The sequence below is a fragment of the Sphaeramia orbicularis genome, chromosome 17 (genome assembly GCF_902148855.1).
Source record: "Sphaeramia orbicularis chromosome 17, fSphaOr1.1, whole genome shotgun sequence".
Taxonomy (NCBI): Eukaryota; Metazoa; Chordata; class Actinopteri; order Kurtiformes; family Apogonidae; genus Sphaeramia; species Sphaeramia orbicularis.
This window is the reverse complement of record NC_043973.1, coordinates 35,614,566-35,753,844: the sequence shown is the minus strand read 5'-3', so window position 1 is coordinate 35,753,844 and position 139,279 is coordinate 35,614,566. Positions and strand designations below refer to the sequence as shown.

Below are 139,279 nucleotides of genomic sequence, written 5' to 3'. Positions count from 1 at the left end.
AAGATCCTGGACTGCATACTGCACTGGAATGGAATTGATGAAGAAAAAGTCAAATCAAAGAGTCCAAATCTGAAATAATAGACAGACTCATAGTGTTTAACTGGTCCACTACCTGTATTTTTATTTTTTTTTTATTTATAAACTTTAACATGGTATGCAATATACAAGCACAAATCACACATGATTTATACATTATCTGCCTGTCTCTCTCTAATATACTTAAAAAATGTAAAACTAAATCCAACCACAGGGAAAAAAATCTGAAAATCCTCCCATCACTGCTCAGAGATTAGGAGTTGAGTTTATAATACATGAGAACAAAGAAGAATAAATGTAATGAATTAAACCCAATAATAAACGTCTGTACCTGATGAGACATTCACTGCTGTTGTCTTTGTGTTTAGGTTGTGCTCTTGGGATCGTTACTGGGTAAGTGGTTTTACTGGATAATCAAACAAAAAATACAATCAGTTAACATTTGTGTGCATTTTATGTTTAATGTATATTAAAGGTTGATGATGGATTGTATTTTCAATGTTTTTTATCATAATGTGATTTTGACAGTTTCTTTTATATATTGGACAGAATATACAACAACGTATGGATTATGACATCTTTATTTTGTTTACATTCATCATATACAGGGTGGGGAAGCAACATTTACAATATTTTGAGGCAGGGATTGAAAGACAGTGTATGACCAATTAGTTTATTGAAAGTCATGAGAATTTATTACCACAAGAAATTTACATCATAGAAAATGTTTTATTCTATGTGTCCTCCTTTTCTCAATAACTGCCTTCACACGCTTCCTGAAACTTGCGCAAGTGTTCCTCAAATATTCGGGTGACAACTTCTCCCATTCTTCTTTAATAGTATCTTCCAGACTTTCTCGTAATAGTTTTGCTCATAGTCATTCTCTTCTTTCCATTCTAAACAGTCTTTATGGACACTCCAACTATTTTTGAAATCTCCTTTGGTGTGACGAGTGCATTCAGCAAATCCACACTCTTTGACGTTTGCTTTCCTGATTACTCATATGGGCAAAGTTTCTGAAAAGGTATGGATAATAGTGTTAGGTATGATTATGACATCAATATATGTTTGGTTTCAAAACAATAGACGTAATGCCTGCTGAGAAAAGCAACTACATGTTCATTGTAAATTTTGCTTCCCCACCCTGTATTATATATATATATATAATATATATATATATAGATTATATATATATATATATGTATATAGATATATATATATATATATATAGATATATATATATATATATATATATATATATATATGTGTGTGTGTGTGTGTGTGTATATATGTATATATAATACACACACACAATACACCACACACACACCACATATATATATATATATATTATATATATAATATATATATATATATATATATATATATATATATATATATAAACTGATCAATACTTTGGAATATATAGATTATTTTTGGTGTTATCATTATTGTCATTATTATGATGATTTATTATTATTGTTGTTGCTGTTTTTTACCATTAACTGTCTGTGTTGTGAACAGGGACATTGTCGATAAAGTTCAGAGAAGAAACCACCGCTGCCTTCTACTTCACTCATCATCAACAGAAAAACCAAGAAATCTCGTCATTTTAATAAACTAAATGTTAAATTTTTGATTTTATTTTGTTCATTAATCTATAACTGTACTCAATGATGGAGCTGATTGTTTTTTCTGTATTTTTCTGTTTATGTATTTTGTACAAATAAGGAGAGCAGCCTGAATAAACTGACAACAAATTGAAACAGATGTTTCCTGTCATTTTGACATTTTTTAGATAAATATAGTAGGTATATTAACCCTTTCATGCATGAATTATGAGAGCCTTAATGAAGATTTTTTTTTTTCCTAAGTGTTTTTATTCCTCTAGGCATTAAAAAAACAATGCGATTGACATTTTTTTTAGCCTATTTTTCATGGAGATGCAAAAATGTCCCTTCAGCTGGACACCATGTGTTTAATTTTTGAAGAGAAGAAACGTCTTTACTGATATACTGTGTGAAAACTATGAAATAAAAACATTTTTAATGCAGCTAATCTGATGTTTTCTCACATTTTAATATACTCTAATACTGGTCATTACTCACTCCATGGAGATAATGTGCAAAAAAAGAAAGCTTTTTCTTTAAGCCATAAAAACCCAGTGCTACTTTTGTCATCATTTTGTTTAAAAAAATAATTAATTACAGTCTAATAACAACAACAAGCAACAGATTTACACTCAAACATGTTAGTGCAGATCAAGTTTATGAAGTTACAGTAATTATATAAACTGCAACGTATGGGATGATGCATGAGTGTCCACTGTGTTGGCAGATACGGAATCAAAATAACAAAATCCATGAATAGAACAGCTGTAAAATAGCTGTCCACTGTAGTGACACTGTGCATGAAAGGGTTAAAGGTTTCATGTGTCACTGTCTTATGAACAGATAGTTTGTGGAAAGAATTTTTTTCTTAGCTGCATTATATTATGCATTTTCATTAATATTCTTGAACTAAACTGAAGTATATTCAAGGTTTAATCCTACAGACCTGAAAAGCCGCTGGTGACCAAAATCATCTACTGATGTAAAATGTTTTATAACTTTTCAACCTCTAATCCTGTCAATATGTTATAAGTCTGACAATATCTTTAATGATATCAGATTTTTCCCATGGACATTTTGCACTAATAAAAACAAATTTACCGAGTGAGGACTGATCGCTCACTGAATTTTATTTTCTATGGATTTATGTATAACTAGAAAAGCACTAGGAGAGCGCAGACCTCCACCACGGCAAATCTTTGCCCCACCCCACCCCCATCACCGCCAAAATTGTATCATTTCTTCCTTGTGCCAGTATCAACATTTCCTGAAATTTTCATCCAAATCCATTCAGGTTATCTTGCACACAGACAGACAGACAGACAGACAGACAGACACAGACAGACACAGACAGACAAACCAACGCCGGGAAAAACATAACCTCCTTGGCGGAGGTAAAGATAGATTAGTTCAGGACAAAGTGTGTGTGGCTTTGAGAGATGAATGAATGAATGAATGAATGAGAACCGTATGGGACCAGAGCCAGTGAACTGGTGACAACACACCAGCAGGTGTGTGTGCCTGTGCGTGTGCATAATGAGATATGAGCGCGTGGATGAGAGGAACGGAACAGAGTTCCGTTTTTCTGTACAATCTGTTTGTCCTGTTTTGCCGTGGTTACGGCCAACAGTGACCATTTACAGTTCTGTTCATAAAGTCACCAGTGCAGAAGAACTGGGCTCATCCTTAGACGTCCAGCCGGACACACCATATATATGTGTAAATAATTCAGTTCAGTTCAGAGTGTGTGTGTGTGTGTTGGGGGGGGGGGGTGCAGACAGCTGAGGGGGTCCATCTATATTCAGATGAGGGTGAGGAGGTCCATCCAGACAGGTGAGGGTAAGGGAGGAGCTCACAGATCTGGGCTCACAGATATCCCATAATACTTCTTCATTCTACCCATAGTTCTGTCAGATCAGATGACTGAAACAGCAGGAGCAGAGACGTTCATTCTGGGTTCAATAGTGAACGCACCTGTTTAGCTCACCCTTCAACGCAAATAGTGAGTGAACGATGGCTTAGTGAATGAAACGAGCACAGAAACGGATTTTGGGTTCGTTAAGCCTCTGCGTTCGCTGACCCATCGTTCACTCTCTATTTGCGCTGAAGGGCGCACAAACAGCTGCGTTCACTATTGAACCCAGAAACGTACCCCGGCCCACAACATGTGTAAATCAGAGCACTGCACGTAAATGGTGTAATGTGTGTGTGTTTGATGTTTCCATCTTTGTTTTGGCTCCTGAGCAACAGAATCAGGTCTTAATGTTTACTCTGGAACTGTAATATACAAAGTCCTTGCACAATTATTAACTGGTCCAGCTCTGAACCAGTATTTAACCTCTTCAGCTTTGAAATCAAACAACAAATCCAAGAGACTTTTCTGTACGAGGACAAAATGTTGGTAACATGTGTTGGAATTGCTCTTTTCATGTGGTTTCCTGGAGCTTTGAATGGTAAGAACATGCAACACTTCCACTTTCAACAGTTATCATGACTCTAATAAATTAAATTAATAGGTTTCTTATTGTCTTTATTTCAGCACCAAGAAATGAACAGTCTTGTTTACATCCAGACTGAATGATGGTTTCGTTGTCCCAAAGAGGAAGACTTATCCCAGTGGTTCACACCTGACATACACATGTCATGAGGCCTTAAACCGGCTGTGAAGGGTTGGGCAACAAGTCACATGTCAGGATGGCAGATGGTCTCATGAACCACAGTGTATACGTAAGTGTTTTATAATATCTGTGTTGGTTTCATTTGTGTTTCTGCTCTTCTGAATGCACTCAAAGTGCACTCTGTCCACAGTGTGTTTTTACTGACTTTTATTTAACCCTTAGATGAACGAGTGTCTGGACCCTACACTCTTCTATAAGTGACTCATGTTAAAGTCAGTGTGTTTTAATTCAACCTTTGTCATTTTGTCATGTTAAAAATAATCATTTGTACAATATTTTGGTCCACAATAGAATGATTTCATATATATATATATGTTTTCTTGTTACTTGGTACAATAAGGTCACTGAGCATTTTCTTAAAAGGAACAGAGGACGAATTTATGTTTAAATAACTTGACATTTTTTTAATGTAAGCTGACAATGAGCTTCCCCTGTCTGGAAGACCACTAGCTGATATATATATATATATATATATATAATCCCTCATACAATACTTGACTTGCCTGTTACTCCAATGTAGTTATCAATCGTCCCAATACTATTTATTTATTTATACAAACGTCTGTCTTTTTTTAGGTCCACTCAACTTTGGAATGAATTGCCTAAAAAGCTGAAGGACTTATCAATTTTATGTACATTTAAAAAAGCTATGAAATCCTGTTTTAACTTAACTTAATGTTTTGTAGGTGTATGGTTCCTCGTGTAAAGTTTCTGTATGAAATTCAAACTGTAATTGTATGTTTTTGCGTAGTAGTATATGTAGTGTATTTGAATTTTAGTCTTTTCATTGTGGACCCCAGGAAACCTTGGACCACCACACTGGGAGCTAATGGAGATCCTATCAAACAAATAAACATATAAACAAAAAAACAAACCAAAACTACAATTTCATAAAATGTATAAAAGGTAAGTCAAAAATGTAAGCAGCATGATGTCAATGACATGTTTTGAGGAATACTGGGAAGATGAGATAATAACAACTTTCATTGCAAAGATATTGCAAGACAACAACCTCACTGGGTCATTTTTGACCCATTCTGCATCTGAAGGTTAAAAAAACAACACAGCCTGGTATATTCCTTTATAAATCATACAGTTTGGAGTGTCTTCCTTTTCAGATGAGACCGCCTGCCTTCCCCTTCATATCCCCAATGGACGATATTCAGTAAACTCACAGGGTTGGTATAATGGAGGAGACACAATCAGTGTAACATGTGATGAAGGATATGAACCCAAAGACCTGATCACAGACGCTTCCTGCAGCGAGGGACAATGGACAGCTGTACCGGTGCGTCAGAGTACGTCCGTCTGTATTTATTCCATTTATACTTTCATGTCTGTTTTAAGACTCTTTTTCCTGCTGTTACTGATGTGTTTCTACTTCCAGAGCCCATCCTAAAATGTACCGAGCCTCCTAAAATCCCACATGCAGTCATTACAGATCTAGGATACCAGGATGAGTTTCCTCCAAATGCAACCGTACACTATAAATGTGAACATGGATTCAGTTTAGAGGGAGGAGAGGCCACAAAAACTGCACACTGCAGTTATGGACGATGGTCTGATACTCCAAACTGCAGTAAGTCCGACTCATCTGTTTGAGTGGGTTCACATTAGTTCTGAACAAAAACAGCCACAATGATCAATTTAATGCCTTGTCCACATGTTAACCACTTTTTACACTGTAATAAATTTCCTGTAGAATTTACAGTAAATACCAGACAAAAAAGTTGCCTATAAAGTCCTGTATAATGTTTGCTAATTAGCCTACTGTAAAAAATAATTACAGTATATACTGGATACTTTTTACAGGTTTCGGTGCATAGAAATTACAGCAATGTATTGTTGTTTATATTAGAAACAACCATTAATTGTTCGTTTTGACTGCTCAGTTTTACTGTAGCCACGCTAACAGCGCTAACGTAGCCTGGAGGTTTCTGAATGGGGCTAATGCATGCAGCTAGCGTTAGCTTAACTCAGTGGTTCTCAGTCTTTTCTGTCGGGCCCCCCTTTGGAGGACACAAAATCTCTAGGCCCCCCTCAACCCCAACAACATTGGAACAGTGGTGCAATCATAACTTTTATTGAAGGAGACATCAATATCATAACAATACTTTTAGTTTTCCTTGAATAATTTGTTGTGCAAAATTAAAAATAACTTAGATTTTTGCTTGAACAACACAAATAAAATCCACCAGACTGCTCCCTGAGACAAGGTTTTTCCAAATAAAAATAGGAAATGAGCAATTATCTTACAACTATGACAATCAAGTTACCTTTTAGAACAAACTCATTTTGGTAATAATAATGAACATTGAACAATATCAACAGCTGCAATGAGCCCGTTTCCATTGCACATTTCAGAACATTAACCCTTTCATGCACAAATTATGAGAACCTTAGTCAATATTTTTTCTTGAGTGTTTTGTTCCTCTTTAGGCATGCAAAAAACAATGCAATTGATTTTTTTTTTTTTTTAATGAACGTATCTTTCATGGAGTTACAAATATGTCCACTCAGCTGGACACCATGCATTTAAGTTTTGAAGCAAAGAAACATTTATTTAAAAATCATCATCAGAAAGTGATATGCTGTGTAAAAACAATGAAATAAAAGCATTTTTAATGCCGCTAATTGCTAAATTGCTACTGTTTTCTCACATTTTATCATACTCTAATATTAGTTATTACTCATTTCATGGAGATATTATCCTCCTGAGACCCAGGAAATGGACAGTTTTAGCTTTTTTACATTAAAAAATTGTCTTGATTGGAAAGTGCATCATGCAACAGTTTTTTCAGATACATTTTCAAACTATTTTTATTTATTGAGTGATTTTTTTTTTAATGGAATGTCCTTTGTAATGCACAGCAATTTTTTTTTATAGTAAAACTGTCAAACTTTTGTCCCCTACAGAGGACAAAATGCATTGCTGGGTCTCAGGAGGATATGCAAAAAAAAAAATTTGTTTGTAAATTATAGTCTAATAAGAATTAGCAATTTATTTACGCTAAAACATGTTACTGCAGATCAGGTTTATGAAGAACAGCAAAGTTACAGTAATTGTATGAATTGCAGTGTTTTGGATGATGCATAAGAGTCCTGATATGGAACTAAAACAACAAAACCCATGAACAAACAATAGAAGAGCCATAGAATAGCTGTCCACTGTAGTGACCAGTATGCATGAAAGGGTTAAAGTCCAAACTGCAAAAAAGAGACAATGCACATTTTTGTTTTCCAGTCCAGTCCTTGTCCATTCTCCAAACCTAAACTCTTTGTCTGGTCTATTGACAGATCACCATGGCAGTAGATTTGTTTGTTGTACGTCCCTAAAATGAGTCCAGGGTGCTCCAACGCTAAAACATTAGTTCCACCTGCTACATGTTCTAACCTGAAGAAAGAAAAAAAAAAAAACACCCAGGGGAGATCCCATGTCCCCCCTGGCAAAGGAAACACTGGCTTAACTTAACCAGTTTTTTGCTTACTAACATTTGCAAAAACGGTGCATTCTGAGTCCCAGACCCTGAATATTCTGTAGAACACGACTAAGATAAATAAAATCATGTGAAATGCAGTCACACAAATGAAGAAACATTATTCTTATTAAAATGCTGGTTTTGAAACGTCTACATCACACACTAAGTTAAAATAGACGTGTACACTGTTACTACTTGAATCCCATTGTAATTTTGTGGGCTAATAATGTCTTCTTAACACTTTATTGAGTGGATGGATGTGGGGTTCACTCCCCTTTGTCCACCTTTATGTCCTCTTTGGCGCCTTCTAATACTAAGAGTGTGTAATTGTAATTTATAGGCTATTATTTACAGTCAGGCCCAAGTAAAAACACAACCATCCTGTAATTTTACAATGTGATACTGTGAACAAATGCTTGAAGTTACCTTGAGTTACCCATAATGCATTGCAATATACAAGAAGCTACAGTAAGTTTTTTTTTTTACAGTAGAAATTACAGAAATTTATCAGTGTAAGATGCAAAAACAGATATTTTTTAATGAATCCATTTATTATTGTTTTGTTTAATGAAGCTGCACCTGAAACATCAAATCCACGTGTATGAATCAGTGTATGATCTGCAGTAGATGGAGGTCAGCACCAATACCTAAGGGAGACGCACCAGTCGTAGGTACTGATGAAGAAATCCTTGTAATATAGAATACCCTTGGACAGCTCCAACCATGTTTACAGCTGAACTTGTTGTTGCTGCTTCACCTTCATGTCAGATTAAAGCCTCTGTATCTGCTTCGACTAGTATTATTTGAAGTCCAAATGAAACAATGGCTTGTCTGCATGGCTATTATTTATGTTATCATGTCAACGTTATTTTTTGTAAAATAATGGTCACGTGGACTGAATTTTATTCTCTCTCTAACCCTTCATTCCTATTTATGTGTTTTATAGTTGTCATTATTTGTTCTGATTTTTCATCAGGATCTTCTTCAGCTGGAGGCGTTGGGCGGGAGACACTGGACAATATCAAGTACATATTCAGAATATATCACCTTGAAACTGAATCCGTGTTATGCAGCTACTAAACCTTTATTTTATTTCAGTTGACAAATGTGGAACCCACCAAGAATAGATAATGGAGACTTTGTGGAAAAGACCCTCAAATATCTGAAATACCAGTGCAGCGCTTTTTACACACTGGAAGGTTCAGACACAGTGGTGTGTAACAGTGATGGCTCTTGGTCCACCCCTCCCACTTGTTTAGGTATGTGTGTACAAATTAGGGCTGAACGATATGGACTAAATTTCATATCTCCATATTCATGCCAGATATCTCGATATCGATACGATACGATATGACTACGGGTTCGGTGAAAACCAAGCATTTTTCAGAAAAATACAAACATCATAAACAAAAGAATGTGGAAAGTGCAGTTTTATTTGTAAGAACTCACTGCCAGTCGGCAACATTAACATAAAGTACGAATAAATAAATTACAAATCAGATATTTTACTGCAGCTCTGCTTTACCAATAAATAACAAATCTATGCAGCAGCTGGTGGAAGGGGAAACAGTGAAAGTGCATTGATGTGCAACATGTTCTATTCTTCTAAAGACAACAGAAGTGTTGCAGAAAATGCATTTGCCACTCACAGAACAGAGGCAGTTACAGCACAGCTTCTACAGATTCTTTGTCAGGAACACTGGCTTGTTAACCGTGTCTGCCTTCAGACAGGACCTGTCACAGCTCACACTGTGTCCTGATGCACTACAGATTCTCTCTGAGGCAGAGCCGCTGGTCTGCATGCACAAGGAGTTTCTTGCCATGTTGCTAAACCAGGGAAAGTTGACTTTGTGAGTTCTCCACCACAGAAGGGAGTCCTGTTCGCTGTCAGTTGTGGAGGACTGCATGTAGGCGCTCAGCTCAGCTTCTACAGCAGCAGTGGGATCCACATATCGATATATCGTTGCTTTTTCGATATTAATATCTTGAATGTTCATATCTAGACATAGATTGGATAACGATATATCTTTCAGCCCTAGTACAAATCAGTACATTTGTTTATTACAGATGTTATATTAACCATTTCTATGTTTCTGTTTTTTGTGCAGATAATTTCTGTATTGTGGATACTTCTAGATACAGGAATCTGGAGAATATTGGGATTCAATATGTAAAGTCAGGAGATCACCAGGAGTTTCAGTGTGCTAGTTCATCTAAAACCAGCTATGGTCACTGCAAGGACGGACAGATGACATTCGGCAGATGTAAGTATAGACATAAGCTCTTTGTAATTTGTACCTCAAAGTATTTAATGTTACAGCTCATTTCTTCAGGTCAGACTGACTAAAAATGAAAAGATCCTGGACTGCATACTGCACTGGAATGGAATTGATGAAGAAAAAGTCAAATCAAAGAGTCCAAATCTGAAATAATAGACAGACTCATAGTGTTTTAACTGGTCCACTACCTGTATTTTTTTTTTTTTTAATTTTATTAAACTTTAACATGGTATGCAATATACAAGCACAAATCACACATGATTTATACATTATCTGCCTGTCTCTCTCTAATATACTTAAAAAATGTAAAACTAAATCCAACCACAGCGGAAAAAAATCTGAAAAATCCTCCCATCACTGCTCAGAGATTAGGAGTTGAGTTTATAATACATGAGAACAAAGAAGAATAAATGTAATGAATTAAACCCAATAATAAACATTTGTACCTGATGAGACATTCACTGCTGTTGTTTCTTTGTGTTTAGGTTGTGGCTCTTGGAATCGTTACTGGGTAAGTGGTTTTACTGGATAATCAAACAAAAAATACAATCAGTTGACATTTGTGTGCATTTTATGTTTAATGTATATTTAAAGATTAATGATGGATTGTATTTTCAATGTTTTTTATTCATATTAAATGTGATTTTGACAGTTTCTTTTATATATTGGACAGAATATACAACAACGTATGGATTATGACATCTTTATTTTGTTTACATTCACCATATATATATATATATGTGTGTGTGTGTGTGTGTGTATATATATATTTATTTATTTATTTATTTATATAAACTGATCAATACTGTGGCATAGATAGATAGATAGATAGATAGATAGATAGATAGATAGATAGATAGATAGATAGATAGATAGATAGATAGATAGATAGATAGATAGATAGATAGATAGATATTATTTTTGGGTATTATTATTATTATTATTATTATTATTATTATTAACTGTCTGTGTTGTGAACAGGGATTTTGTCGATAAAGTTCAGAGAAGAAACCACCGCTGCCTTCTACTTCACTCATCATCAACAGAAAAACCAAGAAGTCTTGTCATTTTAATAAACTAAATGTTACATTTTATTTGTATTTTTTATTTTGTTCATTAATCTATAACTGTACTCAGTGTTGTGAGCTGACTGGGTTTGTTTTTTTTCTCTTTATGCATTTTGTAAAAATAAGGAGAGCAGCCTGAATAAACTGACAACAAATTGAAACACGTTTCCTGTCATTTGGATATTTTTTAGATAAATATAGTAGGTATATTAAAAGGTTTCATGTGTCACTGTCTTATGGACAGATAGTTTGTGGAAAGAACTTTTTTTTCTTTAGTGCATTAATGTCATATATTTTCATTAATATTCTTGAACTAAACCGAAGTATATTCAAGGTTTAATCCTACAGACCTGAACAGCTACTGATAAAACAGCTGAATTAAATTCCAGTGAAAATGTTGATATGCCTTGGATTTGCTCTTTTATATAAACACATTTAACCCATAAAGACCCAAACATCGAACACAAACCAAAAGCATCTACTGATCTAAACTGTTTAATACTTGTTAAACCAAACCCGATCCAGACTAAAGCAAGAACAAATAAAATAAGTAGATGTATTTCTGTTAGAGGGGTTAATCTGTGGAATGACCTGGAAGATCGATTCCAACTGTCTAAAACAATTAAAACTTTTAAAAAAATGTATAAATTAACTATTATTCAAATATATGGAGCTCAGGACTGACAAAAGAAAAGACTTGTTTAAAAGACTAGGATCAATATTAGTAGTTGAGATAAGGACATGATTTACCTGAATTAAATTAAATATGTATATTATTCTGTTGTACGTTTAACAATGATTACAAGGACATTTTTGTTTGTTTTCTTGTGGTAACATTGTGTTAATTGTAAATACGGTTATGCAAAATAAGTCTGAACTTCAGCCTAAACCTTTTCAGTCACATTATATAGAACAATGGATATGTTGTTTTTGTTTGTTATCTAAAGTAATTAATGACCAAATAAACTACTACTACTACTAGACTTGGGCTCACAGGCTGAAGAAAAATGTGAAATACAAAAATATTAAATTGTATCCAGTATATTATTTTGCAGTGTTTAGTAATCTACAGGGTGTCCCATAAGTCTTCATACATAGGAAAAATAAAGTTTCTGACCTAAACCCATTTTTATTTATATAATATGCTCTATATGACTGCCATTTTGTCGGGAACACTTTTCAATGCGTGTCCTCCACTGCTGAAGAACTATAAAGAAGAAATATAAAGAAATACATGTTAGAACCATATATGTATGGAATGTATTATGTCTCCTATGTATGGAGACTTATAGGACACCCTGTATATTCATGCCATATATTTGGAGGCGATAGACTAAATTTCATTTACTTGCACTCTTTTGAAAGGTTTATGTTACATTATTAGTCATCTTAAGTTTGAATACGTTTCCAAAAAATGTGTAAAAACAAAACACGTCAAAACAGCATAACAGTATTTTACGTAATTGGTCAAGTTATTACAATAATGAGCTCTGAGTTTCAGTGTCTTATTTTTCAGGACGGTAGAAAGATGACACCAAAGACAGGGTGTATCAAAAACAACTATACATTTTGAAAAAGTACCCCCAGCTCCACATTTGATAATTTTTGGAATTTTCTTTTGTGGACGTCAGTAGGTCGGGGATTGGTGGATATTTGTCCAAATTTACAGACCCAGGTTTTCATGCATGAGTGAGCAGGGGCAAACTGTGCAATCCAAGTTAAAACTGGTTTGAGTGAAGTAGCAGTGGGATTTAAATCCAATCAAAGGTCATGGGCGGGGCCAATGGGCAGGATTCCAAGACACAAAACAGCATTTGCAAATTCAGCATTCTCATGTGTGGCCATGTGACAGTGGAACACATTATCAACAGAACTATGAACAATTACAAACTATCACACGTTCTCCTCCATGGGGATAAAACATCTACTGTCAAACCAAACCTGTAGATCTAATGGAATGTGATGTAAACATGTTTAGAGTGTGTGAGACAGACTGCAGAGGGACAGAAGAGGGAATGGTTGGATGGGAATGAATATTTTACATAGATGGAGTTAGAAATATGCATTTTTTACAGTTCTTTAATGTTTTAGTTTTTATTAATGTCTGTTTTTTTAATGATATACAGATGGAGTTATAAATAGGCTTTTTTTTTTTTTTTACTGTTTTTTACCATTTTAGTTTCAATTAATGTCTGTTTTGTTTTTTGTAATGATAACATCAGCCTGCCCAGAGACTACAGGTGGAAACAAGAAAAGCACTCGGAGAGCGCAGACCTCCGCCAAGGCCGATCAGTGGGGCCCCCCCACCCCTGATCACCACCAAAATTCAATCAGTTCTTCCTTGTGCCAGTATCAACATTTCCTGAAAATTTCGTGAAAATCCGTTGATAACTTTTTGAGTTATCTTGCTAACAAACAAACAAACAAACACACACACACACACACACACAAAGCAAAGCGATAACAATAGCTCCTGGTGGAGGTAATTAGCACTAGTGCTACAACCTGGCACACTACATCTCTCCTTTTTAAGGTTAATGTATATTGTGCATTGTCCCTGTCTAAATGAATAAATAAAATAAAATCCATCTTGTTTTCCACAAAATTGCTAGGCATTAACACTTTGGACACCATGTCAGTTTCATTCTGTACCCATGGCAGCTGTTCCTGCCTTTCAAAGTTAATTCAACTTGTTTAGGCCTGAAAGTGTCACTGAGGACAGGACAAGTTAGGGTTAGGGCAGTGTTTTCCAACTTTGGGGTCGGGACCCAACGTGGGGTCGCCTGGAATTCAAATGGGGTCACCTGAAATTTCTAGTAATTGATAAAAAAAAAAAAGTACTAATAAAAATATATGGTGAGTTGACAGAGACAATCCCAATCCATAACAGACATGACAAACTGTGAGTGTGAAACTGCAGCACTGTGGTTCTGTTTCTGTGTCAAATGTTCATTGTGGTCAGTTTCAGATGCTGCAGCTCTTTCATAATTCATAGTTTCAGTTCTTGTTTGTTCAGTATTAATTGTCCTCCTTGTAAATCACAGCTGGACTGACTGTACATATCCTGACCAAGGAAAATCAAATTCTCCTTTTGTGCAGTAATCTACACCTGGATTTACTGCCTCTGTCCATAATAATGTAAATTATATAGACTCAATGTTGGCTAAAATTAACATTTATTTGTAACATAGTATAGTAAACTATTATATGATCAAAAACAAATTTATTTTAGCAAAAATGTCTCTGTTTTGAATGTCTGGGGTCATGGGCCAAAAAAGACTGGAAACCACTGGGTTAGGGTTAACTAATGTCACTGAGGACAGGCCAAGTTAGGGTTAACCCTAAGTGTCTGTAAAGTGTCTGTAAATTTATACAAATATCCACCAATCCCCTACCTACCGACGTCCATAAAAGAAAATTCCAAAAATTATCAAATGCAGAACTGGGGGTAATTTTTCAAAATGTATAGTTTTTTTTTTTTGATACACACTGTAGAAATAGAAATGACATATATTGAAGAAGAAGAGGGTGAATCTGGAAGGTTCCAGTTCAGTGTTGGTGCCTTTGATACCAAACCACATCCATTTTATTATCAGTTAACTTTTGTAATATTATTATTCTTTCAGTTCAGTCACATGAATTCACTGTTTGAAATGGAATGATAGCTATATTTAATTTGTAAGTAATAAGTAATTATCCTTTTCATTTTGCAAAAAGTGGTGGCTGAGATTATCTAATTCTTTCACTTAAATTAAAAACAAAAACAATAAAAATGGTAAAAAAAACATTGAAACAAGTCAAAAAACAAACAAACTCCAAAATGCTAAAATTCATGTTAACGTCAAAACTCTGCATTAAAAATGCACAAGTTAATGCACTGTTGAATACAAGAAAACCAATAAGTTCTACATAAAAATAATCCAACACACAGCAAAGTTAAATTAAAAAAAAAAAAAACATACACTGAAAAGTAGAAGTGCATTACTTTCACAAAAGAATATTTAATTATGAGAAATGTTGAAAAAAGTTAACAGTCATCATTATGTAACATGAAAGAAATGCAGATTTTCCATTAAAATATCAACATGAAATTGAAGAAACACTAAAATCCACAATTAATGTAATTTGTAAATAATATCTGGCTTTTTATTCTTTTGAGTATGTAAATATTTCAGTGTCACTGAGTTACAGTCCTGTTCTCGATTAATAGTCGCAGAAAAAATTATTATTCCATCAAAAGTCGTCAAAAACAGTGGTTTTGCAATCCAGTCCTAACTCCTGTGTGTGTCATGTGACTAAAACAGACAGAATAGAAAACATGGAATGAATAAAAACACTGTTTTTGTCATAACAATGACACAGATACTGATGGAAGAACTGAAGGGATTTTGGTTTTTATCAAGAAAACATGTTAAATGGATAGATATCAGCTCTGAAATTAAACTACTATGAACTCTTTCTGTTATCATTATATTTGTTCAAACAAATGGACCTTTAGTTGGACCAGGAATTAAAATGAACAAGAAACTGAAGAAAACAGCGGTCTAACAAGTTTTTCCATGACTGTATTTGTGGAAAAATTTCTTTTTCATAGTTTTTGTGTAAAAGTCAGCCTTTTCTTTTCAAATCTATGACACATGATGATGATAACTAAGTGGAACTTTTCTAATACTTTTGATCAAAATAACATTAGATAACACACTACCATAGTCATCAGATAGAGTTTTGTCTTTGTTGAATCCAACGCACTTCCATAGAAACACTGACAGCTTTATTCCTTTTTTTAAAATCACCATAGATTTATGTTTTCAGATAATTAGTGCAGATTTAGCCGAGTACTTTGAGTTACATTATTCGTGTTCTTTTCTTTAAATAAAACATTACGTTACTGTATATTTAAGTGAAAACAAATTTCTTCTTGAACATTTGACCAGGTTTTATACATCCATACATCTCCATTATGTTTAAAGGGGTTATATGTACTATTTTTATAAGTCTTCATGAAGTGAATTTGTTCACATCGATGGTCCAGGGGGGTCCAGTCCTGGTCCTGCAGAGCCACTATCCTGCATGTTTCAGATGTTTCCCTCTTCCTTCACACCTGATGGTCGTTATCAGCTTCTGCAGAACTTGATCATTTGAATCAGGTGTGTTGGAAGAGGGAGACAAACTTTTCTGTGTGTTTTAGAGTGAATGAAGTGAAATTACATGATGAAAATGTTTACATCTAGAAAGCATCCTTTAAAAATGTGAATAACATGAACAAACTGAAATTTCTTAAGAAAATTAAGTGCAATTTTAACAATATCATGCCTCGCACATGTAACTATAGATCACAGTGGATCTATTAATACACAAAAATACACAAAACATTTAATAACAGGCAGAATATTGGTTAAACTATACTTATTTTTCTTTTGTTCCCTTTTGTTTGTAGACGTAAACATTTTACTGGTGTGGCCCATGAACTAAAATGAGTCTGACACCCATACTCTAGTGCAGGGGTGTCCAGTCCTGGTCCTGCAGAGCCACTGTCCTGCATGTTTTAGATGTTTCCCTCTTCCTTCACACCTGGTGGTCGTTATCAGCTTCTGCAGAACTTAATCATTTGAATCAGGTGTGTTGGAAGAGGGATACAAACTTTTCTGTGTTTTAGAGTAAAAAAAGTAAAATTGCATGATAAAAATGTTTACATCTAGAAAGCATTCTTTAAAAATGTGAATAACACGAACAAACTGAAATTTCTTAAGAAAAATAAGTGCAATTTTAAAAACATCATACCTCACATGTGTAACTATAGATCACAGTGGTGTGCAAAAATATTACAACACTTGTCAAATCTTCAGAAACTGGTGGTTTATTTTGTTTCCAGAGCCTGAATTTCACTTTTTTGCCATTGCAAAAGGTAAAGGCAAAGGTACTGAGAATATTTCACCTACAAATTTATCAGTCCAGTCCTTTTTTTTTTTTACATTTTACTCTGATATTTAGTGTGCCCCCCCTTGGCAACAATCTAAGGAAACTCTGTGGAATGAGCTTCTGAGAGCATGGAATGACACTGGGGTTGAAACTCTCAGAAAATACATCGACACAATGAAAGAAAGATGTGCTGCTGTGATTGTTGCCAAGGAGGGCCACACTGAATATTACAGCAAAATGTAAAAAAAAAAAAAAAAAAAAAAAAAAAAAAAGGACTGGACTGATAAATTTGTAGGTGAAATATTCTCAGCACCTTTACCTTTTGCAGTGACAAAAAAGCAAAACTCAGGCTCTGGGAAAAAAATAAACCACCAGTTTCTTATGATTTGACAAGCGTTCTAATATTTTTGCACAGTACTGTATTAATGCAAAAAAATACACAAAACATTTAATAACAGGCAGAATACTGGTTAAACTATACTTATTTTTCTTTTTTCCCCTTTTGTTTGTAGACGTAAACATTTTACTGGTGTGGCCCATGAACTAAAATGAGTCTGACACCCATACTCTAGTGCAGGGGTGTCCAGTCCTGGTCCTGCAGAGCCACTGTCCTGCATGTTTTAGATGTTTCCCTCTTCCTTCACACCTGATGGTCGTTATCAGCTTCTGCAGAACTTAATGATAGGCTTAGCATTTGAATCAGGTGTGTTGGAAGAGGGATACAAACGTTTCTTTGTGTTTTAGAGTGAAAAAAGGAAAATTACAGGATGAAAATGTTTACATCTAGAAAGCATCCCTTAAAAGTGTGAATAACATGAAAAATAAATAAAGCTTTACTTAATAACATGAACAAACTGAAATTTCTTCAGAAAAATAAGTGCAATTTTAACAATATCATGCCTCAGTTTATCATTTACAAATCATTTAACTATAGATCAGAGTGCATCTATTAATACACAAAAATACACAAAACATTTAATAACAGGCAGAATACTGGTAAAATTATACTTATTTTTCTTTTGTTCCCTTTTGTTTGTAGACGTAAACATTTTACTGGTCTGGCCCATGAACTAAAATGAGTCTGACACCCCTGCTCCAGGGCAGGGGTGTCAGACTCATTTTAGTTCAGTTCCACATTCAGCCTAATATGACCTCAAATGGCCTGTACCAGTAAAATAATATAAATAATAGGATAAGAACTTCTAAATAATGTCGACTCCAAAGTTTTTTTCTGTGTTTTTGAGTGAAAAAAGTCAAATTCCATATTGAAAATGTTTACATCTACGAACCGTACTTGAACACAACATGAAAAAATATGAACAACCTGAAAATTCTTAAGAAAAATCAGTGCAATTTTAACAATATTACAGTTCAGTTTATCATTTATACATATGCATCACAACTTACAGATCACAGTTGATCTACAAATGCACAAAACATTTAGTAACAGGCAGAATATTGTTAAAATTCCACATACTTCTCTTAAGACATTTCAGGTTATTCACATTTTTTTGCAAAAGACTAGTCTGTAAATGTAAACATTTTTGTGTAATTTTACTTTTTTTTAACACTACAACAGAGGGAAAAATTAGTAGTTTCATTACTTATAGGTTATTATGATAGTATTTTACTGGTTCTGACCCACTTTAGATTGAATTGACCTAAAATGATTCTAACATCCTTGATTGTTCATATCGTCAGTGTAATTTCTGCATTTCACTAATTCATCCTATGGGCCGGATTGGACCCTTTGGTGGGCTGGTTTTGGCCCCCGGGCTGCATGTTTGACACCTGTGCCCTAGGGGATTTCTGTGACCACTAGAGGGAGTAGTGAGCCACTCTCTCTGTCTCCTATGTTGAGGAACCAGAGCTTGACCAAAGCCACAGAAAGAGACCAGATGTAATGAAAACCACAAAGAAACAACATTTAGAGTCAAAGACAGTGACAGAAAAATGATAAAAATTAGAAGCACTGTTGTTGTTTTCACCACTGGACACAGATAAAAATGAAAAGAAAGGAGTTTGATGCTGAAATGTCAGTGTTTTTTTCTACACAGTTGAGTTTGATTATAAAGCTTGTGAAAGTATAAACTTTTTGTGTGATGTTATCATCTTCGCTAAGTTGCTGTTTGTTGATCCACGGTTCAGACTAAACTGTGACAGTTCTGACCTTGTTTAGACGATTCCAAACAGATCTTTAGTTCAGGTATTGACAACACAAACTGTACAGAAAATGAAGGTGATTTGTGGTTTTTACTGTGGCTAAGCTAACTGAGCTACAATGTAAACTATCAGCTGATGCAGCACGTGAAAATTAAAAGACATTATTTTGACTGAGTGTTAAAATAAGCAGATATGGGGTTTAAGGCAGCCATACACTGTGCGATTATTTCAATCGTTGCACGCAGCTCCATCTCAAACTGTGCGAATCAATGGTAAAGTCAGGCTCACGATTCCTGTTCTCACACTGTACGGACTGATGCTGGTATGAGACCTGACTGCTCATACTGTAGGACCATACACCAGAGGACGCACCACACTGTAGGACCATACACCAGAGGACGCACCACACTGTAAGACCATACACCAGAGGACGCACCACACTGTAGGACCATACACCAGAGGATGCACCACACTGTAGGACCATACACCAGAGGGCGCACCACACGTTCCAGTGTTGGATCCGGAAATACGTTAAAATACCAAGGAATCCGCAAGTGCATAGATGATTGTGTATTGGCGTGAGTCATGAAATGGTAGTGCTAAACAAAAACCAAAGAGCTGCTTTGGCAATATGTGCCATTATCTGTGAGGAATCAAAAAAGAAGAAAAGACGACCACGTGTTTGGTGCAGGAATTGTTTGTCCAGACGTGGACAGTATGGGCTGTCAGTCCTACAGCAAAGGGAACTAGAGGGAAGCTGCAACAGATAAACTGCTCTAGGACAATATCCAGCTACTGTTAGCTTAGAATTAGCTTACAGTAGCTGGCTGTTATTGTATTGGCGCATGCACAGTGTGAGAATTTGAGGCCCATGGGCTCATGGCACTGCTTTGACAGTGCGATACCCTCACGAGGAGCGAGCAGGATTTCAAACAGCTCCGTTTTCCTAGCGAATACACGATTGCTGGTGGTGAGGTGTTCATGTCTTCTCCTTAGCCCATGTCCACTGCACCAAGCACCACACACCATTAGAGGCACATCTGGACCCATCCCACCAGTGACAAATCGTCTCTAAAATCGCACAGTATATGGACGCCTTTAGTCTGAAGAAGAAAACTTGGTGATACCATAATACAGATGTGTGTAAACAATGAGCTTTGTGCTTTATTCAGTGAGTGGTACAGTCCATGGTGGTTTTAGTCCTAAGTGTGTTCTAGTATGAGATTTTTGCCTGTTGATAAGAGTTTGGAATATCCATACTACATACAACCCCTTTAAAGTCAGTACACTCAGCTATTTCATTTGTATTTTATAAATCTGGTAGGTAGGCCTGCGCGATTAATCGATTTTAAATCAAAACCAGATTTTTTTAATTAAGACGATTTTTAAAAAAACAAAAATCGTCAAATCTATTTAATTTCTCTTGTGCCTCTGAGCCATGCACCTCCGGGCTGCGCACCTGTGGGCTACCGTAGGCTCCTCCTTCTATCTGTGAGAGCGGTCCTTCACAGAAGTCCGTGTAGGGACTCCGGAACTTAAATCAGTGATGTGCCCGCAGTAGTGATACCTATGTAAGCCGTGGTTTCATGCACGGATCCCCCAATTCAAATATAACCACATGGGGGTCACTTATATTACGTGGTCCACGCACACACGCATGATTGATGCCTGTCACTAGTCGTTTTTCCATTGACCCTCAAATTGAATGAATATAACTTGCGCATAAAAATTTACCTAATGGAAAAACGTCAATTTCGTCAAAACTGTCATTTTTCAATTAAAAGTTTATGCGCTGGCAAGAGGTGATTTTTCAGGCGTAGCGCAAATGGTATATCACACAAAACTGCAATGGAAAGACCTTTTTCTGCAACTACAGTCAAGAGAATAAAAAAATGGATGTTGACAAAAACAAGAGAAGAAGAGTTTTAAAAGAAACATGACGCAATGTGTGTGGACACTAGGGATGTAATGATTACTGGTATAACGATAAACCACGGTAAAATTCCAGATGGTTAGTATTAGCATTTCAATTCTAATTATCATGATAACTGTGTTTGAGTTCCGCACTTTGAAAACTAACGGTACTGCTCATTTCCTGGAGAAGCAGCAGCCTTCCAAGCACATATGCCAGTTTCCAATGTCTATCTATCTATGAATAAGAAACTACAACAACCGGAAAATGGTCAAACAATGACCATAAGGTGCCATCTTTCATGCACATTTGTATGTTTGATGTTTACATGTTAATATTTGAATGTTTCTGCAAACAGAAAGTACATTGTGCCTATTATTTTGTTTTTTTGTTGTTTTTTTCAAAATACAACTTGGTTAAATTATTTCAGTGTGTGTATCAGTCCTTTTTGTACATTTTGAGCAGAATTTTAACAATACTGCGATAATAATGCTAACTGTGATAATTTTGCTCATAATAACTGTGATATGAAATTTTCATACTGTTACATCCCTAGTGGACACACCAGGAAACCAAATCATTTTTTAAATTTAGTACGGAATAGAGAGGTAATATATAATAATAATGAATATATCTGTAAATCAATGTGATATTTACGTTTGTCGTCATGTTTATGGAATTACTTATGGTGTCATCTTGCGATAATAAATAAACAAATCATCGCATCGTGATTTAATGGAAAAACTGACATTACGCACCTCTATTTTTTCGACATTTAGAAAATATCGGTAAAGCTTTGCACATATGTCCAACGGAAAAGTGACTACTGACTTACATTGGTTTAACTTCTGATACCATCACAGATTTGAGGTAGGGAGCAGTGCCTTGCATTGCGTGGCTGCTCACGAAAACGACATGCTGACTTCTGTTGTCTTTTGTAGTTTTACCCAAAAATCGAAAATCAAATTTTTAGAGGAAAAAAATCTAGATTTTATTTTTGGCCAAAATCGTGCAGCCCCACTGGAAGGTTAGTGGTTATATGTGAGGATAGTGAACACACGACTGAAATAAGAATTCTTATTTAAAAGTAAGAGTTTCCAGAGTGGTTTTTTTGTCCTGTATCATGCACAGAAGAACTAAATCGGGTGCAGGGCTGTAATTTTTCTTCTCGTTTGTAATGTGAGTCAATCATGATTCTTCCTCATGTGCAGCTCATGTTCCTCTTGTTATTAAAGTCTCCGTTTTTGGTTGAAGAGAATCAGTGTGTGTGATCGGAGTTCGACATGTTCTGCACAGACGAAGGGGCCTCCAGCCCCAGTAGCGTACCCAGGTAGGACTGGTCCCGGGGGTCCATCATCTGGTCTGACCTCACCGGGTGGACGATGTTGGTGGGCTGAGGGGTGAGGGTGTACTTCTCTAAGAAAGCCAGCTCGGTGGCGGCCTGGTAACTGGAGTTCTGTTGTCCTTGCGGCTGCATGCTCACAACGCTGTGGGACTGTGAGGAGTGGGTGTTCATGTCCCCCTGCGCTCCACCTGACAGCTGGACCGGAACTAAAGTGACGGGTACGCAAACGTTCATAGGAGGCGGCGGGCTCTGGAGGGCTGACTTTGCTTCAGCTCGGTACACCTTAGAGCTTTCGTCAAAAGGGATGGAGACCATTTTGTCCTCGCTGAGCGTCGCGAGGGGCTGCTCGGTGAAGCGGCTGCTGTGGACGTGGTCGACGTGGTACTTCAGTTTGTCTTTCCTCTTAAAGGTGGCGCTGCAGTGCGGACAGTTAAAGGGACGAGCGTCCGAGTGAATCACCATGTGCTTCGTCAAGGTTTTCTTGATTCGGAACGTCTGATGGCATTCAGGACATCGGTGGGGTTTCTCACCTTCAACAAAAACAGAAGAGAAGATGAGCATGAAAATATATTATTATTATTATTATTATTATAACCATTTAAAAAGGAAAAAAGCTCATTGAGATTACATCCACACTAAAAATATACCTAAAACACAATACAATATCTTTATATTCATTCAAAATCAAGTGGATTTCTACAACCTGTTTTAATTCCTGCTTAATTTGTTACATTTCACAGCTAGTTACATAACGACATTTGCACATATAAGGTCAAGACTTCTGACAAACATCTCTCCGAGTACGACATAATTGTTTACCAGCAGCAGCGGTTGTAGTAAAAACTGAAAATATGTTCAAACTTCAAGCCGATTACCTAAAATGTTCAGTTGTTGGTTGTATTAACGAACACAAGTGGCTGGGCTCAATTGCATTTAAAGGGCCAGCGCTCAAAACCACCTTTCTGGTGTCATTACTCAGAAATAGGGTTAAAGATGGACCTGTGGAGTTGAATTAATGAAGAATTCAGACCCAAGCAGAGCATTTACAGTTTATGGAGACCACAAGGAAATGTTTTAAAATGCATAATTCTATTTTAAAAAAGCAAAACATCACTCCTTTAAATGTATCTCAAAGCAGAACCCGATTTCATCAATTAGAAAAACGTCTACAGCCAGATTTATCCTTTTCCCATTACTTTAAAATGACTTTGAATGTATAAAGAGACCAGTTCCTTCAGTTTGAGCTTCTCCTGTAAATTGTTCCAGGCCGTGGGAGCAGATAATTTACATGCTTTCATTTCCAGTTCTGTTCTGACTTTTGGAACTGATAGTGAAAACAGATCGTGTGGGAATGACCCTTAAGTCATTCCAACAGATGTAGACCAGCAAATGTGATGGAAGCAGACCTAAAATACATTTATAGAGAATGACTGTAACATAATAAGAGCTCTGTACACATTATATAGAGCATAGAGTGACATTTATAGTGCCTAGGTGTGAAAAAACAGACATTTAACTGATATTTAATTGTAAGTCTAGAGAACTTACTAAATATATTCAAATTCTCTGTATATTAAGTTTTCACATTATCATAACCCTGGTATTTTGGTGGATAATGTCTCCCCTCTGGTTTTGTAGCTGTTCCAGTTTAACACCAGTAGATGGCAGCACCTGCTTGTTCCTCTTCTGAATATTGACTTTTATATGACAGTATGTTATCGTAGAAAATTTTCACTTGAAAGGCTGATAAAAACTAAATTAAAACTAAACATTATGACAAAATACAACTAAACTACTGTTTTTCATCAAACTGTAGTCTGAGCCTTTATGTAACAGACCTTTATTTGCAACAGGATTGGATTAGATAGTCCTTCATTAATAAGCAGTCATATTTAAATATGAAATGTAATTTTTTAAATATATATTACTCCTTCTGCTGATAAATGTACTGAATTACAAATAATACAGACTTCAACACTTTCATAACTGTTTCCAAATACATCAGCTGTTGCAAACCATCCATGATTTAACAGGGATTTTATTATAAAAGCATTTCCATCTTGTAGAGGTGCAGTTTAGCCACGATATTTACACAACTGATCTCTCACAGTGTTGAAAAGAGTCTGATTATATATTTTTTTAAATAAAAGAAAGTAGCAGAGTACATAGCAGTATTTTTGGTCTTTATTTGCTTGTGTACACTACATCCCTTGCCATTATTAGAGACAAAGATTGTGATAAATTGATGTTTTTTAGCTGAAGAAATACTAGTAAATGTACTTTTAAAAAAAATTAAAGCTAAACTAAAATTCAAATTGAAATAAAACATAATGAAAATGATAAAATAAGATTAAATGCTAAAAAAGTAAAGATTGTTCAAACAGTTATAATCTTATTTCTAATGTGTTGTTGCCTCTAAACTCTTCTGCTTCACACTATTCTGTTCTCATGACATGAATCCACTGACGTCTTTGTTTTCTTACCTGAGTGGGTTCGAAAGTGCATTTCTAGACTGGACTTTCCTTTAAATTCCTTCTTGCAAACCTCACACTGATGCACAGCAGTTTTATACCTACGGGGAAAAACAATTTACACTCAATTACAGAAAACTGGATGGTTGAAACTGAAAAGGAAATATAACAGAACATACTTCTGCCAAACTTTCTCTCCTAAATGAACACTTTTATAGTGGACGGTCAGATGGTCGTGACGCCTGAAGCACTTCCCACACTCTTCACACTGGTGTGCTTTCTCACCTGTAAGCAGTGACAAATAATATTGTAAATGTAGTTCTAAGGCATCAGTGCAGTAATACTGACACACACTGTGTATTCTGTACTGTACCAGAGTGTATTTTCTGATGTTTGGTCAGGTGATCGTGGCGTATGAAGGTTTTCCCACATTCATCACATTCATAGCGTTTGTCGTCATGGTGAACTCGGAGGTGGAGCCTGTACAAAGAGCACATTTCTTATTAAAAATAAACTATAAAATGACATTTTATGGGTGACAATTGGTTGACACACCTCCTGATCCCTCCTACTTTAAAGGAGTGATATTTTGCTTTTTTTTTTTTTTTTTAAATGGAATTATGTATTTTAAAACATTTCCCTATGGTTTACATAAACTGTCAATGCTCTGCTTGGGTCTGAATTCATTAATTCAACTCCACAGGTCCATCTTCAACCCTATTTCTGAGTAATGATACCATAAAGGTTGTTTTGAGTGCTGGCCCTTTAAATGCAAATGAGCCACTTCTGTCCCGTTCAGCCACTTGTGTTCGTTAGCACAACCGACAACTGAACATTTTAGGTAATTGGCTTGAAGTTTGGACATATGCTGATAAACAATTATGGCGTATTTGGAGAAATGTTTATCGGAAGTCTTGACTTTATATGTGCAAATGTTGTGACGTAACTAGTTACAGACACAACAAATTAAGAAGGAATTTAAAAAAAAAAAAAAAAAAAAAAGAAGGAACTAAAACAGGTTGTTGAAATCCACTAGATTTTTGCCAAAATGAATATAAAGATAGTTCTGCAGCACCTGGAAGATTCAAATTCAAACTTTTTGAACTATTAGGGTCCTCAAATACACAAATAAATGAACCAAAGACTAATAAAAGCTGGTTTAGCAAAATATGACCCCTTTAATACTAACATAGAGCCAACTGATTACTCAGCATTGTTATCATTCTGTAACATCCTGGCTTTGGCAGATGTGCAGTGCAGCCCAACAAACTCTGGAAAATGTGTCTTTTTCAACAAGTCAGACTAAAGTTGAGGTCATTTGTTTGTCAATTTGAATCAGAAATAACTTAAAATAACCCAAGAATAGGGCACTTTCACAGGCACTTCAGGAAAATATTCAGGAGCAAATGTTCTAAATATGTTACATAAACTACAGGTGTCAAACATACGACCTGCGGGCCAAAGGGTTCAGTCCAGCCCATGGGATGAATATGTGAAATGCAAAAATGATACTGATAATAACAACAGTCAAGGGTGTCAAAATCATTTAGTTCAGGGGTCAAATACAGACCAGTATGACCTAAAGTGGGTCAGACCAGTAAATTAATAACATAATTATCTATAAATAATGACAACTCCAAATGTTTCTCTTTGTTTTAGTGCTAAAAAGTAAAATTCACATGAAAATGTTTATATTTACAAACAATCCTTGAACAAAAAAATGTGAATAACCTGAAATATCTTAAGTAAATGCAATTCTAACAATATTCTGCCTTTTACTAAATGTTTTGTGCCCTTGTAGAACCACTGTGATCTATAAGTTGTAATACACGAGTAATGACAAACTGAGGTTAAAATTGCACTTATTTTCCTTAAGACATTTTACATTGTTAATGTTATTCACAATTTTAAAGAAACTTTGTAGATGTAAACATTTTCTTTGCATAATTTAAACTTTCTCACTGTTTCTTACTGGTCCAACCCACTTCAGATCACACTGGGCTGAATGTGACCCCTGAACTAAAAAGAATTTGACACCCCTGTCTTAAATTATTTCATGTAGTTAATCAGTACAAAATGACCCTTTCAGACCTTTGTATGTCAAACTGAAACGATTCACCAATAACTTGTCAACTACTGAATAAATCAAGAATTATTCTGATAATCGTTTTGAGTATTTTTTGAAGAAAAAAGGTCAAAATTCTCAGATTTTAGTGTCATTGATGTGATTATCTTCTGGTTTCTTCCTTCTTTTTTGACATTAAACTGAATATGAGTGTGTTTTGATCAAATAAGACACCTGAAAACATCATGTTGGGCTTAGGGGTACACCATTTCACCATTTTCTGGCATTTTACAAACCAAACAATTACTGATTAATTGAAAATATAATGAGCAGATTAACTGACAGTGTAAATAATCGCTAGTTGCAGCCCTACTCATGTGGTTCTGCAGATGTGCCTCACATCCTCATCTCTTCTGGGCAACATCAAGCATTGGGCAGAGTTAGACTCAGAAGGAGGGTAAATGTTACTGTACAACAAAATATTCTGCAGCAGGAGGACGTGAACATCAAACCTCACTGGACCGACCTGTAGGAGCTGCCGTGACGGAAACTCTGACCACAGATGCTACAGAGGTGAGGCTTCTCCCCACTGTGGATCCGCATGTGCTCCCTCAAGGTTGTCCTATTGGGAAAAAAAAAACATCCTATTAAACACAAACACAAAAAAAGCAGCATATGCCAGAGTAAAGGTATGTTCTTATCCATTAGTAAAATGTGTGCAAAGTGCAGAAGGACCTACCTTTCCCTCACTGATTTCCCACAGACAAAGCAGGTCCATTTCCTTTTGCCTCCATGTGTACATTCAATGTGCCTTTTTCTGTTTCCTGTATCATTAAACTGGCGGCCACAGATGTCACAGGGGAAAGGACCTGGAAATGAGATCGGAAACTTGTAATGTTACAGTAAAACCAGCAAGAAATATTGAAATTTAAGAATTAACCCATAAAGACCCAGTGCTACGTTTATGGCCGTCCAAAATATTTTTTTCTCTATATTTAACTTTTCTTAAGTGATTTATCACCATCTATTATGTATTTTGTATTTATTGGGTATTTTATGTTGTATTTTGTGTTTTTTCAGTGAACATCAGGTGTTTTCCTATATTTAATTCACCGATCATGTGGATGTTCATAAAAGCCCAGATTAAGTTGATGGTTATTACATCAAAAGCAGAGAAAACTGAAGAAAAGTGACTTTTTCAGCAAAATATATCATTAATTGAACATTAACCCAGTGTGTCCATCCACTGTCACTGATCCAACTCCATGGGTTTTACTGGTGAATCAATGTTGTAGAAAATGACGGTGTTTCTACGTTCACTACGGAGCTTCTGAACGTCCAAATGGGTCATATCTGATGACCATGAAATATGACAAACGGCATTTTACACCAATTATTTACATGTATTGATAGGCTAAGTGGATCAACAGGTATTAAACAATTTACATTAGTGGATGATTTTGGTCTGTTTGGGTCTTTATGGGTTAAATGACAAGTTTAATCTATATCATTAAGGGGAAGTGGACGTTTGGTGGAAGTTTGTGTGTCTCGGGCATCACACAAAATCTGGAAAGAGCTGACTACTGCAGTTTGGCATACTTATGTATTTTTGGTCAAGGAAGAGACTAGCGAAAACAGCAAGTTGATAGGACCAATATTTTGGGAGATATTAGTAATTTTGGAATACAATAGCCTTACAATCACGTTGCCATGCCCAGAATCATAGAATCATCATTGAAGTAGGTTACCTGGTAACAAATAAACAATAGGGCCACGTTTCCATGGTGTCAAATTTCCTGTGCAGAAACAGACACGCCAGCTGAGAGGTTATTTAACTGAAAATGCCAGTTGAATTTACCAAAAAAATAAAGGAGTGAACTGTATCAGAAGATCTAAAACCGGTGTTTCTCCACGGGTCAAATTTAAATGAGGTTTCTCTATTGCAGTATTTATTTGTATTTAAACGTTCTTTTCTGTTAAAAAAAAAAAAGAAAAGAACTGTTGTTAACCTCAAGAAGCTGCTAAAATTACTGTTGGTGTCTGAAGTGGAGGCTTTGAAGAGACAGACCATAGATGCATATTGGAAACTATATTTAGAATGTTTTCCCCGCCTTGGTGTCAGACATTTATTTCAGATGGTGAACTGATACTGTTATATCACTTTCTATAAAACCTCAAGAGTACGGTAACAGGAAAACAGTCCTTTTGCAGAGCGATGCATCTCCAGTTTCAGCTTCTGTTCGCCATCAGAAAGGGCTGTGTGGTGTTTCAGTGAAGTGGAAAAAAAATCTGCTTATCAAGGGGTCATGTTGAAGGACTTTTATACTGAATTTCTACTGAAATAACTGGTCTAATAATTAGTGCCTCCCTCCAGAGCAGCACATATTCAGTTTCTGTGTCTATACTCCTGTCTGCTTTGTATCTATCGTCTACTGGAGGTCAAACAGACAAGGATATGAATATAACCATAGTGAAAATAAGTTAAACCTGTTCAACCTTTGGCCATTTGTTTCCAGTGGGAATCATTTCAATGTAATACAGAACAATGGGTTAGCTGATAGCAGAAGCTTCACTCATAGTTATCATCAGAAAACAGCAAAGGTAAAACAAAATATACTGTCATCGCTTCATAATGTGACCTCTATTTTTGCACATCTTTGTCTCATTCAGTGAGTTTTAGCGGTAGAGAAATAATACTTGTACTGCTGGATCTGTTCAGTGTTAGCTTAGCGCTGCAGAGTTAGTCACATTGGTCTGTTGTTTTATGAAATTATGCGTGATATATACGCTGGTCTCAGACTGTTAGCTTGGTTTAGATATTTTTCCATTTAAATTCTTGTTTGGCGTATTACTGTGGTAATAGATTGCACTGTGTCTGCCTACATTATTCCTTTAAAGGAGTATTTCTCCACTCGTTCCTCACCTAAATGGAACTTTTCCTGGTGCTTCAGTCTGGCAAACCTGGACTTAAAGTACTCATCACAGAAGGTGCATTTGAAGGGTCGTTCTTGAGTGTGGAGGATCATGTGCTCCTGGAGATGAGGCCTTCGGGTGAAGGTCTTCAGACAAATCTGCATCAGAAAGTTACAGGAAATCTGAGTAAATTATCTTTACATGTAATTAAGAAAATCTCTAAGTATTGAGATCACGATACTAAATAAATACTTTTACAACCATTTATTGATCAAACTGCTCATGAATAACCTAAGAATTATACACAACATCACCTTATTATTATATGTGATAAATTTAATGAATTAATAATATAAAATGAAAGTAATGCAATTTAATGTCCTTGGTCTTCTACATTTTTCTCATAAGCTAACAAAAACATCTCTCAAAATGAAAATTGAATAATTAAGTGCTTTATTTCTCTGAGAAGTTTTGATGTTTTGTCAAGAGTCTCAAACATAAAACTGAAAAATTGATAATAATAATGGATTGGATTTATATAGTGCTTTTCTAGACACCCAAAGCGCTTTACATTATTGACCCATTATTCATTCGCTCTCACATTCACACTCTGGTGGTGGTAAACTACATTTGTAGCCATAGTTGTCCTGGGACAGACTGACAGAAGCATGGCTGCCAATTTGCGCAATGCCATCGGCCCCTCCAACCACCACCAAACATTCATACACCAGTGTGAGTGGCACTGGAGGCAGGGAGGGTGAAGTGTCTTGCCCAAGGACACAACAGACTGACTAGGACAGAGCGGGATTCGAACCGCCAACCCTTCGGTTATTGGACGACCCACTCTACCACCACAAATAGTGCGTGTAAATCCTTTTTCTAATTTATAGCTCTTATTATTTCAGATACTCATTTGCTATGTTTGTACAACAATGACAATGAAAATGAGACTAAAATTAACTTTCAACAGACAAAATTAAACCAGCTCTTACTGCACATTTCCAGCCTTCACTCTTCCTTTTCCTCTTGGCGAGAAACTCCTGGATGTGGTCTGGATGAAACCTGGCAGGACAGAGTGAACACATGAACATCTAGTTCAGCTACCGTCATCATGGACATCTGATGAAGAATGTAGTCTGAATGAAAAATATGGACTTCAAGTAACAAAGGTTTCAAGTGTCCTCACCTCCTGACGTGCTTGGCCAGAGTTTTCTTGCTGGCGTGGAGTTTGTTACAGAACGGACACTTGTGCTCCTTCTTCTGGAAGGGAGCGTCGGAGGCGTGTTTCTTCTGGTGGACGGTCAGATTGGACTTGGTGGAGTAGCGCTGAAGACAGATCTCACACTGGAATGGCTTCTCTCCTGTGTGCACTCTGGTATGACTTTCATATTTTCCTAAACAAAAACCAAAAAAAAAAACATTTCATCTCTGCTTTGATACATTTTTGTGACATTGGTATTTTCTCTCAATGAACAGATTTATATAAGCACTGATTCAGTGCTTATATATTTTTACTAGAGGTGTGTATTGGCAAGAATCTGGCGATACAATACAAATCACAATACTAGAATCACAACACGATATATCACGATATATCATGATACTGTTAAACCTGTTAAAAAGGCAATTTTTTTATTGGTTTTGTTTCTTTTTAAAAGATTATTTCCTGGAAGAACTGAATTACACCAGAAATTTGCACAAATACTAAACACATTTTTGTTTGATCCCAACAGGATCTAATGTTATATCACAAAATGTTCCTGTGTTCAAACTGAAATTCTGTTTTACAGACATTACAGTTTCAGATCCTGTTCAAATGTTCATATTCTATTAGTTCAGAACTAACATCAGAACAGTATTTGAGTTCAATCCCAACAAAGGAACTACCATCTGCCTCTCAGACAGTAAAAAGTGCTTTTAGGATGATTGAAATAACCATTATTTAATAATTAGGGCTGTGTATTGCCAAGAATGTGCCGATACGATACAAATCCCAATACTAGGATCAAGATACGATATATCACGATATATCATGATACTGTTAAAAAGGCTTTTTTTTTTTTTAATGATTATTTCCTTGAAGAATTGAATTACAGCAGAAATCTGCACAAATACTAAACACATTTTTATTTGATCACAACAGTATCTAATGTTTTATCACAAAATGTTCCTGTGTTCAAACTGAAATTCTGTTTTACAGATATTACAGTTTCAGATCCTGTTGAAATGTTCATATTCTATTGGTTCAGAGCTAACATCAGAACAGTATTTTAGTTCAATCCCAACAAAGGAGCTAACATTATTTAATAAAAGAGTGATAAATAAGAATAAATAAAATATAAACAAAAAAGAAAAACTAAAAAACTAAAATGAACCTCCACCATATCTGCATTTGAATAAATACCTAAAAATATCGATACAGTACTTTTTAATATCAATACAGTATCGTGAGATAAAATATCACGATATATTGCAGAACTGATATTTTCTTACAGCTCTATTTATTACACTCAAATAGGTCACAGTACTCCAGTTTGCTTTCACTCATTTTAATAACTGTAAAAATAAGTGTATGTACAGTACTAAATGTGTACTAAAGTCTTTAGCCAACATTAGATTTTTTGATCTAGTCAGGTTATGCCTTTCTCAGTTTTTGTATTAAGATACAATCAGGATATATGGGAAGTATGTACAGCAATGAAAACAAACAAGAGCTAAAAAACAGATCATTTCCCTTTTAAAACCAGAAAATGTCAGTGCACAGTGGGTTTACTAGTGGTGAACATTCTATCAGAAATCTAATCAGAACAAGAACAGGGTAACTAGTCAACCGTAACATCTTACAACTCCAAACTAACCTTTGTAACAGAGCATGACTTCACCACACTAGACCTTGTTGCACGTTTCCTACCTGCTCGGTCAAAGGTCTTTTCACACTTTGGACACTTCAGGGTCTTTTTGCTGGCAGTCTGGATGATGACTGGAGCCAGACCCTCAGGATACACCGGACTCTGGGTAGAACTTCCAGCCTCCCCGTCTCCCACAGCCTGAGGCCCAGTCCTTCCTGACCGTCGCCGAGTTGGAACATCCAGTGCTCCCCAAACATCTACAATTTTTATCCGGAAAGCTTCACCCTCAGTCATTTCCCCTTCCTCATCCTGCTCCTCCTCATCTGCGGGATCTTCAATCTGAGTAGAATCTGACGTGTCGTTGACTTGAGGTTTGGATGTTTGATTTTCAGCAACATCTTTGCCTGCTTCTTTTACTCTTTCTTCTCCCAGCTCCTTTGGTGATACAGTTTTTTGTTCTTCATTCGGCATCTTGACAGTACCCTCCACATCATTTCTTTTACTCAGTGATGTCCTCTTTCGTGCTGATCTCCGCATATTAACCGCCCTCGGACCTGATGTCTTTTCTTTCTCAGTTGTAATTTCCTGCTGTGTATCACTATGGTTTTCAACAACATGGTTCGGCAGTATGTTCTCTGAACTAATCTGTCGACCACTGAGGTTACACTGAATATCTGATGAGCTCCGGATGTCTGTATTACTTGGTGGTGAGTCGCTGGGGGTCAGGTCCACTGCAGGAGACCCTCTAGTCTCAGCCTGGCCTTGTGTTGCACTAACAGGGTGAACGCTGCCCTCTTCACTCAGCAGCTTCAGTATATCCATCATGTCCAAGAATCGAGCTGCTTCCATTAGAGCTGGCAGGTCAGCCTCTGTAATAATGCATTCAGATGTGTACAAAAATCCAAGCAGATGCTGGAAAACAGAGTCCTCCACATGGTCCAGAGTCACAAGTGTTGTAGCTGGGTTCTTGGACAGCTCAGCGTGGAAGTAGCTGCTCCCATGGGCCAACACCACCTTATGAGCATAATAGAGCTTCCCACCCACAGACACTGAAACATCACAGAACCTCTGCCGGGTCCGGTCTTCATTCAAGAACTTGAGGAGGTTATGACTGTGATGTGACATAGTCAGGTGTCTGCTTTGTGAAGCTGATTCTACGACACTCGCCAACTTTGGTAGGGCATCAGAGCTCGACATAGTGGCATTTTCTGTGACAAATTCATTACCGGTCCTCACCGGCCGGCTGCGTTTGGGACGCAGAGGAGTAGCAGGTTTTCTCTTCATTGTTGTATTTGACTGGCTACCAATTATTACAACTGAAAAGGAAAAGAAATGGTCATTAAAATTAGAGCCATGAATGTTATTATGACAGAAATGTTCATATCGGTCAATATCAATAACTATCACAATAAATGTCAAATCATTATTTCCTCCAAGGCTGATTTGAGTCCTGAGTAAAAGGTCACGAAACTACAACGTCAACTGTGGATTTTCAGTTATTATTAATGGAAAAAAATTACTTGTCAAGAGAACACAGAGAACATTCAAAATAATAATATCACACTATAGTTGTTTTTCAGTGTCAAAATATACCTGTGTATGTATTTTTTTTCCTGTGTTAATTCCATAAATCCAACCATATGTATTTATTAGCATGGGAGTTAAAATAAGTTGCACTGAAATAAAATCTAAATTAAGTCTTTCATAAGCTGAAAACCTTTATTTTTCATTACTAACATGTCCCACATAAATACATTCCTTTACTCCACTTTTGTTTTATTCTAATTTGGTCACTATAATCACAGCTATAGTAAAATCAGATAAACCCCTGCACATGTGCTTATATGCTGTCGAGTTTGTGGAATTTATTTTTTTTTTTTTATACTTTATTTAGAACAGCAGAGTTTACATTACAAATAAAGATTTTTTCATATCAAACATACAAAAAAAAAAAAATCAGTCACAATAGAAGACATTATGTAAGTGCTTAATTATAATCATGCATAGAAAGAAAGGAGAGAAGAAAAAGTGGATAGGAAAGACAGGAAAAAGAGAAAAAAGTATGCCAACTTATACTAGGGGTGCCAAAGTTCAGATGAATATATTAAGGGAAGTACAGATTTCAACAATTTTGATTGCCTTTCGCTTTTCAGAGTACTTAATTGAGAGAATGTATTGTTTGAAATTATTATAGAATGCAGTAAAGCATGGCTTTTTTGCTGAGTATTTACAACAGTGAATGTGAAATTTCGACATTAAAACATTAATCCTCCGGTATCCGGGTGCGCCTTTTAGGCACACTTTGCATTTCGGGTTATAAAACTTTTCACAATTTAAATAAGGTTAGAATTCAAAAGGTGTTCATTTTTGCATGATCTTTAAAATTCTGTCCACCAACTAAAATGTGCACATTGTAAAACAAAAGAAAATTACAAGACTAGCATCTGTCTGCCAAGTGTGCCTAAAATGCACTATTTCTTCCATTTGATCTGTATGATTAGGGCTGACCTTGATTTACAAAAATAAAATCAAATTAGAACAAAAAAATAAATCAATATATAATATTTAATAGCTTAATTTATAGGTGTGCCTTTTTGGCACACTTGGTGACAGATGCTAGTATTTTTGAACATTTGACCTAGCCCTAAAAATAATAATGCAAATTAGCCAATGTTGCTGTTAATCATTGACATATACCAGGATGAAAAAATAAAATATGTGATCCATTTTATGTAGTATATTGGAAAAAAAAAAATTTTGTGTGTTTTTTGCATCCAAAAAAATTATTTGTTTACAATACAAACACAGCATTTAAAGAGTTTAAAAATGTGACAATTATTGAGTATTTGATATTTTTATTTATGGCTCAAGTTGATGAAATAGAAAAAAAGTGTAAAAGAATTAAAAACAAATTGTATGATTTTTTTTTTTTTCCCACATTATTCCACAAGTGTGCCAAAAAGGCACACTTGATGCTCAGTAAGGGCCTTGGTGGACGAGATACAAGAGGGTTAAAATTAAAAGATTTATCAGGTATAGTGATTCACTTCTGAGCAAGCTACTTTCAAAAAGGCCAAACAAAACATTCCTCCAAAACAACATAAAATGTGTTTCAATGTTATTAGTGGAATAGTTTTGACAGTTTCCTCTGTGTTATCTCAGAGATGAAAGACCGCGATACAACAGAATACACATGAGACTTTCGGTCATATACGTGCTACAGCTATGGTATTATTAGCTTGACACTGTAATAAAATGGAAACTATTTCTGATAGCACATTCTAACTGTGCCCTCACAGATACACAATAATGAACATATCTTTGGTGTTTGGGCCATTTTAAGCAGAGCACACACAAAACAATGGCAGCTATCGTCAACGTTGCACTCAGTAGACAATGGAGGCATGAGGAAACAAAGCCAGAATCCAGTTTAGTGCCCGAAAAGCTGAAGGCAGTGGTTTTCTCAGATTCAGTCTCCACCTCAAGGACCCCTAACGGTTTGTTGTGAGCTGCAGGGTGGGCCCCCTCCGAGGAGAGTGTTGACAAACGACCCTCACTGCTACCTCCAAAACTTACAAATATGTCGGTATGTTTTCATAATTTCTTACCTTTCATATATGTGCTGCATTTCAAAAGTAACGTATACTCCGGCTGACATTGGTAATGAGCGAAATAAAGTAGAAAATACTAATTTTCTGAATATATGTACCGCCCCATCTTCCCATCGTACCAGAAATGTCGGACATCGTAACAAGCTGCTTTCCTATTGGTTGGTTCAGCTTTTGTCCGTTAAAGAGTCTATTTTAGGATTTAAGTAACTGGAATAACCACAAAACGTGTCGTAGAAAATATATATCATCTTTTTTTTTGCAATTTATTTCAAAATAAAAAAGTAAAAAGTGTAATAAACGGAGAGGAATGTTGACGAGCAGTAAGTTGGGGGTCATTACAGAGTTCATGGAAGCGAGGCATTGTGGGTAATGTAGTCGAAACGCTATTAGCTTACTTACCAGTGGTGGAAAAATGTTTCTAGCCACCCCATGCATTTGTGATACATTGCATAAAGAATCCCTCTCACGTCAATGAACTCTGCAAAATATTGTGCCATTCTCCAAACCCACATGTTTCCTTTTGCATGTGCTCTGTTCCATCGACGACAAAACTGGATGTTTCAGCAAGATAATGAAACACATCCACTGAAAAATGTATCATTTTGTTATTTCAGATGAACCAAAAAAACCCAAAACAAAACAAAAAAACACAACCTTTTTATTATAATTAATTTATTTCTCTTACTTGCTAAATTTTGTATTCACAAATGTAAGTTCTGTAACTCAAAACCAAATATTATGTATTTTTTGAAAGATGTTGAACTTTATTTAAAGCTGTTTGATAAATCTGGAAACAAAAAGGCTATTAAAAAAAGTCATCAGTATTTGCTCTGATTTGGACATTGTATTGTAGTATATCCCCCCTGGCAAACTTTTTATGTTATTTTCTTGTTGTATACAACGTCTGTATACTCTACCTCATTCAACAGAGAAAAGAAAAAAAAGAAACACATCCATTATTTTCTCCTGTTAACAATGAAAAAATAAATAAATAAATAGCATTTTTTGTGTGTGTCTGTCTGATGCAGCCACAGCTTTTGAAGTACACAAAAATATTTTTCTGCAAATATGAGATTGAGATTGTGTAAAATTGATTTTTATACATTTATTTGACTCAAATACGTCACAGTACTCCAGTTTAAATTCTATTGATATGTTTTCCTGCAACAACTTATGGTAATTAATTTTGCTGTCACTCATTTTAATCATTATAAAAAGTATACGTATAGTTGTAAGTGTACAGAATTAGGTCAATATTAGATTTGTAGGTTCAGTAAAGTTATAATGGCCTCACATATGCATTTCTCAGTCTTTGTATTAAGAGACGATCTGCATATATGGGAAATACGTGCAGCAGTAAATATATTATGTAATATGATGCGTCGGTGCGGGTTATACTTCGCAACTGCTTATAAAGTAGTTGAAGTGAGCCCAGTTTTAATGTTGTACAGCAGTAATTTGAAACATACATAATAAAAATGTATCCGAATTCATCACATATAATTATAAAACACTGACAAGAACCAATTTTCTGCACAATATGCACATATATTGGCCTTATCGACTAGCATCATATATGGACATACAAGTATTAAATATAGTGTGATGAAGGCCTTAAAGACAAAAAATAAAAAAATAAAAAAGGTGAATTACTTTTCATGATGAAGATTTCTTTGTTTCCATGGCACCAACAGGGAATAAATAACTACAAAAATAACCAATCGCATCTTCTTCCAACGCTGAAAACAACATTGTCCTCAACTGTACAAATTTTAAAATAGTACGACTAAAAACAGCAGTTAAACCATTAGTAAGCCTATAACTGAATAATTGAAGGACACCCCATGACAAGACAAACTACCGTATTCGTCAAGATGCCAGAGGACTTTCATGACAAAGAGACTTCCCATTATAGACGCAATGACCTCAAAAACTAGGCTTTTGTCCAACCACCTGCTGGGGCCAAAAGTCTTCCACTGAAACACACGCTAGTACATGTGGGAATGCACACGTGTATCTGTTTATGTAAAGAGTACCCCAAGATGATCAGAAAAATAAGTCAAATAAAACTACATTTTTTAGGAGGTGTGTGCTTCATTGATTTTTTTTTTTTTTTGTTCAAAGTGTTTTTTATTACATATCAAGTCACAGAAAAGTATAATACAGTCATTGTTCTTTTTTGTTTTTAAACCCAAACCCATGAACATTCCCACCCTGTTGCACAAAAAAAGGATTATTGACTATAAGAATAATAAATAAATAAGGAATACGGATATTAGTCACAGACTTAATAAGACTATTGTGGAATAAGTGAGGGCTCTACCTTTTTATGTGATTCAGAACAGGTTGCCAGGTTCTGAAAAACTTATTGGCACATCCTCTTATAGAATATCTGATTTTTTTCCAATGTTAAATGATGTAAAAGATCTAGAAACAAAGATTTAAATGTTGGAGGTTGTTTATCTTTCCATTTTAGTAGTATTAGTCTACGAGCTAGAAGAGTGGTGAAGGCAATTAGATTTTTGGTTCAAATGAAAAGAATGTGATGTAATGCCAAATATTGCAATTGTTACCTCAGGTTCAATATGAGACCCTGTTACATCAGAAAGAAATTTAAATATAGACTGACAAAAGTTTTTCAGTTTTGAACAAAACCAGAACATTTGAGACAGTGTGGCCGGTTCAGCTTCACAACGATCTCAAGTAGGATTCAAGTCCGATTTAATTTTTGTCAACTTCACATTCGACCAATGCAGTCTGTGAACCACTGTGAACTGAATTACTCTGTGTCTTAAACAGATTGAGGATGAGTGAATGTTGTGAAGTATAGATTGCCATACATCTTCAGATTTTTGATGTAATATTCTGTAACATAGGACTAGAGTTGTACAAAAAACATAGAAACTAATCTGCATTTTGTGCTTATGCTAATGGACCGTTTGTGGAAAAACTTATTAACCGTCACCTCAGTTGTCACTTCAGCGTATTTTACCGTTCACACCAGGAAAGATGTGTGCAGTTGCTCAAATTAGCCTCCAGAACCCCTCCCTTTGCCAGCACATTTAATGTGTAAGTCAGCGTAAGTGCATTAGCTTAATCCCTCCTATCTGGCTTGCAGCGCTCCCAAGCATTTCACTGAACACACACATGTACTGAGGAGTAGGATGAAGATGGAGCTGCACACAAGTATTCACCGCCTGTAGTTGATATAACATGAAGATTTTACCAAATATCTTCCAGTTTTGAGGATTTGGAAAGGACAATGTTGACATTCACTGTGCACGTTTGGATATTATGGTTGCTTTATGCAGGTAATCTTTGGATCTTTAATATTAGTAAATGTGTAGGTGTTGTTTCAGTAGAGTCTTATCTGATTTTTTTTTTTTTACATTTACAAATATTCTTTTAGCTCTGATGCTCAAAAATTGTGGAGTAAAATACACAACAGCACTGTTCATGTGCTGTAAATTTCCGTTTCATGCCATATTTACAGTTTGGAAGCTTTATAAAGAAATTATAACTGTTATCCCTAACAGTTACTGCTAAAAATAATATAATTAAATGAGTAATCAAAATGTTTATGATTACAAAGAGAATAGTTAAATTTGTTTTTGTGGTTTTGCTTTAAAATCACTATGTTCTAGTGTTAATTCAGGTTAGACTGTAGATCTCGAAATCAAATGAATGAAAACAGTTCCATTTCTTATTGCATTTTCAACTAGTATTTTGTAATGTATATATTTTTATTATGCTTCAGTGCTGTGTAGGCATTACACATTCAGACATTATAACTGCTACTGCAAAAAAAAGGAATTTAAACAAAGTATTTAAAAAAAAAAAAGCAGAGTTTTTAGCACATGAGATTTAATCCTTTTGATGAAGTTCTTCAATCAGAAAAATAACAAATATACACATATGCAACTTTGTCTCAGTAAGATGTTCTAGGTAGTAACCAACACACCTTTTTAGAAAAAAAATTATTTTAACCCATAAAGATCAATTTCTACTTTTGTGTCAGTTCTCAAGTGAATTTTTCTCTCTCTTTAACCTTTCTTAAGCAATTTATCACCATCTATTATAATATTGTCTTCTATATTTTGCATTTTTCACTGTAAATCATGTATTTTCCAATATTTAATTCCCCATATTTAATTGAGATGTTCATGAAAACCCAAAGTAGATTCAAAAGTTATTACATCAAAACAGAGAAAACTGAAGAAAAAGTGAATTTTTCAGCAAATATATTATTAATTGAACATAAACCAAGTGTCTCCATCCACTGTCATTGATCCAACTCCATGGGTTTTACTGGTGAATCAATGTTGTAGAAGATGACAGTGTTTCCATGGTAACTACGGAGCCATTGAACATCCAAATGGGTCATATCTGATGACCATCAAAAGATGATAAACTGCATTTTACACCAATTATTTACATGTATTGATAGTGGATCAACAGGTAGATCATCAGTAGATGGTTTTGGGTGCCAATGGTGTTTTGTGTCTTTATGGGTTAAAGTATAAATTTCTAAAATTCAGAATTCTTAAATTTGGGCAAGTTTTTTTGTTACTGTTTTTTTATGTTATTAAATGGTTAAAACAGTGTTTTTCAACTGTGGGGTCAGGACCCTATGTGGGGTCACCTGTAACTCAAATGGGGCCGCCTGAAATTTCTACTAATTGATTTAAATAACAATAAAAAGTTACTAATAAAAAATATATGGTGAGTTGACAGAGACAATCCCAATCCATAAAAGACATGACAAACTGAAGCTGAAACTGCAGCACTGTGGTTCTGTTTATCTGTCAAATGTTCATTGTGGTCAGTTTCAGATGTTGCAGCTCTTTCATAATTCATAGTTTCAGTTCTTGTTTGTTCAGTATTAATTGTCAGCCTTGTAAATCACAGCTGGACTGACTGTACATATCCTGACCAAGGAAAATCAAATTCTCCCTTTGTGCAGTAATCTACACCTGGATTTACTGCCTCCGTCCATAATAATATACATTATATAGACTAAATGTCATCTAAAATTAATGTTTATTTGGAACATAGTATAACAAACTATTACATGATCACAAACAAATTAATTTTAGCAAAAAAATGTCTGTGTTTTGAAATATCTGGGGTTGCCAGTTAAAATGGGGTCACAAGCCAAAAAAGGTTGGGAACCACAGGATTAAACCTTTATTCTAGTTTTCAGAAATCTAGTCAAGCAAAATCCTTCATAGTTTTTTTGAAGTTCAACCAGACAGTTTTTTTTTTTTTTTTTCATCCAAGAGACTTCATATTCATATTTATTCATTTTCATATTCATCATCAGAAACATTTTCAAGAACAAAACTGAAAAACTATTAAGGATAAACAGTGACCGGGGCAAATGACAACTTACACAAACATTTCACTAAGCAAAACTTGACTATCATAATGTCAGTGTCGCGGCTGTTTGTCATCAAATTTAAATCAACTTAAAAGTGACTGAACTTAGGACTTTAACATAATTCAAATAACCACTGGATGCACCATGGGTTTGTGGTTTACGCAGTCAAAAACAAAATATCCATACCATACATGTATTTCAAAAGGTTTATTTTCAGGATTCATGCAGGTAAACAACAACCAAGGCCTTTTGTGCTGTCTGTCCTGCTCATCCTGTCTGTCTGTCTGTCTGTCTGTCTAGTAAAAAAAAAACATAGGCCCACCCAGGTGCCCATGGTCTAAACCAATAAGAAAACACAAAACCAAAAGGTGCCACATACTAAAGAATGAAAGTAATAACCATGAAAATCAAAAAAAAAATATTCTAAATATTAAACAAACAAAAAACAAACAAAAAATTAACAATTAGCAAAAAAAACTAAATTAGTAAGCAAAAAAATATATTAACTTTGAACAAAAAACTAAATAGACAAACAGCTCCTACAGTCAGATTTCTTTTTCTGTAATATCCTAAAATACAGTTCGTTATCTTTAGTCATATTTAGCTGTTTCTAATCGGACTGTTTTGTTTTTTTTTTGTTTTGTTTTTTTTTGGGTTTTTTTTGACAAATGTCATAATGGGTTGGATTTGTCTTTTTAGGGACTCTCTCAGACAAGAACATAACTGGCTGTGAAGAGCGGCCGTGCCAAAACGGTGGCGTATGTGAGAGCCACAGTGGAGGTTCCAGATGCCTTTGCTCCCGGCAGAGCCAAAACGGGCGTCTGTACGGGGGCGACACCTGCACCGTCGCACTTTCCGGCTGCGACGCCAACCAGTGTGTGAACGGAGGAATATGCTCCCCTCTGCTTGTCGACGGTGAACACACTTACACATGCCTCTGCCTTGCTGGATTCACAGGCCCGACATGCCAGACACCCACTGTGTTTTCATTCGAGTCCCGGGGTTATATGTACATAGACACCCACTTTCTGGATCCACAAGCCCCTGTTAATGTTACATTCAGCTTCAGGACAGCTAGGCTGGTGGGCACCCTCTTACAGCACAGAACAGGTGACCTTCTCCTTAGTGTCGAGCTCAGAGATGGGTATCTGTGCCTCCAGAGTCGCAGAGGTCAAGGATCCAGAACCCTGGTCCAGGAGCCGCTTCCACAGAACCTGTCCAACAGCATGTGGCACACAGTGGAAGCATCTCTCAGTGGTTCCATCAGTCTAATCCGCCTCATTTGCACTGAAGGAAACTGCACAAGAAACACAGGCACTGAGGTCCAGCTGGTTGAACAAGCCCCCGCCCTCCCCAAACCGGGAACAGTGCAGCAAAGCCTGTTCTTCGGGGCAGTGGAGGGGGGCTGGGACCCAGAGGATGTGGCAGACCACCCACCTGGTTTCCTGGGCTGCTTCAGAGACGTGTTTGTGGGTTCTCGTCTGGTGGTGCCTGTCAGGAGCCAGGCCGATTTCCAGGCAAATGTGACGTTGGGATGCAGCGACAGAGACAAGTGCATGGAGAGTCCGTGTCAAAACCGAGGCCGCTGCGTCAGCCTCGGGTGGAGGAGCTACAGCTGTGAATGTCACAGACCGTATGAAGGCACCGACTGCACAGAGGGTACGAAAAACACACTGCGACACACTACAACACACTGTGACACACTTCAACACACTGCGACACACCGCACACACTGTGACACACTGTGACACACTGCAACACACTGCAACACACTATGACACACTACGACACACTGCAACACACTGCACACACTGCAACACACTGTGACACACTGCAACACACTGCAACACACTACGAAACACTGCGACACACTGACACACTGCAACATACTGCAACACACTATGACACACTACGACACACTGCAACACACTGCACACACCGCAACACACTGCACACACTGCAACACACTGTGACACACTGCAACACACTGCAACACACTACAACACACTGCAACACACTACGAAACACTGCGACACACTGACACACTGCAACATACTGCAACACACTGCAACACACTATGACACACTACGACACACTGCAACACACTGCAGCACACTGCAACACACTACGACACACTACGACACACTGCGACACACTACGATGCACTGCAACACACTGCAATACACTACGACACACTGCAACACACTGCAACACACTACAACACACTGCGACACACTGCAACACACTGCAACACACTACAACACACTGCGACACACTGCAACACACTACGACACACCGCGACACACTACAACACACTGCAACACACTGCAATGCATCGCAACATACTGCAACACACTGTGACACACTGCAACACACTACAACACACTACAACATACTGCCACACACTGTGACACACTACGACACACTGCAACACACTGCAACACACCACAACACACCGCAACACACTACAACACACCGCAACACACTACAACACACTGCAACACACTACAACACACTACGACACACTGCAACACACTGCAACACACTACAACACACTGCAACACACCGCAACACACTGCAACACACTATGACACACCACGACACACTACAACACACTGCAATGCATCGCAACATACTGCAACACACTACAACACACCGCCACACACTACAACACATCGCAACACACTGCAACACAAACCCTGGTTTTACAGACAAATCCCGCTACGCATTTGTGGATCTCTCACGGCAGAAGTGTAGCAAAATTCACGTGTGTAAAGAGAGCCAATCGAGAAGCCGCTTGACTTGTAACCAATGATTTGTCTGTATTTCTGGGTCTTGTAGTGAAAATACTTTGACTTTTCAAATCTGATTACACACACACAAGTTGTTTTACACATTTGCAGATTGTTGTACAGACACACAAATCTCATCACGCATTTACAGATTCATTTACACATTTGCAAATCCGACTGCGCACAGACAGATTGAAATACAGACACTCAACTCTCCACACGCATTTGGAAATAATATTGCTACAATAATGGCCCCATAAATTTTGTCGTACTCAGAGAAATGTTTGTCGGAAGTTTTGACCTTATATGTGCAAATGTCGTAACATAACTAGTTATAGATGTAACAAATTAAGAAAGAATTCAAACAGGTTGTAAAAATCCACTTGTGTTTTTTTCCAAAATGAATATAAAATAACTTTGCAGCACCTGGAGGGTTCAAATTCACACTTTATGAACTATTAGGGTCCAAAAACATAAATAAATGAACCACAGACTAATAAAAGTGGGTTTAGCAAAATATGAGCCCTTTAAAAATGTGATGTTTTATTTCTGTCACAACTTCCAATTGATTTTTTTTCTTCCCCAAGTCATTCATCACCATTTCTTATATCTTCCTCTCCATTTTGCATTTTTTAAAAATGTAAATCAGGTATTTTCCGAAATTTTATTCACTGATCATGTAGATGTTCATTAAAGCTCAGAGTAAGTTCAAAGGTTATTTTATCAAAACAGAGAAAACTGAAGAAAAAATGAGTTTTTCAGCAAATATATCATTAACTTCTGACTCTGTTGGATTTCTGTAAACTGACTTCAGAATCTGGCTTTGACCAGCTCTATATGTAAAGTGTCATGAGATAACTGTTGTTAAGATTTGGCACTATATAATGTTTTTTTTCATTCATTCATTAATTTATTTGTTTCGAGCAGAAGAAAAAACTAAATATTTTATGTGTACAAGGAACTAATAGCAGAGAAAATACATTAATAAATAAAGGTGATCAAGACAATATAGCAATTGCCAAGTACACTAGTAATAACAAAATAAATTCAATATGTATCGCTTGGAAAGGAGAGAAGAAAATGTATTAATTATAAATAAAATTTTATTGATTGATTAACTGAACATAAAAGCAAGTATCACTAATTACTGTCATTGGTCAAACTCCATGGGTTTTACCAGTGAATTGATGTTGCAGAGGATGACTGTTTTCATGTTCACTACGGAGCCTCTGTGCATCCAAATGGGTCAAATATGATGACCACGAAAAGCTGAGAAACTGCATTTTACCTGAATTATATACATGTATTCATAGCATTAATGGATCAGAGGATATGAAACATTTCAGATCAGTAGATGATTTTGGACACCAGTGGGTGTTTAGGTCTTCATGGGTTAATTCACCTAATTTTACTTGTGCATATTTTAACGCAGGAAAAATATCATGATTGTTTTGAATGCTTTACAGCTGGGTTGTCAAATATACAGCCTTCATGCCAAAACCGGCGCACTAAAGGGTCTAATCTGACCCCTGGGATGAATTTGCAAAAATATTAAATACACTGGGTTACAAAAAAATGTTTTTTGCAAGTTGTCCAGGTTTTTTCAACTGAATTAGGACCATTTTGTACCGCTAAATCCAAAAATGACATCTGTTTTTCTCAATCAGGTCAGTTTTTTTTTGCTAATTTGATTTGGAAAAATTTGATCTTCTCACAAAATTGATTACATTTTTGTGACTTTATCAGTTGATTTTCTATATAGTTCTCACCCAAAATAGGTTTTAAAAGAAAAAAAATCATTTTCTAACAGGGTTCCTGTTAGGTACAATGGTGTATTCAGAATACGTCAGGCTTATTTTTGCAAGATCTTCTAGTCAAAGCCATTTCATTCACCTGTAATATTAAAAAAAAAACATTAATCATAAATTGGCAAAAGTAAAATCTTCAGAACTCGTTTATTGCAAAAAATATGAAAGAATTTTGTATCATATGATGTGAAAATGTCCATAAATGTAAGCAAAAATGTTAAAAAGCCAATATGTAGCATAGTTCAGAAAGTTGACCTGATTGAGCAAAATTAATGTGATTTTTGGATTCAGCACACCAAAATTATCCTAAATCAGCTCAGAAAACTTAAACAATAAATTTGTTGTTGACCAGTGTAATATCTTTGGTGTCAAACTCGTTTTAGTTCAGGGGTCACATACAGACCACATGTGATCTCAAGTAAAATAAAAGCACAACAACCCTAGAAATAATGACAAGTCCACATTTTTCTCTTGGTTTAATGTGATAGAAGTAAAAATACATTATGAAAATATTTACATTTACAAACTATCCTTTCACAATAGAATGTGAATAACTTGAACAAATATAAACAACCTGAAATTTAGAAAATTAAGTGCAGTTTTAACAATATAATGCCTGTTACTAAGTGTTTTGTGCATTTGTAGACCCACTGTGATCTGGAAGGTGTGTTAATAATAAGTTGGGACATAATATTGTTGAAATTGCATGTATTTTTATTATGAAATTTCAGGTTGTACATGGTTGTTCAGGTTATTCACATTTTCAGAAGTTTTACTAAATAAAAACCAGCCTATAAACTTTACAGAAATGATGATTTGGCATTGATTGTGATAATTCCAAATGTGTGAAATTCTTCTCATAATATTTTTAGCCGTATCATCAAACCATACAATATGTGGATGACATGATGAGTCATTGTTATTTTTATTTTGCAAAGAATTACACTTCTGCACAGAAAATTGCAGACTAAATGTGAAGTTAAATCTATGATATTAACAGTACAAAAGTCAAAGCCATGTGCATTCTTCTCTTTCCTTAACAACAAACAAGTATTTGCACAATCCTGTTCAATCTTCTTATTTACACCCACTTAATAAGCAATAATCTTATTAAATGCACTCTGTTTCAAGGTAATTCTGAAGAGGGAGGAGCTGCAGGCTCCGGAATGTTTTCCCTGAATGTTTTATTTTTAACAACCATAATATTACTGAACACAGAATTTCCTGAATGAATACCTTTCTCAATATATTACATCTTCTAAACTACGTCAGCAGAGGAGGATCCGCACAAATGTCAACCAAAGTAAATAATTTAACTACTTTAATTTGTATTTTCAGTATAAGACACTCAGTCCATATCAAAAAGATGTAGTGTGTAATTGTTGCTGTAAAACCATATTTAGAAAAATAAAGATCCCACTCAAAGTAGGTAATAAGGAAATATAAAAAATATGTAGGTTTTAAGGAATTTGCTCATTTTTGCAAAAAACTTTTTTTTTTTTACAGGCAAAAAATAGACTATTTTCTTGATTTAGAGTGATCCAATGCAATTTTTATTTATTTATTTATTTATTTATTTATTTTTAACACAGATCCGTGACACTATATTCTGATTAACCCTTTCATGCATAGTGGTCACTACAGTGGACAGTTCTTCTCCAGCTGTTCTCTTGTATGAGTTTTGTTTTAGTTCCATATCAGCCAACACAGTGGACGCTCTTGCATCATCCCATACACCGCAATTCATACCATTACTGTAACTTTGGTGTTCTTGATAGACCTGATCTGCATTAACATGTTTGATTGGAAATCAAATGCTTGTTATTAGGCTGTAATTAATGCATTTTTTTTTTTTTTTTTTTTTAACAAAACTCATTTTATGTTATCTTCATGAAGTGAGTAATGACTAGTATTGGAGTATGATAAAATGTGAGAAAACATCAGATTAGCAGCATTAAAAATGTTTTTATTTCACACAGTACATCAGCAAATACATCTTTCTTTGCTTGAAATATTAAACGCATGGTGTCCAACTGAAACTCCATGAAAAACAGGTTCATATATATTTTTTTGGTGAACGCACTGTTTTTTCTTTTAATGCTCAAGAGAAATAAAAACACTCAGAAAAAAAATCTCATAATTCATGCATGAAAGGGTTGATAAAAGATAAGATCTGCCTCTATTAGTTAATTAATTCCAAGTTTACAACAGCAAAGTACAAAAACACAAGAGCAAAAGAAGTGCAAAATCAAACTAAAGACAACTCAAAAAAGCTGAACACAATTACAGCTGTGCATATGCTGATCATGCCACAGGTTGGATAGGGATACAGGTTGTTGCACGTTAATGCAAAGTGATTATGTATTGGGTCAAGTCGAGTTCAGCCTCAGTCTCGTCTCTGCAGAAATGTCTCAGTATCTATAAAGAGAGACAGGCTTCAGGACGGTAAAGTTAGCCAGTAGACTGCAAAGGAGATTACACAGACAGTAGAAATAGAACAATGTTCAGTCATGCAATTAGAAGGCATCCAGCCACAGCTGAAGGAGGGATTAAAAAAACGTGGGTTCATTAGCTGATCTGCCGTGACTTTGACGAGTTAGAGATTCCCCTTGACTCGCATTTATTTACTACTTTCACTGAAGTACTTGTACATTATTAGAGTATTTCCATTTTATACAGCTTTATACTTTTACTACTCCAAAACATCTCAGAGGCAAATATTGCATTTTTTTTGTTATGAATACACAAAGCTTGAACCCAAATGCACGAGCAGAGACAAAACAAGCTTAGTTTGAGTATTTATTCACTAAAATATAAAAGCAACAAAAATATCTTCACAACCGTGGAATCAAAAAATTAACACAAAAATCTTCTCAAACAAGGTATCAAAACATGAACAAAAAGATCTTCTCAGACGAGGTATCACAAAAAAATTTAACTTAAAGGTCTTCACAAACATGGTATCAAAAATTAACACAAAAATCTTCTCAGTTGAGGTATCAAAAAATTTAACAGAAAGATCTTCACAAATGTGGAATCAATAGACTCACAAAGCAGCACAGAGGAACCGGAAAAGATCAAGGGAGAGCTTGACTTAGCTTGGCATGAAAGACGCACTGACAGCAGACACAAGGAGAGGAGGGAATATAAAAGTAAAGAGGTGATGAGCCCCAGGTGAAGACGATCAAGGGAATCAGGGAGGACACAGACAAGACAGACACAGTGCACACAGACGAACAAAGCCCCGCACTGAAATAAAACAGGAAATGAACCAAACCAACTAACAGAAACTGTTAACACCACTGAGGGCGGTGCATCACACTTTTTACTCCTCTACATTTTTTTTTTTAGATTAGATTAGATTAGATTCCTTTATAAAATAAATACATAAATAAATACAATGACATTTTAAAGCACAAGGTAAAAACGGGACCCATAAAAAGTATAAGAACAATAAATACTAAAGAATAAATTATAATTCCATTCATACTCCACACCCACACTACACAGGTAGTGCCTGAAAATGATATGCAATGATCATAAAATAAACCATTCTTGCAAAAAAAAAATAGTCCCAGATTTTTGCACAGGCCTTATGTGTCCATGTCCATGTTTATTTCTCTAACTGCTGGAGTTTCATTTCAGATTTTATGTTAAATTGAAGGATAAAATGTTTATTTATGGGCTGATTGTAAAATTCTCCTCATTCTTAAGTTACATAAGCTAAAAACAGTTTATGTTTTTATGTATGAAAGTTTATGTCTGGAACTATTTAATGTACTGCTGCCTATTTTAGCCAGGACACTCATGGAAAAAATATTTTTAATCTCAATAAGGTTTTCCTGCTTAAATAAATAAATATACAGGGTGGGGAAGCAAAATTTACAATATTTTGAGGCAGGGATTGAAAGACAGTGTATGACCAGTTAGTTTATTGAAAGTCATGAGAGTTTATTTGCCACAAGAAAATTGACATAATAGAAAATGTTTTTATTCTATGTGTCCTCCTTCTTTCTCAATAAATGCCTTCACACGCTTCCTGAAACTTGCGCAAGTGTTCCTCAAATATTTGGGTGACAACTTCTCCCATTTTTCTTTAATAGTATCTTCCAGACTTTCTGGTAATAGTTTTGCTCATAGTCATTCTCTTCTTTCCATTATAAACAATCTTTATGGACACTCCAACTATTTTTGAAATCTCCTTTGGTGTGACGAGTGCATTCAGCAAATCACACACTCTTTGACGTTTGCTTTCCTGATTACTCATATGGGCAAAAGTTTCTGAAAAGGTATGGATAATAGTGTTAGGTATGATTATGACATCAATATATGTTTGGTTTCAAAACAATTGACGTAGTGCCTGCTGAGAAAAAACAACTAAATGTTCATTGTAAATTTTGCTTCCCCACCCTGTAGATATAAATATAAATGTAAATAAAATAATAATAAAATAAAACAGTATAGGATCTGCTGGAAATGCAGTCAGAAAGCAGTTTTTACTCATCTCATGAAAAGTTGACTTTTTAAATATACCTGGACAGTAACATTACACATATACAGTGTGATTTATTACTGTAGATCTAATTTCCCAAGAGTACATAAAGCAGGCCAACCTTAACCCATAAAGACCCAAACATCCACCGGCAACTAAAACTATCTACTGATCTAAAATGTTTAATAACTTCTGATCCATTAATCCTATCAATACATGTAAATAATTGGTGTAAAATGCATTTTGTCATCTTTTCATGGTCATCAGATATGACCCATTTGGACGTTCAGAGGCTTCGTAGTTGCCGTGGAAACACTGTCATCTTCTACAACAGTGATTCACTAGTAAAACCTATGGAATCGGATCAATGACAGTGAATGGACACACTTATTTTTATGTTCAGTTATTGATATCTCAGCTGAAAAATTCACTTTTTCTTCAGTTTTTTCTGTTTTCAATATAATAACCCTCAACTTTACTCCGATCTTTAATGAACATCTGCATGATCAGTAAATTAAATGTAGAAAAATACATGATTTACACTGAAAAAAAAAGCAAAACAAGGAAGATAATATTACAATAAATGGTAATAAATCACTTAAGAAATGTTAAATATAGAGAAAGATTCATTTGGGAACTGCCTCAAAAGTATCACTGGGTCTTTGTGGGTTAAATAGCAGTAAAATTAAATATACACATAAAGCAGCAGTTCAGTGTATCATAATACATCACATAGTTAAAAAAAAAAAAACCACTATAATGCACAATAACTCCTTTCACTTTTCTTATTTTCTCTATTTTTTGCAAATAATATTAATAGAGTAAGGTTTTGAATGCAGAACATTTATTCTTTTGGAATATTTATGTGTTAATGATCTGAATCCCACCAAACAACAGCAGCTTGAGATTTTGTAAACAACACTGAAGACACTGAACAAAATGAAGATGTTTATATGATGTGGTGGGTTGGAACCAAAAGCCCATCATTGATTCCAGTTTGACCGTCACCAGATGGAAACAGCAGAATATCACAGAACATCGCAGAATAGCCTTAGTGTTATTTTCATGCAAACATAGTCAGTATTGACTGACTTTTCAGCTTTAAAAACATTTGTTAAAAAGCTATTAAAAAGTAGTCAGAAGTAATATGTTACACTACTTTGAAGAACGAATTAGGAATCTGTAGGTTATTACATTTCAATAGTAAGGAGTAAAAGAAGTAGAAGAGGTTTAAAAAAAAAAAGGGACAGTGAAATGTAAGAATAATGGGTGAAGTAAAAATGAAAATAGAAACTTAAATGCAACATCAGTAAAAGTACAGAAAATTAATTCAGGACTTAATAATAAAAAAGAAAAGATACTTTGCCAAAGGCATTTAAAAGACAATAAATACTGATGTGAAATTGTTTATTATGGATTTTTGAAAATACATTTTTAAAATATGTTTTATATTCATATATTATTTATTGTGGATTTTTTTTTTATATATATATATTATTTATTACAGATTTTTATAAGTTTTTATACTATTTTATTCTGTCTACAAGTGTTTTATCTGTGTGTTGTTGTTTTTTTTTTTTGTCATTTTATCATTCCCATCATTTAAATGACCCATAAAGAATCCTAATCTGAATCTGAATCTGACATTTCTCATGCAGGTTATATATATATATATATTTTTATTAAATAGTTCTCTGACTTCTTCCACTCTCTTTTCTTTGCCCATGTAGAGTATGTCACTGCCAGGTTTGGAAACAAAGACCTGCAGAGTTACGCCGTCTTCTCATTGGACGGTTCCCCAGGCGATGCCGTGACCGTGTCCATGTTCATCCGGACCCGTCAGCCCAGAGGCCTGCTCCTCGTCCTGGCCAACAGCACCAGCCAGTACCTCCGCCTGTGGATGGAGGACGGCAGGGTCAAAGTCCAGGTCCACAACTTTGAAACCCTGGTCGGCCGGACCGTGGTCAACGACGGCCACTTCCACCTGGTGACTGTCAAACTGGACGCATCGATGGCCTTTTTGTTCCAGTCCACCCAGATCCAGGCCACGATGCACGTGAGGAACATTCAAGCCCACCAGGGGGATCAGGTGTTCGTCGGGGGTCTCCCAGATCCAAGGGCCTCTGCGTCGTTTGGGGGCTACTTTAAGGGATGTGTCCAGGATCTGAGGGTCAACACCAGACGGCTTCAGTTCTATCCCATAACTACTTCAGTGGAGTCGAACCAGCTGAGGGAACTGGTTCATGTGGAACGAGGATGCAGCAGCGATAACGCCTGTGCTGTGAGTGGTTTACAGAGCAGACCATAAGAACTGAAAACTCATATGACAATGATCATGTGGCGAGGGAAACAGCTGATTCAGTCATATGAAGTCAAAATCTTTCACTTTATTTATTTATGTATTTTAATAACAAAATTGCTTCACAAGTAACCATGCTAATCTACTCTATATCACTCTCACTCAGGTACATGTGTTATTGTCCCAACACAATCTTTCACTTTATTACAGGGTGGGGAAGCAAAATTTACAATATTTTGAGGCAGGGATTGAAAGACAGTGTATGACCAATTAGTTTATTGAAAGTCATGAGAATTTATTTGCCACAAGAAAATTTACATCATAGAAAATGTTTTTATTCTATGTGTCCTCCTTCTTTCTCAATAACTGCCTTCACACGCTTCCTGAAACTTGCGCAAGTGTTCCTCAAATATTCGGGTGACAACTTCTCCCATTCTTCTTTAATAGTATCTTCCAGACTTTCTCGTGATAGTTTTGCTCATAGTCATTCTCTTCTTTCCATTATAAACAGTCTTTATGGACACTCCAACTATTTTTGAAATCTCCTTTGGTGTGACGAGTGCATTCAGCAAATCACACACTCTTTAACATTTGCTTTCCTGATTACTCATATGGGCAAAAGTTTCTGAAAAGGTATGGATAATAGTGTTAGGTATGATTATGACATCAATATATGTTTGGTTTCAAAACAATTGACGTAGTGCCTGCTGAGAAAAAACAACTAAATGTTCATTGTAAATTTTGCTTCCCCACCCTGTAGAAAATGAACTGAACTACTAAGTCAAAATAGCAAAAGAAAGAAAAAGGAAAAACCTGGATCACTGAACATCAACATAACTAAACTAATAAAAATGTAGTTTGAACTGATTTCATTTTATTTTTTCAACTTATTAATACTCACCTCATTATTTCTAATCACACTATTCATTGATTTATTGATTGTTGGAGTGATTGATTGATTCTTTCATTCTTTTATTCATTTGGTTTTTTTTTTAATTTAACCCTTTCATGCATGAATTATGAGAACCTTAATGGGTCAAAGCACAGTAATGTCTCATCAGAGAGCGAACTTTAATTGATTGGCATGCCAACATTTATTTCATCATAAAGTAGCTCCTTGTTTTGGATAATCCCTTATGGTCCAACTAAAGCAAAGATGAATTTAAAAGTAAAAATGTGGGTCAAATTGCCTCTAAAATGTCTCGTCAGAGAGATTTTGAATACCGAATTTTGACCCTAATCAAGTTATTTTTCCTGAGTGTTTTTATTCCTCTTTAGGCCTGAAAAAAACAATGCAATTAAAAAATTTTGTATTAAACTTTTTTCATGGAGTTGCAAAAATAGTCACTCAGCTGGACATCATGCATTTAATTTTTGAAGCAAAGAAACATGTATTTACTGATACACTGTGTGAAAAGTATGAAATACATTTTTTAATGCTGCTAATCTGATATTTGTCACATTTTAACATGCTCTAATATTAGTTATTACTCACTTTATGGAGATAATATGCAAAAAAAAATTGTTTAAGAAAAATGGTTAATTACAGTCTATTAACAAAAACAAGCAATTGATTTACACTCAAACCTGTTAGTGCAGATCAGGTTTATCAAAAACAGCAAAGTTACAGTAATGGTATGAATGTCAGTGTATGGGATGATGTATAGGTGTCCACTGTGTTGGCTGATATGGAACTAAAACAATAAAATCCATGAATATACAAGAGAACAGCTGGAGAAGAACTGTCCACTGGAGTGACCACTATGCATGAAAGGGTTAAACCATTGGAGAACATATTCATGGAAAACCTTATGTTTCATGGTGCCAAGATACATAATGAAATGAACATGAAGCATAAAGGAGTACAACATGATCACAGTTATAAAGTGGTAAAATAAGGTAAAAAAAAAAAAAAAAAAAAAGTAGTTCCAGGCACAGTAAACCCCGCCCCTCGCATGTATTGCATCTTATCTTGGCATGGATCCGGCTGATGTCGTCATGTTTATGCGTGTGCTGATGTCAGCATATCAATTGCCTCTATATACGTACCAAGTTTGAAGTAAATTGAAACAAAATTGATGTTTTAATAGAAGTGAAATCTCGCCCATTGTAAGTAAATGGGAGAAAAAAGAAAGATGTAAAAAATTCATTAAAAAATTTGAACTTTGACTTACTTTTCTCAAAATTTAATGACATCTATTCTGGATCACTGGCAATCTATAAACCCAATTTGGTATGAATTCAACCACTAGTTTTGCTGCTAGAGAGTTAGTAAACAAACCAAACCAAAAACAATACCCCTTGCCTGCCCTTCAGGGGGTGGAGTAAAATCAACTTTTAAGACATGTTCAGAATTGTAAACATTAAAAGTAAAACCAGTTACAAACAAGAGCAGCTAAACTCGATAAAATTACCAATTGAAGCCTGTAAATGTCTGGATTTAAGATTTTGTTTAAAGTAGGAAATAAAGTTCTTTCTTTTAAGCTTGAGACTAAACAAATGTATGGTGTAACAGTAACTGAACAAATTTGTAGTGAATCAGTGCTAACAGTTATATGTAAAATGACAGAAATGCAGCAGGATCACACACATTTGTGTTTTTTTTATTGCTCTTTTTTCACATAAAGACAATAAATCCACTTAATAAGCCATGAACTGCTATCAGCCAGTACAGATAGTTTGTAAAAGGTTGATGTAATCCAGCCAAGAACAGTCCTAGTCCTACTAACTCATCTGAATTCCGGTTATACACCGTTAATACCTGGTGGGTCTTCCTCCATAGGTGAACCCCTGTCTCAATGACGGTGTGTGTTACTCCATGTGGGACGACTTCATCTGTAACTGCCCCCCCAACACTGCAGGACAGCGCTGTGAGGAGGTGAAATGGTGCGCGTTGTCGCCCTGTCCCACGTCGGCCGTTTGCCAGCCTCGCTCTCAGGGCTTCGAATGTGAGTCTGCTGACATATTCATCACACTTTTTAATAATAAGTGGTTCCAGGCACAACAAACCCCGCCCCTCGCATGTATTGGGGTGGCCATGGCTCAGATGGTAGAGCGGGTCAGCCAATAACTGAAGGGTTGGCGGCTCGAATCTCGCTCTCTCCTAGTCAGTCTGTTGTGTCCTTGGGCAAGACACTTCACCCTCCTTCCCTCCAGTGCCACTCATACTGGTGTATGAATGTTTGGTGGTGGTGGTGGGAGGGGCCGTAGGCACTGATTGGCAGCCACACTTCTGTCAGTCTGCCCCAGGACAACTGTGGATACAGATGTAGTTTACCACCACCAGAGGGAGAATGTGAGAACGAATGGAAAATGGGTCAATAATGTAAAGCGCTTTGAGTGACCAAAAAAGCGCTATAGAAATCTAATCCATTATTATTATGTATCTTATTTTGGCATTGATCCAGCTGATGTCATCATGTCTGTGCGTGTGGTGATACCAGCATATCAACTGCTTCTATAAACATGCCAAGTCTGAACTAAATTTAAACCAAATTTATGTTTTCATAGACATTTGAAATTTCACCCCATTATAAGTAAATGGGAAGAAAAAAAAAAATAAAATTCTTACAAAATTTGAACTTTGACCTACTCTTGCCAAAATGTTACCACATCTATTCTGGGTCACTGGTGAGCTATAAACAAAATTTGGTATGAATTCAACCAATAGTTTTGCTGCTACAGACATGTGAACTTTCGCCCAATGTAGTCATTTGCCCGATAAAGGGTTAATACTGAAAATAAACCTGATAAACCAGCTAGAAGCACTCGGAGAGCGCAGACCTCTGCCAAGGCAGATCAGTGCCCCAGATTTGGATGAAAATTTCAGGAAATGTTGATACTGGCACAAGGAACAAATGATTAAATTTCGGTGGTGATCAGGGGTGGGGTGGGGGGGTCACGGGGGCCCACTGATGGGCCTTGGCAGAGGTCTGTGCTCTCCGAGTGCTTTTCTAGAAAAGACAGCGCAGACTTCCGCCAAGGCCCATCAGTGGGCCCCCGTGCCCCCCACCCCACCCCTGATCACCACCAAAATTTAATCATTTGTTCCTTGTGCCAGTATCAACATTTCCTGAAATTTTCATCCAAATCCGTCCATAACTTTTGAGTTATCTTGCACAAAAACAGACAGACAGACAAACAAACAAACAAACCAACGCCAACAAAAACATAACCTCCTTGGCAGAGGTAAAAATAGTTTTCCACAGGTATTTAAAAGTTGGTAAATACTGATGCAGAGTTTCTCAGGCAGGTCATTTTCCAGCCACAGAGCTGGAATAGTAATAGCTCCTTTTTATTTTTAGTGTGAGCAGGAAAAAAGTCTAATAGTAGAATATGATCTGTGTTATAAATAGTAGATTGTGAACATGCAGTGTTGTTGCCCGCCCCCTGTGCATGCTGTGGGATCCCTGATAGAAGTCTAAGCCTATTATGCTGGGCCGTTTTGGGGCTTGGTGTGGATCCGCTGCAGGGACCTGAGTCCAGATTGCCTTCCCTTCAGGACATTCACCTATGCAGGCGCTGATTAATTACAGAGTGGCTGATTACAGCAGGGAACAGAGGTGAGGCATGGATCCTACATGGGACTCCTCTAAGACGTCGTAATCCCTCGTCAGATTAAGTCTGTCGCCACATGCCTGTGGAAGTTAATGATGACATGGCTTCCTGGACAGGTCACATGTTTACAGCAGATCACACTGTATTTGTTTTGTACTCAGTCTGTTTAGGGTGTGAACACGAACACGGATTTTCAGGGAGGTTGTCCTTTGCCACACTTTTCCAAACAACATTTATTAAACACTTAATTTAGCTTTTACCCTGCCCTTTGAAGGGGAGGCAAGGGGTTATTGTTTTTGGTTTGGTTTGTTTGTTTTTTGTTTGTTGACACTCTAAGAGCAAAACTATTGGTTGAATTCATACTAAATTTGGTTTATAGATTGACAATGACCCGGAGACCCTAGATCTGATTACATTTGGGGAAAAGTGGGTCGAAGTTCCAAATTTTATGAATTTTTTCAGTCTTTTTATTCTCAAAACATTGCTATCCTATATTAAAGTTTTGTGCAAGTTGAATGGACAGTGTGCGGGATGCCTTTTTTCTTCTTCACTCGTATCTCATGCTCCTACGCACCTGTCCCCTGAAGGCTTTTTAGGTGTGCACCAGCCTCCATACCTTAGAATAATGTTCTATAAAATGACATAGCTGTCCTCATCTACGGTGCATTATGTAATCAAAAGATTCAGACAATCTAAAGAAATCTCTGTTTACAAGGAATAAAGATTAAAATCAATAATAGATGCCCTTCAGGTCCTCAGGCAGCACTGCATTAAAATTAGACATGATTCTATAATGGAAACCACAGCATATGATCAGAAAAACTTCTATAAATCATTGTCTTTGAATACATTTCACCATCCACAAACGCAGGTTAGAGCTCTATCTATGTTCTAATGTGAAAAGAACATAGTTTCAAGAGATTTCAAATCACTGTGTACTCTGTGTATTTTCTGGTTTCCATAGGCTCAAAGAATACACAAAAATATTTTTATTGATGTTGAAAAATTTAAAGGTGGGGCAGGAGATCTTAGAAAAACGGTTTGAGCAGCTACATTTTGAAAATACTCACTGCAAAAGTCCAAACCCCTTTCTTCAGACGTCCCCCGCAGCCACGCCTCCAGAGTACTGGCATGCGTAATGCTTGTTTCCGAGGGTTCATGAGCGCTGCACAGAAACAATTTGCCCGGCCCCGGGTCCAGCTCCAGCTCGGGCTCCGACCCCAGCCATGGGCCCCGGCCTCGGCTATGGCTCTGACCCCGGCTATGGCTCTGACCCCGGCTCTGGCTCCAGCCCCGATCCATGCATATCTCATTCAGTCTCCTCCAACCCCCCTGCTCTTCCAGAACAGCCCCAGTTCCGACCTGGTTCATCATATCTGGCTAACGCTACATTTCCTGCTGATTCATGTTTGTGACTCAACAGTTTTCCGATGAACTTTCCGTCCTAATATAACTAATATAGCCAAGCTCTGGCTTCGGCTTCGTTTCCTGTACAAGTGCTCCAAACCTCTGAGAACGCACGATTTATGCACGAAGAGGGGTACACACAGAGGGGGAGGGACAAATGGCAGTTGAGTTTGATAGATATATCATCGTTCAATCATTTCGAGTGGGCGCTTAAAATGATTGGATGGTGTTTTTCAGTCCTGTCTGTTCCACAGGTGACTAAATTTTTTTGTTTTTGTGCTAGAGCATTTAATTAATTGGTTCTAATCATGGTGTGAAGGGGATTTTAAGCAATATAGTAGAAAATGCTCCAGGAAAACATCTCCTACCCCACTTTTAAGAAAGGTTAAACAGAGACACTAAAGTAGCACTGGGTCTTTATGGGTTAAAAATTGTTGCTTTATACTGTTTTCAATCAAGACAGTTATTTATTGTAAGAAAACCAAATGTTTTACTTTCTTTGGTCTCAGGAGGATATGGTACATTCATAAAACAAAGTGATGGATCACTTTCATGCATGAATTATACATCAGTAATAGGCTAAATTTATACATGATCCATTATGATGAAGACACAGCAGTGGTTTAGATATAGAACTGCCTGGCAAAAGTGTACACCCCTTAGCAAATGTTCTTATTTTATGCTATTTTTCTTTTTTTTCTGTATAAATCTTTTTGAAAAATAAAATTATAAATAAATAAATAAATAAATGTAAAATACATGATTTCATTGAAAAATGCAAAATGCAGAGGATACAATAATAAATGGTGAAAATCATGAACAAACAAAAAAAAAGAACTGCCCGGTAAAAATAGTATATTGTTAATATTTTACAGACCCTCCTAACTTCACAGTCCTGTTTTCAATCATTATCTGTCTTCCAGGTTTGTCTAATGTGACGTTTCGGGCTGAAAGTCGTCCTTTGCATTATCGCAGTAACGGGAAAATAAAACGCAGCCTGGACAGCGTCTCCCTCAGCTTCAGAAGTAGACAGTCGTCTGCCACTTTACTGCATGCACAGAAGGACTCCCACTTCCTCACTGTGTCTGTCCAGGACTCAAACCTGGTCCTAGACCTGCAGGTAGGGGTCTACAGATCGGCCCCCCATGTGACAAGTCTGGGTCCGGTCAGTGATGGAGAGTGGCACACAGTGGAACTCAACATGGAGAACCACACATCTCCAAACTCCCCATGGATCTTAAACCTGGATGGAGGTAGAAAGGAGGAGCTACTAGTGACCCCAATAAGAGCTGGGGGTCTGGACTTTCTCAGAGACTCTGCAGACGTCTTCCTGGGGGGGATGAACCTGGACTCTGGAGCCGGTCTGTCTGGATGTCTGGGTCCTGTTAACATGGGAGGCATTCTCCTTCCTTTTCACCTGGACTCTGAGCTGAACCTCCCCAGACCCCAGGAGGAGCAGTTTGTGAGGGTCAACGTGGACGCAGCCCCTCGGTACGGCTGCTGGGGGTCTAGCGTTTGTGCACCCAATCCTTGTCAGAACCAGGGCGTATGTGAAGACCTGTTTGACCTCCATCACTGCACGTGTCCTCCAGAGTGGACTGGGACGCTGTGCCGGGACCCCACGGACAGCTGCGTCTCCAGCCCATGTATCCACGGTAACTGCATCAACCTGTCAGGACGATACAAGTGTGCGTGTGAGCCAGGGTTCAGCGGTGAGCGGTGCGAGGCGGAGGTGGACATGTGTGAAAACAGCAACTGTAGCAGCGGCGCCACATGTCTCAAAGGCTTCCAGAGCTATTCCTGCCTCTGTCCTCACAATCTAACAGGTCCACTCTGCAGGTGAGTTCATCCACCGTTTATTCAGAATATCAAACTGGTGTCAGATAGAAAAGGGACCCCCATGGAAAAATGACCCCCCTTATGGAAAAGTTACCCACCTCCAATAAATCACCAAATTTGTAAAAGAAAAAAAAAAAAAGTGTATTTAAGGTATATATAAGAAAATATCAGTTCTGCAATATATCACGATATTTCATTTCAGAATACTGTATCAATATTAAAAAGTACTGTATCGATATTTTTAGGTATTTATTCAAATGCAGATATGGTGGAGGTTCATTTTTGTTTTTTGTTTTTCTTTTTTGTTTATATTTTATTTATTATTATTTAACACTGTTTTATTAACCCTCCAGTATCCCATCCAGCTAGGCCCTTACTAAGCACCAAGTGTGCCTTTTTGGCACACTTGTGGAATAATGTCAAAAAAATTTTCATTCAGTTTGTTTTTAATTCTTTTACACTTTTTTTCTATTTCATCAACTTGAGCCGCGAATAAAAATACCAAATACTCAATAATTGTCACATTTTTTAACCCTTTAAATGTCGTGTTTGTAATGTAAACAAACCATTTTTTTGGATGCAAAAAACTCAAAAAATTATTATTTTTTCAATATACTACATAAAAAGTGGATCACATATTATTTGATTTTTTCATCCTGGCATATGTCAATGATTAACTCCAACATTGGTTAATTTGCATTATTATTTTTGGCGCTAGATCAAATGTTCAAAAATACTAGCATCTGTCACCAAGTGTACGTAAAAGGCACACCTATAAATCAAACTATTAAATATTATATATTGATTTATTTTTCTGCTCTAATTTGATTTTATTTTTGTAAATCCAGCTCAGCCCTAATCATACAGATCAAATGGAAGAAATAGTGCGTTTTAGGCACACTTGTCAGACAGATGCTAGTCTGGTCATTTTCTTTTGTTTACAATGTGCACATTTGAGTTGGTGGACAGAATTTTAAAGATCATGCAAAAATGAACAACTTTTGAATTCTAACCTTATTTAAATTGTGAAAAATAATATGAAGTTTTTTAACACAAAGTGCAAAGTGTGCATAAAAGGCGCACCTGGATACCAGAGGGTTAAATAATGTTAGTTCCTTTGTTGGGACTGAACTAGAATAATGTTATGATCTTTTGGAATATGAACATTTGAACAGGATCTTAAACTGTAATGTCTGTAAAACTAAATTATTTTTTATAAATTATAATAAATTGAATAAAAGTATTATCCAATTTCAGTTTGAATACAGGACCATTTTGTGATATAACATTAGATCCTGTTGTGATCAAATAAAAATGTGTTTAGTATTTGTGCAGATTTCTGCTGTAATTAAGTTTTCCAAGGAAATAATCATTTTTAAAAATGAAACAAAATTTTTTTTTGCCTTTTTAACAGTATCATGATATATCGTGATATATCGTATTGTGATCCTAGTATTGTGATTTGTATCGTATCGCCAGATTCTTGCCGATACACAGCCCTATATATGAACACAAAACATGTTATAAAAAGCACAAACATTTATTAACAATCATGCATTGCACAAATGTACAAGCATATGATATTACAAATATACAGTTGTGGAAAAAATTATTAGACCATTAAAAGTCATCAAAAACAATGGTTCTGCAATCCAGTCCTAACTCCTGTGTGTGTCGTGTGACTAAAACAGACAGAAAAGAAAACATGGAATGTTTAAAAGCACTGGTTTTGTCAGTACAATGCCACAGATATTGATGGAAGAACTGAAGTGATTTTGGTTTTTATCAAGAAAACATGTTAAATGGATAGATATCAGCTGTTAAATTAAACTACTATGAGCTATTTTTGTTTTTATCATTATATTTGTCCAAACAAATGTACCTTTAGTTGGACCAGGAATTAAAATGAACAATAAATTGAAGAAAACAAGTGAAGTCTAATAATTTTTTCCATAATTGTATCTGTGAATCTGTGATGAACACCTGTTATTTACTCAAAAAAAAACTGTTATTGATTTAAATCCCATAACCTTTACTGGAATCTGTTTTCACCTATTCGGTATTACATAGTTTCTGTTAAAAAATATTACTAAATTTATATATGGTATATATTAGAAAATAAATGCATAAAACCTATTTTTTTCCACAATTTGTTCTTAATTTAGGGTAGATTTCATGTCTATGATGTCCAGCAACTCTAAAGTGAACACAGATTATTCACTTCAATGGCTATATGGATGAATTAATTTAGTAGTTTCTGGTGAAAATTTCAAATTATACACATATATTTAAGCTTAATACGATATACAAATGTATTAGAACATTTTTATTAACATACAGTACAAATGCATATAAGGGGTCAAAACTCTATGGGGTGGGCCAGTTTTTCATGCTAGAAAATTGACCCGCGGGTCACAATTCTACATAGAAAAGTGAGCCGGGGGTCAGAGTTTCATGGCGTCAGAATTCTATATGACACCGGCAGCAGCCCTGACCCTTAGTATGAATCTAACAGAGTATGTTTACAACTGATTTACAGACCCTTAACGGGAAGTTTCAGTCAAAAGGGGTGTTTTGTCACAATATGAACACAACATTCTATTAATGAGTGTAAAAGAAACAACAATCTAGTGTGAGATGTACATATATAGTCCTTAGTTCATCAATTTTTATTAATTTAGCTAAATAGTAGGTCTAATAAAAACTGCTCCACTATCTGAATTATTCTAATTACATTACAGATGTCTTTGTGGCAATGATTATGATTAAACCTTAAAGACCTAGAACTAGTTTAGTGGCAGCTCCCAGATGAATTTTTCCTCTACATTTAATGTTTCCTAAGTGATTAATCATTGTTTATTTTAATATCTATCAGTGAAAATGACATAATTTCCTATATTTAAACACTGTCTGTATACTAGAATACATTCACTTTTCACGATCATTCTGGTGTAAAAATCTATGGTCTAAATGTACAAAAACCTATCTATATAATAACACTTTATCACATGTCATCATAACGTTAGAACTTTTGCTATTTATTTTCCAATTTATGTTATTAAAGGATGTAAGATTTGGCACATTTGAATCTGTAATATGGATAATTTCCAAAGAATTGTAGTGTAGAGTTCTTAATAAGTATGACTGCTTGTGATATTTTTGCACTAAGTGGTTGAATATGTTCAGTCTTAAGTCTCTTGGTAACAGATTAATAACTCATTCATGTCACTTTGGAGTAGAATGAGTTCATCATTTCCATTTCACCGAAAATGTCACGTATACTCATCTGGTTCTGTTCAAATGAAGAACTCAACCTTTAAGATTTACAGCATTAAAATGCAACATATACATTAATGCAGCAGTAATATGACCCTGTAAACATCATATACAATAATAAAACACTGATATGTCACTATCCTGGTACTGCTGTTAGTATTTTTACTCAAATAAAGCATCTGAATGACTTACACTGACAAACCAACTTTCCTCTTACAGTGAGAAACTTCCAGAAATCCCATGGTACATTGAGATAAACCCGTAAGTACCACCACACAAATCAGCAACATATTATTTTTCTGCATTAATTCTTATACAGTGGTACCTTTCTCTCCTCTGTCCAGACTTCCTCAGTTGCCTGTATCCACATGTATGGGTAGAAGATGGAACTACAGCTGCTTTAACGGAGGAAACTGCTCCAGAGAAGACCACACCTGTTCCTGTCTGCCTGGTTTCACCGGAGAATGGTAGGACAGCAGAGTCACAATACTTTATTAACCCCAGGGGGAAATTATTGGGTGCTACATTTGCTCCATTCAAGTATAATAAAGAAAAAAGCCGGAAAGAATTATCAATACAACAGAAAAAGAAAAATGTATAAATATATATAAAGCTCTAAATATATATATATATATATATATATATACACACACACACACACACACACACACACACACACACACACACACATATATATATATATATATATGTACATACACAGGCTTTCTGCAGGTATTAGCAAATCTAATTTAATGCTTTTTAATGCTGTTTTTAATGCCACTTTAAGCAACTTTAATGGCCATGTCCAACTGCAGATACAGTTTTATATATAGTTTTATGTTTTGACAGGCTTTAACCAGGTTCTGAATGGTTCTTCCTCCAGTCACTTCTGCCGAAACTTGAATTTTACTATTTTTCCAACAATTACTAATATTCTCTCCGCTCTTTCACCACAGCATGACCACACTCACAGCACGTTACATTCCAAGCATCCAGTGTTGTAACTTTGTGTATCAGCCATAAACAATAGTCAATTAAAGTCAATCATCACACTATACTTCCAATCAAAATTATTAAATGTCTATATAATCAAAATTAATTGTGAATAATAATGCTTTTTTCCATCAAGTGTATTTAATTTTTTTAATGCCTCTGGACACTGAATTTAATGCTTTTTAATGACATTTAAGGCCTTAATTTTCACAAAATCTATTGAATGACTTTTAATGCTTTTTAATGATCTGCAGAAACCCTGATATAGCTCTGAATATATACATACATATATATATATATATATATATATATATATATATATATATATATGTATATGTATATATATATATATATGTGTGTGTGTGTGTGTGTGTGTGTGTGTATTAAAACATTCTATTAAGACACAAAATTAGAACAGCATTTTGTGCAACATGTATGTTTTTACAATATTATCAATATGATAATTAAGAATTTTTTTTAAAATTTCATTGTACCTGTACAATGACAATAAAGACATTCAATTCAAATATACATAGTAAGTGTGCAAAAATATACTTGTGTGTACTAGGGATGTAATGATTACCGGTATAACGATAAACGGCGGTAAAATTGCAGATGGTTAGTATTACCGTTTAAATTCTAATTATCATGATAACCACGTTTGATTACCACACTTTTAGGGGAAAAAACCCTATGGAAAGATCTGATTTTATGTCAAATATTTGAGTATAATTTTAATTTAATTACAATTTTAATTTTCTATACCTAATATTTGGAACCAATATTCACTTTTAAAGTCTTTGAAAAGGTTCGTTAAGCATCTGTGTGTTATTTATGCAATAAATTATATACGTTTTTCAAATTGGATTTTGTATTTTCTTGTGTGTTTTCTGTCCTTTTGTATTTATATAGTAGGTTAAAGTGAAGAAAATAATAGGCAGATGATTTAGATGAAGTTGTGCTGAAAAAACAGATCCCAAACATGGGTATAGTAAACATTTGTTTATATAGTATATAAAGGCAAAATCAAAAGGACTGAAAAATGGACAAAATAGGCTTAGACCACTAAGGGTTAATATTTGAATGTTTCTGCAACAGAAGGGACATTGTGAAAATTATTATTTTTTATTTATTTTTAAATACAACTTAGTTAAATTATTTCAGTGTGTATTAGTACTTTTTGAACATTTTGAGCACAGTTTCAATAATACCACGATAATAATGATAACCGTGATAGTTTTGGTCACAATAACTGTGATGTGAAATTTACCTATTGTTACATCCCTAGTGTGTACGGGTAATTCTAATTCTGCGGTTATGAGGTGGAGTTGAACAGTCTGATGGTCACATGTCATTCAGTGATGCATTTGTTTTGCATCTCACTGAACATGCTCCTGTGACTGACCAGTACATCACAGAGTGGGTGTGTGGAGTTGTCCAGTATTGTCTTGGTTATGGACAACATCCACCTCTCCGACACCGCCGTCACAGACTCAGACTCCATCCCCACAACATTACTGGTCTTGCAGATCAGCCTCTTGAGTCTGTTGGCATCTGCAGCCCTCAGCCTGCAATAGCACAGAGAATGGCACTGGTCACAACAGACTGGTAGAAGATCCTGACCAGCGTCCAGCAGATGTGGAATGACCTCAGCTGCCTCAGGAAGTACTGACGGCTTTGGCCCTTCATGTAGATGCACATATTTAGCTCCTGGTCACATGCAAATGAAGCTTAGTGGTGCTTCCTAAGTCCCACGCACATTTTCCTCCTATCTCTAAGCTCAATCAGCTGATTTCCATCTTCATCCAATCACAACCCGACATGCTTCCTGTTAGCCAGTCACACGTGAGCTGCCATACTTCCAAGTGTTCCCTCCACACTGTTATCTGTGTTTCATGGCTGTTTTACAGACCTCCTCCACTCCTCCTAAGCCTAGTTTAACTCTGAAAGGCAGCACCCCTCAGCTTCATCATCCTCATCATCAGGCTCTAGGCTCCTTCTTTAATCTACAGACTCACTAGTACTTCACCTAGTCATTTTCCTGTCAGGGTGTGAGCACCAAATTTTAACAGACATAGGATGAAATGTTTGTAATTTTGTTGTCATTGTACTTTATATTTTCTGAATGAAATTCACTATATGGACAAAAATAATGGGACACACTTATAGTGTGTTCAACTTGTCAGTTGTCTTTAATTATCACAGTAAAGGTTATATATCTATATATCTATATATATCTATATCTACACCTATCTATATATATATCTATATATCTATATCTATATCTATATATCTACAGGGTGGGGAAGCAAAATTTACAATGAACATTTAGTTGTTTTTTTCTCAGCAGGCACTACTTCAATTGTTTTGAAACCAAACATATATTGATGTCATAATCATACCTAACACTATTATCCATACCTTTTCAGAAACTTTTGCCCATATGAGTAATCAGGAAAGCAAACGTCAAAGAGTGTGTGATTTGCTGAATGCACTCGTCACACCAAAGGAGATTTCAAAAATAGTCGGAGTGTCCATAAAGACTGTTTATAATGGAAAGAAGAGAATGACTATGAGCAAAACTATTACGAGAAAGTCTGGAAGATACTATTAAAGAAGAATGGGAGAAGTTGTCACCCGAATATTTGAGGAACACTTGCACAAGTTTCAGGAAGCGTGTGAAGGCAGTTATTGAGAAAGAAGGAGGACACATTGAATAAAAACATTTTCTATTATATAAATTTTCTTGTGGCAAATAAATTCTCATGACTTTCAATAAACTAATTGGTCATACACTGTCTTTCAATCCCTGCCTCAAAATATTGTAAATTTTGCTTCCCCACCCTGTATATCTATCTATCTATCTATCTATCTATCTATCTATCTATCTATCTATCTATCTATCTATCTATCTATCTATCTATCTATCTATCTATCTATATACACACACACACACATGTATATATATATATATATATATATATATATATATATATATATATATATATATATATATATATATATATATATATATACATATATATATATATATATATAAACATTCCCAATTAGTTTGAAGACGAAAGAAAAAGTGTGGAGCTGGGGAAAATGGCATTAAATCTGTAATTTGACATTTCCTACGGGAAAAGAAGGGCAAAAATTAGCTATATTAGTATGAGTTAATGCATGTTTTCCCCTTTCAGATTTTAAATTTTTATCTTGAAACTGTAACATAACCAATGGAACAAATCACCGATCACAAAACAAGGATTTAGAGGGCAGCGTCTCTGTGGACGGGATTTAAGTACGATACAGGTTACGCTCAAAGTATGTCATGGTTTGAACCGAACGACAGACAAGTGATCTGAGGCTGGAGTGACCTTGGGTGAAACTGAGTGTGGAATTCTGATAAGGCCACATTTGTACTCCCACTGGCCTTCAGACTTCTGTGAAACTACATCCACAATCACTAAGGATATAAACGTGAAACACTGTACTTTTCCATCAGTGACACTGTGTCAAATAGAGGATCATGGAGGACTTCACACTACTTTTCTTTTTTTTTTTTTTTTTTACATAGTTTTTAGTAGATTTTCTCTTTTTTCAGTACAATACAATGTATACATTCAAGTATAGTTCAGTTAGTTTCTTTTCCCCCTACAAAGCTGCAAATGTATTCTCACAAACCTCTACAAGCAACACAGGATGAAAATGAGAGAAAACAATAACAATTATAGCAAACAATGTTCACTTCCAAAAAAAAAAAAAAAAAAAGGAAAAAAAAAAGGCTGTAGATATAAATCTTCATCAGAGGCAGAATGACAATACCTTGATAAACAACATGGAGTATTGCATCACCAATAAATATTATTGCAGCAACAAAGGTAACATAGGTTCCCATCTTTTAGTAAATATGGTTTTATGTGATCTGTTCCATCTGGTAAATATCCCAAACTTTTTGAATCCATGTATTATATGAGGGAGGTTCTGCTTTTATCCAACTGATGGTTGTAGACTTTAAGGCAGCGGTGAATCATACACTATATTGCCAAAAGTATTGGCTCACCCATCCAAATAATCAGAATCAGGTGTTCCAATCACTTCCATGGCCACAGGTGTATAAAATCCAGCACCTAGGCATGCAGACTGCTTTTACAAACATTTGTGACAGAATGGGTCGCTCTCAGGAGCTCAGTGAATTCCAGCGTGGAACTGTGATAGGATGCCACCTGTGCAACAAATCCAGTCGTGAAATTTCCTGGCTCCCAAATATTCCACAGTCAACTGTCAGCTGTATTATAAGAAAGTGGAAGTGTTTGGGAACAACAGCAACTCAGCCATGAAGTGGTAGGCCACGTAAACTGACGGAGCGGGGTCAGTGGATGCTGAGGCGCATAGTGCGAAGAGGTCACCAACTTTCTGCAGAGTCAATGGCTACAGACCTCCAAACTTCATGTGGCCTTCAGATTAGCTCCAGAACAGTGCGCAGAGAGCTTCATGGAATGGGTTTCCGTGGCCGAGCAGCTGCATCCAAGCCACACATCACCAAGTGCAATGCAAAGCGCCGGATGCAGTGGTGTAAAGCACGCCGCCACTGGACTGTAGAGCAGTGGAGGCACCTTCTCTGGAGTGACCAATCACGCTTCTCCATCTGGCAATCTGATGGACAGGTCTGGGTTTGGTGGTCACCAGGAGAACAATACTTGTGGGCCCGCATTGTGCCAAGTGTAAAGTTTGGTGGAGGGGGGATTATGGTGTGGGGTTGTTTTTCAGGAGCTGGGCTTGGCCCCTTAGTTCCAGTGAAAGGAACTGTGAATGCTTCAGCATACCAAGACATTTTGGACAATTCCATGCTCCCAACTTTGTGGCAACAGTTTGGAGCTGGCCCCTTCCTCTTCCAACATGACTGTGCACCAGTGCACAAAGCAAGGTCCATAAAGACATGGATGACAGAGTCTGGTGTGGATGAACTGGACTGGCCTGCACAGAGTCCTGACCTCAACCCCACAGAACACCTTTGGGATGAATTAGAGCGGAGACTGAGAGCCAGGCCTTCTGTCCAACATCAGTGTGTGACCTCACAAATGCGCTTCTGGAAGAATGGTCCAAAATTCCCATGAACACACTCCTAAACCTTGTGGACAGCCTTCCCAGAAGAGTTGAAGCTGTTATAGCTGCAAAGGGTGGACCCACGTCAGATTGAACCCCATAGACTAGGAATGGGATGGCACTGAAATTCATATGTGAGTTAAGGCAGGTGAGCAAATACTTTTGGCAATATAGTGTATATCCTACAGGTATTTATCTGCTTTTCTATCCAGACCTTCAGGTATTACTCCCAGAACTGCCTCTGTGAAGTTTTGTGGGATGTTCATTTGAAAAACCTCCCTCCAAAACACACTAAACTGAGGACAAAGCCAAAATATGTGGGTGCGATCGGCTCTATGGGCTCCACAGTTCCTCCAGCATCAACTGGGATGTTGGGAGCCCATCTGAGACGCTATTTCTGTTGTTTTGAAATATCTAGTGATTATTTTCCATTTGAATTCCCTCCATGAATTAGAATTTGTAACCAGATGTGCCTCCGTATATACATCACGCCAATCACTTCTTTTCTTTTAATATCTGAATTTGTTTTTTTCCAGGTGTGAAAAGGACGTGGATGAATGTGCCTCGGAACCCTGCATGAACGGAGGCTTCTGTCTGAACTACATCAACAGTTTTGAGTGTGTGTGTGACATGAACTACTCAGGGATCCACTGCCAAATGGACGTCAGCGACTTCTACCTGTACTTGTTCTTGGGCCTGTGGCAGAACCTCTTCCAGCTGGTGTCCTACCTGGTCATGCGCCTCGACGACGAGCCAGAAATCGAGTGGGGGTTCAATTTTAATGATTAGAACCCTTCACTTCGTACCCGTCAACAGACTCCACTTCATCAAATCAGAACAAATAGACACATAATTCCCCCCAAATTGTCACATATCACTCATTCATTGAATACAGCTGGTCTGTAATAAGTTACTGAAATCTGTTAGTGAATACAGCAGATGGGTATTTATTGTTTAACACGTTTTCTGATTTATAAGTTATTTATTTAGAGAAATTCACTCAGGGTTTCTGCAGGTCATTAAAAAGCATTAAATAGATTTTGTAAAAATTAAGGCCTTAAATTATGGAGGACTGAACCTGCCATATTGAAAAATATAAACAGAATATAAAAATGGCTTGATAAATTAATTTCTGTACCATTTATTTATCTATCTATTTTGTCCTTATTTATATTTTTCCTTATTTAATTTTTATTTAAATTTTTTTAAATGGCATTAAAAAGGATTAAATTCAATGTCCAGAGGAATTAAAAAATTAAATACACTTGATGGAAAAAGAGCATTGTTATTCACGATTTATTTTGATTATGTAAACATGTAATAATTTTGATAGGAAATATAGTGTGATTGACAGGCTGAACCCTTTAATTTGCTATTGTTTATAGCCGATACGCGATGTCCCAACACCGGATGCTTGGAACGTAACGTGCTGTGAGTGTGCTCATGCCGTGGCGAAAAAGCAGATGGAATATTAGCAAATGTCGGAAAAATGGGAAAATGGAAGTTTCAGAAGTGATTGGAGGAGGAACTATTCAGAACCTGGTTAAAGCCTGTCGAAACATAAAACTGTGTGAAACTGTATCTGCAGCTGGACATGGGCATTACATTTGTTTAAAGTGGCATTGAAAAGCATTAAATTGGATTTGCTGATACCTGCAGAAACCCTGTAACTACTTTTGACCCATTTTGCTAATTTCTTTTTAATTCCAGGGAGCAAGAACCAGAGTAGATGCACTAATGTGATTATTTTATCTAGTACACCAAGAGACTTACCTTCATTCTACTGTTACGTATACCACATACACTGTTTATTTCAGTATATACCAGATTCATTACTGAAAACCAAATAGTTATTTTTGTGCCTTAAAAACCTCCATATTGGATGTGGAGCACTGTTTTCTGATAAGTGCATGTTTTGATTGTTCAACAGCATTCATGTACGTTATAATCTGCTAGAGCAGGGGTGTCAAACTCATTTTAGTTCAGTTCCACATACAGCCTAATATGATCTAAAGTGGGCCAGACCAGTAAAATAATATAAATAACAGGCTAAGAACTTGTAAATAATGTCAACTCCAAAGTTTTTTTCTGTTTTTGAGTCAAATTCCGTAATGAAAATGTTTACATCTACGAACCGTACTTGAACATAACATGAACAAATACGAACCTGAAAATTCTTAAGAAAAATCAGTGCAATTTTAACAATATTAAGCTTAGTGTATCATTTATACATGAGCATCACAACTTACAGATCACAGTGGATCTACAAATACACAAAACATTTAGTAAGAGGCAGAATATTGTTAAAATTCCACATACTTCTCTCAAGAAATTTCATGATATTCACATTTTTTGAAAAAGGCTAGTTTGTAAATGTAAACATTTTTGTGTAATTTTACTTTTTTTTTTACAACAAAGAGAAAAAATCTGTAGTTTTCATTATTTATAGGTTATTATGATAGTATTTTACTGGTCTGACCCACTAGAGATTGAATTGACCTTAAATGATTCTAACAACCTTGATTGTTAATATCTTCAGTGTAATTTTTGCATTTCACAAATTCATCCCAGGGGCCAAACTGGACCCTTTGGTGGGACGGTTTAGGCCCCCGGGCCGCATGTTTGACACCTGTGTGCTAGAGATTGAAAAATACTTGTCTGTATCTAGAAAATTGATTTATCAATATTTACGTAGCCTAAAATAAAGAGGTAATTCTGCATGCAGTGCATACGGTACCTCTTATGTAATGTGAAAATAAAATAAATTAAATACAATGTTTGCAAACTGAATTATTTTATTTAAAACATTTCTTCTCTGACGCAGTAAATAATTTGCACACCGATTCCAGTTTAACTTGGAACACAAACAAAAAAAACCACTTCTTGTCATCCACCTGCAGCTCACAGGTGAAAGAAAAAATAAATTGTCCAAATATTTTACAACGTAACCACAGAAACAGACTGTCAAAGGTTCATCCATTTGGATAACGGATCTGCCAGCTTCATAAGGCTTTGTTGGTGTGCTTTTGCCTTCAGTAGAACTCGAGTCAACACGTTCACTCTTAAATAAGAAGTTTGGTTAAATATAGAAAATATAAATAGAGTATTTGTGTGAGACGTTGGACTTTTATGAACAGCACACTTGAAACATTTCTCCTCTAAGGCTCAGCTCAGTTATACGCACTGCAAAAATCTAAATCTTACCAAATGTATTTTTCCTCATTTCTAGTCAAAATGTCTCATCACACTTAAAGTAAGATATAATCACCTAAAGAGTAACTTTTCAGTGAGATATAAGAACTTATTTTTAGGCAGTAGATCTTGAACATCTTATTTCAAGGAATCGTACCAACATAATTTTCACTTGTTCCACTGGCAGATTTTTTTTGCTCGTTTCAAGATAAAAAAAAATAAAAATCTGCCAATAGAACAAGTGAAAATGATCTCGGTAAGATTTCTTGAAATAAGATTTTCAAGATCTAAGGTCTAAAAATAAGTTCTTATATCTCATTGAAAAGTTACTCTTTAGGTGATTATGTCTTATTTTAAGTGTGATGAGATATTTGGACTAGAAATGAGGAGAAATACACTTGGTAAGGTTTGGACTTTTGCAGTGCAGTGCTGTAGAGCTGTGACAAATCAGTACTGATGCACTAAAAAGTAAACTGCACACTGAGGGCTTGACCCCGACGTGGTCGATATATGTTACTGTGCGATTCCCATCAGTCCTGTTCGTGTAGTTTACAGTCACACAGTTCCTTGTAGATCCTCTTCCGGATATTTGGTATGTCCTTCTGAGAAAACTGCAGAGGTTTTGTCAGGGCAAGGCACCTGGAATACTGAAGGAAGAGAAAAAAAAAAAAAAAAAACAAGGGTGAGGATGTAAGAGGGTCATTCCATATAATTTCATCCAGTGGTCCCCACCTGACCCTCTCAGATTTTTCGAAATTTTTACATACTTCTAGTACCTTACATATGATGGGAAAATCCAAAATTTCAAGGCTTAATTGTAAATAGTTCCAAAGTTACGACCATTTGAAGTAGGTAGGGGCTACCCTAAAATTGCGACCAAAATTAAGACTTGAAATTTTCGTCTATTTTCAGCTTCTATAACCTCTGAACAACAAGAGCTAGAGGTCTGAAATTTTCCGAATCATTTCACAGGAATCTATAGTCTGAAGAAATGTGAAAATATGTACTTCAAATGTATAATTGCATGTTACAGAGAATGACAAAGTTGAGATTTTATCCATCGCAAACTTCTAAAATGCTACTTTTGGCCACTCGTTACACAAAAACTAATCATCATATTCATTAGAAATTTTAAGTGCTATATCTTGGCTACTTAGGGAATGGATCTGTGTAAAATGAAGGTCCTATGTTCTGTTATGTATGATATATGAACAGCTGAAAATCAAAAATATCTGTTCGACCTTCGGATTCAAAGGTCAATATCAGCATGTGGGATAGGTAGGATCGCAAAATAAAAGACACCTTGTGAAAGGACAGGAAGTGACCCAAATTTTGACACCAAGCACAACTTGCTTCTATAAATCCCATATTTTAGCCATAAATGGCTAAAATATGGGAATCATTTCACAGCCATATATGGCTAAAATATGGGGGTGAAAACATCCATATTTAATTTGAACATTTAACATAGAAGGATTTATAGAAGCAAGTTGTGCTTGGTGTCAAAATTTAGGGCACGTCCTGTCCTTTCACATGGTGTCTTTTATTTTGTGATCTTACCTCTCCCACATGCTGATATTGACCTTTGAATCCGAAGGTCGGACAGATATTTTTGATTTTCAGCTGTTCATATATCGTACATAACAGAACACAGGACCTTCATTTTACACAGATCCATTCCCAGACCCCCTACCTACTTCAAATGGTCATAACTTTGGAACCATTTACAATTAAGCCTTGAAATTTTCGATTTCAAGAGTTCAAGAGTTTTTTATAGTCATATGCACAGCAAAAACAGGTAGTTATACTATGCAATGAAATTCTTATTCTGTTCATCTCCCTAAAAACACAACACATTAAAAATAAATAAGAATAGGGGAAACAATACTAATAATAAAATCAACTATAAAAAATTAAAACAGTTAAAACCAGCAGTAAAGTGTTCAGTGCTATCAGTATGTGCTTGTGTTGCATGCGGCATGTGTAAGTGATTCATTGAGAAGCCTAATGGCCTGTGGGTAAAAGCTGTTTGCCAGCCTTGTGGTCCTAGACTTCAAACTCCTGCGACGTCTGCCAGATGGTAAGAGTGTGAAGAGCGAGTGTTGTGGATGTGTGCTGTCTCTGATCAGGCTGTGTGTTCTTCGTAAGACGCTGGTTTTGTAAATGTCCTGCAATGAGGGGAAGGCTGCCCCAGCAATGTGCTGTGAAGTCTTGATCACCCACTGGAGTGCCTTCCTGTTTTGTGCTGTGCAGTTTCTGTACCAGACTGTGATAGAGGCGGTGAGGACACTCTCAATAGTGCATCTGTAGAAGCAGCTGAGGATTTTGGTTGACATGCCAAATTTCCTCAGTCTTCTCAGGAAGTACAATCTCTGTTGGGACTTCCTGATAATTTGTTGGGTGTTGTGAGACCAGGTGAGGTCCTCGCTGATGTAGGTGCCAAGAAACTTGAAGGTTTTCACCCTCTCCACCTCAGTCTCATCAATATACAGGGGTTTGTGTGGCTCCTTGATGGATTTTTCCATCATATATAATGTTCTATAAGTATGTAAAAATGTAGAAAAATCTGACAGGGTCAGGTGGGAAATTTTCTTAAAATCTGTTGATTTCATATGGAATGACCCAAGAAAGAGTCAAATCAGATCTCATGTTTACAGGCGTCACAAGAGAGACGACAGTACCTCCAAGACGAAGACGCCGCAGTCATTTTCATTGGTCTGTTGTGGGATTTTCTGTGATGAATGACATGAGGAGACACAGCATCATGTTAGTAAGAGGAAAAACTCCAGCAGGTGACACTATAGGCTAATTTTTGGCCCAGTTATTAAAAATGTTTCACTCTAATAACAATGATCTGGATAACCCATGTTTTGTAATTCAGACTCAGTTACTCATTTTACTTACACAGTCATGGGAAAAAAATTATTAAACCATCAAAAGTCATCAAAAACAATGGTTCTGCAATCCAGTCCTAACTCCCGTGTGTATCATGTGACTAAAACAGACAGAAAAGAAAACATGGAATGTCTAAAAGCACTGTTTTTGTCAGTGCAATGCCATAGATACTGATGTAAGAACTGAAGTGATTTTGGTTTTTAATCAAGAAAACATGTTAAATGGATAGATATCAGCTCTGAAATTAAACTACTATGAGCTATTTTCGTTATCATTATATTTGTCCAAACAAATGGACCTTTAGTTGGACCAGGCATTAAAATGAACAAGAAATTGAAGAAAACAAGGGTGGTCTAATAATTTTTTCTGCGACTGTAAGTCACATAATCAGAACTACACTGGACTGAGTCACGCAGATTCAGATAATAAAACTATCCAAATACAACAGGTTACACTTCAGGGAATGGACCATGCATTTACACAAAAACAGACATGTTCTGCAGGACAGAAAGTAGATTCTGAACAATCTTAAGAGACAAACTGTGAATACGACACAAAAAACAACACATTGAAATTCAAGCCTTTATTTCATGGGGGCCTGTAGATTCATTCATAGGGGCTGGAGCTAAATACGCGTGTTGGTATGTTTTTAACTCCAGCCCCTATGAATTAATCTACATGCTCTCATGAAATCAAGGCGTTTTATAATTTCTAAAATTTCTAACCAAATGAGTGCCTTCTAGGGATGGAACCATATGACAATTTCATATCACGGTTATTGCGACCAAAATTATCACGGTTATCATTATGATCGCAGTATTGTTGAAATTGTGCTCAAAATGTTCAAAAAGTACTAATACACACACTGAAATAATTTAACCAAGTTCTATTTTGAAAAAAAACAAACAACAAAAACAACAAATAAAATAACTAGTACAATGTCCCTTCTGTTGCAGAAACATTTAAATATTAATCCTTAGTGGTCTGAGCCTATTTTGTCTGTTTTTGAGCACTTTTGATTTTGCCTTTATATACTACATAAACAAATGTTTACTATACCTGTGTTTGAGATCTGTTTTTTCAGCACAACTTCATCTATCTGATCTGCCTATTATTTTTTTTCCACTTTAACCTACTATAAAAACACAAAAGGACAGAAAACACAAAAAAATTATAAAATCTGATTTAAAAAATGTAAATAATTTATTGCATAAATAACACAAAGATGCTTAACGAACCTTTTCAAAGACTTTAAAAGTGAATATTGGTTCCAAATATTAGGTATAGAAAATTAAAATTGCAATAAATTAAAACTATACTCAAATATTTGACATAAAAGCAGATCTTTACACAGGTGTTTTCTCTGGAAAGGTGCGGTAATCAAACACAGTTATCATGATAATTAGAATTTAAACGGTAATACTAACCGTCTACAATTTTACCGCAGTTTATCGTTATATCCCTAGTGCCTTCATTTTTGTCTTTTTCCAACTGTTCATGCCCTCACCATGAGCACCTTTGGTTTGCTGAATCCCAGTAGCTCCTTGTGAAATAGCTTTTTTTGTCTTATTGAAATTCAAGCATTTTCAAGGATTTCAAGCACCTGCATGAACCCTGTAAATTAATATACAGACATGAGGGGAAAAAAAAAGATAAATATTTGCCACCGCCCTCACGACTCAATTCCAATAGTGACTCATATCAGCAAATATCAGCCGATACCAATGAGCAGCCCATGTATTGTTGAGTCCATTGTCAGGATGTGACCGATCAGAGAGCAGAAATCCACCCCAGCTACTTACGAACCATAACTGGACCTAGCTCTGTCCACCTCAGGACAACATACCTCATCGAATGACACCGTCCAATCATTTTCAAACGCTGATCGTCTCTTTTCTTTCGCTTCAGTGATCAAGTATCTCAGGATGTTCTATTAAAATCAAAGCGAGAAAAAAAAAAAAAATTCTTGAGGATATGGTTTTATGATGACTTCCAGAAAAGAACATAAACTTCGATTATTATGTCACCACACTGATATAAGGCGTTATTACCCTTGCCACCTTCTGGAGGGCGTTTCCCTGGGAGTCGTACAGGCAGATCTTCTTCTGGGGAATGTCAGCGGTCACCAGACACCAGTGAACCTCCAGATGGACGGGCACCAAAAGCAAAGTCTTGGAAAATAAATCCACCTGAAGATGAGGAGACGCGAATGGTAAAAATCTAATGAATGCATCTAAATCTCAAAACGGACATATTAGGATGCTTCTATGAACCTGGTCCTAAAAACAGGACATGGGGCTAAAAATTCAAACCAGATGTAAACTAATGTTAGGAAGCAAGTTTGGAAGCACTTTGGGTCTATTTAAAAAAAAATACTTACTGAGATAAAACTATTATTCAGATAAAACACATTTTTATATTATTTTACATTATATTTAATACAAAAATCTGCATGTAACATGGTAAAAAGGACATGAAAATTACATGCTACAATTTTTTTTTTATATCTCTTTTTTTTTTTTCTCACGGCTACATTTTGGGAATTGAACTAATTATGCACGGTAGAGTGTTTCATAAAAACGGCCGCTATTGCAAAATCACTTACAATTTATTTGTGTTTAAATGGGTCGGTTCTGTACGTAACGCAAGTGGACACGATGGGTTACACACAAAACCTGGAATGAGCCTGAGATTCATGAAAAACCTGCATGTCTGGATTAGAAAAACCACTAGGATCATTAAATTTAACACAGTGTCTTTATTTATAGCAGTATACGAGACCATTTCAAGCGATGTTTTCCAAATCTAATCCACTGACACCTGGGTAGCTTCCTATTTTTGGCCCTAATATTTGATTAAAAATTAATTTATTTTGGGATGGCTCAGAGCAAGAGTGTGACTGCGGCGTATAACCCATTAGCTGTGAACCTTGGAGTTCTTCTGTACGCGACACGTATCAGTAAGCAAAGGGTCTGAAATCCAACTTTTCTGTTTGTGTGGTCTTTACTTAAAACTTAAATTGATACAAACAAAAGATGAATTTCTAAATTAAATTACATGATGGTCAAAAGACTGTGATGCTCCAGGCTTCAGGCTTCTGGTTCCAGTTTTCTTTCTTTACGTTTTATAATCTTAGCAACCAATAGGACTGCATCACACAATGATGTCAAGACTTATGCTATTACTACTTGATTTTCATATAATATACATAAATTATTAATAAGAAATCAAATATAAATAGAAATATGAATTTTTAAGTGAAGCACAAAAAATGGCTCTGACAAAGAGTATAATTTATTTGCATGTATCTGAGGTCATCATTAGGTACATCCTGGGGGAAATATGTCTAAATTTCTCTGTTATTATTGCATCTAAAAAGCTCCCAGTTACCAAAATGAACCCAGTTTCGTAAAAGCACTCATTACAAACCACTCGTCGTTGAACCTAACCTGCTTCGTCCATCTTTTTACTCCGTCGTATCCTTTGGTCATGAGCTGGCGGTGGAAGAAGCTGTTGAGAAAATGGACCTAGGAGTGAAAACAAACAGATTAAATAACAAACGACAGCGCAGCAGAAAAAAAACAAGAACCACTCAGGAAAAGACGCTGTGTTATAGTCACCTTATGATGAGCAGATTCCATTATTAACTCTCCATACATGTTCATGACCTTATGGGAAAAAAAAAAAAAGATTCAGATCAAACAGAGGATGTAACAAATTAATCTATCCTCTGTAAAATATCTGATCTGCGTTCAAGACATTAAGAGATGTGAACCTGGTCGTTGAGCCAGTTCTGATTTGCCAGTGTCGATAAGTCGTCCAGTGTTAGCGTGTGCTTCTTGTAGACCACCCGAAAGGACGGGATGGGCTTGTTTACCATCGAGATTCGGTATTTGGTGACCTCCGAGAAGATAAAATTGGTCCTGTACAGATGGGAAGACTGGTTATAGATACAACAGGGTTTCAACAGGTTACATTTCAGACTTTTTCAAATGTAATTTAGACCTGCTTCATGACAAAAAAGTACAACTGGGCCTTATGGTTTCCAATGCGAGCTCCTATTTTGAGAAAAAGGCTTCAACCAAGAACTGTATGAACTGATCCTGGATCAGATCTCGTATATATCTGTAGCTCCTGTTATTAGATTGACTAGTTCAGGGCTGTCAAACTCATTTCAGTTCAGTTCCACATTCAGCCGAAGTTGATCTCCAGCGGGCCAGACCAGTAAAATAATAACAGTGAAAAAAGTAAAATTATATTCTGATTAGGTTTACATCTACCAAGTTTCCTTAAAAATCTGAATAACATGAACAACTTGAATTGTCTTAAGAAAAACAAGTGCAATTTTAAGAATATTCTGCCTCGGTTTATCAGTTTATCATTTACACATGTGCGTTACAATCACACAAAACATTTAGTGACAGGCAGAATATTGATAAAACTGCATTTACTTTTCTAAAGACATTTCCATGTGTTCATATTTGTTCAGGTTATTCACATTTTTTGTAAAAGTATAGTTTGGTAATGTAAACATTTTCATGTAATTTTACTTTTTTTTACATCAAAAAAACAAAGGGAAAATGTGGGGTTGTCATTATTTATAGGTTATTCTGATCATCTTTTACTGGTTCTGACCCACTTTAAATCTAATTGGACTGTATGTGTCTGTATGTGGAACCTGAATTAAAATGATTTTGACACCATTGATTGTTAATATCTTCAGTGTAATTTTTTGCTTTTCACAAATTCATCCCGCAGGCCAGATTGGACCCTTTGGCGGGGCCAGATTTGGGCCCCGGGCCGCATGTTTGACACCTGTGGACTAGTTGATATGTGTTGTCAATTACCTTCTGGTATTGTTCTTACCATTGCGTATGTGCTGCCCTTTACCATTTGTGGTATTGTAGTTTTTTCTTGTCATTGTTAGTAAGAAAATGAGGGAAGGAAGTACCCCAGGCCACTAGTCACTCATGTCCCTCACACTCTTACAGACGTTTAACTTAACTAATACCATGCTTTTAATTGAATGTGCAATAACCTGTTCTACCTCTTGGTACTTTTAGTTTTTTTTTTTTTCTGATACAGTACTCTGTTTTTACAAGCATGTATTTGTGTTTGTCTGTGCAACAACTGTGTTTATATGTTTTAGCTGTGTTTATGTTTTGTTTCTGTTTTTGTTCATTTCTTTTTTTGACTGGGACTCCGGGAAATGCACAAGAATTCCAATGTACCAATACAGCGATGTATCTGTGCAAATGGCAAATAAAGTCTATTCTATTCTATTGTATTCTATTCATCATAATGCAAGTTGACAGTTAACTGTTACCTGTGGTAACATCACCAGGAATGTACTTTGTTTCTATTTTTCACACACATTTTGGCTATACAGTGTAAATACTGTCGAATGAGTTTGTTCTAATTTGGTATAGGCCTATATTGTTCAGTGCTCTGGCTTGAAGTCTAAGGACAGGAGTGAGTATTTAAAACGTTCTTATGTTCAGTTATTTGATGATAAGAATGGGGGTGGGATTAAATAATTTTTTTCTTCTTCCCACTCCTTTTCGAGTGTAAATGAATGATTTTGGAATTTTGAACTTGCATGCATTCTGTAAAATGCTCGAAATAAATAAATAAATAAAATTAAATGAGAGTAACTGTGACAATTTTATTTGTGTTTTAAAAGAATCATCCCTCCACTCAGAGTTTCAGATTTGGTCCTCAGGTTCCTACTACAAATATCCCAACAATTTTAACTAAATGACCTTTTACTTACTGGTTTCAATGCACCAAACACAAAAAAGAGCACTGTGGTACTTAATGATTCTGGAGGGAGAAAAAAAAAAAAAATAATAATAATAATGATAATAATGATAAAAACACTGTACATACATTTTCAAGTTAAGTTAAAGTTAATTTAGTTCAGGTCAGATGACTGTATTTTAGACTTTTCAAAACCTGTGGAAACTCTGTACAAGCCTGATGCCCTAACCACATGTAGCCATTGAAAAAAGTAAAAGTTTGTGTTTCAAGAATACCATTAGGTGCTGTGCACTATTTCTTTCCGGTCTTTTTCTTCTTTGGACTTTGCTCAATTTTTGAGAGATTTTAAGTAGTTGATTGCGTTTCTCTAGGTGAACTATTTTTTTGTCCTTTGTCATATTTATCTTTAATTTTTTTTTTTTTGTTAAACTTAATTGGTTTTGGCACCACTGGCGCTATATAGTCGAGCACCCGTGGGGCCTCTCTCTCTCAGCGTCCAGGGCGTGCACGTTGAGGCGCGCATCCGCTCCACTCCACGCAAGTTGCTGCATGCCAGCGTGGCTTTTTGTTAGCTTTTCATTTTTGTTTGGCCAGGTGGATCCGAACATCCTGTTTTTGCTTTTTCTTTCGTTAGGACTCATTTTGTGGTTTGTTTTTTGATAGGGTAGCGGTGCGCTGGCAGCTTCTACGGCCCTGTATAGGGTTGGCCTGTCCAGCACACCATCCTTATGTTTATTTTGCCGGTCCACTCTGGCCTTTTCTTTTGTTACTTAGGGCACAGGGTTTAAAAGGGGTTTGGATCCTGCTCAGTTAAAAGAAGTTTGTTTTCAATGAAAGAAGTGAATCGACGAAGAACGAAACAAAAATAAGTCAAATACAATAAAATATGCTCTTTTGAATGATACTCTTTGACTCCGGTGTCCTTTGTAAATATGTTTCACCTTCAGGTTGTAACGAATACTAAAACATTAGTGAAACCACGTGGAGCAAACCTTTACCTGTCATTAAAGTCTACGTCAAATCTCCTCTTCAGGTGCTTCAATATGTCATTCTTTTGTAGTGGGATGAAACTTCCATATATTCTGTAGAAGTCATCAAGGAATTCTACAGGAATATAAGAAACAGTGACCTCAAACAGCTGGAAATAACTGAAATATAAAATGCAAAATGGTGATAGAAAAAAAGAAAGTACCATGGATGTCCTTTGCCACTTCTTTGAGACCGATATCAGTCTGAAGGGAACCGGTGCGTTTAGTGGTGACTTGTTCTTCATCTCCTTCTGAAACCTGGTTCTGATCCGGACACACAGCATGGTACTGTCCTGATGGGACGTCCAACTCCAGCCTTTTGGCAGGTTCTCCTGGGTTACGATCCCTGATGAGTCTACATCCATTGCGGTCTGCACTCACAGGTTTGACAACATCTGAAAGTTCTGACAGGTGATTGATTTTACTACAAGTTTCTGGTTCGACTCCTTTTAATATGATTTGACCGCCGACGCCTGCTGCAACGTCTGTATCCATGACAGTGTCCTGCGAGGGCATTCCTGACAGAACAGCAGATTCACATTTATTTAAGGGACTACTCTGTTGTTCAAGTGTGTTTTCTGACATTTCAGAACCACATCCAAGAACTGAAGTTGAGTCTTGTGAATTGTATGTTAGAAGCCGCCTCCTCTTTTTCTGTATTTGTGTCTTCAAACTGAAACAGGGGCTTGGGACACAGTTAATCCCACAGCCTCGCCTCCTGGCTCTGAACATCCCAAAACGGCATTTCTCTCGCCGTTTTCTCCACATCCAGAGCTGTAATTTAGAGTATAAGCGTCTCTTGGCTCGCCTGGAAAGATGAGCAACCCCATTAACAGAAGAAATGAGGGCCTTCCTTCTTTTGAAATGAACTGCTTGCTCCGGTGGCTCTGGTCCAGTTCATGTGGGAGCGTCTGACCACTGGGGTAGTCATGGGGTCTGGTCCTGGTCTTGGACACCTCATATGCAACGGTGCTCAATCTGCTTAATCGCACATTCTGTCAGTGAAATGGAGGAAGGTTTTGAGAACATTGTCCGTTTTCTCTGATGCCTCCTTCACCGGCTGTTGCTCTACTAGTAGCTCTAAACGGAACAATCAGTGTGGGATGTTAATGTTTCCCATGTGGATGTTCTTCTGTTTCAGCCTCTAATGGTTTCCTCAATCAAGTAACACAAAATCCAAAGATCTGCTGCAACATAAAATGGGCATCATTAGGAGAAGTCATATAGGTTTCATGCATTTCTATGCCTTTGTAAAGCACTTTGAACTGATAAATGTCTGACCGGTGCTTTCTAAACATATTTACCTTGTTTAAAGACTTTATTTTACATATCTGTAATTAATCAAAATACTTGAAAGTGATAAGTCAAATATGGATTAATCCCAAAGCTGAACACCAGTTCTTTTATCCAAGTAGAACCTGAATGCATAAGATTTACTCATAACTACACAGGTCATTGTTATGTTGTTGGTTTGCTTTAATTTATTAGATGCTCTGAACATGAGGCTTATGAAAGTTAAAAGAAACTAACAATGGCAGTAAAAAAATATTTACTGAAATATACAAGGCTGTGTATTGGCAAGAATCTGGTGATACGATACAAATCACAATACTAGGATCACGATATGATATATCGCGATATATCATGATACTGTTAAAAAGGCAATTTTTTTGTTTGTTTCTTTTTTTTTAAAATGATTATTTCCTTGAAAAATTTAATTACACCAGAAATCTGCACAAATACTAAACATTTTTATTTGATCCCAACAGGATCTAATGTCATATCACAAAATGTCCTGTGTTCAAACTGAAATTCTGTTTTACAGACATTACAGTTTCAGATTGTGTTCAAATGTTCATATTCTATTAGTTCACAACTAACATCAGAACAGTATTTTAATTCAATTCCAACAAAGGAACTAACATTATTTAATAAAAGAGTGTTAAATAATAATAAACAAGATATAAACAAAAAAAAACCTCCACAATATCTGCATTTGAATAACTACCTAAAAATATCTATACAGTACTTTTTAATATCGATACAGTGTCGTGAAATGAAATATTGCGATATATTGCAAAAACGATATTTTCTTACAGTCCTCGAAATAAATGTTTCTAAGTGAATCTAAACTGGAGTGAATATTACAGCACAGACTAAGAAAAGTAGAATATCAGGTAAAATAATCTTAGTTTTAATTGTAGATGATTTTAGAGTGGGAACAAATATTTGATTAATCAATTTGTCACAGTTCACAAAAAAAATAAATAAATAAATACATATATATATATATATATATATATATATATATATATATATATATATATATATATATGAATTTCCTGACTGCAGGTTCTTAAATTTTAATACTTTCCCCCTCTGACAATAAATTGAATAGCTTAGTACAATGGAAAAAACAAGACATTCAAAGACAACTTGAGGTTTGGGAAAACACTGGTATTATTCACAATTCACCAACATTTTATAGATAATACATGCAACTAAAAAACTGCAACAGATTAACTGACGATGAAGATAATCTTTAGTGGCAGTAGAGTTTAGCTTTCATTTTAACACCACATGAAATTAGAAGTCTGGGCTAGGGGTCAAATAATGTTGATGTTTATTTTTTGTGAAAAGTACAAATTGTTACAGACATGCCAGTTCAACTCCATTTCCTCATGTCACCTACAAAAATTAAACTAACAGAATAAAACAGAAAGCAACGTTAATTCGGAGTATTTTGCAGATAAGTCATAATAATGCATCTTCTGTGAGCACCTGCACCTATATAAAGTATAAGATCCGCATGTGCTAATTTGGCCAAAGAACAAATATTTAACCAAAATATTAAGTAGGATTTAATAGCACTGATAGTGATTCCAAAAGTGGCAACAGCTCTGCACAGAATCACATGTAGGCTACGAAACTGTATCTGCACATGTCACAAGCAAGGGAATCACAAAAAAATACACTAATGTTTAACTGTTTGCGAGCCTTGAGAGTAGGATAACTTACATTTTCACCAGACAAGCAGGATATTTTCTTCTATATCTTCTTGACACGTGTTTGGACCCTTGCTACATTAGCAGGTTTACTCCAGCAGCTGTGGGTAACAAACGGTTAGCTGTTAGCCATAAACACTGTCTCACTTACTTTAATCGATATTTTCTGACTTATCGCATTAAACCCGAAGTACGAAGAGCTTTTGATAAACCTATACTACGTGTTCAAGTTGTAAGATTTGCAAATACGATGTTCTGTTAAATAACCCTCTACGCACGCAGCATATTTCATATCATGTATACAACCCATCGCACATTGGCAGTCGCATATTTAATACGTCACGCACACGCTGACGAATCAGAAATCAGTACAGGGGACGCACATTTAAATGTAGTAGAAGCAGTATTTACAGTACAGTAACAAAAATTCTTTAAAAATTTACTTTCTAATGTTTTTTTCTTAGATATTTCTATTTTTAGTTATTATTATTATTATTATTATTATTATTATTATTATTATTATTATTATTATTATTATTTATTTATTTATTTATTTATTTATTTATTTTTGTCCTTTCTTCTTTGTGTCTCTAAGCCTGTGCATTATGTTAATTTATTTGTTTGTACGATTTTTCCTTTGGACATCTTGATGTTTGTTCAAAATTTCTTGATGAGATGTTTTGTGTACTCATATATTTTCAATAAAGTTGGGAAAAAAAAAAAAAAAAACAAACTTACAGTACAGTAGTTTAGTAAAAACGTACTACAGTCCACTGCAGTTAAATGTTCTGAATTCAAAACCTAGTTTAAGTAAAATAGTTTATATTTTAATAGTAAAATTAAAGTAGAAAAAGGAAAAGCATCAGTTTGCAGTAAAAACTGTTCCTGGTGTGAATTTTACTTTTTTTTTTCTCAGATATTTATGTTTTAAGTTATTATTATTATTATTATTATTTTTTTTTTTTTTTTTTTTGTCCTTTCTTCTTTGTGTCTGTAAGCCTGTGCATTATGTTAATTAATTTGTTTGTACGATTTTTCCTTTCGACATCTTGATGTTTGTTCAAAATTTCTTGATGTGATATTTTGTATACACATATATTTTCAATAAAGTTGGGGAATTTTTTTTTTTTTTTTTTTAATTACAGTATAGTAGTTTAGTAAAACATACTACAATCCACTGCAGTTAAATGTTCTGCATTCAAAACCTAGTGTAAGTAAAATAGTTTACATTTTAACAGTAAAATTAAAGTATAAAAAGGAAACGCAGCAGTTTATGTAAAATAGTTCCTGGTGTGAATTTTACTATTATACATGACCTTTTCTATGCATTTTATTGCTGCACTGGTTTGAGGTTGATGCAATGCATATTCTCTTAGGAGAACTATTTATCTATAAAAATCTTCTTCATGAACTCAGAAAAAATAGCTTTCACCTTTGTGACAACGCATTTTCTGCTGAAATGAAGATGTTTTTATAGAATCATAGAAGGAGATTTTATTCAACTCGTAAAGGAACATTAAATCCCTCTGTTTATCACATTCAAACTTAACATATTTTCAGATATGTGATTTTTCACTGGACAGAAAGGTGAAACAACTGAAACATTACGAAAGATGTCAAACATACTTAAAAAGCAGAGGTGTCACGTTATAGAATGAATATTATAATATAATTAATATAGATAGATAGATAGATAGATAGATAGATAGATAGATAGATAGATAGATAGATAGATAGATAGATAGATAGATAGATAGATAGATAGATAGATAGATAGACAGACCGACAGATAGATAGAACGATAGAATGATAGATAGAACGATAAACAGAACGATTGATAGAATGATAGAACGATAGCTAGAACGATAGACAGAACGATAAAACGATAGATAGATAGATAGATAGACAGACAGACAGACAGACAGACAGACAGACAGATAGAACGATAGAACGATAAATAGAACGATAAATAGAATGATAGAACGATAGCTAGAATGATAGATAGATAGAACAATAGAACGATAGATAGAATGATAGAATGATAGAACGATAGAATGATAGATAGATAGATAGATAGATAGATAGATAGATAGATAGATAGATAGATAGATAGAACGATAGAACGATAGAACGATAGAACGATAGAACGATAGATAGAACGATAGATAGATAGATAGATAGATAGATAGATAGATAGATAGATAGATAGATAGATAGATAGATAGATAGATAGATAGAACGATAGAACGATAGAACGATAGATAGAACGATAGATAGATAGAACGATAGAACGATAGATAGAACGATAGATAGAACGATAGATAGATAGAACGATAGATAGAACGATAGAACGATAGAACGATAGAACGATAGATAGAACGATAGATAGATAGAACGATAGATAGAACGATAGATAGATAGATAGAACGATAGATAGATAGAACGATAGATAGATAGAACGATAGAACGATAGAACGATAGATAGAACGATAGATAGAACGATAGATAGATAGATAGATAGATAGATAGATAGATAGATAGATAGATAGATAGATAGATAGATAGATAGATAGATAGATAGATAGATAGATAGAACGATAGAACGATAGATAGAACGATAGATAGATAGAACGATAGAACGATAGATAGAACGATAGATAGAACGATAGATAGATAGAACGATAGATAGAACGATAGATAGAATGATAGAACGATAGAACGATAGAACGATAGATAGAACGATAGATAGATAGATAGAACGATAGAACGATAGAACGATAGAACGATAGATAGAACGATAGATAGAACGATAGAACGATAGAACGATAGAACGATAGAACGATAGAACGATAGATAGATAGATAGATAGATAGATAGATAGATAGATAGATAGATAGATAGATAGATAGATAGATAGATAGATAGATAGATAGATAGATAGATAGATGAATGTTCAGCTCCACATTCATTAATCTATGACCTTGAGTTTGATGTTGAATGATTCTAATCTGTTTTTTTTTTAGGCATTTATTGCTTTCACTTGGATGTTCACTTCAGTAGTTCTATTGTTTCTGGTACAGTAACAGAATGTGTATTTTGTAAATTTATGTTTTTGAGAAGGAGTGAAGATGAAACTGACACATTTATCATCCACATTTTCTTACTTTAGTCTATTATTGTATTGGTCTTGAAAACTCCATAGTAAACCAAACGATGCCCTTAGTTAACTTTTTCTTCTCTCTGTGTTTTTTTCAAACCCATCTCTGTTTGTGGCTCAGTCCTTGTCCTCAGATGACAGAGGTGTATGCAGACAGACCAAGACAGAGCAAATATAGAGGCAGCAGGAAGCAATGGCCGCAGGTGTCCGTCATCTACGCCCCCCGGAAAGCAAACATCCTCTTTGCTGAAGTTTCATCGAGCATGTCACAAATCTGATGACACACTTTGACCTCTGCGATTACACAATACGAATGGTCCGACATGAAACTCTGTGGAAGATAATGCTTAAATCTGGGTTTTAATGAACATCTTCATGATCAGTGAATTAAATCTAGGAACACAGATGATTTTCACTGGAAAAATGCAAAATGCAGATGATAATATTCTAATAAAATGGTGATAAATAATTTAGGAGAGGTTAAATAGAGAGAAAAATTCATTTGGGAGCTGACACAAAAGTCACACTAGGTCTTTATGGGTTAAATATGTAAATGAGCAAAAGATCTGATTTTATTTTTACAGGTGAATGAGAAAAAATGAAATTTAAATTTGGACAAAGCAGAAGACAACAGCAATAAGCAGCAGTGAATCATAAAATGTGCCACAATCACTAGCACAAAACCTCATATATGTACGTAATAGTTGAGCATAAGAAATAAAGGAGAGATGATGATTTTTATGATTCAATTGATGAGCAATCTTTGATCCCTCCTTTATTTTCCTCCTTTGTCTTTATAAATATGTATAAAAATGTTTTGTTTTCTGATTTTTTTAATTTATTTTTTATGTTTATCCTCAAGCTTTAAGGCAAACATGAATATAGCATTTATGTTAAATTACTTGACATGTATATTCATCTAACGCTGAGTGTTAATGAAACGTAGAATTTAACCCTTTCATGCATAGTGGTCACTTCAGTGGACACCTGTTCTCCAGCTGTTCTCTTGTATATTCATGGGTTTAGTTGTTTTAGTTCCATGTCCTCCTGAGACCTAGCAATGCATTTTTGTCCTCTGTATGGGACTAAGGTTTGACAGTTTTCAAAAAAAAAAAAAAAGAAAGAAAGAAAGAAATGCTGTTCATTGCAAAGGACATTCTGTTAAAAAATAAATAAATAAAAATAGTTTTAAAAATGTATCTGAAAAAACTGTTGCATTATGCAGTTTCTAATCAAGATGACTGTTTAATGTAAAAAAGCTAAATATTTTCACTTTCCTGGGTCTCAGGAGGATATCAACCAACGCAGTGGACGCTCATGCATCATCTACACTGACATTCAGACCATGACTGTAACTGTGCTGTTCTTGATAAACCTGATCTGCACGAACATGTTTGAGTGTAAATCAGCCGCTAATTTTCTCAAACAAAAAGTTTGAGTTTTTTGTTTTTATCTCCATAACTAGTATTAGAATATGATAAAATGTGAGAAAACATCAGATTAGCTGCATTAAAAATGTTTTTATTTCATAGTTTCCACACAGTTTATCACTTTATGATGATGGGTTTTAAACATACGTGTCTTTGCTTCAAAAATTTAACATATGCTGTCCAGCTGAGTGGACATTTTTGTAATTTAATGAAAAATAGGTTCATAATAATAATTCTATGGCATTGTTTTTTTCATGCCTAAAGAGGAATAAAAACACTCAGGAAAAAAATATTGATGAAGGTTCTCATAATTCATGCATGAAAGGGTTAAAAAAGAAACAGTTTCACCATCAAACTCAGTGCAAACTCAGTGATTTCAGTGCTTATCCAATGGCAGACTTTGATAGTTTACAGAGTCCGACCCCCACATGACGCAGGGCACAGGACAGATGAGCCCACTGTTTACCTTGGCTGTATTTTCCTGTTTAAACACGCACATATATACACCACAGGCTGCACCAGCTCTTCCTCTCTTTCTCACACCAGCTTTAAGACCATCGTTATCTGTGTTTCTCTCACTAAAATGAATCTCCTGAGCATCGCTGCGGTTCTGGGACTCCTGGTGGGGACGTGGGCTCAGATCAACGTCCTGCGCCCTGAATGTGACTCACCTGAGGCAGAGGAGGCGGCTCTGGTGGCTCAGGATTACCTCAACGCCCAGCACACTCATGGCTACAAGTACGCACTGAACAGAATCGAAGATATCAAGGTCTACGCACAGGTAAAACAGCAGCTGTGGGGGGTGTGCATTTATACAGACATGCATCATTTATACTGACAGTCAGTGGAAATTCATCAGTATATCACATAGACCATAGGTGTCAAATATGCTTCCAGGTTCCATTCTGGTCTGCGGGATGAAAGTGCAAAAATGAACCTGATCAGTCCAGGTTGAACAAATCCTTTTGGTTCAGGTTCCACATACAGACCAATGGGATCTACAGTCAAAATAACAACACCATAACCCATAAATAATGACAACCACACATTTTCTTTGTGAAAAAATATGTGGAAAAAATTGAAGTGAAAAAAATAAGATTACACTGTGAAAATATTTACATTTACAAAAGTATTCTTTCATGGTAAACTACAAATAAATACATAAATAAAAACACAGATGAACAACCTGAAATGTGCAATTTGAACAATATTGTTTATTGTTTATTGTTTATTTGCATGTATACAAGACAATAAAAACACAATAATATTAACAGTAAAAGACATGCCGGGGAAGCCGAAAACCAAAGTGGTTTATCGTGGGCCTCCCCAAAGACTTGAAATAAAAAAAGTATTTACAGTGTCTAATATGATATACAATCATAAATTAACAAAATTAATTAAAAGAAGGAAATAAGTCAAAAACAAAACTAAACTACAGTCTCAATGTATGAAAACTGCTATATAAATAAAGATTATTATTATTATTATTATTATTATTATTATTATTATTATTATTAATAATAATAATAATAATAATAATAATAATAATAATAATAATAAACTAAATACATCGTAAGCAGTGCACGAAGAAATAAATAAGAATCAACAAAACTATGAAATGGAATTCAGAATGAAACTAATAAGTTATCTAACTAAGAAAAATGATAAATTTCTGTCTGTTCCTAAATGTTTGGTGCATTTATGGATCCACTGGGATCTGGAGTTGTGTTCATAATAACAGATGGAATATTGTAGAAATTGTTCAAATTTTAGTTCCAAACTCCAAAATTTTAACAATATTCTGCCTGTTGCCAAATGTTTATGGAACACTGTGTGTCAATGTACATGTAGAAATAATAAGTCGAGGCATAATATTGTTAAAATTCCACTAATTTTTCCAATGAAATTTCTGTTTTTTCAGGTTATTCACATCTTTTTTGTAAAATGTAAATGTTTTCATAATTTAATTGGGGTTTTTTTTTTGTACTAAAACAAAAAGAAAAACTTGGATTTGTCATTATTTATAGGTTAGTAAGTCATTATTTTACTGGTCTGGCCCACTGCAGATCAAATTGGGCTAAATATGGAACTGAACTAAAATGAGTTTGACAGCCCTGACACAGACAAACCAGGAAAATGAAACAGTTTAACCCAGGGCTGTCAAACTCATTTTAGTTCGGTTCCACATTCAGCCCAAACTGATCTCCAGTGGGCCGGACCAGTAAAACAACAGCATAATAACCTGTAAATAATGACAACTCCAAATTTTTCTCTTTGTTTTTGTACGATCAAAATTGAATTATGAAAATATGTACATTTACAAACTATCGAAACAAAACTGAATTGAATAACCTGAAAAAAAAAAAAGAGATTTCTTGAGAAAAATAAGTGCAATTTTAACAATATTACACCTCAACTTACCATTTATACATACATATTATGGATTGGATCCACAAAGGCACAAAATATTTAATAAAAGGAAATATAATGTTAAAATTTTACTTACAAAATTTCAGGTTTTTCACATTTTATTGTTAAAGGACAGCTAGTAAATGGTAATATTTTCATAATTTAATGTAAGTTTTTACACTAAAACAAAGAGAAAAATGTGGAGTTGTCATTATTTATAGGTGTAATGTAAAATTCTGTTTTTCACAATAAACTAAGAAAATTTGGAGTCATTATTCATAGGCTATTATGCTATTATTATTTTAGTTGAGATCACATTGTCCTGTATGTGGAACCTGAACTAAAATGAGTTCAACATCCTTGATTGTTCATATCTGAAGTGTAGTTTTTGCAAATTCATCCTGCGAGCCGGACTGGAACCTTTGGCGGGCCGGTTTTGGCCCCCGGGCCACATGTTTGACACCCCTGGTTTTACCCTTTCATGCACAGTGGTCACTCCAGTGGTCAGTTCTTCTGCAGCTGTTGTCTTGTATATTCATGGTTTTGTTGTTTTAGTTCCATATCAGCCAACACAGTGGACACTTATGCACCATCCCATAATAAACTGACATTCAGACCATTACTGTAACTTTATATTCTTGATAAACCTGATCTGCACTAACATGATTGAGGGTAAATCAAATGCTAGTTGTTATTAGACTGTAATTAAAAGTTTTCTAAATACAAAAAGTTTTTTTTTTAATATTATCTCCATGAGGTGAGTAAGAACTAGTATTGAAATATGATGAAAGGTGAGAAAATATCAGATTAGCTGCATCAAAAAGGGTTTTGTTTCATAGTTTTCACACTTTCTGATATTGCGTTTTAAATACATGTTTCTTTGCTTCAAAAATTAAACACATGGTGTCCAAATGAGCGGACATTTTTGTAACTCTGTGAAAAATAGGTTAATTAAAAAAAATTCAATGTCATTTTTTTTGTCATGCCTAAAGAGGAATAAAAACACTCAAGAAAAAAATCTTGACAAAGGTTCTCATAATTCATGCATCAAAGGGTTAAATTTTTCAAAAAATGTCATAATAAAAGATAAGTATCCTCATTTATTTTTTAATCAATTAATTTCTCAAACTATATTGGTAATTTGAAGATATGTGTGCACATATTTGTAATCTGTTCTAAGAGTTTTAAAGTTTTATCAAATCAAGTCAGTTTATTTAATCGATCGACCGGGAAAATGAAACAGCTTAAATTTTGAGCAGGATGTCATAATAAAAGATACATATCCTCATTTCTGTTTTCATCAAATAATTTATCAAACTATTTTGGTAATTCGAAGATATGTGTGCACATATTTGTACAATTATCTCAGAAAAGATTGTGTTCCTTTTTCTTTTCTTTTTTTCCAGTGATATATTTGTTGAGATTTTTACAGGCTATATATACAAAATATAACCACATAAACAGTCAAACAAACAGACAAAAAGAAACATTTAAAACCAGTCCATGGGAGTCCTTCCAGATGATCAGTCAGAGTACAACATATGATTGTGGAACAGTACAGGGAATAATTATGATGTCCCAGATACCAGCAACAGATATGTCGAATCTTTGTTCTTAATATAATTAATTAATTTATTTATTTATTAATTTGACCTTTATTTAACCAGGAAATCCCACTGAGGTTAGGAATCTCTTTTAAAAGGGAGACCTGGCCAAGGCAGCAGACGTACAAAGTCCAAACAACACAAAACACATACATGATACACAGTTAACAAGAAAACACGATAATAACTATTCACCCATAATGGCATCAAGAAAAATAGTGGCATTCCTCCTTCACTGCATATTTTTAAACTCATTAATAGAAATGAATGTATGTAGTTTTACAGTTTTTTGAAGATTATTCCACGACCACGGTGCATAGAAGGAAAATGCTGTTTTTCCAAAGTCTGTCAGAACTAATGGAACAGCCCCACGCTTTCCCAAAAGTGTCTTATTTGTCTTTTAAAGTGTATAGGATTTTTTTCAAATGGTAAAGATAAAGATAATTTTTTGAGCCATTGTGCTATGCTCGGTTTGCCCATTTCTGTCCCTGACAGAGCGATCCCTCTCTTTGCTTGTAATATGAGGTTGTGTTCTTTTCATTTCATTTGTATGCTCATTCAAAACTGTAAAACAGGGCTGTCGAAGTCATTTGAGTTCAGTTCCACATTCACCCCATTCTGATCTCGAGTGGGCCGGACCAGTAAAATAAGAAAAATGAAAAAAGTCAAATTACATTATGATAATTTTTATATCTACAATGTTTCCTTAAAAATCTGAATAACATGAACAACTTGAAATGTCTGAAGAAAAACCAGTGCAATTTGAACAATATTCTGCCTCAGTTTATCAATTTATCATTTACACATGTGCAGTGCAACTTACATGACAATTACAAATACACAAAACATATAGTACCAGGGATAATACCTGTAAAATTGCATGTACTTCTCTTAAGACAATTCAGGATGTTCATATTCAGGTTATTCACATTTTTTTTTTGTAAAATGATAGTTTGTTAATGTAAACATTTTCATGTAATTTTACTTTTTTTTTTTTTTTTTACACTAAAATAAAGATAAAATCTGCAGTTTTCATTATTTATAGGTTATTGTAATAACATATTACTGTTCTGACCCAATTGACATTTTATTAATCTGTACGTGGAACCTGAATTAAAATGATTTTACAGTATTGATTGTTATTTTTTTCAGTGTAATTTTTGCATTTCACAAATTCATAATACTGGTAAAATTGCATGTACTTCTCTTAAGACAATTCAGGATGTTCATATTCAGGTTATTCACATTTTTTTTTGTAAAATGATAGTTTGTTAATATAAACATTTTCATGTAATTTTACTGTTTTTTTTAACACTACAATAAAGATAAAATCTGCAGTTTTCATCATTTATAGGTTATTGTAATAATATTTTACTGTTCTGACCCAATTGACATCTTATTAGTCTGTATGTGGAACGTGAATTAAAATGATTTTTACAGCACTGATTGATAACACTGGGTTACATAAAAATGTTTTTTGCAAGTTGTCTAGGTTTTTTCAACTGAATTAGGACCATTTTGCACCGCTAAATCCAAAAATGACATCTGTTTTTCTCAATCAGGTCAGGTTTTTTTGCTAATTTGATTTGGAAAAATTTGATCTTCTCACAATCTGCGCTCAAACTTTATGTTGGTCACCAAGTTTAATACCAAAATCAGATTGGTAAGCACACTTTATGAAAGTTGTGACTTGATTCCTGTTAGGTACAATGGTGTATTCACTGCAGATGTAGCAGAATACGTCAGGCTTATTTTTGCAAGATCTTCTAGTCGAAGCCATTTCATTCACCTGTAATATCAAAAAAAACATTAATCATAAATTGGCAAAAGTAAAATCTTCAGAACTCGTTTATTGCAAGAAATATGAAAGAATTTTGTATCATATGATGTGAAAATGCCCATAAATGTAAGCAAAAATGTTAAAAAGCCAATATGTAGCATAGTTCAGAAAGTTGACCTGAATGAGCAAAATTAATGTGATTTTTGGATTCAGCACACCAAAATTATCCTAAATCAGCTCAAAAAACTTAAACAATAAATTTGTTGTTGACCAGTGTAATATCTTCAGTGTAATTTTTGCATTTCATAAATTCATCCCAGGGGCTAAAATTGGATCCTTTATTGGGCAGGATTTAGCCCCAGGGCCACATGTTTGACCCCTGTGCACTAAAACATCTCATTTTTGTTCCTTATAACAGTCATATACTGTCATGTAAGTGTGTATTATTTCACCTTCTTTAGCCTGATGGAAATAACATGTACGCCCTGGAAGTGGACCTGCTGGAGACAGACTGTCATGTGTTGGACCCCACGCCTGTCGCCAACTGCACAGTCAGACCCAAAATACTGACGGTGAGGCAGCTTTTGAGCTCGTTCAGAACAAGTTAAGAATAGGAAAGAGTTGTAAATAACATGAGTGAGTGTCTGAGTGGTTGTTTGTCTGTGCTCAGGCTGTAGAAGGAGACTGTGATGTGGTTCTGCAGAGGGTTGGCGGAGTCCTGACTGTCACAGCGTTCAAGTGTAAAACAGAGGGTAAAGCTTTAACATGAGCACATACAGTACAGAAGTGTCCCAGTATATGCAGAACCTATATGTGTTCTTCTGATCACATATAGAATCCACAGAGGACCTCTGCTTGGGCTGTCCAACCCTCCTGCCCCTGAATGACACCGCAGCGCTGGACTTTGTGCAGACCTCTCTGAAAACGTTCAACAATAACACAGTCAACATAACCTACGTTCTTCTGGAGGTTGGACGCATGTCTTCACAGGTGGGCACGAGTGTAATCTGGTGGAAGAGTTTTTCTAAGATTTTTTTTTTTTCATGTTTTTATGTGTCTTTGTTTTTATGCTTTTATGTGATAGGTAGAAAATACATTTTGGGTTTTCATTCTACGTTCTTTTTAATCCAACTCATTCTTAGCTACTTATACTCTGCATTTATTTATTTGTTGATGTGGTATCTATCTATCTATCTATCTATCTATCTATCTATCTATCTATCTATCTATCTATCTATCTATCTATCTATCGTTCTATCTATCGTTCTATCTATCGTTCTATCTATCGTTCTATCGTTCTATCGTTCTATCTATCGTTCTATCTATCGTTCTATCGTTCTATCTATCTATCGTTCTATCGTTCTATCGTTCTATCTATCTATCTATCTATCTATCTATTGTTCTATCTATCGTTCTATCTATCGTTCTATCTATCGTTCTATCTATCGTTCTATCGTTCTATCTATCGTTCTATCTATCTATCTATCTATCTATCTATCTATCTATCTATCTATCTATCTATCTATCTATCTATCTATCTATCTATCTATCTATCTATCTATCGTTCTATCTATCTATCGTTCTATTGTTCTATCTATCTATCTATCTATCTATCTATCTATCTATCTATCTATCTATCTATCTATCGTTCTATCTATCTATCGTTCTATCTATCGTTCTATCTATCGTTCTATCGTTCTATCGTTCTATCTATCGTTCTATCATTCTATATATCGTTCTATCTATCGTTCTATCGTTCTGTCTATCGTTCTATCTATCATTCCATCTATTTTTAAGTTTTATCAGGTCAAGTCAGTTTCTTTCATCGATAAAAGGTCACTGGTCCTAGTGCTATGGAAAGACATCGTCCACACTACAATTTGTGACCAGTGTTTTCTGAATCAGAATCTCTTTATTGTCATTGTACAAGTACAATGAACGTGCACACTTATTCACATTAGGAAAAAAAGTACAGCTAGGAATGTTTGTGAAAAAAAAAAGTATAGAATTAAATAGTGCAAACAGTAATAGAGTTTTCCTCCTTTATCTTTTGTTGCCACTGACTGATGACTACTAGTTGTAATTCATCCATTTGTGGTCAGTCAGTTTATTAATTTCTTAATGTAACTGTAACTGTTCTATGTTCTGGATAGTATGTCGCTTTATTAAAAACAATTCAAGGAATCAGGGATTTTTATTGTCATACCAGCACACATTTACATGTGAGATGACACTTAATTTGGTACTCGAGGTCTCAGATTTTAGCCCAGTAAGATGTATACATAAGCAATATGTACATAAAAATCCTTTTTGTAAAATAATAAAAAATATGATAAAAAGAAAAGACCTCGTAATAAAACACTTGTGCATGTGCAAAAATGTAAGGGGAGGAAGTCTGATTGGTTACTGGCCTGTATTGCACTTAATATTGTGAGGTAGTGTACAAAGTATGAAGAATAAAGTGTGAAGTGTTCAAAAATAAGTTGGACTTGTGCTTAAAAAAACAAATTTAAAAAACATATGGAACAATCACATAACCTCTTTGGCAAAGAGAATAAGACAAAATTAGTAAAAGAACATACAAATAAAAGTCAGAAAATTATGAAAAGGAGGATAAATGTAATACTTGGTGGTAAACGTCTCCATAATTTAGCATCAACAACAGAGAAAATAGAATGTGAGAAATATTTCTGGGCTGATTTATTGGTTACTACACCTGTGTACTTGTCAGTTCATCATGACTGACTTCTGAATATGTTGTTTCAGATTGTGTCTGGCGGACCAGTCTATATAACAGAATATGTTGTTGTTGAGGCAAACTGCATGGATGATATCTGCGAACCATTGAACGACACCATGGCTGTAAGTACGCTCAAATAACCAGAGAACTTACTTATTTCAGTCATTCATTAATGCTTTTTGCAGGACTTTAAAATAAACACAACTGATTTAAAAGTCCTGCCGTTCTTGTTTCTTCTTTTTTTCTACCAGGAACATGGTATTTGCACCGCCAAAGGCTTGAACGCTGATCATACAGTAGACTGCAAGATGTTCTCCCATAAAGTAAAATTAATCAGCTTTTCGTCAGCTTCAGTATACTAGTTATGCATTTTTCTAAGACTCCGTTGACATACTTTTCCAGATACCTGCTGTGCAAACCAACAGCACTACAGCTGCAGCTCCCAGGTTTCTCCAAATGATCCACGCAGATGGAAAGCACGGTCTGAAACACCATAAACTGACCACCCACCACAACCCCCTGCAGAGCACTCTCCTGTCTGAGTCTAATGAGTCAGATGAAGTGGTACCTGCTGCTGCTGGTCCAGTTCCAGTGGCAGATCCTGCACCAGCGGCAGATCCAGCACCAGCGGCAGATCCTGCACCAGCGGCAGATCCAGCACCAGCGGCAGATCCTGCACCAGCAGCAGATCCAGCACCAGCGGCTGATCCTGCACCAGCAGCAGACCCTGCTCCAGTTCCTGACGATACATCGGCCTCAGATGCATCTCAAAGTGCTGAAGTCCCTGTGGTTGTTTTAAAGAGAGATGTATCTGCTGTAGCTGAACCTGTGGTTCTTGACACCCCTGCAGTTCTGTCAGGCCCTGTTCCTCTTAAACCAGTATGTCCTGGACGGATCAGATTCTTTTAAATATTCAGGTCCTTCTTTATGGGACACAAACTCTTTTATGTTTGTTTCCATCATTGGCAAAAAAGTAACCTGTATTTTCTTTGGTAAAAAGATTTAAAGTCCCTATGAAGTGGCTAACAGGGTGTAATCTGCTTTTGCATACTTATGTGTCTTGTAAAAACTGGAATCTAGGGAGACCACCAATGTCTGGAAAGTCCAGTTTACTCTGATGGGTCAAGTCCTCCACCCATGGAGAGACAACATAGAATAATCAATAAATTTAGGTGGTTCATTAACAAAGCACCTAGCACTCATTTTTCAAATTACATCTCTAAAACACCATTAAGAAAATCTACAAGATTATTTCTTGATAGCTGGGCAGATACTGGAGTATAGATGACATGTAATGGAAACACTTAACACTGAATTTGATTTCATGGGGACAATAATACCAAGACACTGTATGCTAAGAAGAAACTGCAAATAAAATGTAGTCACAGAAGAGCACTATGTCTTGCATACACTTCTAAATATGTGAAAATTCTTGATTTTAATAATAAAAAATTACATTTAAGACAAACTTGATCTTTTTCTTTTTTTTTTAAATAAATGTATTTGAATATCACCTGAACATTTGCTTTTCACCATAAAGAATGTATTCAAGTACTGCACACACAGATGAACATAGATGTGAATTTTATAAGTTTGATGAGGACCTTGATCACCTCACCAACGGCACCAAAAGGAATTTAATCATTCATGAGGGAAATTGCAAAATACACCGTTTGTCTACTCTGTTTATTCATGCCAATGACTTTTCTGTGAACCCATTGACATTTCCACAAGCGTAAATGCTAAAAAACAAATCTACCCAAATCTGGAAATGTCTTAGACACTTCACATAATATAGAGTTTAAAAATGATATTATTTCACATTTACACTTTACTTTAAAGGTTATGAATGACTTCTTAAATAAGGTTTCTATTTTTTTATTCAACATGATAAAAAGAAAGCACTTTTAAAAACAGAATTAGCAGATGATGAATAAAGTTCCATCGACGGCTCAGACACAGAATGACACTTATATACATTGCACTGGACTATCTGACGTGTAAACTACACAGCAATGATGATGTTTTTGTAAAACATGGGAATCCTTCCTGTCATGTATTGGTTTGAATATTTCCACCATTCTCACAAGAGGGTTTGTATCATAGGTCCAAGTGCTCTATCCCACAAATGACACTCTGCCATTGGGTTGATGTTTTGGTGTTTCTATGAATCCCTCTTATCATGTGGATGTATGATGCAAGGCAATGTACCCTCAATTTATTTGAATGAATAAATGAATGAACTAATCAATTTAATTAATTAATTTATTTTTGGTTTTACATCAATCATTGTACTCTGTACATTAATCATAATAAACATAAAAACCAAAAAAGGAATAGGCTAGAAGCAGAAGGTTATTTTTTTGCCTATCCTTTTCAACTAATGCTTCACACCATAATAATAATAATAAAAAAAAAAAAAAAAAAAAAAAAAAAAAAAAAAATCAACAAAAACATATCTACCATCTCAATTCAATATTTCTGAATAATTTTAAACTCAAGGTCCTTTTTTTTTTTTTAACTTCACCAAAGGAGTGAATAACTTAAACGCATCATAAGGTTCATTCACCCCCACAGTCCCAGTTCATCTAGACTTCACATTTGTTCTCACTTTAATCCACTCACACAGATGAAAATCTCTGAAATTCAAATTACTCCAATTCCAAGAACCACAACTGGTATTTGAGACTATACCATTTTTATCCTTCACGTTCCATATACCTGTTTAGAAACAATTCTTCATTTATGATTTATTTTACTCTGTAAGTATATCTCCTGAAACTCTCTCACCTGTATAAATTTGAATTTCAATGTGTATGTGAGCCAGATGTTTGTTTTTGTCATATACCTCTTGAAAATTTAATAAACATTAAAAAAAAAAAAAAAGCGCTGTGGAAGGGTAGAATATTTTACCAGTTTGAGAAATGTATCAAATGTTTTTTAGGGTTGCATTCCGTGACCACTGATGAATGAGTAAATTCTAGTGTATATTTACCCAAAGGGTCAATGTTCAGGAAGCACTAGTTCATGGTAAAATAATCACGTAAACAAGGTGCAACAAGGGCAACGCACCGTTACCAGAGTATAAACTGTTATGTTCTTGAAACTCCAGTTCCTTGAGTTGTTTATAAAAAAAAAAAAAAAAAAAAAAAAAAAAAAAACATGCCAAAGTTTACAATTTCATTCATTTATTCACAATTCCAGGTCATTGCTGCTTCATATGTCCTTTCCTCTGGACAGGTTGGTTCAGTCCTAAAAGAAACCACATCTGGTGAGTCTGAGCAATTGGTTAAAGTTTTCACAAAAAACTAAATAAAAAAACAAAAACAAAACAAGGTACATTAAATAGTAAGCATACCATTTTGTTGGTTGTCATTTGCAGAGCTCCAATGCTGCAATGACTTCAGAGGAAAACCTTTGTCTGGAACCCTCCGGCCTTTCCAGAAGTCTTTAAATGACCCAACTTCAGTCTGTAATTTTGTTGGACCTACCGAAGCTTCCCGGGACAAAGGCACTGAATGAATCCCGTCTGAAGCAGAGAATAACAGTGACTCTGACTTAACACCTGGACTTGGTATAGAGTCAAAATCACTGAACTTTTCTTCATCCAACCATTTTGGATGCTGGGGATTATTTTTGGAATTACTTGCAGCTTGGGGACCTGGACTGTCTGATTCTCCAAACAGTTCCCTGAAAGGCAGTGGAGATTTTCTGAACTTGCTACCTGGTGGACCACGCCTGAGTAGCCGATAACTCTTCGGTTCTGAATGTGACCAGTCAGTTTCTTCACGTTTGGTGGGTTTCTTCAAGATGTTCACAATTTGCGGCATTTGAGATGAGTGTTCCTTAAAGATGAGCTTCCTTAAAGTAGGTTCTTGTGCATCTTGAAGCATTTGGTGAGGGAACAGGTAGAGGTCAGGTTCAGTTATGGACATAGGTCTTTCCCCGTTTGCATAACTGGATGGTTGCAACTGTACATGCTTATTGATATCCATGAGGTTAGGTCCGAAGGCATGTTTAATGTTTTGAGGTAGAAGAGGGGCGTTTTCCAGCAAACTATTATACTGATTCTCTGGTTTTACTGGGTTATAGCGTGGGGGGTGAGGTTTAGAAAACGTACTAGAGAATGTTTCAACTGGACCTTGAAGTTCCTCAGCTTGTGATGGAAGTGGCCTGTAGGAATATTGTGAATTGGGTTCAAAATGTTGGTAGACTTGTTGTCCAGGATCTATACCTCTGCTTGGATTACTTCCAGGTAGTGCAGCAATGTTGCCATCTGGTGGCTGAAGATACGTCTCCATTTCATGCCGCATTCCCACTGGAAGGAACTGATGCGAGGCAGGAGGAGAGGCTGCGCCAGCTTGAGTTTCCTGTTCCTCATCTGGTTTCGGAGCATGCTGACGATAACCCAAATCATAGTCAAACCCAGAATGAGCCACCGAGGAGGAGACCGGGGATCCTGGGTTAACTGGAGGTTTGTCTTTGACGTCATTTTCGGCCGGAACAATGTGATGCAGATGTTGATGGAAAGCTATTTGTGGGCAACAGTTGGAAATCCCAGCTGGACAAACCTGAGGACACTGCACAGGTGGTAAATACAGAGCATGGGGTTGATGATATTGAGAGACTCCAGTAAAACTTGATTGTGAGAGAACTGAATCCATTGGTCTTTGATCACCAGGATGCACAATAAGTTGTGGTGTCTGTGGAGCAGGGGGGATGGCGACAGGTTGAGGGTTTTGGGATTCCTCTAAGTAATAGTAGAGGTTATGAAGCTGCTGTATTTGGCCTTTTGGAGTTTCAGGCTGAGGTGTTATGGGTGGCTCTGGAGCAACAGTGGGTTTTTCAGGCCATGGCATAAAAGGGAAGACGGACTGAGAATAGTAATCTAATGGGTAATATTGATTTTCATGGGTTTCAAATGTAGATCCCCCTGGATGTTTTGGAGGTTGACGTTTTTGCTCTTGGTACATTGGAGCTGGTGTAATTGTTTGCTGTGTGGGTGGCACACGTGTCTGATAAGGACTTTGACCTGCAAATGAAGGGTGAAAATGGTATAAAGACTGATAAATCGGTCCCAAAGGTTCCTCGGAAACTGGGGGTGTGGATCGTGTCAGCTGGGATTGTTGCTCCCATTCTCCTGGAAATTCAGCATTTATTTGATAACGTGTTTGTCCCACCATATCACTGGCTGGTTTAGGCCACGTAGGAGGATTTTCCTGCTTGGGAGGTTGAGGATAGGATGGAAAAGGGAAATGAGGTAGCCATGTTTGGCTTTGAGTAGTCTGGACAGGTGGTGATGTTGTAGGATTCCGTTCAGGTGGTTGCTTAATGCTGACAGAGTAGGAGTACAGTGGTTCTTCACCTTGACTCTTAGGAGGTGGATTGGCTTGCCAAGGGTACAATAATGAAGGAGGATATGGCTGAGGCATTTGGGGCTGTCCTGAATTTGGAGGATTGTATAAAAACTTTGGTGGTGTTTGTGTGGGTTCAGCTGGGGGCGGTAACCATGAGGGACAGGAAATTTGAGTTACACCATCATCTCCAAACAGTCTGATGCTGTACATTCCGCCCTGAAACCCAATGGAAAAGTCACATTTAATTCAAGCATTAAAAAAAACAAAAAAAACTTCTTGAATCAAAGAACTATACCTTGTTTTCCAAGCACGGGGTATAGCGAATAGAGATGACAACACCTTCAGGATGTGCGACTACACTGAAGCCACATCTCGGTAAGGCTGTCGTCAGTGGTTCCCAGTCACCATTTACTGTAAATTAATACACGTCACTGTTCAGGTAATCCAAGGCCAACTGGAGCTCCATTTCTCCCCAGAATAAATAGGCAATAAAAATCACTATCATTGTATAGCAGGGGTGTCAAACATGCGGCCCAGGGGCCAAATGCGTCCAATAAAAACATAACGTACAAAAAATAATGACTCCACATTTTCTTCTTGGTTTGATGTGAAAAAAATATCACATTATGTTCGTAAATAATGACAACTTCAAATTTTTGTCATTGTTTTAGTGCATAAAACATTAAATTATGAAAATACTTACATTTACAAACTATCCTGTAACAATAAAATGTGAATAACCTGAAAAAATATGAACAACCTGAAATGTCTGTAGAAAATTCAGTAAAATTTGAACTATTTTCTGCCTGTTCATCAGTGTTTGGCGTCTTTGTAGATCTGATCCATAATGTGCATGTAGAAATGATTAGTTGAGGCAGAATATTGTTAAAATTGCATTTATTTTTCTTAAGAAATTTCAGTTTTTCAGGTTATTCACATCTTTTTGTTTGAATAGTTTATAAAACTATTTTGATAATTTAATGTTTTTTTTGGTTTTTTTGCCCTAAAACAAAGACAAAAATTTGCAGCTGTCATTATTTATAGGTTATTCTGTTCTTATTTTACTGGTCCGGCCCACTGCAGATCAAATCGGGCCGAATGTGGAACCTGAAAGAAAATGACTGAGAGCCCTGTTGTATAGTGTTGGGCTTTTTAAAGTTATGGAAAGGTAAATAATAATATATTGCACTGAAATTCCACTCTATTTTCATTTATTATTGACAGCAGGAAGATCACTCCCTCTGCCCAGCTTTTATTTAATATAACTTATGCAGCTATTTATGAAGCCATTTATTTCAGTGAGTTTTTATAGAAATGCTTGTGATGTCTCATTTGTTGCTTTGACTGAAAACTTTATTTACTTAGTGCATTTCATCAAAAACACTGAGATTTAACCAAAAATACTCCTGATTTTTAGTCCACATGACCATGGCGCTAACTGCAACTGTAGGGTAAGGTTAATATATCAAAAAAAATATTGAGACAACTTACTATTCACTCTAATTTTAGATGCAGGTGGAGTCCATGTAGTTTTCACCACCATCCCCACAGGGTGGCAGGTCACCATTGGAGGGTCGGGTGAAGGCGGTTTCCTCAAAGGGCAGGACATCCTGACTGGTATCCCCCACCAGTACAATGGGAGAATATAGCAGCCCATCTGAAACCAGGAAACATTTATTAGCAGAGTCAGCCATGACTGAAGTCAGCCGTGCTTTAAAGGGGCTATATGGAATATTTCTGCTTTCACATGATCAGAAAGTATCATTAGAGTTTTGAGAATAAAAGGGCTATAAAGATGGTATTTATACTGAGAAATTTATATGACCACTAGAGGAGGTAGTGAGCTACTCTTATGAGATGGGATGAAAACTACTAGGAAATAACTTTTAGGCTACGTTTTATATGGTAACAAGCTAAACTGAAAATGCAAAAGTGGCATTGTATTCCAACTTTTAATTCCCTGTTTCCATGCAGACGGACTCGCAGAAGTGTATGAAACTTCCTATTTATCGATGTAGTATGCACACCAGGTGGCATCACCACCACCAAGACCAAGCACCTGTGTAGAACCTTTCCCAGCCAGCATGTCCATGAGGGCCCCAGAAGGGTTCCAATTGGGCTGCATATAAGGGTCCCATGTCGGTTTGTCTGCAGTTTCCATGGTGACCCCACATGTGTTTGCCCAGATCAGAATCAGAATCTCTTTATTGTCATTGTACCAAGTTCAATGAAATTGAGGTAAAACTCTCAGGTTCAGTGCAAGAATTTACAGACAACAAATATCAGTAAAAACAACAACAAATATCATTAAAAGGCACAGTTATTTACATCAAACAATAAAAAGTATTGCAAACTAAGATATTTGTAAAACATAGAATTTAAGTAGTGCAAATAACATGAGAAGTGCAAATGACATGAAAGATGAATATCATGGGATAAATAGTGTGAAGAATAAATAATATGAGATATTCAGATCTCTGATTCTGCTCTGGGCAAACACATGTGGGGTCACCATGGAAACGGTGGACAAACCCAAATGGGACCCTTAAATGCAGCCCAAATGGAACCCTTCTGGGGCCCACATGGACATCCAGGCTGGGGTCTACTTCTATTCCTGTTCTCTCCTAGCGCGAAATACAATCACAAAACAGGAAACAGAGTACTACTTTCTATAAAGATTCGTGACAATCGCTGAAACAACTCTTGGATGTAAATTAGAGTGGATAGGGCAACTTGAAGGTCCACCTCAGGGAAATAATCCGACATGTTTTGCTGTACTGGTGCATGTCTGTGATGTAAACTCTATGTGATGAGAAAACGCAGTTTTGCATTTTCAACCCTTTGACAAAGTGATAAAAGTTATAAGGACTGTTGAAAAGAATGGAGTTTGACGCTAAAATGGCAGCATTTCTTCTGCACAGAAGAGTTTGATTATAAGCATTATGAAGGTATAAAGTTATTATATTTGATAAGTTGCCATTTGTTAATGCACGTTTCAGAGTAAACTGTGACAATTCTGACCTTGTTTGGACATTTTCCAAACAGATCTTTAGTGCAGTTATTGACAACACAAACTGTACAGAAAATGGAGGCGATTTGTGGTTTTTCTGTAGCTGTTTTCTGTCTAAAAACAGCGCTAAGCTAACAGAGCTATAATGTAAACTATCAGCTGATGCAGTACATGAAGATAAGACGGCCTTATTTTGATTGACTGTCGAAATAACTGGCTATGAGTTTTAGTTTGAAGAGAAGTTGACGACACCATAATACAGATGTGTGTGAACACTGAGCTGTATACTTTATTCAGTCAGTGATACAGTGGATGCACTGTGTTGATTTGTTGATGGTTTTGATAAAAGTCCTAAGTGTGTTTTAGTACGTGACCGCCCCCTGTAGTTGAGTGTGTGGAATGTCAGTATTACATAAAACACCTTTTACAACAAGAGTCCTACCTCGAGTGTGATGAAGCAACCATCGTAAGGAGCAACCAAGACCAAATCCCCCCATGTGGATGGAACGGTGTAACCACAGCTTTGTGGCAACTCGGACAGAGGCAACGGAGGCAGAAGACTTCCTGAAGAAAAAAAAGAAAAAAACACACACAAACAATTACAAAGTCAGCTAACTATCACCTCAAGAACATTTTTAGGATTAAAGGACTGATGTCACAGCAGGACCTGGAAAAACTAGTCCATGCATTTATCTGTAGTGGAGTTGATACTGGAACAGGATCTGCTCTGGTCTGCCAAAAAAGTCTATCAGATGACTGCAGCTGATCCAGAATGTCCTCACTAAGACCAAGAGAGTGGACCACATCAGTCCAGTTCTCAGGTCTCTACACTGGACCACATCAGTCCAGTTCTCAGGTCTCTACACTGGACCACATCAGTCCAGTTCTCAGGTCTCTACACTGGACCACATCAGTCCAGTTCTCAGGTCTCTACACTGGACCACATCAGTCCAGTTCTCAGGTCTCTACACTGGTCCCTGTCTCTCAGAGAACAGATTCTCAAATTCTCTTGCTTCATATAAAACACTGAATGGTTTAGGCCCAAAACCCATCAGAGACCTTCTGGTCCAGTCTGAACCATCCAGTCCACTCAGGTGGTCTGGTGCAGGTCTGCTCTGGGTTCCCAAAGTCAGAACTAAACACGGTGAATCAGCGTTCAGTTTCTATGCTCCGTAGATCTGGAACAAACTACCAGAAAATATCAGGTCTGAGATCTGAGAGTCTGAGTTCTGTTCAGTCCAGGTTCCAGACTCACCTGTTCACTGGGTTAGGGTTCTGGGTTCCAGACTCACCTGTTCACTGCTGCCGCTGACTAAAAGGTTTTTGACTTTTTAAATTTTATATTTTTTTTTTTTCAAAACTCTGCAACTCTTCCTTTAACATGTGTGTGTTTTTATATTTTTAGGTTGTATGTGTTTTCTTACTTGCTGTTTTTAATCACCTTTTACATGTTCCTTTTATAATGTTTTAAATGTCTTTCTTTTTCCCTGTCATATTTCAATGTCCCGTGTGAAGCACCTTGAATTGCCTTGTTGCTGAAATGTGCGATACAAATAAACTTGCCTTGAAGAATTGAATTTAACAGAAAATGAATCCACCCTGCACACTCAGCTAATTCATTTTCATCTTACCTGTATACATCTTGTATTGCCTGTATATCCATTTGTTGTGCATATTTGTCATTTGTACTATATAGTAAGTTTTTGTATATTTCAGTAGTTTAGAAGTACTCTGGTAGCATGTGTATATTTCAGATTTTATCTTGTAGCTTTTTCTAAATGCCTACATTTACAGTATTCTGTGTGATATTCTTCTTTTATACAGTCTTTTTTGCACTAAGTGTTTTTGCTGCTGAACAGAGCAGAGCTGTTAAAACTGATTTCCATTGTTGCCATGACAGTGATAATAAAGATCTGCTCTATTCTGCTTGAAACTGTATTATTAAAATTACACAATGACATTCAGAAAAAAAATAAAGCAGTTACTAGTCAAAAAGATGGTGATTATTCCCAAATACTTTTAATACAATTGACTGCTGAAAAATGTGAGGAGGGGAAATGTGAAGAAAGTTATAGAAAAAGTAAGAAAAAAGGGTAAAAAAAAAAAAAAAAAAAAAAGTTATTGATCCCAAACTTGTGTCTTAATTTGAGGTTTTGGTTACAAACTTACTGCATTTATTGTGACACATTGACTGCGTCTGTGTGTTTTTATTTTTTTTTTTAATCTATTTTTAATCTTTTTTTTTTTTATCTATTTTTATGGTAGTGTGATTGTGTCTGTGTGTTTTTATTTTCTTTATCTATTTATTATGCGAGTGTGATTGTGTATGTGTGTGTTTTTATGTTAGGGATTGTACCTTTTAGGATTGCACTTTTTAATTTCGTTGTACAAATATACAATGACAATAAAGTTAAATTCTATTCTATTCTATTTTGAGATTCTAGTTTGTGTGGTTGTTTTTAAATATTTGCAGTTTCATAGAACCCATACTTAAGGTTAGGTTTATAACAGAACTAGTTGAAGCTGAAATCTATGTTTTAGACTGAATTTAAAAGGAAACAGTCGAATTCAGGGTTTGTCTAGTGGCTAAAACACAACTGAAACTACATCAGTTTGAATGTGGCTCAAAAATAACAACAAACCTGAAAAAATAAGTGTTCATCTCAAAATGTCAAATGTTTTGATAAAAAAAATGTTAATATCATTCCACAGTCGTCACAGCAAATGTCAATTCAAGAGTGAAAACTGAAGAAAGAGTTTGAATGGGTTACAAAACAAGAGACATAACATTGAAAACAGTCAAAATAAAATATTTTAGGTCTAAATGTTTAAAACATGGTGTCCCTGTAGATAAAGGATTTTTGTATCACAGAGCCTTGGACATTTTTTCCTCCCCGTTTTCTTCTCTCTTTTTTTTTTTCACATTGACTTTTGATTATTTGAGACATCTTGCTTTTCCTTTTTAGATAAATGTTCAGCCTCAAAACATACAGGATTAATATCAAGTAAAAACCTGAAGACACCATTTTATTTCATAATTTAATTAAAATAAACTCAAAAAAGGAGCTAAAAAAAGTCATCATGATAATTAAAGTTATAATCATATCAACATCATCATTACTGTTTTATTTTCCAGCCACAGTTTCCTGTGAAATGGTGGATCTCAGAACTGAAACAACAAACTAAAATTCACTGATATAAAAAAATAAAGTGTGACAATCAGTGTTGAGGACTGTTGGGAGATTAACCTTTCCTGGTGTAAATTAAGTGTTTTTAGGAATTTACTACGGTGGCCCAGAGGTGCAACAGGCCAAAAAATTATACACTAGCCCAAAAACTTATCCACTATAAGAAAAAAAAAAAGAGAACAGCCCAAAAAAATATCTACTAGCCCAAAAACTTATCCACTATAAGAAAAAAAAGAGAACAGCCCAAAAAAATATCTACTAACCCAAAAACTTATCCACTGTAAGAAAAAAAAAGAGAACAGCCCAAAAAATTATCCACTAGCCAAAAAAATTATCCACTGTAAGAAAAAAGAGAAATGCCCAAAAAATTATCCACTATAAGAAAAAAAGAGAAATGTCCAAAAAATTATCCACGAGAAAAAAAAGAGAACAGCCCAAAAAATTATCCACTGTAAGAAAAAGAGAAGTGCCCAAAAAATTATCCACTACAAGAAAAAAAAAGAGAACCCAAAAAATTATCCAGTATAAGAAAAAAAAGAGAACCCAAAAATTTATCCACTATAAGAAAAAAAAGAGAACAGCCCCAAAAATTATCCACTATAAGAAAAAAGAGAGAACCGCCCCCCAAAAAATATCTACTAACCCAAAAACTTATCCACTATAAGAAAAAAAAAGAACAGCCCAAAAAATTATCCACTAGCCAAAAAAATTATCCACTGTAAGAAAAAAAGAGAACAGTCCAAAAAATTATCCACTACAAGAAAAAAACAGAGAACCCAAAAAATTATCCACTATAAGAAAAAAAAAAAAAAAAAGAGAACAGCCCAAAAAATTATCCTCTATCCACTAACCCAAAAAAATGATCTATTATTACTATTCTCTTATTTTTTCTTATAGTGGCTAATTTTTTTGGGCTGTTCTCTTTTTTTTCTCATAGTGGATAATTTTTGGGGCAAGTAGATAATTTTTGGGGCTGTTCTCTTTTTGTCTTACAGTGGATAATTTTTGGGGGCTGTTCTCTTTTTTTTTCTTATAGTGGATAATTTTTTGGGCTAGTAGATAGTTTTTTTGGGCTGTTCTCTTTTTTTTTTCTTATAGTGGATAATTTTTTGGCCTGTTGCACCTCTGGGCCACTGTACTTTACAGCCCTTCTTAAAACATTTTGGAGCATTAATGCAAAACTAATACTTGAAAGTTCTGCTCCATCTGTACTTTGCATAAATGATAGCTCTACACAACTCCACATGAGGCTGAAAACGTACCTCTGTCCACAGAAAACAAAGCTCCAGGTTTGGAATCAGCAATCTGGACTTGAAGCCTCATGGAGTCTCCGGTGCATTCCACAGTCGGATCCATTTTCAGGAGTCGTTCCACTGCTGTGTTGTCCAGGTTTGATTGCCCCAGAGCCCCCCAACCTCCTAGAATATGGCCCAGAGCTGCTCAGCATCAGGACCAGTAACAGTAACAGTAGAAGGGTCTAGAACTGAATAATTCATGCACTGAACTCTGCAGTTTGAAGAGGGATTTTGTGCAGAAATCTTATTAAAACCCCAAACTTACTTACGCATATCTGACTGGTAATCAGAATCAACATCAGGGAAATCCTCTGGGGTCTTTGTTGCACTGGCATCTTGCACAGAATTTAGTCCAATTAGGAGTTTTCCATAGTAGGAATGACTCCTTTGACCTTGAGCCTGGCTGAGTGTTGCATTTTCTCCTAATTTATCTGATGTTTGAGGCCTTTTCAGTGATATGCATTGACTAAGTGAACTGTAGACCACAAGGAGTCCTAAACATAGTGAAATCTTGCAGCCCCTGTTATCTCTATGCGCCATAGGGACAAAGAAAAACAAAAACTACACACAGGTCTACACAGTGTACCTCAGAAACTGGGCATTTCAGCACTAATGCCTAGTGTTTTAAAAAGACCGGAAAAGCACAGGCGTGGCAGGTGTTTCCCATAATGCAATTAAGGGCAGGAAGTCAATGCGTGGGCAATAAAAGGCTGAAATCTGCCATACACCCACAGAGAAGGGGATAAAAATCTATATTTTAATCAATACTTTCATGTACCTCTGTGACTGATTATTTTCAGGCCTTTGATTTTTTTTCATTTGGATATTTCATGGGTTTATTCATGTGATAGTACATATTTTCAAAGGGTCACCCACAACTACAGTTCCCATAAGCCCTCTGTGAAAACTAGTTGTTTTGTTTTTTGGTCTTTGTTGAGCGCATTGATTTAGAAACTGCTTTTATTTAATGAAACAGCACAAATGAAATGTGAAAAACATACACTACAAACAAAAAGTTAAGGATATTTTTAAATTTTTTTGTCTATTTTTTTCAGTTGGGATTCTTGTACGGTACTTTTTACTTTGTGTGAATTGAATTGAAACACATTTTTTTAATGACCATAGTTTTATTTACAAATGGCAAAAATGACCAAAAAAACAAAAAAAAAAAATCTCCTTAACTTTTTGTTTGTAGTGTAGAAAAACTATCTAATTTTGTGGGTAAAATAATACTAGATGTAAGAACAATTTGACAAAAAATTACAAGAGTTCGTACTTGTTTTGGAAAATCATAATAAATGTTGCATCTCTAGTGACAAACTGGAAATGGGATTTATATTTAATGTCAAGGCAGAATTTATGTAATTTAATACACGAGGAAATACACAGACTGTCGTAACATAATTCAGAAAAAATAAGATCATTTCAACAATACAAGAACTTTTTCATTCTTTTTAAGGATAAATGATTAAGTGAAAACTACTGAGTTGTAATATTGGCTAGAATCTTTTAGCAGTTCATTAAAATGATGCTGAATTTACTGTTCAAGTCTTTAAAAACAACCCATGATTAAGCAGAAAAATATATTTTGACACTGAAAAAAACTTTAATTCAGAGGCATTTCTAGAGTTACACAGGGCAGCTTTTTACTCATTGTGAACATTTGACCCAATAATTTTGCAGATACTAAATTTTCTTTTTGGTAAGAAAACTTAATCTTACATTCTGCATCAGTGAAAGGAGCCTTTTACCAACTCAGGGAAAAACTGACTTATGAGTGTAGTTTAGGCTTATGTACTGTACTGCTCTTCTACTTCAGAACATATGAACCACTTCTCATACAGTGTATAATAGTGACAAGGCACAGACAGGAAATACTGATTTAACTCTGGTTGGAATAACTTTTATTTGATCTGTCTGTAAACAAGAGGTCTCATCAATTCATGGCATTTGAAATAGCAGATTCTGTGGCAGAAGGAATACCCCCCAAAAAAAGACGGAATATTGCAAAGGTTTATTTTTTTTTTTTGTAGTTTAATTCTGTACATAATCCACAAAGTCTGGAGATTACTGATGCCAAAATATCCCGTAGGAAAGTGCCATTAAAAGTTACTTCTTGGTGGGGCAGCAGTTAAAAATCCAACTCGCAGTAGCAACAGATCAGATTGAGTTTATGGCACAGAACACACAGTTATTCTCAGAAAATTTTCACAAGACAACTTACAAATGTTCTTATTCCAACCAACACCATTTTCAATATGTTTAGTGTACACAGCATCATTTATTTTCTTTTAAATATACTTCTAAGTACCGTACTATGACAATTTGTGAATACACCTTTGATGACTAAAGCACAAGGCAAAGAATTCCATGGTGTTGGAGTCCAACAGCCTGGGTTTACAGTCAAAATGCATTCATACTGTAGTAAAATGACATTGCTGTTTCATAGCTTAATGAACATGAAGTTAGCGGAACTCAATTAGTGATGAACGGTTTAAGTAGTGTTAAAGTCTAAACAAGCAGTTAAATGTTTTACAGTCATTTGAAGTTGTCTTTATGAGTTACAGTCAACATGTGATGCCAACAATCATCCATCAGAATAAGCTGAAGTAATTCTGAAAATCCTCTTTTTGTGACAATTGGTCCGAATGGGAGGGGAGTAAACAGAACGGTGTAGTGATTTACAGCGAAATTTACAGAGAGCAGGAGCTGACGGACAGATCTGAACTGTTACAGTGGTGGAATGTCCGCTTGGGGACTCCGGATGTGATGAAGTATCAGGAGGTGTGGAGACCTCGGCGATGCTGACCTTAACACTACACTCAAACGACAGCCCGACACCACATCATCAACTTTGTAAGACCACATTCAGTTACAACAGCAAAAGCATGTAATGGAGGGTAAAAGAAGGGAGGAGTTTGAGGGAGACAAATTAGTACACACAGAAGGACTTTGTCAGAGGAAAATGATTCTTCAGAGTCTACGAAGACTTGAGGATGGAGGCAGATGAGAAGATGGTTTTGGCTGGAATATTACGACTGAACACAGAAGGGGAAAAGGTCTGGGAACTGTATGCTAAAGGGGGTATGCATGCAACTTTTCAATGCCAACATGCTGATGGAAAATAAAAAGGAACCTGGCATCTCTTAAAGGTTAACTATCCAAACTGTCACCACTATTACATGTGTACTTCCCTTGGAATATTAGCTGGTTGCTAAGAGGATATTATGCAAGGCAAGTCCAAATCTTTTTCACACTTTTATTACAGTTAGTGATCTTTTTTTTGCACGCTTTTTGGTTAATAAACCTTTAATCCATTTCATTGAACATGCCATTACTGTAGTGCCAAAAACATGAGAAGTACAATGTTAAGCGGGGTGGGTTTCAGGGAAAAAAAAAAAAGGAAATAAAAAAGGATAAAGGGCATTAAGCAAACAAAAGCTTTGTATAAAAGTAGACTGGGGAGGATATAACATTGTATGCCATCTAATCCTGGAAGTAGTGTCAACACAATGCGGTGAGTGGGAGTGAGCTGCTAAGTAGATGGATGCGTGGAGAGGTTGCTTAATATCCACTTTTCCGCAGGTAGTCAGCCATTGTATGTGCTTTCTTGTTAAGATTTCCACCATGGATCGCCTCCTTTCCCATGACTACAACCAATACTGGAGCACACAAGGAAAAAAAGAGAAATGAACAAAACTGAAGAGTTGCCCCCCCCTCCACAGGATGAAGGGGGAACAAAGGTGACACAGTATCTTACCACTCTTCATTGCTATTAAAAGTTTCCATGACATTTGACTGCTTGCAGGAGAAATCTTAACAGCAACATTTCTTTTCTCTTCTTTTTGTCCCTCAAATTTTTATCTAAGCGAGCTTGAAATCATTAAAACCCTGAATCCCTTAAGTATTTTGCCATTGAGTAAGCCTTCTTATTCAATCCGCCTCCATGGACCCCTTCTTTGCCCATTACAAGAACCAAAACTGAAAGAGAACAGATAGAAAAAAGGACAGTTAAGAAAATGAAAGGTAAAGGGAGAGGCATTCCAAATAAGGAGAAAGTATAGTCACCAGAGAGCTATTCAACTGCATACCATTTAGGGCTGACTAAGGCATACTGTACAGCACTCACTTGTTTACTGTTGAAGGTAATGGTCTGTTAACCCTTTAGCGCATGAGTTACAACAACCTGACTCATGTCAACTTTTTTTTTTTTTTTAAATTTCAAAACTTTTTAATCTCCAAGGGTCTCCTATCATGCAAGTATTAGCTACATAATCCTGCTGTCGTCTACTTTTCCACCCCATTTACAAGACAGTTACTTTAGATTAGGTGTCTGTTGTAGGGACCACCATGCGTGAAAGGGTTGATAAACACTTCAACAATGTTGCAATAACCTCATCTTCCATGGGGCTGCTGATAACTTACCAAATTTATCTTTTAAAAATAATGTCAACACACATAAGCTGCATGGAATATGAGAGCACATGGTTGGTCGGATAGCGTTTGATTTTAACAGCAAACCTGAAGTTACCAGAAAAAGTATCCTGGACAGGATTTGTGCAGACTTGGACAAGTTAAATTTAAGACTAATATCTTTATAAGCTAATTTTAGGGCACCTTCATGTTTTTCCTGATTTCCTAAGACTAATTATTTAATACATTTTAAAAAGGCCTAACATTCAAATTCTTGGATTTTACACTTTATGTAACTCGAGTTGGATTAGTCTGTGCCAATAAGACATTTTATATAGTTTCAAAATAGGTTGGCACCAACAGCGGTCCATGGCTTTGGCTAATAACAAATCTCTGAACTGGACATGCTGACTGAGGGAAAACAGCACAAAAAAGGCAAATGCTCATGGCTAGATTTTTGTACTTAGTTTAAGATTTACTTCCACATTTGTTAATTACCTCCATGTTAACAAATTCAAATTTATTGATTTAGGTGTTTTACTTTGTTGAACTATGCATCCAAGTCAGTCATCCAGGATCTAAATGAAGTGAAAGACTTTCAAAATGATGGATGATTATGTCTGCAAATTAAACATCCATCAGGTCTTCCTGCTCATGAATATATTGGCCTTTAAAAACCAACCATTATTCGACCTTTAGTAAAAACCCTGCAGTGGCCATTTTGTTATAAAAACAAAATAGGGAATGGCTTATTAAATGCCAGAGACCAACTGAAGTGCACTACAACTTCCAGATAGTTAAGTGCAGAAGTCTGTTATCTTGAGGGGAATAAACTTAGCTGAGTTTTTTTTTTTTAATTAACCAATTATCAAACATGTTTTCTGGTTCCAGCTTTATTAGTTTTCTCTATGTTATCAGTTATTTGGTGATGACAAATTAATTGAACAAAACTATATTAGTAATAAACTATGAGTTGTGACCATATCGGCATCTGAATAGACTTGTTAGTGGTCATCAACTGTATTTAATTTATGCTCTCCTCTCTACCGTTTAGAGTACAAGCGGATTAGTAAGGTGACAGGTGGACAGAACAGAAAGGGAAGCAGTATTAGGATAAAGAAGGAAAACACGTCTTCTATTGCAAACAGTGTTTCACCAAAAAAATAAATTTGAGCACAGATTTGTCAGATTGTTTGATGACGTCTACACTTGAGAAACACTGGAGCAATGCCAGACTTTGAGGACCACAAAAGAACCCAACTGAAGTAGGCAAACCTTGGCTTACGTGAAACACACCATACTTGATGTAGTTACGTATACAGTTTAACTCATTAAGTCAGCATCATCAAAAATGTGAGATATTTAAACTTTTTGGCCAGTTTCATAACACCATTTGTAAGTAGTGTTTACATGCACATTACAAATGGTGGCAATATCTCACTTCACATTTAAGCATTCCTCACAAATGGTACGTAAATCTACTCTACAACACTAATCATGCTGTTTTATTAATGAGTTGCATCAAAAAACAGCATACAGTATATCACGCTGCACATTTGGTGAGTTTAGTTTGTTCAGTTACACTTTGTTAGGTGACAAAACTGTTGATAGTTATAACTAATGCTTTCACAATAGACTAAAGTATGTTAATAGTTATAATGCCAACTGTTCTGAAACTACATATTTACCTTTTCCGGCTCTTCCCACAGAGATATTGTATGTAGGCTCTCCTCCTTGGCTCTTTGTCCTCATGTCCATCGTCCAGTCCCCATCCACCAGGAGGCTGTCTCTAAGGACTGAACACTTCTTTGAGCCCAGAGTCAGACCACCGGTGAAAAAGGACTCCCTGTCCTTACCAATAAGGACGTCAATTTCTTGAGACTGAAATAAAGCACACAAAAGAGAAAAAAAAAAAAAAAAAAAAGAGAAAGAAACACAAGAGCAAGATCAGTCATTTTACATAACTCCACAGACAGATACAAAAACAAGTACAGGGCACTGTCATTTAATACACTCCTATATATGATGTGTGCATATTTAAAGTGATGATCTGCTATATCCTGTCTTGGTGTATTTTAATCTACAAAATAAATGTTTTTGTTCCCGAGTAAAGCATTTTTTGTTGATTCAGTGTGACCATTACATTTGCAACTGAGGTTAAAGGGTAGTCGCCCAAACCATGACGACTTCACATAATCAGCCTTTACTCATCTTACCCATAATGACCCTAGGAAGCAGAACTGCTGTTTATCTCCCTCATACTGGTTGTCCGACACTTTTACAGACTTATGGTGAATTACTGATATTTACCCAACTCTATAGCGACAAATCCATCAGTGGTGGAATCTAACCAAGTACTTTTAATCATGTATTGACATAAATTTTTTTATTACTCGATGGCATTTTTCAGACAGCCCTAGTTCCCTTTCGGAATACCATTGTTCCCACCCTTCCTGTTAATGAAAACCATGCATGTCCAAATGTGCTAATTTTGACCGTTGTTGAAATGAAGGATGAAGTGTCCCTTTATGGGCTGGGGAAAAAAACTCCCTCTTAAACCCAGTTGGATTATCTGAAAAAAAATTGTCACAAAGATGGAACCACGCCTGTTATTCTGAGTTCATGATAAGATTACATTGCATTGTTCTCAAGGGACACCAAAGCAACAAACATGATCTTATAAGATGTGATGCATGACAGTTGACTGGACTACACCAAAGTAGTTAAAATGAGCTCAAACTCAACATGTTAAAAGTAAAACCAGATTATCTAAGAAATTTAGAAAAGATAGCACCACACTTTTAAACTTTACACATATTTTGCTAGTGTTAATTTTTTAATACAGCACTGTTTAAAGTTGAGTATGCATCAGTACTTTAACTTATACAGTGCTTTTCGGGCATGTAAATGAAACTATTGTGCTGTTCTTCTAAGATTGTATTGATGGTTGATTTTTGTATTATTATTTATGCTTTACTTGTTCACATATGTTAAATTTCATTGCACGTTTGGAATAAATCGAATCATGTTGATACACATCTTATTACGCTTTCCAGTTAGGGATTTAATTTGATAAAAGACTATGTACTAAACTTAATCTTATGGAATGTGATGCATTGCTGTAGATTAAACTGCATAAAATGTTTGCTCCTGAAGGATTCTGTAAACTGGCTTGAGTGTCTGGTTTTAACTGGCTCTATATGTAAAGTGTCATGAGATAACTTTTGTTACGATTTGGCGCTATATAAATAAAATTGGATCGACTTAAAGTACATAAAGCAGTTAAAATGAGCTCAAAGTTAAAATGTTATGAATAAAACAAGATAATGAAAAGAAACTTATAAAAGATAGCACCATACTTTTATACTCTCCACATTTTGCCAACAGTGACTGAATACAGTAGCGTTACTTTAAGACACAGGTGTCAAACATGCGGCCCGGGGGCCAAATCTGGCCCATCAAAGGGTCTAATCTGGCCTGCGGGATGAATTTGTGAAATACAAAAAATTCACTGAAGATAATCAGTGGTATCAAAATCATCTTATTTCAGGTTCCACATACAGTCCAATTAGATTTTAAGTGGGTCAGACCAGTAAAATATTATCATAATAACCTATAAATAATGACAACCCCAAACTTTCTTTGTTTTTTGATGTAAAAAAGTTAAATTACATTAAAATGTTTACATTACCAAGCTATAGGTTTACAAAAAAATGTGAATAACCTGAAGAAATATGAACAAATGGAAATGTCTTTAAAAAAAAGTAAATGCAATTTTACCAATATTCTGCCAGTTACTAAATATTTTGTGATTGTAATACACGTGTAAATGATAAACTGATAAACCGAGGCAGAATATTGTTAAAATTGCACTTGTTTTTTTTAAGACAATTCAAGTTGTTCATGTTATTCAGATTTTTAAGGAAACTTTGTTGATGTAAACCTGATCATAATGTAGTTTTACTTTTTTCACTGTTATTATTTTACTGGTCCGGCCCACTGGAGATCAAATTGGGCTCAATGTGGCCCCTAAACTAAAATGAGTTCGACACGCCTGGTTTAAGTGGAGTATCTTCAGTATGTATCAGTACTGTAACTTACATAATGCATGTGGATACTTCTAAGCTTTTTGCATTTTCGAATATGGGACTTTATCTAATAAGGCAATGTGAATTAAACCTGTAAAAGTATAAAATGGTAGGAACAGTAAGCATATTTTTGCAGATTTTTCACTCATTTTTCACTCGTGCATTCCCAGCAGTGAGTGGGTATGTGAATTAAACCTGTAAAAGTAAAAAATGGTAGTAACTAGGGATGTAACAGTTACCGGTATAACGATAAACTGTGGTAAAACTGCAGACGGTTAGTATTATAGTTTAAATTCTAATTATCATGATAATCGTGTTTGATTACCGCACTTTTAGGGGAAAAACCCTACGTAAATATCTGCTTTTATGCCAAATATTTGAGTATAGTTTGAATTTATTACAATTTTGATTTTATATACCTAATAGTTGTAACCAACATTCACTTTTAAAGTCTTTGAAAATGTTCGTTAAGCATCTTTGTGTTATTTATGCAATAAAGTATACACATTTTCAAATCGGATTTTATATTTTTTTGTGTTTTTTGTCCTTTTATGCTTATATAGTAGATTAAAGTGATAAATTAATAGACAGATGATATAGATGAAGTTGTGCTGAAAAACAAACAAAAAAAAGATCCCAAACATGAGTATAGCAAACATTTGTTTATATAGTATATAAAGGCAAAATCAAAAGGACTGAAAAACGGACAAAATAGGCTCAGACCACTAAGGGTTAATATTTGAATGTTTCTGCAACAGAAGATATATTGTGAAAATTATTTTATTTATTTTTAAATACAACTTAGTTAAATTATTTCAGTGTGTATTAGTACTTTTTGAACATTTTGAGCACAGTTTCAATAATGATAACCGTGATAATTTTGGTCACAATATGATATGAAATTTTCATAAGGTTCCATCCCTAGCAGTAACAGTAAGCATATTTTTGCAGATTTTTCACTCATGCATTCCAAGCTTTTTCCTGCAGTGAGCGGCGGAAGTAAGAGGACGTCAACGGAGGACTAGCTACCCCTAGTGCCGTCCCTCACAATGAATAAGAAAAAAAAAAAAAAAAAAGACTTCATTGTCACTCCCACCAGACAAAAACAGTCTTGTGTGCTCTCCCGCTATTTATTTATTTTTTTTACAAAGAAAAATCAGACTAGTTTATTATGAGCAGACTGAGTATGTGGCCCTTTTTTAGCAGCAGGGAGCCGGTAAAGCAGCAGCTTAAGGGGAACTCATGAAAACGGCCGCGGCTACACACAAAGCATGCACACCCTTCAGTCAAGCACCGCTTAGTCGCCTTTTTTTTTAACACAGAGTTAAATGAACCTAAACCCGTCTTTAAAGTCAATTACATGTCGTTAGCTGAAACTACGAGGTGTATAGTTTAATATTAAGCGAAAAGGACAATGAGTGGAGTCTTATCTGAGCTACACGCGGTCTAATCCTGTACCGTTTCCTTAGCAGGAAATAGCAGCAGACAGGCCAACGGTGAAAGAGCTAGCATAGCACTATAAGCTAGCATAGCACTATACGCTAGCGCTAGCACTATAAGCTAGAGCTAGCCTGTACCGTTAGCCTGCTAGTCAATTAGACCCTAGGCAGCGAGGTAACGGTTTTAGCGCTTTTCCACTCTCACGCAACGTCTACGTGGATGGAACACAGCGGCACAGTCGAAAAGAAACACGAATTCACAACGTTTAATTCATTTCAGTAGAGTTCTTCTTACCGTGATACTGTTGAAAGTACCACCGGCATGTGCTGCCCAAACATATTTGGCGTCCGTATACCCAACAATGGCGCTATCCTGACAGCTGCCATCGGCCATCAGGTTTTCCACGTAGCTTTGCCAAGACATGTTGAAGAAACGGATGAAATATATATATATATTTAAAAAAAAAAAAAAAAACCTACAGCTTCAGAAGGTCGGGAGGCAAAAAAAGGTAGGGAGGCAAATCGGAGAAAAGTTGAGGAGGAATTTAGAGTCTCCAATCTAAGCCACAGTTCGACGTTCTCCAACGCCAAGGCTGGGGCAGCAAAGAAAGCCAGGCAGGGCAGTGAGGCAGCGGCTGGGTGGAGTCCGCATCAGATCACTCCGCACAATGAGAGAGAGAGAGAGCCGGCGCTTTTATGGCAGCGGCAGCAGCAGCAGCAGGCGGCGGAATAAAGAGGGACTTATCAGCTCAGCCAAGAGTCAACTGTCTGAGGGAATGCCGGGGTGCACATGCAAGCAGATGGGGATTTACTAATGCACCCATCCAGCCAATAATTATTTCATTCATTCATTCATTCATTGTCTTTATGTTGCAGGACTAACATGACAGCGCCTCACCATGCAGCTCAGTTTGTGAATATAGTTAAAGGATAAAGACTGTACCCATGTGCCTGATGGATTTCTAGATTATTCCGACAATCCTGTTGCATTTTACCACACAAACACACATTCCTTGTTTTTCATCATTTATCATTTATCCCATCCAGCTAGGCCCTTACTAAGCTCCAAGTGTGCCTTTTTGGCACACTTGTGGAATAATGTAAAAAAAAAAAAAAAAAAATCATACAGTTTTAATTCTTTTACACTTTTCTTTTCTACTTTTTTACACAAACACACATTCTTTGTTTTTCATCATTTATCATTAAATGTGCAGTAATCCTTAACAGCCTCACTAACACTTTCATGCACAGTGGTCACTCCAGTGAACAGTTATTCAAAGCTGTTCTCTTGTATATTCATAGGTTTTGTTGTTTTAGTTCCACATCAGCCAACACAGTGGACACTTATGTACCATCTCATACACTAATTCATACCGTTACTGTAACTTTACTGTTCTTGATCATCCTGATCTGCACTAACATGATTGAGTGTAAATCAATTGCTCATTGTTAGTAGACTGTAATTAAGAGTTTTCTTAAACAAAAAGTTTTGTTTTTTTTCATATTATCTCCATGAAGAGAGTAATAACTAGTATAAGAGTATGAGAAAACATCAGATTAGCTGCATCAAAAATGCTTTTGTTTCATAGTTTTCACACAGTTTATCACTTTCTGTTATTGTATTTTAAATACATGTCTTTGCTTCAAAAATTGAACCCATGGTGTCCAAATGAGTGGACATTTTTGTAACTCCATGACAAATAGGTTTATTTAAAAAAAAAAAAAAATCAATCAAATAAATTATACTTTATGTGCAGTTTAACTAGTACCTAAATTTTTTGTGTTTCCTGAAAAGTCTGAAAAAGTTGACTTAGGGAATTATTACAGGAAGGTGATGATATCTTTATGTTGCAGGACTAACATGACAACGCCTCACCATGAGCTCAGTTTGTGAATGTAGTTAAAGGATAAAGACTGTACCCATGTGCCTGATGGATTTCTAGATAATTCCACCAATCCTGTTGCATTTTATCCACACAAACACATATTTATCATTTAATGTGCAGTAATCCTTAACAGCCTCATTAATTAAACGCATGATGCAGTTAGAGTAAATATAAAAGGCATGATGTGAAATATATACTTTATATGCAGTTTAATCAGTACCTAAGTCTTCTTTTTATATTGTCACCTTCCTAATTTTTTTTTTTGGCAGAAATGACTTTTTTTCCCTTTAAATCATCAAATACTTAATTTCTAGTTAAGTTTTTTGTGTTTCCTGAAAAATTTGAAAAAATTGACTTTAGGGAATCATTGCAGGAAGGTGATGATATACAAATAAACTGAGAATAAAATACCATGACACTATTTCTTAGTGTCATACAAATTCTTAGAAATAAAAATATTCAGGTGTCTATGCCATTTGCATATATTACTAAACTATATTCATGATGTTCAATATGTGAGCAGTGCAAAAAAAAAAAAATAGCAGAAATAAACTGTAAAAAAATTTCAATGAAACCCAAAGTAAAAAAAATACATGAAAAGTCAGTTTCAAAGTCTGATGTAGAAAAAAAAACACTCAGGATCTCATACCAACAAAAAGAGGAAGTCCTGACAACTTTCCTGTTTTTTGATGATATAAGTTTTGTTTGGAAAATTTCTATAATATGAACTAAATTTAGTCAGATATAGTGGCATGATTTTCTTTCCATTTCTATTACCAAACTTTGTCCATGAATGTGCAAACAATAGCAGAAATAGGTGCGTTTAAGAGATTTATAAAACAATACATAAAAAATCAGACAGTTTCACTTTGTGTGCACAGTTTAATCAGAACATAAATCCTCTGTATGCAGCAGAGACATGGACCATATGCAAAGAAGTGAAGGATAAGAGCCTTTGAGCTGTAGATGTAGAGGAAAAATATTTAGGATATCATACTAACATCAGAAATAAAACAAGGAAGTCCTAAGAGGTTTTATATCATCTGGTGATAAACGTCATGACCCAACTTCTGTTTGTATAAATCACTCTAAGTATACTCAGATTTATTGTCACATGACTTAATTTGTGTTCATATTATATTACTAAACTTTGTCCATGATGTCAAGTCCATAAAACACCAGGCAGTGCAAACAACAGCAGAAATATCTACATTACATTTAAATAGACTGTAAAACCGAAAACATAAAAAATACATGAAAAATCAGGCAGCTTCACTTTGTGTGCATACTTCAATCAGTATCAAAGTCTTTTGTTCGCCACAGAGAGAAAAGATGCATCATAAGCAAAGAAACGTTGAGAACAGGGTTAGAGCCTTTGAGAAGTAGATGTACAGAAAAGCACCCGGGATCTGATGAGAAGATCATACGAAAAAATAAAACCAATGGCCCTGTAGCTTACCGGCCAAATTCAAAGCTTTGGGAAATGTATCCAGATACCATTTATTCTCACCCAGTTATATGTATTTATTCTATTACAGAAATAGCCCATGTTTTGCTCATATTCCAATCAGATCTGTACAAAATTCCAATTCACACTTGATATCATTGATACTGATTTATTGGATCAATCCACTTTCTATCTCTTATAATAGGAAAATTTTTCAAAGTGGCACCAAATCCAGAATCAGATCCAGATCCAAATAATTTCAATCCCTTGTGTTGACATCATCATACAGAAGCTGTATACCAAGTTTGAAGTCAATCAGAACTGGAGTTTAGGAGAAAAAGACGATTGAAATTTTTTCCCCATAGGAGCCCATGTTAAATTTTCTGTCAGTTCCAGATCCAGAAGAAGATCCTGATCAGCATGTGGACATTATGTTTTGATCATCTCCCCATCAGGGCTGGACTGGAGAAATTTACACTGGATATCATTTATATTTACTGAGTTATTGCATCCATCCACTTCCTATCTCTTATAATGGGGAAATTTTTCAAAGTGGCACCAAATCCAGAATCAGATCCAGATCCAAATAATTTCACTAACTTTTGTTGACGTCATCATAAAGAAGCTGTATACCAAGTTTGAAGTCAATCAGAATTGTAGTTTCGGAGAAGAAGATGATTGAAAGTTTTGTAATGGGCGACATACGCCGGACGACGCATGACGACTGTCGGCCGGTAAGCTAACAAAGCAGAAGAGGGTCTTAATGGATACCGCCAAGAAAAAAACTACCATACTTTGCCCAAAAATCCTTGTATTTTGCTCATGCTGTTAGACTAAACCACCAACAATAAGTGCTATTAAAGAAATCAAGGAAGCAAAACATGAAGGTTAGACCCAGAAGAGCATGGCATCCTGATGTACTGCAGTGGGTGGACGTCATGCCCAGCAGCAGTAAGAGAAAGATGGAGAACCAGGACCTCCTAAAACCCCAGTGGATGCAGGTCACAGACAATGAAGTCAGAAACAAAATGCAGAAAACATAATGAGGTGTACTGTGACCATTTCAGTTTGTGCCCTTGTAAGGAAATACAGTCGCGGAAAAAATTATTAGACCACTCTTGTTTTCTTCAATTTCTTGTTCATGCAATGACATCTATTCTGGGTCTCTGGCAGCCTATAAACCAAATGTGGTATGAATTCAACCAACAATTTCGCTGCTACAGACATTTGAAATTTCATCCATTATAAGTAAATGGGGGGAAAAAAAAATGTTAAAAATTCACGAAAAATTTTAACTTTGACCTACTTTTCCCAGAATGTAATGAGATCTATTTTGGGTCACTGGCAATATATAAACCCAATTTGGTGTGCATTCAATCAATAGTTTTGCTGCTAGAGTGTTAACAATCAAATAAAGAAACAAAAAAAACTGAACCAAAAGCAATACCCCTTGCCTCCCTTTCGGGGGTAGGGTAGTTATGAAAAAATTGTGAAAAGAATAGGTTTTATGTATTTATTTCAAATATATATATATATATATATATATATATATATATATATATATATATATATATATATATATATATATATATATGTATGTATATACATATATATATATATATATATATATATAAATTTAGTAATATTTGTAACAAAAACTGTGTAACACTGAATGGGTGAAAACAGATTTCATTAAAGGTCATGGGATTTGAATCAATAAGTTTTTTTTATTGAGTAAATAACAGGTGTTAATCACAGATTCACAGATACAGTTATGGAAAAAATTGTTAGACCACCCTTGTTTTCTTCAGTTTCTTGTTCATTTTAATGCCTGGTTCAACTAAAGGTCCATTTGTTTGGACAAATATAATGATAACAACAAAAATAGCTCATAGTAGTTTAATTTCAGAGCTGATATCTATCCATTTTCCATGTTTTCTTGATAATAACCAAAATTACTTCGGTTCTTACATCAATATCTGTGTCATTGTACTGACAAAAACAGTGCTTATATTCATTCCATGTTTTCTTTTCTGTCTGTTTTAGTCACATGATGCACACAGGAGTTAGGACTGGATTGCATAAACATTGTTTTTGATGACTTTTGATGGTCTAATAATTTTTTCCGTGACTGTATGTGCCCTCAAAGAGTGGAATTTGTACATTATTGCAGTGAATTCCAAACTTTTTCAAGGTTCAAGGTTCATTTTATTGTCATTTGCTTGTTTATACATAAAACGAAATTTGTACTCAGGACCAGCAGTGTACAACATCCTAAAAAATTATCTATAATAATTAGTCCGGTGAGAAAAAAAAAAAAGAAATAACAGTAAAAAATAAACAAAAAAAGCTAATAAATAAATACTGCAGTGCAAGAGTAAACTTCAGCTCAAGACCCAGAAAATACATTTTATTGTCACTATCATGAATTTCTATAATGTCCATATTTTACACACCTTTTCCACCGTCAACACAATGGAATCTCATAATGTCAGACAGAGATAGACAGATATAACCACTTCTAACATGTAATAGTCAGTTTTATAATCCTTCACCAGTGAAACTCATGAAACAAACTATTCAATTGCTGACATTTAGGAAAAAAAACACATGACAAACTGACTTTTCCTGTGTCTGAAAGTGTCTTTTGTACTTGGATCCTCTTCTGTATTTCATGTCTTATTTTGACTTTTTCCAATATTTTCATCTAATTCTTGTTCATAAAGTCTTCCAGAGAACACTCTAGTGAATTCATTCTGTAAATAAATGCATGGATCATACTGTTGGCATGTATATTTTACTGGACCAGTTGGTGACCCAATAAATAAAAGCCCCACAGCGGATTTTGAGTCCCATTCCTACATTTGGGAATGGTAGCCTTAAAGCACTGGGACAAAAATATACCCCTGGAAACTACACATATGTGTCAATGTTAAGAGTAGGTCTACTGCTGGTGATAATCCATCTGTACCCTGTCCTATACCCCTACTTATGGATGGTGCTCCACTCCATATCCAGTGGATTTAACCTCTATACACAGTGAAATATTATTATCAGTCCCTCTTCTCTGTAAGGTGACCTTGGATGACTTGAAAGGCAGCACTAGGGATGTAACGATAACCGGTATAAAGATAAACCGCTGTACAATTCCTGACGGTTAGGATTCAGAATCAGACTCAGAATCAGAATGGCCAAGTATGTGAACACATACAGGGAATTTGGCTTCAGTTTGTACATTGCTCATGACATACTGTTCTGACATGAACCCAGAACAACATGTGGACCTGGACACAATATAGACCAGGGGCGTCAAACTCATTTTCTTTCAGGTTCCACATTCAGCCTGATTTGATCTCAAGTGGGCCGGACCAGTAAAATAATAACAGAAAAATCTATAAATAATGACAACTCCAAATTTTTAGCTTACCGGCCGACAGTCCATAAGCTATTGTCGTCATGCGGCGTCCGTCATCGTCGTCTGTCGTTGTCGTCTGTTGTCGTCTGTTACAAAACTTTCAATCATCTTTTTCTTCAAAACTACAATTCCGATTGACTTCAAACTTGGTATACAGCTTCTTTATGATGATGTCAACAAAAGTTAGTGAAATTATTTGGATCCGGATCTGATTCTGGATTTGGTACCACTTTGAAAAATGTCCCCATTATAAGAGATAGGAAGTGGATGGATGCAATAACTCAGTAAATATAAATGATATCCAGTGTAAATTTCTCCAGTCCAGCCCTGATGGGGAGATGACCAAAACATAATGTCCACATGCTGATCAGGATCTTCTTCTGGATCCGGGAACTTACGGAAAATTTCACATGGGCTCTTACAGGAAAATTTTCAATCGTCTTTTTCTCCCTAACTCCAGTTCTGATTGACTTCAAACTTGGTATACAGCTTCTGTATGATGATGTCAGCACAAGCTATTGCAATTATGTCGATCTGGATCTGATTCTGGATTTGGTGCCACTTTGAAAAATTTTCCCATTATAAGAGATAGGAAGTGGATTGATCCAATAAATCAGTATCAATGATATCAAGTGGGAATTTGAATTTTTTTACAGATCTGATTGGAATATGAGCAAAACATGGGCTATTTCTGTAATAGAATAAATACACAGAACTGGGTGAGAATAAATGGCATCTGGATACATTTCCCAAAGCTTTGAATTTGGCCGGTAAGATACAGGGCCATTGGTCCTATTTTTACCTTTGTTTTAGTGTAAAGAAAAAAAAACCAAAACATTAAATTATGAAAATACTTACTTTTCTAAACTATCCAAACAAAAAAGATGTGAATAACCAGTAAAAAACTAAAATTTCTTTAGAAAAATCAGTGCAATTTTAACAATATTCTTGCCTCAGCTTATCATTTCTACATGTGCATTATGGATCGGATCAACAAAGACACTAAACACTGAGGAACAGGCTATAAATAGTTAAAACTGTGCTGAATTTTCTTTAGACATTTCACATAGTTCATATTTGTTCAGGTTATTCACATTTTATTGTAACAGAATAGTTTGTAAATGTGAATATTTTCATAATGTTTTTTGCACTAAAACAAAGAAAAAAAATTGAAGTTGTTAATTCTAGATTTTTTTTGTTTAATTCAAGATTTTTTGCTAAATTTAAGATTTTTTTGGCTTAATTGAAGATTTTTTTTTACTTAATTGAAGATTTTTTTTTTTTTTTTGCTTTATTCAAGATGTTTTCCTTAATTCAAGTGATTTTTTTTTTCTCAATTCAAGTTTTTGCAAAATTTGAGATTTTTTTTTTTTTTTTTGGCTTAATTCAAGATTTTTTTTTTTTACATAATTGGAGTTTTTTGTTTTCTTTTGTTTTGTTTTTTTTTTTTTTTTGCTTAATTTAAGATTTTTTCCTTAATTTAAACTAAATTTTTTTTTGCTTAATTCAAGATTTTTTTTTTACTAAATTTAAGGGGTTTTTTTTGTTTTGTTTGTTTTTTTTTTGCTCAATTCAACATTTTTTCCTTGATTCAAGCTAAAATTTTTTATTTCTTAATTCAATTCAAGACTGTGGAATTTTTGCACTTTACAAATTCATCCTAGGGGTCGGATTGGTACCTTTGGTGGGCCGCATTTGGCCCCCGGGTCGTATGTTTGACACCCCTGATATAGACAAACAGTGCACTGGAGACAAAGACAACAATGGGTCGAGATTTACAGTGGATTTACAATGGAATATGTACAGAGTGCAAATTGGAGTTTTTATACAGTGGGTGGATGTGTGGATCTGGTCTATTAAAAATATATGTATATGCATATATTATTTACAGTGGGTTTTACATTGTAATATGTACAGAAAGTGCAAATTGAAGTATTTATACAGTGAGTGGGTATGTACAGGAACACAGTCTGTAAAAATATATGTTTATGTCTGTCTATCTATCTATCTATCTATCTATCTATCTATCTATCTATCTATCTATCTATCTATCTATCTATCTATCTATCTATCTATCTATCTATCTATCTATCTATCTATCTATCTATCTATCTATCTATCTAATTGTAGTGCAAATACAGTTTTTTTTACATTGTGCAAATTAGACAGTTCTATAAAGAGTGCAAAATATAAGTTTGTGAGTTGCTGAATTGGAGTCAGGGGGGTATTGACACTGGATGGGTCATGAAGTGTGAAGTGTTCATCAGAGTGACGGCCTGGGGAAAAAACTGTCCTTGTGTCTGGCTGGTTTGGCATACAGTGCTCTGTATCGCTTGCCGGAGGGATATTACCATTTAAATTCTAATTATCATGATAATCGTGTTTGATTACCGCACTTTCAACACAAACTTGATCTGGAAGACGGTCAAACAGTGTCCATAAGGTGCCATCTTTAATGCACATTTGTATGTTTGATGTTTACATGTTAATATTTGAATGTTTCTGCAACAGAAAGTACACTGTGCCTATTATTTTATTCAGGTTTTGTTTTGTTTGTTTGTTTATTTATTTATTTTTTCAAAATACAACTTGGTTATATTATTTCAGGTTGTGTATTAGTACTTTTTGAACATTTTGAGCACATTTCAACAATACTGCAATTATAATGATAACCGTGATAATTTTGGTCACAATAACCGTGATATGAAATTTTCATATCGTTACATCCCTAGGCACCACCAAATAAAATATGTTATTATTTCATTGGTGGTGCAGTGGATAGCGCTCGTGGGTCCTGGGTTCGATTCTAACACCAGGACGTTTCTGTGTGGAGTTTGTGTGGGTTCTCTGCGGGTACTCTGGCTTTGTCCCACCATCCAAACACATGCACTAATTAATGGGTTAATCTAAATCGCCCATAGGTGTGAATGTGAGAGTGGTTGTTTGTCTCTGTACGTCAGACCTGTGATGAACTGGTGACATGTCCAGGGTGAACTCCACCTTCATCCATAAGTAGCTGGGATAGGCTCCGCCCCTGTGACCCTAGTGAGAATAAAGTGGGTTCAGAAAATGAATGAATAAATGGATTATTTTTTTTATTATTGTTTTGGTTTAACAGTAACACTTCTAGGTTACTGCGATGAACTGGCAACTTGTCCAGGGTGTACCCCGCCTTCGCCCCTATGTAACTGGGATAGGCGCCAAGCGACCCCCGTGACCCTAGTGAGGATAAAGCGGGTTCAGAAAATGAATGAACTTCTAGGTTACATCACTCAAAGTTAGAGACAGTGCTGTTGGCGTCATTATATTCATCACTTTCTGTGCATATGGGCACCAAAATAGCTAAATGATTGTTGTCATATTGATTAATTACTTAAAATTGAGATGAAGCACATCTACAATAGGCAACACTTCCATTATATCCAATATGCCTGTACAGGAAACTTTTCTTACTTACTCTCATGAGTAACATTCGTGTCATGGCAGTTTGTGGTCACAGTCTTTTTTAATTAAAGATTAAAGTAATTAAAATTTTCTCTTAACTGAATGTGCAATAACCTGCTCTACCTCCCAGTACTTTAATTCAAACGTGCAATAACTTGTTTTAACCTTCCAGTATTTTTATTATTATTATTATTTTCTGATACAGTACACTGTTTTACAAGTGTGTATTTGTGTTTGTCTGTGCGATAACTGTTTTTATATGTTTTAGCTGTGTTTATGTTTTGTTTCTGTTTTTGTTCATGTCTTTTTTTTCTTTGGATTCCATGACTCAGGGAAATGCACAAGAATTCCAATGTACCTATACTGCAATGTATTTGTGCAAATAGCAAATAAATTCTATTCTATTCTATTCTATTCTATTCTATTCTATTTTAAGGGCTCATATTTTGCTAAACCCACTTTTATAGTCTTTGGTTCATTTATTTGTGTATTTGGACCCTAATAGTTCATAAAGTTTGAATTTGAACCCTCCAGGTGCTGCAAAACTATCTTTATATTCATTTTGACAAAAATCGAGTGGATTTCTACAACCTGTTTTAATTCCTTCTTAATTTGTTGCATCTGTAACTAGTTACATCATGACATTTGCATATGTAAGGTCAAGACTTCTGAAAGATGGGCCTTTGGGTTGAATTAATGAAGAATTCAGATATAGCATTTACAGTTCATGAAGACCACAGGGAAATGTTTTAAAATGCATAATTTCATTTAAAAAAGCAAAATATCACTCCTTTAAACTCCTCAGACCCAGCTATGGGTTTTCTGTCCACATTTGTGGACAAGAGTTTCACAACTTTATACAAACAAAAAAAAAAAGAAAACTGTCCACCACAAAGGACATTCCATAAAAAAAATTACAAACTGCATCTGAAAAAACTGTTGCATCATGATGTTTCCAATATATGCACCTATTTAATAAAAAACAAAAAAAGCTGGTACTGCTGATATATCCTGGGTCTTAGGAGGTTAAGGCACCAGAACTACTTGTTTAGATTTGTAGGTGTGTTTTTACTGTGCTCACATGAATGATTAGCAGTGATCATGCTTGCAGAGCATAAAATTGACCTCAAATATTTGTTTTTTTCTGACTGTATACAAGACCTCATCTCCCAACCAACACCACCGCTACCTTGGATTACACCAAAATGTTTTATAAGTTCTATTTTTTTGGGTTCAGCAGCATCAGCTCTAACTGAGGTCTAATTGCCCTAAATATGAGTAAACTCACAATGCAGTTGTTCCACATTGCCCTCAAGAATTAATTGGCCTATATTTGTTTTTTTTTTGTTGTTGGGTTATTTTTTTGATACTTGTGTGTATTCTGGATGAAATGCATCCACAATTTGTGACAAAGGGTGGATAGCTACTTTAATGGGTCATGTTTAGACATCCAGATGGGTGTCTTCAAGAGGTTTTTACGAGAAAAACCTGATGTTCGTGGTCTCCTCCAGGATGACAGTGATATGAGACATATCCTCCCAAGGAAGTGGTATGAATCGTTTGAGGTTTTTGGTGTCATGAAAACACCAAATGTGGGAATGTCTCATGTTAGAATGATGTTCATTCTTCCTGTGGAGTCAGCAGACTTGTGAAATAACAGTTACAAGAAGGACTGCAGTTAGGTTTTTTTTTTTTTTTTGCTTTTTTTTTACACTCTGTTGCATTACTCACCTTTATATCTCACGTGATTTTATGATAATTGGGTAGAAAACATGTTTATTTCAGTATTATTTGAGGCCTAATCACCACAAATAGACACCAAGTCATAAATCTGAGAGTATTGTTCTACATTTATAACCTTTATGAAATGTGCAACCTTAGTTTATGGAAAATAAACTCGCATTTCTACATATTATAGGAAAGTGTCAATCTCAAGGAACAAGTCCTTTTTCTCCTGTTGCAGAGAACCAGGGTCTGTCAGACTTGATTTGATTTTTGATTTGAAATCTTTATTTCAAACACGTAGACCAGGGATCACCAATCCTGGTCCTCGAGGGCCGGTATCCTGCATGTTTTAGATATTTCCCTCTTCCCGCACACCTGACAGTCGTTATCAGGCTTCTGCAGAGCTTGATGATAGGCTAATGGTTTGAATCAGCTGTGTTGGAAGAGGGATACATCTAAAACAAGCAGGATACCGGCCCTCGAGGACCAGGATTGGTGATCCCTGACGTAGACAGTGAAATTAAAACAAAACCAACCAACAAAATATCAGTAATGATACATAAAAGGTTGATAAGTAGAGAAAAGAGAAAAAATAAAATAAATAAAATTAAAATAAATAAAATTAAACATGCTCAAAAAGGAGTAGGAAGAAGTAAAAACTTATATACTCCTACCCCCAATCTCTATTCCTTATGATCTCCATATAACTTTAAGCAAAGAGGAAATAAAACAATCGCTGACATATCAAGAATTAAATAATTGTGATGTTTGATTATGTATCGGACATACAAAAATGGATGTTGACAAATATTAAAGTCACTATTAGATATATTGTCTGTCAGTTATTATTTTGTTATTTACTTTCATTTCATTGCTTTTTCAAAATTCAGGGGGCTTGTGGTTCTGGGGGTTTATGCTCAGGGGAGACCCACAAAATGTTACCAATTTATGTCAGACAAGATATGTGATGTGTTAAACATTTAGTAAAGACATGTGTTAAAAAAAATAAAAATAAAAAATTGTTTTATTTTGTATTTTCTTCATGCAGTAGCTAGATGTTAGGTAACTATTTCAAGTACAATTTTTGACCCATTTTTCCTGTCCTCAAAGCAGAGCCTATGGCCATGCAGTAAACACCTAATACCCTGCACGAGTTTAAAGCCTCTCCTGTTACTTAAAAGGAGAAATGGTTGCATCATATGTTCTATTCCAGACAGATTAAGTGATAAAAATCAAATGGTCATCTTACTATGATCATTGACCAGAGAGGTTTTTACATTAGGGTTGATCTGTTATTGTGTTTCGAGTCAGTACAGTAGTTTGCATGCAAGTCACTGCTTGTAGTGAATAAATAATCTAAATGAAACCAGCCTCACAGGTTTAATGTGCTTATTTCTCACTCTTGCAGGAACAAAGGAGAATAGGTAAGGATCTCATCAGCTGGAGGCTCATTAATTTCATCCAATTACATCAGAGATAATAAGAGCATCAGTTTCAGTCCTTTCAGTTCAGATCTTAAAATCCAGGACTCTTTTATAACAGGTCTAACTGTCCAAATGCTACAACCCTGTACTTACATTTTAGACCATTTTAGTTCAGGGGCCAAATTCAGCTACATTTAATCTGCAGTGGGCTGAACTAGTAAAATAATAAAATAATAATATATAAATAATGTCAACTCCAAACTTTTCTCTGTGTTTTAGAGTGAAAAAAATAAATGAACATTATGAAAAGGTTTACATCACAGGTGTCAAACATGCGGCCCGGGGGCCAAATCTGGCCCACTAGAGGGTCCAATCCGGCCCCTGGGATGAGTTTGTGAAATGCAAAAATTACACTGAAGACATTAACAATCAAGGATGTTAAAATCATTTTAATTCAGGCTCCACACACAGACCAGTTAGATCTCAATTGGGTCAGAACCAGTAAAATACTATCATAATAACCTATAAATAATGACAACTGCAGAGTTCATCTTTGTTTTAGTGTGAAAAAGTAAAATTACATGAAAATGTTTATATTAACAAAGTATCCTTTTACAAAAAATGTGAATAACCTGAACCGATATGAAGAACCTGAAATGTCGGAAGAGAAGTATGTGTAATTTTACCAATATTCTGCCTGTTTTTAAATGTTTTGTGTATTTGTAATTGTAATGTAAGTTGTAATGCACATGTGTAAATGATAAACTGAAGCAGAATATTGTAAAAACTGCACTTGTTTTTCTTTAGACATTTCAAGTTGTTCGTGTTATTCAGATTTTTAAGGAAACTTTGTAGATGTAAACATTATCCTAATGTCATTTTTCTTTTTTTGACTGTTATTCTTTTACTGGTCCGGCCCACTTGAGATCATACTGGGGTGACTGTGGCCCCTGAATTAAAACGAGTTTGACACCCCTGGTTTACATCTACAAACTATCCTTTCAAAAGATGTGAATAACTTGAACAAACTGAAAAAATCAGTGTAATTTTAACAATATTCTGCCTCAGTTTATCATTTACATATGTGCATTATAACTTACAGATCACAGTGGATCTACAGACACAAAACATTCAGTAACAGACAGAATATTGTTGAAATTGTACTTACTTCTCTTAAGACATTTCAGGTTATTTGCATTTTTTGCTAAATTATACTTTGTTTTAGTGTAAATACATGAAAATATTTACATTTACAAGGAGAAAAATTTGGAGTTGTCATTATTTATATGTTCTTATGATAGTATTAGTCTGAATCCAGCCCAGTGGAGATTGAACTGGTCTGAATGTGGAACCTGAACTAAAAGGATTATTAATATCTTAGTTTAATTTTTGCATTTCACAAATTTATCCCAAGGGCCGGATGGGACCATTTGGCCCCTTGGACGCATGTTCGACACCTGTGTGTTAGACCAACTAGGGCAGGGGTCAGCAACCCTGGTCCTGCAGAGCCACTATCCTGCATGTTTCAGATGTTTCCCTCTTCCAAGCACACCTGATGGTCGTTATCAGACTTCTGCAGAGCTGGATGATAAGCTGATCATTTGAATCAGGTGTGTTGGAAGAGGGATACATCTAAAACATGCATGATAGTGGCTCTCTAGGACCAGGGTTGCTGACCCCTGAACTAGGGCATCACAAATTAGCTTGAATAACACATTAAGTCGTTAGTTTCTCCAATATATCGCAAAACCCAAACTTGAGCTAAGAGCTTGTAGGTGATACAATACAGTGAAGGACTCCACTTCCACAGACGACAGATGTCGGTTGTACACAAGTTAACACATTTATAAATCAATAGTTTATGTGACACCTATCCAGCTGCACTTTTAAGACAACATAAATTCATGGAAAGTGGCCGTATTCATGTAATAACTCTCTTTGATTCTGCAATGTTTGTCATTTTTTCTGTTATTTGGTCATAAAATATCACATGGTGCAATTGACACACGATGAGGGAGGGGCAAAAAAGAGGGAGAGAGGGGGGAATCCAGATCCATCATATGGGTGGAGGAACATATACAATCCTGGATGATCTAACAGTCCATCAGCTGGGCTATTATATAATCCAGGATAATATATATTTACTTGCACAAAATGTTCTGCCCTTTTGTCATGACACACCAAACTTAATAACCTTTCTACTTGTTGTGTATGCATAGCCTGATTAGAAATAAGACACAGAAGGCCACTTTAATTCCTTTAAATAACTTTTCCATATTTGTATGCAGAAAATATTGATATGCTCTTTCGTGATGTGTTGTTTGGAAAGCATTTCAGGTTAAAAAGTGACAGACATGTAGAAATCTGAGTATATTATGAAGCCTACATGTACAAATAATCATCATAAAAAAGGAATAAAATGGTTAAATCCCAATATTACAGGCCTGATTGAAATCCAAACCAAATGTGTAATATTATACATATTAGTATAGTATACCAGTGTGGAAGTAAGCTTAGTCATTGGGGAGTTTTTATACTCAAACTGTGCAAAAAACACCTTTTAGCCACCAGGGGCAGTGTTCTCTGTCATTTGTTACAGTCCACTGGTGTCAGTTCTTCTAAGAAACAGGGCTAGAAAAAATGGATTTTATGCATATTTACAACTTAAACACCAAACTTAAGCTATTCTGAGTGAGTAGCAATGATTGAATACTAGTATAGTATTCACAAAATTTCGTTATTATGTAAAATGTTGTCACAGTGCATGTTCAACCAAGTATTTGATTTAATTCTTACTTCTTAAACAAATACTCACAGGTCAGCTTTGCACAGCTCGATAAATAAGCCTCTGTTCCTTTAAGAACATAGATGGTACAACAACATATCTGAAATATTTCTATTCAGCTTGACCAACTGGTAGAAAAAATATAAAGTAGTTTGATGGTCACACCCCTCTTTACATATGCTGGTTATTATCATCTTCTAGAGCCAAGAAAAATTATGTTGAGTGTAACTTACGTCAAACTCTGCATTCCCTCCCCACTGGTATGAAGGCCAGTGAGACTGCTGATATGCAACAGTCTTTGAGTGCTGGAATTCATATGATCCTTTGCAAGATCCTAAAAGAGCAGGGATAAAGTGGACAGATATTTCAAACAAACAACCTGTGCAAAAATGATTCTCTGATAATTTTTATGAGGGCATTACAAAACTCTGCAAACATGCTCCTATAGGAATTCTCTGATAACATCACCTCGAATAAGTGCAACATACTGTACGTAAATACCTGGAAAGGGTGGGGGAGATGCCTTCGGGTGCTCCTAATAAAGACTGTTTTTTATGTTAAAAGGGAATACCTGCTGTGTATGCAGTGCTTTTACTTTGCACAGGAGTTTCCTCACTGATTTTCTTTCTTTGTTTTTTTTATTTATTTATTTTTTTTTAGAAAATGCATCATCAAACAATAAAGGAAAATGATCCATATCACTGCTTCTATGCATGTATCTACCACAAAAATGTCATAAATTACCTTTTCTTGTGTGGTGTTTTTTCCACTCGATATATTACGTCATGTCAGCACTCTGTGACACTGATGAACTGCAAAATTTAGAACAGTCTCCCCTCGAGGCCCATTTAATCGCTGTTTGTGCAGGTCCCAATAATGATCAGTCAGCATCCAAAGAAATAACTCAGTACTGAATATTGAAACTCATTCATCATTTATCAATGAAAGGCATCTCAGCCCTTAGAACTGGGACTGTGCAAACTCTGCTGAAGGAGATCTTGCGCTTTGAAGCAA

At 35.6% G+C, this 139,279-nt stretch overlaps 6 protein-coding genes across 9 annotated transcripts; 2 read left to right on the top strand and 4 right to left on the bottom strand.

The window, feature by feature from the left end:
• Nucleotides 1–22,128: 22,128 nt before the first annotated feature.
• zbtb41 (zinc finger and BTB domain containing 41) lies at nucleotides 22,129–36,639 on the bottom strand. 2 transcript variants are annotated; one of them, XM_030160137.1, is made up of 11 exons: nucleotides 36,395–36,639; nucleotides 32,849–34,102; nucleotides 31,124–31,331; nucleotides 30,930–30,999; nucleotides 29,948–30,095; nucleotides 27,764–27,893; nucleotides 27,556–27,646; nucleotides 25,333–25,444; nucleotides 25,139–25,244; nucleotides 24,972–25,060; nucleotides 22,129–23,018 (listed from the first exon to the last, which is right to left on the bottom strand). In XM_030160137.1, exons 1-11 carry the CDS (start codon nucleotides 36,399–36,401, stop codon nucleotides 22,402–22,404), a joined length of 2,832 nt encoding a protein of 943 aa, XP_030015997.1. In that variant the 5' UTR covers nucleotides 36,402–36,639; the 3' UTR covers nucleotides 22,129–22,401. The 2 variants fall into 2 exon arrangements, with proteins under 2 accessions (XP_030015997.1, XP_030015996.1); XM_030160136.1 differs by having other exon boundaries at nucleotides 22,130–23,018; nucleotides 25,333–25,439; nucleotides 27,551–27,646; nucleotides 36,395–36,637.
• Nucleotides 36,640–39,522: 2,883 nt separating this feature from the next.
• Nucleotides 39,523–71,407, top strand: LOC115437056 (protein crumbs homolog 1-like). Its single transcript, XM_030160134.1, has 8 exons — nucleotides 39,523–39,708; nucleotides 42,477–43,436; nucleotides 52,600–53,150; nucleotides 55,951–56,116; nucleotides 60,056–60,971; nucleotides 64,467–64,508; nucleotides 64,592–64,714; nucleotides 70,886–71,407. Exons 1-8 carry the CDS (start codon nucleotides 39,660–39,662, stop codon nucleotides 71,136–71,138), a joined length of 3,060 nt encoding a protein of 1,019 aa, XP_030015994.1. The 5' UTR covers nucleotides 39,523–39,659; the 3' UTR covers nucleotides 71,139–71,407.
• A 1,802-nt stretch (nucleotides 71,408–73,209) lies between these two features.
• Nucleotides 73,210–86,544, bottom strand: LOC115437058 (sentrin-specific protease 5-like). Of its 2 annotated transcripts, none has more exons than XM_030160138.1 (11): nucleotides 86,243–86,544; nucleotides 83,389–84,411; nucleotides 83,195–83,300; nucleotides 80,212–80,359; nucleotides 80,057–80,104; nucleotides 79,886–79,963; nucleotides 78,488–78,625; nucleotides 78,283–78,366; nucleotides 76,223–76,273; nucleotides 73,967–74,188; nucleotides 73,210–73,529 (listed from the first exon to the last, which is right to left on the bottom strand). In XM_030160138.1, the coding sequence occupies exons 2-10, from the start codon at nucleotides 83,990–83,992 to the stop codon at nucleotides 74,072–74,074; spliced, it is 1,374 nt and encodes a 457-aa protein (XP_030015998.1). In that variant the 5' UTR covers nucleotides 83,993–84,411; nucleotides 86,243–86,544; the 3' UTR covers nucleotides 73,210–73,529; nucleotides 73,967–74,071. The 2 variants fall into 2 exon arrangements, with proteins under 2 accessions (XP_030015998.1, XP_030015999.1); XM_030160139.1 differs by having other exon boundaries at nucleotides 83,389–84,408.
• Nucleotides 86,545–91,368: 4,824 nt separating this feature from the next.
• Nucleotides 91,369–100,759, top strand: LOC115437704 (alpha-2-HS-glycoprotein-like). The gene is made up of 7 exons (XM_030161016.1): nucleotides 91,369–91,597; nucleotides 97,071–97,181; nucleotides 97,280–97,361; nucleotides 97,445–97,599; nucleotides 99,376–99,471; nucleotides 99,601–99,672; nucleotides 99,752–100,759. The coding sequence occupies exons 1-7, from the start codon at nucleotides 91,400–91,402 to the stop codon at nucleotides 100,256–100,258; spliced, it is 1,221 nt and encodes a 406-aa protein (XP_030016876.1). The 5' UTR covers nucleotides 91,369–91,399; the 3' UTR covers nucleotides 100,259–100,759.
• Nucleotides 100,760–102,533: 1,774 nt separating this feature from the next.
• LOC115437401 (proline-rich extensin-like protein EPR1) lies at nucleotides 102,534–112,739 on the bottom strand. Its single transcript, XM_030160628.1, has 7 exons — nucleotides 112,469–112,739; nucleotides 112,167–112,340; nucleotides 108,159–108,280; nucleotides 106,198–106,363; nucleotides 105,002–105,117; nucleotides 102,708–104,922; nucleotides 102,534–102,601 (listed from the first exon to the last, which is right to left on the bottom strand). Exons 1-7 carry the CDS (start codon nucleotides 112,737–112,739, stop codon nucleotides 102,555–102,557), a joined length of 3,111 nt encoding a protein of 1,036 aa, XP_030016488.1. The 3' UTR covers nucleotides 102,534–102,554.
• A 1,347-nt stretch (nucleotides 112,740–114,086) lies between these two features.
• Nucleotides 114,087–122,812, bottom strand: LOC115437055 (profilin-2-like). 2 transcript variants are annotated; one of them, XM_030160132.1, is made up of 3 exons: nucleotides 122,435–122,812; nucleotides 118,301–118,493; nucleotides 114,087–116,180 (listed from the first exon to the last, which is right to left on the bottom strand). In XM_030160132.1, the coding sequence occupies exons 1-3, from the start codon at nucleotides 122,561–122,563 to the stop codon at nucleotides 116,083–116,085; spliced, it is 420 nt and encodes a 139-aa protein (XP_030015992.1). In that variant the 5' UTR covers nucleotides 122,564–122,812; the 3' UTR covers nucleotides 114,087–116,082. The 2 variants fall into 2 exon arrangements, with proteins under 2 accessions (XP_030015992.1, XP_030015993.1); XM_030160133.1 differs by having other exon boundaries at nucleotides 114,087–115,861.
• Nucleotides 122,813–139,279: the final 16,467 nt, after the last annotated feature.

Bases quoted from the DNA above. Each gene is read 5' to 3' on its own strand.
- zbtb41 (XM_030160137.1), bottom strand. The intron at 27,647-27,763 runs GTAGGTCCTTCT...TTTTCCCAATAG, and splicing joins GGGAAATCAGTGAGGGAAAG to GACAACCTTGAGGGAGCACA. The intron at 23,019-24,971 runs GTAAGAAAACAA...TTTTTGTTGAAG, and splicing joins GCACTTTCGAACCCACTCAG to GTGAGAAACCCCACCGATGT.
- LOC115437056 (XM_030160134.1), top strand. From the start codon at position 39,660: ATGTTGACATTCACTGTGCACGTTTGGATATTATGGTTGCTTTATGCA. The intron at 53,151-55,950 runs GTGAGTGGTTTA...CTTCCTCCATAG, and splicing joins GCAGCGATAACGCCTGTGCT to GTGAACCCCTGTCTCAATGA. The intron at 64,509-64,591 runs GTAAGTACCACC...TCCTCTGTCCAG, and splicing joins TGGTACATTGAGATAAACCC to ACTTCCTCAGTTGCCTGTAT.
- LOC115437058 (XM_030160138.1), bottom strand. From the start codon at position 83,992: ATGTGGAGAAAACGGCGAGAGAAATGCCGTTTTGGGATGTTCAGAGCC. The intron at 83,301-83,388 runs GTACTTTCTTTT...ATATTCCTGTAG, and splicing joins AGTGGCAAAGGACATCCATG to AATTCCTTGATGACTTCTAC. The intron at 80,105-80,211 runs GTTCACATCTCT...TTTTCCCATAAG, and splicing joins AGAACTGGCTCAACGACCAG to GTCATGAACATGTATGGAGA.
- LOC115437704 (XM_030161016.1), top strand. From the start codon at position 91,400: ATGAATCTCCTGAGCATCGCTGCGGTTCTGGGACTCCTGGTGGGGACG. The intron at 91,598-97,070 runs GTAAAACAGCAG...CACCTTCTTTAG, and splicing joins ATATCAAGGTCTACGCACAG to CCTGATGGAAATAACATGTA. The intron at 99,673-99,751 runs GTAAAATTAATC...ATACTTTTCCAG, and splicing joins GCAAGATGTTCTCCCATAAA to ATACCTGCTGTGCAAACCAA.
- LOC115437401 (XM_030160628.1), bottom strand. From the start codon at position 112,739: ATGGCGCATAGAGATAACAGGGGCTGCAAGATTTCACTATGTTTAGGA. The intron at 105,118-106,197 runs GTAAGTTGTCTC...ATTAATTTACAG, and splicing joins ATCTAAAATTAGAGTGAATA to TAAATGGTGACTGGGAACCA. The intron at 104,923-105,001 runs GTATAGTTCTTT...ATTGGGTTTCAG, and splicing joins CCCCGTGCTTGGAAAACAAG to GGCGGAATGTACAGCATCAG.
- LOC115437055 (XM_030160132.1), bottom strand. From the start codon at position 122,563: ATGTCTTGGCAAAGCTACGTGGAAAACCTGATGGCCGATGGCAGCTGT. The intron at 118,494-122,434 runs GTAAGAAGAACT...GCTTTATTTCAG, and splicing joins GTACTTTCAACAGTATCACG to TCTCAAGAAATTGACGTCCT. The intron at 116,181-118,300 runs GTAAATATGTAG...GTTCTCTTTCAG, and splicing joins TGTGGGAAGAGCCGGAAAAG to TTTTGGTTCTTGTAATGGGC.